General features: G+C 32.0%; 4 protein-coding genes across 14 annotated transcripts; 1 reads left to right on the plus strand and 3 right to left on the minus strand.

Annotated features, from left to right (window-relative positions):
* The first annotated feature begins 4,575 nt into the window (after positions 1-4,575).
* On the plus strand, positions 4,576-20,199 carry LOC127725830 (uncharacterized). The gene is made up of 3 exons (XM_052233141.1): positions 4,576-4,692; positions 11,700-11,776; positions 15,136-20,199. Exons 2-3 carry the CDS (start codon positions 11,773-11,775, stop codon positions 17,424-17,426), a joined length of 2,295 nt encoding a protein of 764 aa, XP_052089101.1. The 5' UTR covers positions 4,576-4,692; positions 11,700-11,772; the 3' UTR covers positions 17,427-20,199.
* A 1,076-nt stretch (positions 20,200-21,275) lies between these two features.
* Positions 21,276-110,326, minus strand: LOC127725826 (anoctamin-4-like). 11 transcript variants are annotated; one of them, XM_052233131.1, is made up of 29 exons: positions 109,913-110,326; positions 98,316-98,363; positions 89,905-90,000; positions 86,592-86,653; positions 85,129-85,167; positions 78,272-78,337; positions 68,939-69,103; positions 67,841-67,939; positions 61,485-61,627; positions 52,685-52,800; positions 50,059-50,114; positions 45,574-45,630; positions 44,819-44,883; positions 42,070-42,204; positions 40,461-40,627; positions 39,967-40,049; positions 39,302-39,364; positions 38,772-38,846; positions 38,136-38,300; positions 36,945-36,981; positions 36,291-36,402; positions 35,317-35,374; positions 34,278-34,375; positions 33,746-33,885; positions 32,729-32,881; positions 31,656-31,708; positions 30,208-30,392; positions 25,224-25,326; positions 21,276-24,728 (listed from the first exon to the last, which is right to left on the minus strand). In XM_052233131.1, the coding sequence occupies exons 1-29, from the start codon at positions 109,965-109,967 to the stop codon at positions 24,531-24,533; spliced, it is 2,892 nt and encodes a 963-aa protein (XP_052089091.1). In that variant the 5' UTR covers positions 109,968-110,326; the 3' UTR covers positions 21,276-24,530. The 11 variants fall into 11 exon arrangements, with proteins under 11 accessions (XP_052089091.1, XP_052089090.1, XP_052089093.1 ...); XM_052233130.1 differs by lacking the exon at positions 78,272-78,337 and adding an exon at positions 80,369-80,443; XM_052233133.1 differs by lacking the exon at positions 85,129-85,167 and having other exon boundaries at positions 109,913-110,325.
* On the minus strand, positions 27,012-30,147 carry LOC127725831 (zinc finger protein 862-like). The gene has a single exon (XM_052233142.1). The coding sequence runs from the start codon at positions 29,159-29,161 to the stop codon at positions 27,185-27,187; it is 1,977 nt and encodes a 658-aa protein (XP_052089102.1). The 5' UTR covers positions 29,162-30,147; the 3' UTR covers positions 27,012-27,184.
* A 28,916-nt stretch (positions 110,327-139,242) lies between the features above and the next one.
* LOC127726016 (medium-chain acyl-CoA ligase ACSF2, mitochondrial-like) lies at positions 139,243-140,937 on the minus strand. The gene is made up of 2 exons (XM_052233313.1): positions 140,638-140,937; positions 139,243-140,022 (listed from the first exon to the last, which is right to left on the minus strand). Exons 1-2 carry the CDS (start codon positions 140,935-140,937, stop codon positions 139,243-139,245), a joined length of 1,080 nt encoding a protein of 359 aa, XP_052089273.1.
* Between the last annotated feature and the right edge of the window lie 3,242 nt (positions 140,938-144,179).

The following is a 144,179-nucleotide window of genomic DNA, read 5'->3' on the forward strand; positions in this document are numbered from 1 at the left end:
TGTAAAAAATGTTATTTTCATTTCGTTGTATTAACGCAGAAAACATGTCAATCGTGAGTTTAGACACCGACCCACCGTATCGGTAAACCAATTCGTGATTTTTACCGTAAATTATGTATTGTCGGTTTCAGTCGTTCTTCCTTATAACTCTGTCGGAGCAGTTTTTTTGTGTAAAAAGGCACACCCCCTATTAATGAAGTTCGCATAGATGGAGCATGCACGTGCATAACGTTTTAATTGGTTTATTAGTATGTAGAGCAGAGGATATGTTAAAGGGGTTCATGCGATGCCCATCAGTTTTTGTTTGTTACCTTGATTTGTTTTCTTAATAACTCTATAAAAAAATGTCGGCTTCCCTTAGATGCAGAAAGGTAGATTGAGAATTTTAAGCTGGTCGTCATCCAACAAAAACTATTGATACAAATATTTGCATTGTAAAGCTCAAAAGACGATATCAAATAATGAGATTAAGAAACTAAATGTATTTGCCCTTTCAACAGACTAAAAAATTAATTGGTTAAAATTCCATTCTGCAAACCAAATGACAGAATAAGATAATTCAATTGGCCAACAAGACAAGTCGTTAAGCATGGATACCCCCATATCTTAAAGATATACACATGCAGTACTTTGAATTAGCGAAACTGCGTAGGAAAGCAACCGTTAAATTTTGAAAAAAAAATGACAATCGTAAGTGTTATATAGAACCATTTTAAATTAAAGTTCAAAAGAAAACAATGTAAAGATTAACAAAAACAGCAACAACATAAATCATGAAACAGTTACATCTTATATCATTCTAATCATGTCAATATCAAAGAACTGGTCAACGGACGATTGTTACCCTTTATTGCGTTTACCTGACCTACACAGATCACTTGTAACTACAAACAGTCCTAACGACAGCAGTAGTATCTTCTTGTATAAAGCAAGAATAAACATAAGAAATAAATGATCAGTTGGCGTTATACATGTATATGTAGAATATATAATTATTCAGAATATGTATAAGAGAGGTTAACAGCCTGTCGTTGACATTATATACATAAATCAGAAGATGTGATGTGATTGCCTATGGGAAAGCTACCTTCATGTTTAACTTTGAAACAAATTCTTACATTTTCAAAGAGTATGTCAGATGATAAATACTAGAGTCTACATTTCAAAAAATGCACTATATCAATTATATTGCTAATCACAAGAAATGATCACCTTAAACGAATTTGCGAGTTAAGTAATGAAACAAATTCATTTTACACACCGTTTAAAACTCACGTGTAAAGGACAGGACTTACATTGCAGTTCTTTGTTTTAGAGATACGACTAGGCCTGCAGGATGCAGTAAATGCCCACACCTCAAATGAAATTCAAGACAACCCCTAGTAACGGATTGAGCTGAATATATTTTCATTTCATTTCCATTGAAGAACACATATGCAGGAAAATATCGACATAGAGTAACTCAGGCAAAAAAATCCAACGAATACTGTTATAAATTACCCACAATCTCAAAGCAAAATGCAGAAACACTACTTATATTTATCATGAAAACTAGGAGGCACATCAAGATATAAGTTGCATCAACCGGAAAGACATACTGTGTGAATAGGAAAAATAAATCGGATGGACTGCATAGCAATGTGAATGAATAGACTGGCGGAAAGAGTGTTACTTTTTTAAGTAAAAAGTAACAAGTTTTAACAGTAGCAAATTTTACAGCATTGGTTTTCTTTTACAATTTGTTTAGTACAGAATATTTAAAGGATAGGATTATTAACAAGATTCATTTACAGAACAAGAACGCGCGTCTGGCGTACAAAATGTTAATCCTAGTATTTATGATGAGTTATTTTATCTTTAATCATTTTGAACAGATCACACATGTTAGTATTCTTCCGTCTATGAAGGGTGGACAAGGCATTGCTTCATTACATTTGGAATGCACAGGATTTAGATTTGTTTTTTCCGACCAGCTCGTAGCTTTCTTTAGTAGCTCGGGAACTTCATCAATGCAGACATATTCGGATCCCGATTTGAATGTAGGATTTCCACCAAAAAGATACCCATTGTATTCTCTTTTCCAGTCACCTATACATTTTTTTCGTCCCGAAATCATGATAACGGACGTTTTAACTCTAGCCCTACATACTGTACATGGGATACCATATATCGTTTATTTTGAATGATCAAGAGCGGTATTAGGAATATTCATGCGATGTATACTGTATATGGTTCCACCAAGCCAGGGATGATTATCAACTTTCTTGTTGTTAATGCCATACTGGGGCTCTGTTGGTACACATAACATGTTCACTTAGGAGCCAATGTCAGTATGAGACGAACTACCAACAAAACCTATATAGAAATAATATATGTATGTAAAAAATATTTACACTAGAACCCTCTTAGGCAGTACTTCCCATTGGTTATTGCCTGTCACAATTATTTTGAAACTGTTTTACATTTGTAACGTTTTAAATTTGTAAAAAATGGAACTTTTATAGCTTACTTAACGGTATGGATTTTTTGTAAATAACTGGTATTGTGGAAAGATGCGTTTTTGGCAATCATTCATATAATATCAACTTATTTCTACATTGAGAAAAAAGTCATCACACATGTCTTCTTCTGCCACACAATGATTAGAGCACTCAGGAAACTATAAAACTGATATATATATATATAGATATAAGAGGATGTGGTATAAGTGTCAATGAGACAACTCTCCATCCAAGTCACAATTTGTAAAACTAAACCATTATAGGTCAAAGTACGGTCTTCAACCGTATAGATATATATATATATGTGTGTGTGTGTGTGTGTGTGAAGTTGCATCAGTCTATATGATACATTCGATATATGACCATTAAATGATATGTTTCCAAATCCCTCAAAAGATATAAAGAATGAACATGCGTAGACTTCAATCTACCAGTATTCACGTGAAGCCAGCGTGGGAGAGACTATTCATAAACTGCGTTGACATTGAACGCCTTCGTGTAAAATGTAAAACCGTTCAGTCTATCTTCTTCATAATTCTGTTGGAGGAGTAGTATGATTTATTTCTGTTGAAAATTCTTTTGGAAGTATTGAATACACGATGTACTTTCGATAATCATCTTGTCTCCGTTTACAGCTTTCTTTCTCTTTTCACTTCAGTACCACTCACATATAGCTACATTTCTATTTGATAAGTTAGTCTTTCGATAAATCTTGATGTTAACTAATTTGTTGTAGTCGTACCATTCTCCTTTTAATAATAAACAACGTACAAGCCAAGTTAATTCAACTTGTCCAACTAAACGTGCTCTAAATAAATCCAGAGTACGAGTTATCTGTTTTACTAAGTATGTCTTGATATCAGAGATGCTCAAATATTCTTCATTGCATTGCTTTATAACACAGATTATAGATAACATAAAATGGTCAAAACCTTTTATCAAATCTATCACAGATACATGATTTTCTTGTGGAAGTTTATATAGGAAATATCCCTCAGACTTTTATTGTTTTGATTTAAAAAGTAAAATAACAAAAATACCGAACTCCAAGGAAATTCAAAACGGAAAGTCCGTTATCAAATGGCAAAATCAAAAACGCATACACATCAAAAGAATGGCAAACAACTGTCTTGTTCCTGACTTGGTTCAGGCCTCATGTAGAAAATCGTGGATTAAACCTGGTGTAAAATCTAGCTTAACCTCTCACTTGAATAGATTTATCAATAATGATTATAGTTTTTGTTATATAATCACTGCTTCTCGTAATCCCTTTCTTCATTCACTTTTTTAATTGACAGCAATCGGCAAATATTTATTTGGATTGCTGTAGGACTGTTAGTACCCGAGGTTATCAACAGTTTAGTAGCCAATACTTCGGTAATGGCATGAAAATACGGATAGAATGTTACAAAAATTCCTCTTACAAAAATTGGAAGTTATGTAAGCGAAGGACTATATCTCCCTCATGCAAAGCTGCGATTCCTTGCACGACTTTGACTATACTTTTATATATCTCTTCAATTTTTTAATTAGGGTTTGATTGTCAAATATTGTGGTCTTGAACATCACTGAAGTGACGTTTGTGTCGAAATAAGTATCTGGCGCGGAACTATTGGTACCTTTAACGTTATTGAAACAAGGCTAAAATGTTTCATTTAACTAGTCCCTTTAAAAATCTGAATAAATAAAACGACGCATTGAGCAAGACAGCGTCTTTTTCACGACTTCTTCTGTTTATTACATTGCTATGTGTATAGAAAAAAGTAAAATAACAAAAATAGCGAACTCCGAGGAAAATTCTAAACGAAAGTCCCCAAGCAAATGGCAAAATCTAAAGCTCAAACACATCAAACGAATGGATGACAACTGTCATATTCCTGACTTGGTACAATGATATAATTTTCAATGGATAATGATTCAAGACCATAAATGTTAATGCATGCATTCAACTAATAGACTATTTATAGATGAAATTCGTCTGCTCAGATAGATTGTGAATTGATTGAACTATCATTGAAGCATGTCGATTTGTTGTTATTTTCCATTTGAATATCATGTCAGGTAATGTGTGCAAAAAATTGCAGTAATATTTATATTAAGAAGGATTTCGTAAGCACGAAGAGAGAATTTAGCTGATCTTAATGTACTACTAGGCAGAAGTGTCATCGCCGGAGTGTCATCGCCGGAAAAAGTAAGAATTGGAAACATTTAATATTTTAAATTGAAAATACAATCAATACTTTCTTTTACACAGAAGTGTTATCAATAATCACTAGTAAAAGCCAGTTTGGACATGTCCTGATATTCAGTGATTTTTCCGTATGGACATGTCGTGATATTCAGTGATTTTTCCCGTAAAGTTTGCATTTGTACCATGTGTACGTATATCCTTTTTCATTAACATATACGCGAATCTTCCCTTTTTAAACCCCAATGTCAGCCCTTTTCTTTTGTTATACCATGCACAGCGTCATTTTTACGGAGATGTTGTTTACCATGCCCGGAAATTTAGAAACGATCCTGGTAAACCTTTTAAATAAACTTATCATAAAGGTTACCAATTCAACACTGTAATTGGATCTTTGAATATTGTTTATTGATATTAATGTTGAGTTTGTTATCAGTAAATTATAAGCAAACTAAATATTATTGTTATATACATATGCTATTCATGGCTCTGCAATCTGTCGATACCTGTATCTTGGCAGTGCACAAGGTCATGTTTTTCTCTGATTGTTTATGACGTCTTTACACTAAATTCGTTGGATGTTGGATGTGTACTGATTGATAATTTAGTCTTAGATGCATGATTTGTTTTATTAGTTGTTATTGGCTTTGAACTAGCAGATCTGTACCTAGTGTCTTTTTGTCGTTGGGATGTACAAGTACCCGGCCACGTCCACTCTGTATTTTTGTTAGATGTATTTCTTTTTGTATCCATCTGATGAGTAAAGCCTTTTATAATTGATTTTTATAGTTTGTTCTTATGTTGTACTGGTACACCAGTGTCCCAGGTTAGGGGAGGGTTGGGCGGCCGATAACATGTTTAACCCCGCCCCATTCTAAATGTGCCTGTCCCAAGTCAGTAGTCTTTAATTTAGTGGTTGTTTTTTGTTTCTGTATTTCATATAGATTATTCGTTTATTGTTTTGTGTAGTTTGTTCTTGTGTTGTGCTGTTGACCACTGTATAAGGTTAGAGTGAGGGTTGGGCGCCAGCCAAACATGTTTAACCTCGCCACCTTCTGTATGTGCCTGTTCCAAGTCAGGAGCCTTTAATTTGGATGTCGTTTGCTGTTGTGTTACATATTTGTTTTTCGTTCATTATTTTGTACATAAATTAGACCGTTAGTTTTCTCGTCGGAATTGTTTTACATTTGCCATTTCGGGGCTTTTTATAGCTGACTATGCGGTATGGGCTTTGCTTATTGTTAAAGGCCGTACGGTGACCTATGGTTGTTAATTTGTGTGTCATTTGGTCTCTTGTAAAGAGTTGTCTCGTTGGCAATCATACCACATATTTTGTTTTATATATAACTACAGATATTCAGGTCAAAGGGTGATTTTCTACATAAGAAAATGCCTGTACCAAGTCAGGAATATGACAGTTGTTGTCCATTCGTTTGATGTGTTTTTGCTTTTGATTTTGCCATTTAAATAGGGACTTTCCGTTTTGGATTTTCCTCGGAGTTCAGTATTTTTGTAATTTAACTTTTTTTTGAAGAACAAGTTCACAAAGTGTAATAAATGAATTTATGAAAACTTTATTACATGTTTCATATGCTAAGAAAGTAATTATTTGAAAAAAAAATCAATATTCAATATAAGTAAAAGTAACTAGTCCCCTTTAAAAATCTGAATAGATAAAACGATGCATCGAACAAGACAGTGTCTTCTTCGTGACTTTTTCTTTTTATGACATTGCTTTGTGTATAGAAAAAAGTATAATAACAAAAATACCGAACTTTGAGGAAAATTCGAAACGAAAGTCCCTAATCAAATTCCAAATCAACAGCTCAAACACATCAAACGAATGGATAACAATTGTCATATTCCTGACTTGGTACAGGCATTTTTTATGTAGAAAATGGCGGATTAACCCTGGTCTTATAGCTAGCTAAACCTCACTCTTGTATTACATTCGCATAAAATTCCATTATATTGACAACGATGTGTTCACAAAACAAACAGACATAATAGGTAAAAATGTCAAAAATAGGGGTACATTAGTCAACATTGTGTTATAATCTTAATCACTTCATATGATGTACAAATATGTCAACAAAGAAAAACAAAAAGGCATATAGACAAAGCCCATTAGCAAAAACGAAAGACCGACCTAGTTTTTCGTATATTAATCAATATGTTACTTAGTTGATAGTGAAAAAACTCGCCTGGTACTGCTCATGAATATAGATAGTTGTTATATCTTTCAGTCATAAGCAAATTTAACCACCATATACAATCAGATTGTCTCTCAATATAATGTTTTAAAGATGGTAGACGAATTTTGCTTTTTGTTTTATTTTAGACTTGGCGACTCTGAGTGTTGATTCATTCAAAATTTCAAATTCAATATTCTATTTTAAAAATCATAAAAAGTATCAACAATGCCCAGTTAGCTTCAAACTATTAAAGTATATTTTTTGGAGGAGATCGTTTGTAAAATTAAAAGAGTGTACATAGATTTATTTCGTCTTCAAGCCATTGTTCCACTACTAAACTGTCTATTCAACTTACTAGTACACTTGGTACAATCAAAAACCTGTTAATAAATTGTTCAGATAAGGCCTTTGAAAATAGTAGAGTTAATTACTTTTGGAGTGTCAAAAATTCGTTCGAAGTACTTCATAAATTGCATGCTTATACTGGTGATTTCGAATCTGTTCAAAGTTTTGATTTTTTTAAACTATATACCACTTTGTCTCATAATCGTATAAAGAAAAAAATCACACACCTAATTGAACGGGCATTTAAAACGTCCGAATGCGAATATATACGTTCAAACTCTTTTCAACATAAAAATGGTATCATACGCTATAAATTTATTACTTTGGGATACCCTAAGGCATATTTTGTTAATAGCGAACAAAAGGGTAAACATGCTACACAGAGGAACAAATGATCAGTATGCTGGAGTTTCTTATCGACAACATTTTTGTTGACTTTGGTGGTAGACTTTTACAACAAATTGTTGGCATTCCTATGGGAACGAACTGTGCGCCTCTCCTTGCCGACCTCTTCTTATTTTCATATGGATCGGAGTTCCTTCAGACACTTGTCAAAAACAAGAAGATCAAAAAAGCCAGATTATTTAATTTCACTTTCAGATATATTGATGATGTTCTTTCCATTAACGATCCGAACTTTTCTGATTAGGTTCCATTAATATATCCCCCAGAACTAAAAATTAAAAAACAACAGACACGGCTTCCTCCCAGCTTCATTTTTAGACTTATCCCTGGAATTTGACATACACAGTCATCTCAGTACCAGAATCTATGACAAACGAGACGATTTTAATTTTAAAATTATATCAATTTTCCCCACCTTAGTAGCAATATACCAACTTCACCTGATTATGGGATATACGTTTCCCAACTTATTCGGTATGCAAGAGCTTGCAGCTCCTACTCAGACTTTGTAAAACGTCATCAGTGTCTGAGCAGAAAGTTGATGAACCAGGGGTATGTCAAAGAACGTCTCGTGCTTTTTTTAAAAAGTTCATCGGAAGGTACCAAGACCTTGTTGATAAATATTCCGTATCCACTTCACAAATAATACATGATGGTCTTGAAGTATAGATTCTGCGTACTGACTCTGTTTATCATCTTATTATTAATATTACTTTTACTGTTTGGTCTGATTTTGGTGATATACATTTGACGTGGCTCTGTACTTATGCATCCCGTCAATGTGTTGTTTGTATTATTTTTCATTTTTACTCGTGTGCTTTGTCCGTCTGACCTTTTATGTTTCTTTGATACATATGACGTGTCTCTGTACTTTAAACATCCCGCCATTGTGTTATTGCTCTATTATAATTTTTGTATACTTTGAACGACAAAATTATTTTATATCTCTACCTGTGTGACGTTTACATTCTGACGTCAAACACGCGATTCTATGTCAGAGTTAATGTTAGAATTACGATTCGGTCCCAGAGCTAGAAATCCCTCGATCCTTTATGGGTTGATTTGGCATACATGAATAAAATACCAAAAAAAGTAAGCAATGAACGAGGTTGTTAAATGTAAAATATGCTTTTTTGTAATTCTTTGTTAAATATTTGTTCGTTTTTGTTGTGATTAAGATTGTGACACGGTGTTGTCTGCGGTACTCTTACTTTACATTTTTACCTATTATGTCTGTTTGTTTTATTCACGCATCGTTGTCAATATAATGGAATTTGATGCGACTGTCATACAAGTGAGAGGTTTAGCGCTATAAAAGCAGGTTCAATCCACCATTTTCTACATAAGAAAATGCCTGTACCAAGTCAGGAGTATGACAGTTGTTGTCCATTCGTTTGATGTGTTTGTGCTTTTGATTTTGCCATTTGATTAGGGACTTTCCGTTTTGGATTTTCCTCGGAGTTCAGTATTTTTGTGATTTAGCTTTTTAGGTCATTTTCAAGTAACAACAAACAAAAGAACTATGTCAGTTGGACTGCTTTAATACAATAAATAACACTGCCCTTGAATTTTTACTAGATAAAATTTTTGTTCGCTATAGAGATTCCATATATCGTCAAGTTATCGGAATTTCAATGGGGACTAACTGTGCACCACTTATTGCTAAGTTGTTTCTGTATTGTTATGAGTTACAATTTATGATTTAAATCAGCAAAGACCCATCGAATAAACATCTGATACATAAACTAAATAACACTTTAAGATATTTGGATGATATACCGTATTGGCTTTCAATAATGACGACTTTAGTATATACACTAAAGAGATTTATCCTGCTGAACTGACTTCAAAATTAAATTAATACTAACAATGAACACTGCCCTTTCATTGATCTTGATATCTATATCTTAACCGGGAAGCTTAATACCAAAATTTATGATAAAAGAGATGATTTTTCATTTCCTATTGTAATTATCTATTTTTAAATGGTGACGTTCCCTTGTCACCATCTTATTATGTTTATATAACTCCACTTGTTCGATTCGCTCGTGTTGTATGTAACAACGTGTTTGATTTTAACGAAAGAAATCTCTGTATTACTAAAAATTTATTACATGCACCCGGGTTTTCGATATCACAAACTAGTCAAAACATTTACTAAATTGTATCATCGGTACAAGGACATCATTCTTAAATGTAGTTCAACATGCAGACATCTTATACGTTCAGGTATTTCACATCCAATCTTTTATGGTAACATTCTATACAAAACACTAAAAATGAACAGCATTCACCTCAAAAGCTAACCAAACCTTTAAATAAAGGCAACAGTAGTATACCGCTGTTCGAAATTCATAAATCGGTTTGAGAAAAAACAAATCCGGGTTACAAACTAAAACTGACGACACAACAGAAACACAACATTATAATGTAACACACACAGAAACGAACTATAATATAACAGTGGCCATTTTCCTGACTTGGTACAGGACATTTTAAGAAAAAAATGGTGGGTTGAACCTGGTTTTGTGGCTATCCAAACCTCCCGCTTTTATGGCAATGTTAAATATAACATTAAAATGACAACATTACATGACAGGACTACAATACAAATAAATGGGAGAACATATAGGACAGAGAAACATACGAAAAATAGCTAACAAAAGGTACCAGGTTTAAAATTTAAGACGCGCGTTTCGTCCACACAAGACTAACCAGTGACGCTCAGATAAAAAAAAAGTTCGATACCAAAACAAGTACAAAGTTGAAGAGCATTGAGGACCAAAAGTTCCAAAAAATTGTGCCAAATACGGCTAAGGTTATATGTCTGGGATAAGAAAATCCTTAGTATTTAGAATAATTCATACTTTTGCAAACAGTAAATTTATACAAATGACTATATAATGGATAAACATGATAACACCGAAGTGGTGACTAACTACAGAATAAAATCGGATACATAAAACAATATAAACATAAGAATTCACAGCCGAGTTAGCCAAAGAGATCAACGCAAAAAAAGGGGTACGTCACATTTGAATTTCTGAAATTTCCCCAAAATAGGATAGAATTAGGATAGAATTCAAGATTTGGTTTAAAATACTCATATAACATTTATTAATAACAATGAAAATTACAATACTAATTAATATAAAATGTGGTAGTAAACAGACTTATTCAAATTGTGACCTGGATGGAGAGTTGACTCATTGGCACTCATACCACATCTTCTTATATCTAATTTTTCAGAAGGATATAGTTACGATACTGTTGTCAGGTCATTAGAGATGGCATATTTTGGTATTAATATTGATTTTTCATAGGGTCTTTGCATCGAAAATAACCACATTTATTCTAAAAGCAGTTGTTGGCATGATACGGGTTATGTTCTTCTCATATATTTTACGATGGTACGATACTAAACCCATAATGGGAGGGACTGTGCTTGATTTTCATATGATGAAGACACAATCTTTCAATCAGTTTAATTGGGGTCTGGAGATGGCATGTCAATAACTGCTAGTAGTCCTTTGTTGATTTATGTATGATTTTCATTTTGCTTAGTTTCTTTTGTTACCTTTTCTGACATCGGACTCGGACTTCTTTTAAGATGAGTTTTACTGTGCGTATTTCTGTGTGTTTGTTTATTCTACATTGACTAGAGGTATAGGGGGAAGGTTGAGATCTCACAAAACATGTTTAACCCCGCTGCATTATTGCGCCTATCCTAAGTCAGGAGCCTCTAGCCTTTGTTAATCTTGTATGTTTTTTTTAATATTTTAGTTCATTTATATGTTTTGGAGTTTAGTGTGGCGTCCATTTTCAATGAAATAGTACACAATTTTGTTTAGGGGCTAGCTGAAGCCACCTCTGGGTGCGGGATTTTCTCGCCATGTCGAAGACCTATTGGTGACCTTCTGTTGTTTTCTGCTTTGGTCGGGTTATTGTCTCTTTGACACATCCCCCATTTTCATTCTCAATTTCATTTATAGTTATGTAATTGACAATAGCAATCAATGAAAAGCAAAATCTAAAATATTAATTCGTTGTTTTATGTCTTTACAGTCATATTTACAAGAGATATTTTTCTTTTGATAAAGACCAGAGACAGTCACAGCAAAAGGACACAATAATATTCATGGGTAAGTATAGAAGAAGAAACAAATGAATTATAAACCTAAAAATTATGGATTATTAGTATATATTGTTAATAGAAATTTTTAAATAACTTGGTTATTGTGACTTTTTCATAATAGATCTATCGTTTTGTTCGACATGTTAAGTTATAGAGGTCTCTCATCTTCGTATCTTACGTTGGTGTTATTTAACTAGGAAAGTCAGCTTCAGAGTTTTCTCTGGTGAATTTACGAAACGTTACGTGTCTGTTTGGTTCAGATTTACTGCAGGAGCTCTAAATCATCGATCCGAGCGTCAGTGATGAGTCGTTTTGAGACGAAACGCGCGTCTGTCGTACATATTTTTAGTCTTGATCTATGATAAGTTTACTTTCATGAAAAACAACCTCAATTCAATAAAGAAAAACACATTTCATTGAACTAGTTGTCTCTGTGTTGTCATGAATTATTATTGATATTGTCATAATTATAAATTAACTGTTAACAAAACTTTGAATTTTCGATGTATCAAGGATTTTCTTCCCAAGGAATAGATTATCTTTTTTTCATGTATTTTGCAAATCCTTTCGAAAATTTGGATCCTTAATGATCTAATCTTTCGTACTTTATTTGGACTTTTTTTTTTATTTTTCTGAATCGAGCGTCACGGGTGAGAATTTTTTAAGACGAAACGCGCGTCTGGCGTACAAAATGTTAAGCCTGCTATTTATGGTGAGTTTACCTATTTATTTATATTTCTACTGTGTGCATATTAATTTTAATAAAAATTGAAAATATTTTTTTTTTAAATATGATTTAGAAATATAAAGTAATGTGAATACCTTATATTTAGAAAATTGAGATTACTTTATATACTTATAGCTATTTCGCTGTATTCGGATAGTAAGAATACTGAAAACGAATTACTTTACTTTCTTATTTATTTTTATTCTTATGTATGCAGGTTTAAATTGTCAAGGATGATATATACATATAATGGAAAAACTAATTTTGATAACTAGAATATATAGTATTATTAGATTGAACTTATACTTATCATTAGAAATAATGAACAGGACAAGTTTTTAATGAGTTGCGAAAGGCGAGGATATTCAAACAAATAAGTCGAAAATAGACTAACAAGGCCATGATAATAAACGAATAACGACTAAAAGCGAAACAACAGTCCACAAAAAAACAACATAGAAAACTAAAGACTGAACAACACGAACAAAACCAAAAACAGGGGATATCTCAGGTGCTCCTGATGCGTAAGCAGATCCTGCTCTACATGTGAAACCTGCCGTGTTGCTCCTCTTAAATATATTGGTAAAGTGATTAGGCAACACGCAATAGCGGATTGGTAATTGATTCTTATCTAACCATAAGACATCACCAAATTCATAAACAATCCGTCAAATACATTTTCTTATTTTGAAACTTAACAGAATATGACATTTTGAAATTGAAGCATTTTTTTCATGACAAAGGATAGACAATATAAAAATAAGGACATGTGGTATGATTGCCAGTGTAAGCAATTATAGGCAACCGTACAGCCTTGAACAATGAGAAATCCCAATATCATATAGTCGCTAAAAAAGACACCGACATGAAACAATTCAGTTGAAAAAACAAACGGCCTAATTTACAACAAATCAATTTACGAAAAACAAATATGACAGACTTAAACCAACGACAACCACAGAACTACAGGCTCCTCATAAACACACAGAAAGAAGCGGTGTTAAACTGGTTTGCTGAGAACAAAAGAACAACAAACCCCTTTTAAACAATACGGGCAAAAATCAAGTGCTTCGGAATGGTTAGCAGATCCTGCTGCACATAAGGCACCCGTCGTGTTGTTAATTTACGTACAAACCCGGTGATAAGTCTAATTCGGTAGGTCACATTCGATGAAAAGTGGACGGAATTATTGTTACAACCATAGGAACATATCCGTCGTCATCAGTGAAACAGATATTGCATATATTACAAACTTAATCCCAATGTTATATACTAATTTTAGAAATTTACCTGTGACGTCACTTTTTGTGGCGTTGATACATTCGTGTGGTTTACATGTCGTAATATACTATGATATTATTTATTTATGTATTTCTCTGTCCTGAGTGTTCTTGCGTTTATTTTTACTGTATTCCTGTCACGTAATGATATCATTTTAGCAGTATTTTTAACATTGCCGTATAAGTGGGAGGTTTTGCTAGCCATAAAACTAGGTTCAACCCACCATGTTTTTCTTAAAATGTCCTGTACCAAGTCAGGAATATGGCTGTTGTTATCAAATAGTCTTTTTATGACTATTAAAAAGCGGTATACTACTGTTGCCTTAGTGTATAATGGTTAAACAACAATGTGATTGCGTCCGTAAACTTTTCGAAGTGATGACTTCCACTTCACCACTTGGTTTAAAACCCTACTTGGGAATCATGATAGAAAATGCACGCTCTGAAATACCGTATAATCTGGCAGATATATTCTCCTTATGCTGATGCTGCTGTAATGTATAGACATAGAAGGTTCAAATAAGGCAGCTGAATTCATTTCTTTAGTTGCTATATCTGTTCTCAACTGACCATCGTTTTCAATTTCTAGATGTAAGTCAAATTATCAAATGAAAGTAAGTTCAATCTACGCACTTACTCGTCAAATCTACTAAGATTTGTTTTTCTATGATGTGCAGTACATATCCTTACACTGAGTTAAATCCTCTTGCTGCCGGTAGTTTTTTAAAAATTGCATTTCGTGTTCCAGATAATACGATAGCTCGACGTCTGTGACGTCAAAAGCCAAACAATGACGTCATCCGATAGATGACGTCACGCCCTAATGACCGTTACATTTGGGACCCATTGTAGAAAAATATCACTCTATTTAATCTTCGGTCCTTAATTTGAAAGAGATACAGCAATGATTAGAAGCTTGCATAAAATAACCCGTGGACAAATGTGTCACTCCGGCACTTATACATCATTGACTTACACATTTTGGCTTTGAGCGCTCCTGATGAAGGTAAACCTAGAAAAGCGCTTCAGACGCATGAAATTTATAAACTCTTATTTTTATAATTTATCAATAACAAGATTAAAGAAAGATGAATGAGAAATATCATTCAACTGAAATCTAGCCACGACAGGATCCGGAACACAATTCAAATCTGGAATTAATGATTTAATATAAATACATTAATGTAGAAATGCATGTTTGGTGAACAAAATAGTACCGATTAATATTTCTACCAATACCAGTGTACCAATAGTAATTGTTATACAACTTCAAGAGTTCTGTTCAAATTAAATACTGTTCTGTTAATTTTAGGGTCGTTTGTGGTTCTCATATACAATTGTATTTCTTCTTCTTTGTAGAGTATTCTGTTGATGATTCTGTTAAAACAAAATCTCTTCTGCTGAAAAGTATCTTAGATGCTGCTGGATTTTCACCAACCGAAATAAAGTTTAATAAGAATCGCCATGATTTTCATGATTTTGTAAGCAAGCAACTATGTGATGTTGAAGATACCATATATGTGGGCAGTAAGGCAGAAGGTATAGCTGGTGGGTTTTATCACTCAGGGGAGCAAAGTGATTTAGATGTAATATTACCATTTTTTCCAGAACTAAAAGTATATGACAATGATTTCTTGGAAAATTTATCTAAAGAATTAAAAGAGCATGCCATTTGTTCTGCATTACATGACAGGGAATTTCCAGGTTATATGCATATTATGTTGCTTCCAGGTGTCAATCTGTATATTGATAACGAAGAAATTGAATTAAAAACATTTTTTCTGCCAAATGAATGTGCGTATAAAGTTGTCCGACAACACCTTGCAGAAGATCTTAATATTACAAGAGACATTACCAATAAGTTTGAACCAAATGGACCTGCTTTAACAGAAATATGCTGGGACAATGTTCTCTCCTCCCAAACACTCGTCAGCGATAATGTGACCTGTCTTAGGTATGATTACTGGCCATCTTGTGCAAACGCTTGGATTAATCGTTCTAAAGACACTGATTGGCCTCCAAAACAAATTATAGAACAGGTCAAAGCTGAAAAATGCTTGTTAGCCCCAGTTGGTCATTTTGATAGCAGTAACAAGACCATTCAGTGGCGTTTATCTATGAGAGGTGAGAACGTTTTGTTTGAAGATCTTAACAATGTCCAAATATACTGTTACATAATGTTAAAAATAGTAATGAAGGATCACATAAGGCCATTGTATCAAAGTGATAATCAAAAGGACATTTTGTCTTCCTATTGCTTGAAAAATTTAATATTTTGGTGTGCTGAAAAAGAAAACTTAAATTGGAGTCCTTCAAACTTGATTGGTTGCTTGCAGAGTTGTATACAGAAACTTATCAAATTTCTAAGGGAACGATATATGCCACATTACATTATCGAAGAAAGAAATTTGTTTAATTCAAAATTAACGCCTATTCTTTCTACATCTTTACAAGTTGAACTACATAATTTTAAAAACAATATCATGAATATTTTGTATCTGAAAAGCTTTGAAACATTGCAAGGATGTTCAAGGAACTTTTGTCCAGAATTGTTGGAGAAAGTTACAGAAAAATCAATAATACTTCAATGTTGGTATGACAAAATCAGCAGATTATATTTTGATTTTACAGCGTATCAGTACTTTTGGTTAAAATATGACCGGTATCCATCACTTGAAAGCATACAAAAATACAAAGATGTCTTGAATAAGATAGAAAAGTACAAACGAAAAACCGTATTTAAGAGTGAATATACAGTTATAGTCAGTAGTATCATTGGTTTGTTATCCTATTCTTTGTATAGGCAAATCCCGCTACAAAAATATATTTTAGATGAAGCGATCAAATACCTCGATCTCACGAGAACGTCTCCAAGGTCATGTATACTTTTGCGCTTAGCCTCATTTTTCTTTATGGAACGTAAGTTTGAAAGTGCTATTGAAGTATGCTCAGATATACCGAGACAGATAATTGATGTAACTCCACCAAAACGTTTATGGGACAAAGTATATAAAAGTTACAACCATTTGCTAATGTTGTTACTATCTATGAAAACTGAGCCTTTAAGGAAACTAAAAGAAGCGATTTTAGACGCGTGCTATTCCATAGATATACAGAACGGATTACCATTGGAGTACTACTATATTTTAAGTGAATTTAAGAACGGCATGTTTATTAAACCCCATTTTAGGGTTACATATATGACGGCGGAAATGTGGGCTGTTCCAGATGTTCTAAAATATGAACTTTTATCAGTTCCTGAAAAATTGAAGACATTTTATGATGACAAATGTCCATATCCTAACTACGATGATGTTCCAGCAATACGCATACATCCTCTTCTAAATTGTTACCTATTACAGTATCTCTGTTACGAGGCAATAGGAAGAAGAAAATTATGCCATGAAGTTCTGACAAAACTCAATTATTTGACGGCAAAGGAAGCAACTGTTGACGAAAACAGTGTTTTGTTTTACAACGTTGTGGCTTACTGCAACAAAAAATCAGGTTACTATAGAAAAGCAACGAAATACATACTGCGTTCACTGAAAACAAAACCATCACGTCGCAATGCTGCATTTGGATATTTAAAATCTATGATAAATCAATCATTGACCTTGGTTAGGGAATGGAACAGTAGTCCTAACTGATACATTTAAGCATCAGACTTACATGGTATCGCATATATGAAAGTTGTGTTGTCCAATCGAACGCACTGTGTGCGCATGACTTAGAAATACTGAAAGACACACTTTTATTCCTTGACTTATTTTCTCCTCCTGTTCTAATCTACGGAAAATGGCATGATTTCTCTGTTCACAACAAAACAACATAAAGCATAACACTTTGAACGTGGGTTTACTACTGAAACGTTAGTTTAACAAAAACATACATACTTCACCGTAAACGAACTAAGTTATGAACCCTGTCAGTGCAGATCGTTTGTCATGACTTAATATTTTGCTGCTTTATGCACTTTATGATTATAACACACTGTTGACTGCTGTACTCCAATTTTTGACATTTTTACTTATTATGTCTCTTTTTCTCACACATTGTTGTTAATGTAATGGAACTTTATGCGACTGTCATACAAGTGACAGGTTTAGCTAGCTATAAAGCCACGTTTAATCCACGATTTTCGACATAAGGAAATGCCTGTACCAAATCAGAAATATGATTGTTGTTTTGCATTCGTTTGATGAGTTTGAGTTTTTGATTTTGCCATTTGTTAAGGGACTTTCCGTTTTAAATTTTTGAGGAGTTCGGTATTTTTGTTATTTCAATTTAAAAAAAAAATTTTATATATAAAATTGAGTACCTGTGTGATGACACGGGACGTTTGCGCTGTTTTATAGAACATTTGCACTTTTTTAAGTTGACATTTTCGCTTCATCTACAGAACATTTGCGCTTAATCAACATAACATTTTCGTATTGGGCTTGATGATTTCCCTCCTCATTTACCCACCCTGGAAGAAATTTATATAACCACTTTCTTACTTCACAATGTACAATTTGTATTCCTCAGAGAATCTTTTTGACTGAATATTTCGCCTCTATGCTTGTTTTAATGAAAATGACAACAACAAATACAGATAAATTCCTAATAACAATCATGATTCTATCTTTAAAGTCAACAAGAACTGTAAACGGTATAATAAACACGTTATGCATTTCGTGTGTTTGAAGCTCTTTACTGGATTTACTTTCATCAGGAATGATCAAACAAATACATTTGAAAGCCAGGGATTTACAAATATGTAGACACGTTAGAAGGAACACAGAAGTAATGAAGTTTCCGTTTTTGAATCGATGAATGGTACCCATACAAGTTGGTTTAATCTGCATATTAATTGTTACAACTCATTAAATTTGTTTAGGTTAAAGCTACAAGTGGATTTTAATCTGCGTAATTATTACAACTCATTAAATGTGTATAGGTTAAAGCGCAGATGTTCTGTCAATTCAATACAGGTACGTCAAAATTTAAAGCTCAAATGTCCATAGGATTTGAAGTGCAAATGTCCATTCGTGTTACAGGTAAACATGCGCAAACATCCTGTGCCCGTGATCGTTGTCAATTAGACAACTTTTGAATAAGGCCACGTGACAAATAAGTGAACATTTATACATCTATGTGTTTCTACGTTCTGAACAAACAAATATTCATATTATCAGAAGTCCATAACTAGTAATGGACTCTTGATACTATATATTAGAAAGATGATAAAGGTCCAAGGCAAATCACATGTAAAACATGATCATCACCCCAATAAAGAAAGGGATAGTGACATGAATTTAAAAAATTCATGACAGAAAATGCTACTTTTGTTAAGAAACATCAAAAGAAGAATTGCATTTTTTATCAGACAGTCATGCTCATGTTAATTGTAAACAAACCATTAATCAATGATCTTACAATACATATACTAATTTTCGTTTGTTTCTGCAGTTAATAAATGTTTATTATTAATGACTAATGAGGATATTTATGTTATAAAACTTAAATTAAATATGATATCAGAACTAGCGGAAAATAGTGATTCATTACAAAATTAAATGAAATACAAAATCTGATTTTAGGAATGATGAAGGCGTCTCTCTTTGATGTGTTTCCTTCGTTTTTTGTTTGTTACACGGATTTATTTTTCGCTTAATTGATTTATGACTTTTAAGTTGTTTATTATATTATGAATAATTATATTTTAATTAATAAACTAATCTTCCCTTCAAAATTCACATTGACATGCAAATAAAATTTTCTATACCAATCAATCTACAGAATAATTTCATTAATTTTATATTTGTGAAGAAAATATTTTTGAGAGAAATATGTAGCAGACTATTTAAAGAGAAAATCTAGGTATGAAAAAATAAAAAGAATAATTTCACAATGCAATATCAAAAGATCTTTCTAAGAAAAATTGCTAAGTATTTTTGACAATGAACTTACAAACTGTCTATACTTCCAGTTTACAACAATTTTGATAAGACCAGCTGTAATCTTACTATGTTGTATATTATGCACAATGGTAGTTCTACCTTGTTTAACTTTGCACAATGTATTTCAACTGTTTGCCTCTTGTTTTAATAAATTGTTTTGTAAATAAAATCTAAAATCGACAAATTATTCAACTTGTATCATTCATATCATGTCAATATCAAATAACTGATAAATGAATGATTGGTACCCTCCATCGTGCTTACTTGACCAACACAGATTGTTTCAGTTATCCTACATTTAACCTCGGTAAATTACAGTTTCAGATTATCTTATCCGACACAAAGGTTGAGATTCCAAAGGGTATTTAGCTACTCTTTGGTAACCATGTTGGTCACCTTACAAAAGCATAAAAAAGATAAGCATGCGTTTTTCATTCTATGCTGGAAATGGTCAATTATACAACAGCATCGAAAGTTGCAATAAGAATACCAAGTGAGAAAAATAATTTGGACATTTGTAGATATAGTATCACTATTAAATGCAAAAACTTATCATCAAAGTTACCAGGATTATAATTTTGTACGTCAGACGCACGTTTCGACTACTAAAGACTCATCAGTGATGCTCGAATCAAAAAAAGTAAATAAGCACGAAGTTGAAGAGCATTGAGGACCCAAATTTCTTAAAGGTTTTGCGATGTACAGCAAAGGGATGTTTAAGTACCCGTCCAGGTCAACTCTGTGTTTTGTTAGATGTATTTCTATTTGTATCCATCTGATGAGTTAAGCCTTTTTCAACTGATTTTGATAGTTTGCTCTTATGTTGTACTGTTATAACACTGTTCCAGGTTAGGGGAGGGTTGAGCGCTCACAAACATGTTTAACCCCGCCACATTCTTTATGTGCCTGTCAGGAGCCTGTATTTCAGTGGTTTTCATTGTTTCATGTCTGTCATATTTGTTTTTCGTAAATTGTTTTGTTATATATCAGGCCTAGTTTTCTCAATTGAATTGTTAAATATTTTCCATGGCGGGGCCTTTTATAGTCGACTACATTTTTTGTTTAGGGGCCAGCTGAAGCACATAATAAACTACGCTGGTCATTACCCCTTTGTGGTATAAAACAATATTCGTGGATTTTATGTGAAAGAAGAAAACGAGACACCCAATTTCAACTCTATTCATTTAGTAATATAGATATCTGAAACAAGTCTCTGGTGGGATAAACTTAAGCTGTCAACTTTAAACAAATATTAAAGCAGAAATCCAATTAAGAGCATATTTCACTTAATAAGTTATATATGGAATTGTGAAAAATATTTAACAGCACCACCAATAAATTCCTGGCTGCCACGAGAAAAAAAAATGAGATGTACAAAGAAAGGCAACAACAAACAACACATTGTTCTGATAGCCTGATTTGGTACAGTGACTAAACATTAAGGGGGAAAGAGATAAAACACTAATTTTAGAGTGTTACTATTTGGCAGATTAAAAAGTTACATAAATGTAGAATAAAATGATGGTTGAAAAGAAAGGAAACGGAAATAATATCTTTCAGAAAAATATTTTATTTGATTAAATAAATAACAAAATAGCACATTATATATATCAAGGTCACTTTGATCATTTATGGCCCAATAAATGAAAGATAATCTTTAACTGATTTAAACTGGCAGAATTATTTTTAAGAACTAAAACCTTGATAAAGCATATGTAATTCTAAATTGATGTTTTGTAAGTTCTACCCAAACTATATCTGCAAGTGTTAAGTCTGTTAAAAAATACTTTCTGTTTGATCATACTGTGGTTCTGATATTTTAAACATGAAAGGGGAAAATATAACAGATAATACATAGAACATAAAGTATGAAAATTGTAATAAATAATCAACAACCAAAAACAAGTGCGAAGAAACACATAATTGCACATAACTACTTCATAAAAAAAATAATGTCCAATTTATTTTGTTCAACTGAAAGTCTAATGCTTCTCAGTACTTAAAAAACATAATCAAATGTTAGGATTACAACATAGTGTATCAATGCCATCCAATCTATCTGCACAAATAGTTTTGTTAATTCATTCCAAACAATGCCAAACCTTTTTCTTCTTGCTGAGAGTACAAACATTTGTAGCTGCACCATGAAAAGAATGGTTCAAAAAATAATTTTGTCAGATCACAAGGTTTTATGAATGTGAAGGCATAGAATAAATATTTAGACTAAATCTACTTCAATTATGTCTCTACAAATATACTGTATAAATTATTCCAAAACTAGCTGTGTTAGTATGACACCAATGCCTCCATTAATGACAAGTACAAAATCAGATAACAGAGCTTTCATTGAACAGCTAATGTATAAAAAGAAAACATCTTTTATCCAATGGTGTCCTCTTTTCCCTGAGAAATACCGAGGATCTACCATTGGGCATAGGATTCTGGATACTTATTCCTGACCAAATTTTGTGAAAATATTCAAACACTTGTATAATAAAGTAGATATAATTTGTACAGTACATAATATACGTGTGCAACCAATTAATCCCAAAGTGTACCTAATAAATATGTGTACAAATATCTATACTAAGTTATATTCCACTTTATAGTTTACTAATGAAAATTTAAAAAAAATGGTGTGTATGTGTGTAAGACTATATCCCATATTGTGTAAATAAACAGGTGAAGGTCACAGCATGGCATAAAGTTCATTAAAAGAAAATAACTTCACATCAAACAAAAGCTGAACTTTGAAGATTCCATAAACAGGTGCAGAAGGACCTTTTTCGGGACTTCGGAATAAGGGCTGTAATTTTTGCGGGAATTAGGAATTGACCATTATCTGGACTAGGGAAATAATGATTAATTTTTGGGGATCTGGGAAAGAATGGTTTATTTCTTTGGGAATTCAGGATGACACCCCCTCCTACCGCCCCTCCATAAGGCAATTTGATGATCATAAGGCCATTATTATTAATTCTACAAAATGTTTTATAAATTTATCATCTTCTTACTTTATATAAAATAAGATATTTTGATAATATATTTAAACACTGTACCAGACTGGTATAAGAAAAGTCAATGAATTCAAAAAAATCCGGTTAAAATGAATCTTGTTGAAAACAGAACTTTAGCTGTACTGAAATATAAAAAATTTCAACAAAAATAAATAAACACTGCACATGTTTAACATTACACAATTACATCATACAAGACATATATTTGTAATGAGAAATGTATTTTACACACATGGTTACATTAAATAGATAGACTAGAACACGACAGTATGTACATTAAGATATAGCAAACAACCTTATATATAAACAAACATTATGCACCATCATAGTAAACTATGATATTTTTTCCAAAGCACTATAACATCTTTAAGATGAAAAATATTCTTCTCAATAATATTTAGTTTTTTATTCTGTCATACTACCACTGTATTTTAATATTATCAAACAGGTAAAAAAAAAAATTTTAAAGTATTTTTTCATCTATGTTATAATGTTTAACCAATTCAAATTTTGAAAATTACCTATTTTACTAAGTGGAGAAAGAAAAAATACCCAAAACATTCACATCTGACAAGAATGGACAATCACATCATTCAATAAAAAGTTCTACTATACAGGTATATACATCTAACTACTGAACATCTTATAAACTCACATTTACATTTAAAAAAATTGATAGCAAAACATGTCATTTCAAAGGAACTAGTGTCAAATGGTTTATTTTACAAATTTTAATTTCGTGATTTCTAATGCCAAAGCTGGTGGCAATTTTTGATTTCACGAAAATATCTTTTATTATATCATGATATTTATGAACAATAAATCCTTTGCAAAATTTCCCTGCTTTTCCAGTATAATACAATAAATAAATGACGATGGAAGCAGTAAGAGATATTGAGCTTTATAGAAAAAGATGGCACAAAATGTTAAATGATTATATGAAGAAACAAATTACTGTGTTTATCATTTATATACTTGCCCTGTAAATGTTAAATTTATATTTTTCTATATAAATTATCTTCTTAATAACTAGATGAGGTAAATATTAAATTTATGTTTCGCCTCCTGGATTTTTTCACATAAAATAATTAAGTTGGAGATATTTGATGGCAAAACTGAAAAACACATGGTTCATCATTGAGAAGATATTTTTTCTCTAAAAAAAAAAAAGAAAACTATCAGCACCATGTTCTCACGCTGATTGACTGTTATTTCATAATGTCATAAAAGTATCAATATTTTTTTTTTCCTTGTACAATATATAAAATATAAAAGAATATGTATGTATTTACAAATATAGCTAAATTTACTTAATTCAAAGCAAAGTGGAACTATGTTATGACCCTGTTTACTTGTTTTCATAGTATTTCTGTGATCATTATAAGAAATCATTATTTAACTTAAGTATCAAGCATGTTTTTAACTACTATAATACAATTCTTTCTATGAAAAATTTGTTACATAATTTCCTGACAAATCAATTTTTTACGCAAGGGTTGTATATACTCTATAGCAGCTTATCAATGTGAAATACTATATCAAATATTTTAAGATTTAAAGGCAATTGCAAAATACAGTATGCTCTCAATTTGGCAGGAAACTTATTTTATAATATTACCCATGGAAAATTATGCATTAATAGATTGTTAAAAAATCTATTTTGGTTAGTTTCAATTATTTTAGGAAGATACTATATAACAAAGATCTCAAATGAATATAAAATCCCAATGGTTTTCCTATGGCAAAGAAATACTATATAATAAAGACAACTGATGTAAATTCACAAAATTCATCAGAAAATAGTTCTGTCTGTTACATTTGCACCATTCTCAGACCCTCCTCCACCTCGCATTGGGCTCAACTTGATTGACTCTGCCCGATACAGAGCTTCTTTGGACAGGAAGTTCTCTCTCAACATCTGCATTTTAACCTTATATGGTATATCTGGCACAAGGTACATCACAAGCCATGTTAAAAACACCACCAAATTCTGAAGAAAAAAATAATAATATCCTCATCATAAATTTCCATCACAAAAACTTTTGTAAGACAACATTTGTAAACCTACTCAATATGTGCTTTGAAAAATTTGACAATCTAATTATAACTGCTCCACCCTCTTTTAAGGACATCACTCTTGCCCTATCCTATTGATTGATAAAATACCCATGTGTTCTCATTCTGATATGCTGAAAAATGAATTTGCAATTTAAGTATTATTTTGGCACTGTAGGGGATTAAATGTTGACAGTTAAATAAAAAAAACTGAGTCTGAGTTATCAAGATAGCACAATCATCCAGGATATTGACTTGTATCCCTTTTATTTCTACTCTACATTCAAACTTCACAAAGTTGTTAACCTACCTCAAACACCACACTAAAAGTCAGTCTATCTGCTAAAACTTCCCTAAGTTGTTAACCTACCTTAAACACCACAATAAAAGTCAGTCTAGCTGCTAAAACTTCCATAAATTGTTAACCTACCTCAAACACCACAATAAAAGCCAGTCTAGCTGCTAAAACTTCCCAATAGGCCATGGTAAACTGGTATTCGCCTGGTCCAGCAGGTTCATAAAATCCACGGAACCTAAAAATAGAAATATAAAAATAGAAAGACCCATGATGATGTTTGATTGATATGATTTATTGGTAGCAATGAATCTTAATGTGTAATCCTAAAAAACACATGCAATCATTGAAAGCTGAATCATCTATACAGCAAACAACAAAGCATATCATATTCAAATTATTTGATTATGTTCAAAGAAACATAGTTCTGTAAAATTTTAAATAAATTAACATTCACTCCTGATTGGTAAGTAAATCATACATGGAGGATTGATTGTTGGTGTTTAATGCCACTGTCAACACTATTGATTATATAATGGCGGTCAGTTTTCATTGGTGGAGGATGTGAGAGTGCCTGGAGAGAACCCACAGCCTTCAGCAGAAAAATGACAATCCTAGTCATTTCAGATTGGAGTCAAATGCACCTGCCAAGTGCTGGCTTTGATCTCACGACCTCAATGTTAACAGGCTAGTGATACAGTAGTAGATCTACTTAGACCACTTGGCCACAGAGGCCCCCATATATGGAAGAATGAAAGAATCTCCAATTTGTAAAACTTTTTAATAAAGAAATACTATTTGCTCCTAAGTGCCATGTTTTTTTCCAGAAAAGTAGCAAATAACAAGTTTAAAAGTCTGGTTTGAAAGGGCTGGGGATCCCAACCTTAGACCCTCTATACTTAAGGCAAGAGTGAAACCTTGAGACCAACAAATTAGGGAGTTAACATTTGAATTTTATGGGGGGGGGGGGGATGAAATTTGAAAAAAAGGCAGGACAGGAGTTCTGAGTAAAAAAAAGGCAGGATGAGCAACTTGGCAAAAAAAAGGGCAGGATGACAATTTATGTAAAAAAAAATCAGGATAAACTAATTAAAAAAAAGGCAGGACCGAAAATAGAGTGAAAAATAAAAAGGTAGGACAGAGATTACAACTAAAAAAAAAATGCAGGACAAAATTTTTCATCCTAGCCCCCCCCCCCCCCCCCCCCATAAAAATCAAATGGTAGCTCCCTTAGTATGACTTATTTGATCAGTTTACAGATGACATAACACTATACCTGCATTGTGTCACATTTCCTACAGATGACATAACACCAGGGCTTCCAAAATTTCCTGACGTCAGCCGGACATTTTTCAAAGAAATATTTTTGACGGTCAATGATCAGCTGGATACTTAAATGTAACTGAGAGGATGCATAAATTGATATATGTGTCTAAATAATTAGTAGTGTTATATGCAATAAAATTATTTATAACTGTTTTGTTTTCTTCATTCTAAAAATAAATAAAATATTATCCTCGGTATTGTGTCATTTTTCTGTGTATCGTAATACAGTAACCATCATTGCATCAATCAGCTTCAGTACCTGACTGTTCTCATGTTTTTGTTTCTGTTTATATAATCTATCTTCTCTCTGTGAGTACTTAACACTTTGTAAATTAAGGCCATCTTATTTGAAACTGTTGATGTTGGCTTTAATTGCAGTACAACTTGATCATCAATACACGTGATACTTTTCTTTTTGTGTATTGATTACCTGACCACGTGACTTTTACAACTGATGCGGTATTTATAGATAACATTGAGGAGGCCCAATGAAGGATATTGTTTTAAACCGTGTAAAATCTACTGAACAGTGATAACATTTTTCTTTGTACAATTTCCCAACCTGATTTAGAAAATAAGGAATAAATAAAAACATACTCAGTTGATAAATAATTTAATGAATAACAACATGATATTTTATGTAAGCATATAACAACAATAAAATATCAGAAGAGCACAATGTTGACAAACACACGCAATAAATATTACAATGAGCACATTGAAAAGAAGCACAGATCACAGCACAAGATTAGAAGTTCATTTAGTCTAATTTAAGATTTTACATTCATGAGCTTGCTAAATGCATTGTTCTGATAAACATGGCGGTTACGAACGGATTGCCATTTGCGGATAGCAGGAACAGGGTCAAAGTCTTTAACATCTACACCTACTAAGCTTATCCTCATAAGTTGATCTAAAGCGTCAATACCTAGACTACACCTTAGCTTTGTCTTGATAATGTTCTGCCTTGAAAAACCCCTTTCACATTCAACACTAGAAACCGGCAAAACACGTGAAATTTCCATTAGCGAAATTGTATTTGGGAACTGGTCTTTTCTTGAAATAATTGCAGTCAACAGATCGGCAAACGAAAGTCCCTTGTAGTTGTTGAAGATCAAATACTTAAGTATGCCCCATTCTATTTGTAGTTCTTCTTGGTTGACTATACTATAATGGTCTCCGAGACACTCTAACTGTTGTTCACCGTAGCGAGGAAGGTCGTCAACACTACTTGGAAAGTTCGACGGTTCAAATACAGAGAATGCTTCGAAAATTTTGTTGTCTGGAAATCGGTCACGAATGTTATCATGTATCAATTGGGCACATTGCACGGCTCTTGTCTTGAGATGAATGTCACGGTTGTTACGTTTAAAGGTGATAGTGTTGAAGCTGTCAGATTGGTCTGTTGATTTTAGAAATTCGGCACATAATGGTCCAAATGAAGGAATCTCGGTTAAGTACTCGGCCTCTATTGCCATAAGAAAAGAGTCAACTAATTGTTTCACTGTGGCATAAGACAAGTCACGTTTTTGAAGTGATTTGCTGAGCTGATTAATTTTACCAAACAGGTCGGATAAAAAGTAGAGCATGAAAAAGAACTTGTATGTTGTCATACTGTTGTGAAGAGAATTAGCCACGATGTCGGTGTCACTCTGGTCGCCTAACATGTTTACAATGGAGACAACAGAACGGCGGAGATTGTCTAAAGCGTTTCCCATAGAAAGCCAGCGGACTTTATGAATATCAAGCGGATTTAACAACGGATCATCTATTATAAGTTGCCATGATCGTAGTTCGGCAAGGTTTGTGGGTGAACGTTTGTAATACGAATATACAGTGCTAACAATGCTTTCTAAAAATTTAATGTCCGGAATTTCTTTTGCCGTGTCGACACAGGCTAATGCTAGGCGGTGAGCTACGCAATGAACCTCTACTAAGTGTGGAGAAGTGTCTTTTAAAAGCTGAGATACACCTCCATGCTTTCCTATCATAACCGACGCACCGTCAGACCCCATGCCGAATATTTTAGACAAGTCTACACCAAATGACTTTAAATAGGCAATTATATGTGCAGTAATTGACACGGCGGTACCAGAAGACAAGTTCAAAAGTTTTGTAAAACTAATTTTCAGTTCACCAGCTTTGAGGTATGATAAGTACAAAATTAAATGTTTTTGCGTAGCCAGATCAGTTGACTCGTCGATCATAATTCCCACGGCGGGACTTAACTTTACGTCGGACATCACCTCTTTCTCTATAACATCGGAAATTGTCTGAATAAATTCGGAGCAGGCATTGTTCTCTTGATATAATTTAGAAGTGATCACGGCACCATTTAACTTAGTTAAATCATTTATTGACTGAAATTTGTCCATTGGTAAGTTTTCTTTAGCAATAAAGTAAGCATTACGGAACAAGGTGCACATTGCGTTGTCAGTCTTTTCATGAACTTTCTCAAATACTGATACAATTGGATTACTTTTGGAAGCTGTCTCTAATTTAAGAGCTTGAACGTGGTCATTGCTATTAGCATGCTCTACAACGGCTGACTTTCGAAAATTTGTCGAACCAGGCTTTACAAAGTTATTTTTAAGTTTATGTTTTTGACAAATGTCACAAAACATGGCATTTAGCATACTGTCAAATCTTAACCATAAAAACAGTTGTAACCATTTATGAATAAAGCTTCTAGCATTTTTAGCAGATTTCGAGTTTTGATCGGAATCGTCACGTTTACGTTTGCCCATGATGGCAGATTTGTAAAGTTCAATTTGAGACAAAGTCTTTATAACAGTCGGAGATTGTCATGATTGGATATTATTCTTTATGATTTTAATTATAAAAACAGTTTTTAATATGAAAACAAGAATAGAGAACGCCCCCCTTATTTATTGGACAACTCAGCTTGGTATACCCAAGCGAAGCTATTCTCGGTGTTTTTCCTATATATTTTAGTAAATTTTCCCCTTGAGAGTACCCCAGTATTTAACACGATGTACAGTGTTAAATAAAATAATATATATCATACTTATTCATTTATAAATATCCTTATTTGAAGAATAACTTTTAAATATCAGGATACTGTTTTAAACTGGATGCTCATTTAAAATAATATCTATAAATCGTAATTAAATAGGATGTTGTTCCATACACGCTTACATGTTTGACCTCGTTTACCTGATTACCTTTATGTACATTGTTATGCATCATTAATTCTATTGATAAAGACAAGCTAAGGACACCTCATCAAAGGTAACAAACCTGTAATCAGTGAATGATTTATGGCTTCAATATAACTTATTGAAGGGATAATTGTTTGACAGCTTGGTGTTATTTAAATAAAAGAAAACGTGTTTTTTCTACTTTTTATTGATGTACACAAGCTAAAGACCAAGCCGTACATTTATGTACCCAGAGGATTAGACTAACTGAGACACTTCAAAGTATCTGAAATATGCTGCTTCTGTTTTATTAAACCCAATTATGACCGAAATATCTTTGTGAAATAGATTGCCACAATTATAAACTAAAATGCCCAAACGGACATGCCCAAAGCCCCAAACGGACATTTTTATCGATCGATAGTTGGTAAAAATTGAAATGACCGTTTCATGAAAATGCCTTGAATAACAAAATGTGGCACACCAATTCTATTTGACCGTTTGAGGCTGAGAGCAGCCGGTCATTTTATGAATGTTTCGGTCAAGTCCGGAATATATGACCGTTTTGGAAGCCCTGCATAACACTATACCTGCATTGTGTCACATTTCCTACAGATGACATAACACTATACCTGCATTGTGTCACATTTCCTAACTCTGGAGGAATTTCACTTGGTATACTCTTTTTCTGGAAATCAGCAACATTGAAGATAGACAAAGAATAGTTCATATATCCCTCTAATGATTCGTTTTCACTGTGTGCATAACGGTAGACCATCTTTGGAATAAATTCTGCAGTGAAGGCTATGATGGCTGCCTGTAAAATTTCAAATCATTCTCTGTATTGTTTAATTTTTTTGTTGAAAGTTACTTACTGTAAGTGTGCAAGAACTAAACAGCCATTAAATCATGTTCATGAATTGTTATCACAAGGAAAAGAAAACAACAATTTCCTTCATTAATGATGTTAAGACAATTTAAACCTATCAAATGCAGTATCTTTAATTTTACACCATAGATGAAAGTAAAGTTAACATAATCTGATACTTAAAGTAAATCACTACAAAAATGGAGGTGTGAGTTCTTATTTTTCAAACATTCAGATGTAAAAATGAGGACCAGAATGTCTTCTGTTTGTATTTGAAATCATATGTCTTTCAATCAAAGGGGCCTCGGTAGTTACTACTGTAATCACTAGCCAGTCAACACTAAGGTTGTGAGTTCAAACCCTGCTCATGCAGGTGCACTCGACTCCAATCTTAATTGACTTGGATTGTCAGTTATCCTATCGAAGGTCGGTGGTTTTCTCCAGGCACTCCGGCTTCCTCCACCATTAAAAACTGGCCGCCACGAAATAGCCCAAAAGCGGTGCTTAAAAGTGGCGTTAAAACACAAAAAATCAAAATCAAAATCTTTCAATCAACTCCTTTATCATTAAACAAGAAATTGTAACAATATCAAAGACATTTATTATCAGAAAAGTTATAAATCTTATCCAAGACTCGTATATATAAACAATCTAAAAAGGCAAATTTCTTTTACTCTTTTTTAATTCTATGCATCCAATATTTTATAATTATTTGGTTTCAAACCAACACTTTCACATTAGTAATATATGTTATAAAAAAAAGTTCAAGATAAGATAAACCATATCTATATGTATATGCATGTGATTTGTGAACATATCACTTGAGTAAAATATAAGATGATGATGGCTGGCTGCTTATTGTCCAGCTGCAAATTAAATCCATATTCAGGACGAGAACATGTTAATGTAATAAGAATTTTAACCCAGCTGTATACTAGACTGACATGCTGAGCCTGATATTTAACTTGCTAGTTCACAAGGTAAAACTCAGCAGGAAGACATGTCACTAAACAAGGACACATTATTCTGACTCTGAGCCAACCAGTCTTTGCTCTATCTCCTTAATGCTGCGTGCTTAGCAGAGAAGCAGCAAATACCAATTTAAAGTCTTGGGTTTGACCCAGCCAAGTTCAATCCTGGGATCACCCCCACTTGAGGCAAATATGCTACAATGAGGTGGTTGAGTACTATTTAAAATGATTGACTACTTACATTTGTTATTACTGCAACAGCTGAAATACCTCTCAAGATACCAAACCAAATACCTAAAGGTGAAAAAGTTTTAATTACATTTCTATTACAGATATGGATACATGTATAATATAAAAATTCAATAAAGGAATATCACAGAGATGTGGTATAATTGCCAATGCAACAACTATCCACCATACAACACAGGAATAAAACACTTCAGGTTACTGTACAGTCTTAAATGATGAGCAAAACCCATACTGTAAGGTATAAAGTTATGAAAGGCCTCTGAATATCAAATATTAACATCATGAAATATCCTTTCAATTACATCTTTACTACAGGTATGAATCTGTTTTTTTCTAAATCTTGAATTTCCATTAGCAGATTTACATGGAACAGCTGGTAAAATAGGGGCTACAAATAACAGCCAGCTCAATTGGTTGATTGGTGACTTTTTTTAAAAAACTATATCCTCACAAAATAACTGAAAGACATTAAATTGCTAAATCAATAAATTTCTAATTTAGCAGTGTTATCTTATTCAAACCAAGGCTGTGAATTTACTGATAACATCTGAATTTAATGTTAATATATATATATATATATATACACCAACATGAATGCCTCATAGTTATACTATTTTATCAAATTTAATTTTCAGCAGTTTGTTGTTTTAAAATTAGCAATCCATATTCCCAGCGGAGACATTATTTTCCACTTACGTTACCTAGTTAAACTGTATGTACCTGGTAAATGTGTTAAAACTTTTTTGGCAACAATTGACTTGTCTGTAGTAAAAATTATTCAGACATTTTGAATATTCACTATAACATATTATATATACTGAAAACACATCTGTGCATATTATAAGCTAATATGACCTAACATTGCTTCAGTTGATTATGGGGATGAATTAGACCTCAATATGATGTTTGGAATCTTAAACTCTGACAGAATTTTGACAAGATGATGAACAGCATTAAAACCAATATTCCTCTGCAATTTTTATATTTTCAAGTATAATATAGGTTAGATATTTCATCTCATTTTCTCTCATTCTACAAGAAGAAGTTTCATCACGTCACACTCACCAATATCCTGAGCTTTAGCTGCCATTGGTCTCTTCCATTGAGTAACAAACTTGTAGGCATCCAACCTTATTTCTATTATATTATTAAGTAAGGCAAATAATGGTGCTAATGGGAAAGCTGCTACAAATATGGTGACAAATCCATACTGGATCACTGGAAATAGATAAATGTACTTGTCATAATGAAAGTAATGGAACTTAATAGTTACATTCTCAAAAGGAAAATGCAGATTTGAGAGACAAATTCAATTTAGTAGTGTCATGCAATTTTCAAGAGCTTAAGAATTATTGATGTGAGAATTTATGTACTCTTGAGTTTAGAATATTTTCTTTATCCCTTTTGAAAAAAATGTTGCTACAGAAATAGAAATACTTGGTATATACATTATATTCAGCTATAGGAATTTTACTGAAAAGAGAAAAAGTGTCATTCAATATCTGGTAAAGGCAACTCAGTGAATAAATAAAATAACACAATAATGTTTTCTCTTTCTATACTTTGCACAAAAAAATTATGTCAAATTGTGACACAGAATTTTTTTTATGACATTTAATGATCAGTTCTTGACCTTATTTTATTGTTAGTATATTTGAATCAACTTATCACTTTTCTTTTTTTGGGAAATGCATTCCATACATTTTGAATTTTATAACAATTTGATACTTTAATTTGAAAATCACACACAGTATAGAAAGTATGAATATACCAAGGAGAGAATTTGTAAATTTATTCACTACAATGTTTCAACTTCTTTATTCTTGAGCGCAATAGTTCTTTAAAATAAGAAGTCTACCATCGATAATAAAGTTAAAAAAAAATCATGATGCAAAAAATTTGGTAGACTTCCCTTTTTACCTGATTAAAAATTTTAATACATTTCGAACTTGCAACTGTTTAAGAAATTTTTTGAACAAAAACCTGTAGGAAATACAAATTGTACAATAAAACAGTTCTGCGACCGTATGATATTTTTAGACCAAAATATCATTTGTCAATAAAAAACTTTGAGGTAATTACCCATTTCCAAATATTCATCAAATAATCCCATCTTTGGTTGATCAGCTAAATTATAATCCTGCTCCCATCTTGAATAAACAATGTCTTCTTTTTTCTCCTCATTCTTAGCTTTCCTTGATTTAAACCATACCATTATTTTTCTGAAATAATACAAGGACTCCTGATAAATCTGGTTAAAAAATTGTTAAAGACCTTTCAAGAGAAGTTTTATTATTTCTAAAGAGATTTTTATAACAACCAAATCTTACAAGTGAAATATATTGTTAAATGAGTTTATAACAATAATTTTACTGCATATCACAATCAAATGTATAGCACATTAATTTTATTCTATTGTCTACCTTTTTTTCCCCATAGTTATAACAACAATTGCAGAGATCAAATCTTTTTCCCCAAAAACATCTGTTTGAGAATTTCGGGCAAAAATAATAGGAATTTCAAGCTATCTTCACATCAAATATAATGTAAACAAAATTTCTTATGACTTTTTCTGACTGAATTATCCATGAAAATTAAATAAAAACATACTTACGGTAAAAGAATTTCTTTGAAATTATTGAGAGCTTGCTTGCCCACCATAATAATACCAAGCTGTATACAGACTTCTATCAGACACCCAGCAGGATCACACTACCAAAATATTATTAACAATAAACAACTGCACAATGTATACAACCCTTTTTTTTCTTTTAAAGTACTCTGAAAGACTTAAGCTAAAATCTTTTTATACTACACCCTTGTTTTCAAGCACAACATTTCTTAATTTTGTTAGAAACAGTATAACAACAAAATTTTGTAAAAAAATAGAAAACACAAGTGCATATGTAGGCTAAAATTGACCTTTTATTCAAAGTTTACAAGAAACTGACCTAAGCCTGAATACAAAACACTGATCCTTAAACAGAGAGTTCAAGGGTATATTCCACCTGTTTGAGGAACATGTACACCTTACAAAGATGCTATCCAGTACTAAATATTATAAGTGAGTAACTGACCCAAGCGCAAAAGATTAGCATTTATCAGATTATTGGAAGGGCTTATTTTCTCTTCGAAGAATAAGAATTGTGACAATTCAACAGGCAATTAAGGAAATAGCTGACGAACAGCAGGCTCCAGCCCTTTTGTTTCTGAGTAAGCCTTTCCTTATGGCATCTTGTATAGATATTGTTCTCCTTTTCCGATTACATATGCATCCAATTCAGTTGTAAGCGCCAACGAAAGTGATGTTCAATTAAATCTTGTCAGACAGACAATTACAGCTTACAGCCTTTCTTTAGCAGATCAAATATAATTTACCTATTACTCACATAATTGAAAAACTGACTGAAGCATGAATATTCAGAAACGATAATTTATTAACTGTGAAGAGGGTCAAGGCCAGGTGACTTCTATTAAGTTGACATGTATACCTTACAAACAAATCATAGAACAAACATATTTGATAAAATTACTCATAGTAAATGAGAAACTCAACTGTGTACAATAACTAAACATTAATAAGTGTACTATGAAAAAGGTTAAGGTCAGGTGACATCTGTCAGATAGACATTTACTTAATATTTTATACCTACCTCCTCTTGTCTTTTGTCCAGTAAACTGTAGTTATAATCTCCAGGTCGTCCTACAAACCTGCAGAAATAAGGACAAGATTGCATAGAATTTGAGAAATCAGATCATTAACCATTAGGAAGGCAAGTAAAATATACTGTTTCTTCCTAAAATATACTGCCATAAGTTGACATTGGTATCTAATGAAAGAAATAGAACACCAAAAACGAATGAAGGTTGAAATGTAATGAGTAGAAAACACTTAAATATTTACAGAAAAAAGACAACAAAGATGTTATAGCCTTGTATCTTTGATCACTTCTTTTATAATTACAAAGACTTCATAACAAAGGTAAACTGTCACATGTGGAGCAGGATTTGCTAACCCTTCCTGAGCACCTGGGATCACACCTGGTTTTTGGTGGGGTTCATGTTGTTCAGTGTTTGGTTTTCTATGCTGTGTTTTCTATACTGTTGTTTGTCTTTTGATCATTTTTTGCCATGACATTGTCAGTTTGTTTTCTACTAATGAGTTTGAATATCCCTTTATTATCTTTTGCCTCTCTTTTGTTCAATTTTTTACCAAAGGAGCAATGCTACTAAAAGAAAAGAGAAAAATATTTTAACCTCATTTACCAATGATATTAACATAAAATCCAAGATATCAAACAAAATATTTCATATCACTTACTTCCCTTTGAAGAAGGCAATACAAACAACTGTTGAGTAGTAATTGACCAAAGATATTAACAGATAATCTAAGATATTGAGTATAATATTCCATAGTACTTACTTCCCTTTAAAGAATGCAATATAAACAACTGTTGAGTAGTAATTAACCAATGATATTAACAGATAATCTATGATATCGAGTATAATATTCCATAGTACTTACTTCCCTTTAAAGAAGGCAATGTAAACAACAGTTGAGAAGTAATTAACCAACGATATTAACAGAAAATCTAAGATATTGAGTAGAATATTCCATAGTACTTACTTCCCTTTGAAGAAGGCAATATAAACAACTGTTGAGTAGTAATTAACAAACTGGAAGAGAAACATTTTAAATGTAAAGGCATCTTCCCATTCTGTCTGTGTCCTATGTTGTTCTGAAAATAAAACATTATCAATGAAGAAATATATTAATAAGACAGCATCATAACCAGGCAATTTCAATAAAAATACATCTGTAGAATAGTTATATTCTTTATAAAGTTAATGAATGTGCTAAATTCAGCATTCTTAAAAGTAATGAGTAACTGCAACAGAAAATGTAGAAACTCAAATATAACTATTTTTTCAACATTGGTTAGATATAGATTCTACCACTGATTCGAATGTTTAAAAACATTCCTTCACTAGAGATGGTTTAAATATCTAAAATCTAACTGTTGAGAGTTGAGAAATATTGTATTGCATGAGATTTCGTGTTGGAATCTGTTTCTCTAATGATTTTATGACAATATTAAGACATTTTCAATGATTGACATGAATATGTGCTCTATGTGACGTCATCAGGAATGGTCACCTACTTTCGTGATGCCACAATTTTAGTTTAAAAAGTAAAAAGTATTCTCCATTTTAAGGCTCCTCAGATATTTTTGTTCTACACATTTTATAGTTTATGTGTTTGTAATTAAAATTTACTTACCTAAATCAGTAAGGAATAAAGCTATTCTTCCATATACCTAGAAATAAATAAAATTGTTAATAACCTCAGAACCGATAAGTAAAATTCTATTCTCAGTTGTCAATGGCCCTTAAATATTATCGTAGGTCATGCTAAATAATATCCACCTCTACAAGAAAATTTACATTCCATTTTACATCATTATGTACCAGGAATCAAAACATTATTATCAAATGCTTATACATTAAACACTGTTTTAATTGACTGCTGTACCCCTATTTTTGACATTTTCACCTATTGTGTCTGTTTGTTTTGTTCACGCATCGTTGTCAATATAATGGAATTTGATGGGACTGTCATACAAGTGAGAGGTTTAGCTAGCTATAAAACAAGGTTCAATCCACCATTTTCTACATAAGAAAATGCCTGTACCAAGTCAGGAATATGACAGATGTTATCCATTCGTTTGATGCGTTTGAGACATTTTCATTGGTTGCTATTTTCATGATTTCAATGCATAAACTTGATACACACACGAGTTAAAAACCTCTAATCAACAATTAGTGTGCCCTTCACATGAAGTTTAAGATTTGTTCTTACAGTTTTGGCAAGGTATACATTCTCCTATTTTATGTGATTACTAAATACACAAAAATAACAGCAGCAACAAGGGTTGTTCTGGCTCCCAAAAAGTTTGAGCCAGAAAAATCGCCAGCTTCTATACTTTGTCGCCAGTTTAGGGCCAGCTAGAGTCTTTATTTCCTCTACCCAAATTGAAGCCAAGTCGAGTTTAAATTTCTTTACACATCATTTAACTTTAAGTGATGAATAGCTATGTGATGTATTGCCGTCTTATTTTTTACTTTCAAAAACAATGATCGATTTTGTTACCTTTCGTCAAACAATGAAAATTTCGACATGGGAAAATGCTGGTGTCAAATATTGCCAGCAGCCACATTTTGTCACCAGATGAAATTAAAAATCGTAATTTGCGACATTGGCAAAGCCCAGCACAGTCCCTGTGCAGGAAAATTTCCACCTATACATTACTTTGAAATTGCATCAATGGATGGGTATCTAGAACTACTTTTCCAAAGGAAAATGAATAAGAAATTTTAAAATTGCTGCTATAAAGAATGATTAATCTACATTGTGTGTATGTGTATATACATTTTCTATTTAACATCATGAGGTATTTATTTTAATACTTACAAAATTAAGAATTAAGATGATGACAAAATTAATACATGCTGCTGTTACTGATGCTATAATTGTTGCCCTTGATTTGATAACGCCATCTGTGCTTGCATAAAGAACTCCTGAGATCACTACACGATAGAGAATTACACCAAATACTGCTGCCAATACAACACATAACTGCAATCAAATAAATATATGTTATAAAATTGTGCCATGCCAAATGACAACGAATATTGGACATAACTCTTAACAGATAATAGTAACATAATCCAATCAGATGCAAAAACAACACATAACTGCACTTAATATTTTTTCTTTCACCAACATCATTACCAGCATCAGTTGTATTTCAAACAAACATATGTTGCATAAAATGTGGAAATTTTAAAGAAATGATAAAATTAGAAACAAACCTATTTGAAATACATTTTCCTTCAAGCTCTCTTGAATTTTTAAGAATACCCATGATATATGATAATTCATATCCATGGAAATATTTTGAATACTTGATGAACTGATAATTCATAATATAAGTGACTTTTAACTTATTTTTATTAACAAGTGGCAGTCTCATAATTTTTCATGGACATGGCTTATTCAATACTAAAAAAAAAACATATGTATAGTCATTTTGTTAAATTTACTTACAAAGAACACTATAATACCAAGAGTGGTCCCATATCTGATACATTTACTGTAGGAAGGAACAAAAGGCTCTTCTCTCTGCAAAACACATCATGATATATCTAAATGACTTTTTCCAAACAGCTTTTGTACTTCATCTCACAGTTATAAAAATATGGATCATTGTATTTGTTTTTAAAATTGTGTTATTGTAAATGAATCACTGTAGTAAACAATAACAAGGAGTTGCACCCATTGTGGTACTCAGCATACTCCCACTGGTTTTCAAAGTATCCACAAACAGGCAGTAAGTGTCCAACAGATCCATAAGCGCTCACATGTAACAACTCATTTGTTTCGTTTTCTTTTTTTTTTTAAGTTAATCAGAAAACATGTGTTTTGTGCAAACAAATTATATCTGTTTTTCCTGATTCATGTTTTGCTTTAGTAACAGATTGTTGTAGAATTTATGGATGATAAGGTAAAACAAACAAAATTGGTTCATTAGACTAAATACACACATAACACATCAGAACACGGACAGATTTTTATACCTTTGTGACAGGATGGGTTCTTCTGTTGCTTATAGCAGCTTCAAACTCTGGTCGCAGTGTTTCCTGTAAATAGAATTACAAAGATGAAAAAAAGCACTTGAAAATATTTGCACAAATTTTGACAGAATCTTAATATGCATTAAGTAGGGTTATGCATCCTTATTGTCAAAGAAACTACTTCCAATGTCTTATCTAATGTTTTATAAACATACTCTATATATCTAGTCTTCTAAAATCAGAAGATGTTAACTATTATATAATAGGATATTCCTACAGAATGAGCTACCAAAACTTGCTAAAGGAAGGAAATTAGAACAGCAATGTTTTTCCTTGTGACAGTAAATTTTGCATATTCAATGCAAGAACTCTGAAGATTAGAACAAGTGAACAAGTTCAACCATTTTTTCAACACCTGTTTGTAAAGTCATTTTGACCTGTACTGCAGGTTCTACTATAAGTGACCATCACATAATTCTACTGTTCTCCATAAATCTATTCTTTTATCATATATGTGCATGCAATCCTTTTGGATAGGCAAACAGAAATGTCCATGGAATCACTTTATAATAGTTATTCCTCCAACAACTCTTATGAAAATGATACCTCATATATCACTTCAAATATGATTTTACTGTAAGAATATGCCATTGAATTTGATGACTAACCTCTTCTGACTCAAAGTCTGCACAATCCCAATCATACTCTAACTCATGTTGCTTTCTCTTCCAGAACTCTTGGAAGAATGATGCTGTAATGATATACAATGATAATATCATACACACAATCTGTACATGAAAAATTATAAACAACAAAGATTTAACTATAGTATTCTACTAAATGGTGACTATATTATGTGAATAGTTAGAGGGACAGATAATAATATTCTTCACCTTACAGTAGGTATTTGATTTTTAAAATAAAAAAATCCACCATGGACTGAAAAAATAAATAGTTTGGTTACATTTGAAATATTGCAGCAATAAGTCTTATATTCTTTCGTTAAATATGCAAGATACGTACAAATTTAGTTTATGGTGCAGTGAAAACTTAGCCTGAAACATGTTATCAAACAACAATTGTTTTCTATAGAAAGTTATGAAAACCTATAAGAATGCCAATAACCCTTTTTATAAAAACTAGTATTCAGCTAAAAACTTACCCCATAAAGCCATAACTACAGCAAATATCATAGTGCCATAGTTATCAAATAGGTAAGTAGCTCTGGAGTATCTACAACTGCTCTCAAGCTTCCAGTACGTACACCGAGCATCACACAGAGGACACATGGTAAAATTTCCTGCACCGTTTGGATCACAGATGTCGTTACTAAATAGAAGAAGCAGCATTTTTATTTTCATTAATTTGCATTTAAGATGTTTAAATACAATGAACTGGAACAATTGCAAAAATATAGATCGCAGCATGTACATCCAGAGTTACATTCACAGGATCAGAGGTTATATATTGCTGAAATATATTTGGTAGCTTTTCAGAAAGTGGATTGTAAATTATATTACATATGGACAGATATGCTTGATTATATATACCTTATGCTATCGCTGCCAAAAATATTGCCAAAATAGCATTAATAAAAAAACTTGCATCTTATTGTAAGGAGTGGAAGGACCTTTTTTTGGGACGTTGAGAGTAGGACTTTATTTTCCCCGGAATTCATGATTTGGCCTTTTATTTTCGCAGGAATTTAGGATTCACACCTATCAGTGTTTTTTTTTATTAATTTGTTTGATTTTTCGGGATATGGGAAAGAATAATAATTTTTTTTCGGGAATTCAGGATGACACCCCCTCCTACCACCCCTCTATTGTCTATAGTATATATTGACACACTATGAATTGAAATCACATGAAGTAATATAATTTTAACTAATAGGTAACTAATTCACTGCAACCAATTCCTCCATAAAAGAATAAATAATAGAATTTTTAAAAAAGATGAAGAATAGCAATAATTTAGTTCTCTAATGGTCATATTGTTTCCTAAGCATTCATACATCCCTGGCTATCAAATTTTGGGTTTTGAGCGTTCCAGATGAAGGTAAATTCAGAAAACTACTTCATAAGCACAAAATATATAAAGCATTAGTTTTATTTTCTTGCACTTGGTGGATACCACTGCTGGTGAAGTGTTAGTCCCTGGAGGGTTTCCTCAGCCTAGTCGGTAGTCAGTTCTTTGCATATGTCAGGATTTATAACATACATTTCTAAAATTTCCATTGATAAATTAATAAATTATATAAAAAGTAATTTTCCGACCCCCCTCAGACAAAGTTGACCATCAATGGCTGAGGCTATTCTGTTTATGTCCCTTTTGGTCTATTGACCATCAATGGCTGAGGCTATTCTGTTTATGTCCCCTTTGGTCATATTGCTTTTTTAATATCTATAAATCCAAAAACTTTCAAGATTTTGTTTTCAGCATTCCAGATGGAGGTGAATCAAGAAATGTGCCTTGTAACCACAAATTCTTAAAATATTATTTACATTTTCTCCCATTGGTTAAAGCTTTTAAAAGATATTGAGGCAGGTGCTTTAAAACAATCTAAACCCCTTGTGTTTTTAATTTTCATAAGTAATAAACAGATAATTTTTGGTGTTGTGATTAGTAGGTAATTCTTTATCTCATCACTTTATTTTTAGCTTTTCTAATACAGATATGCATACATCTATCTCACATTGTTTTGTGTGATTTTTTTTTGGTTGTTGCTTTAAATGGATAATATAATTTGATATTTTTTGGTTCATTTATACCTTGGTTTATCATCCATAAATGTAGCAAGGCCAAAAATAAACACTGCTAATCCCAAAGCTGCTGCAGGAAACAATGCTGATGTGTAATATCCCAACCAGGCAAAATATATAGCTATCTTCTCTCCAAAATAGGTCCTGAAATACATGTACAGATATATATTACAATAAAATGCTTCGCTGGGGCGCAGCTTGATACGACCGCAGAGGTCGAACCCTGAACAGTTGGGGCAAGTATGGACACAACATTCAAGCTTGATACAGCTCTGAATTTGGATTGTTATTAAATATTTGACACAGCATAGGTTTCTGACACAGAAAGAATGTGGTCTAAGAACTTGATTTTTTTTAATTTACCTATTATGGTCCAATGTCCAAAATCAAAATACATGGTTAGATTCAGCATATCAAAGAACCCCATATATTCAATTTTTGTTAAAATCAAACAAAGTTTAATTTTGGACCCCAACTTGGACAAACTTGAAAACTGGGCCCATAATCAAAAATCTAAACATATGTTTAGATTCAGCATATCAAAGAACCCCAAGAAATCAATTTTTGCTAAAATCAACCTAAGTTTAATTTTGGACCCTTTGGACCTTAATGTAGACCAATTTAAAAAACGGGACTTAAAATTAAAAATCTAAATACACGGTTAGATTTGGAATATCAAAGATCCCCAATAATTCAATTTTTGATGAAATCAAACAAAGTTTAATTTTGGACCCTTTTGACCTCAATATGAACCAATTTGATAGTGGGGCCCACAAATAAAAAATCTAAATTCATGGTTAGATTCAGCATATCAAAGAACCCCATATATTCAATTTTTGTTGAAATCAAAAAAAGTTTAATTTTGGACCCCAACTTGGACCAACTTGAAAACTGGGCCCATAATCAAAAATCTAAACACATGTTTAGATTCAGCATATCAAAGAACCCCAAGAATTCAATTTTTGTTAAAATCAAAATAAGTTTAATTTTGGACCCTTTGGACCTTAATGTAGACCAATTTAAAAAACAGGACCCAAAATTAAAAATTTAAATACACAGTTAGATTTGGAATATCAAAGAGCCCCAATAATTCAATTTTAGATGAAATCAAACAAAGTTTAATTTTGGACCCTTTTGACCTCAATATGAACCAATTTGATAACGGGGTCCACAAATAAAAAATCTAAATACATGGTTAGATTCAGCATATCAAAGAACCCCATATATTCAATTTTTGTTGAAATCAAACAAAATTTAATTTGGACCCCAATTTGGACCAACTTGAAAACTGGTCCAAAAATCAAAAATCTAAATACATGTTTAGATTCAGCATATCAAAGAACCTCATATATTCAATTTTTGCTAAAATCAAACAAAGTTTAATTTTAGACCCTTTGGACCTTAATGTAGACCAATTTGAAAACTGGACCCAAAATTAAAAATCTAAATACACTGTTAGATTCAGCATAACAAATAAATAAATGTGATCAAAGATTTTACAAATCTAATGCGCCATACTGTGCAATTAAAGATTACTTCTTGAAATTTTTCAATATTTGAAATTTGAAAAAAAAATAATATTTGAAGAATAATTCTTTTTAATTTCTGAAATCTGAAATGAGAAAAAATTGACCCCCCACAATTTCTTTTTATCCCCCTCCCCCCCCCCTTTTTTCCCCCAAAAAATTCTTTCCCTCAAGATATGGTCATAATCTCAATTCAAATTTCCAATGGAGTTGGCAACCATAATTACCCATTTAATTTTACCATAGTGCTAACTTAATCTATTTTATAATAGAATTAAAAATATAGTGTCAAATCTTTCATATGGATTTTTTTGTAAAATAAAATGATGCAACATTTGCAGATATTTTTACTGGTCTTCCTTTATAAATATGCATTTCTTTAAACATAATTTAAAAGCAGTGTAAGGGAAGTAACCAAAATGTTGTATTTGGATTACCTCCCTTACACTGTTTTAAATTATCTTTAATGTTCATTAACCATTACTTTATACATAATTTAAAAGCAGTGTAAGGGAGATAATTTCAATGATGTATTTGATTTATCTCCCTTACACTGCTTTAAATTATGTTTTGTACTGAAGTATTTGTCCATTAACCAGGACAACCTTGTTTTTCCCCCTTTTTTGCCCCTAATTCCTAAACGGTTTGAGCCATAACCCCCCAAAGCAAATCCTAACCATCCCTTTGTGGTATGGAAACTTGTAGTATAATTTCAGAGAGATCCATACACTGTTCCACAGTTATTGTCTGGAAACTAGAAAATGCTTATTTTTGGCCCCTTTTTGGCCCCTAATTCCTTAACTGTTGGTACCATAACCCCCAAAATCAATCCCAACCTTCCTTTTGTGGTATTTAACCTTATGGTAAAATTTCAAAAAGATCCATTCACTTAAACTAAAGTTAGAGTGCGAAAACCAATGTGTATTCGGACGACGACGCCGGACGACGACGACGACGACGACGCCAACGTCATACCAATATACGACCACAAAAATTTTTTGCGGTCGTATAAAAAATGTGTTGAGATAGGAAATCTGTGTTTAGTATGTGACTACTGCTGTCAGTATAGAGGTGAAATGTTGATTGCCAATAAACTAAGTCAACTTACAGAATACTAGTAGGTGCTGTTTACAAATTCATGGCTCTAATTATATTCGTTTTAGTATCTTATCCCTAAGTATCAAACTATGAAACATCATCCTTTTTCTTTTATGCTGTAAAAATATATATACCTGACATGATCGAGAGGTTGATATTTGTACCATACTCCTGGCTTAGCCCATGTTTCATACAGCAGCTGAAATGTTAATTCATTTTGTACACATATGACCATAGAATTAAAAGCCAAACCTTACAAGACACATGTGTATTCCATAAATAGAACAATAATGTAAACAGAACTTATTTCAACATATTTTATATTGTAAAACTACATAACACAAATATTTAAGTGAACTTCTTACAATTCAAATAATAATTGGACTTTTAGTTTTTATAAAATTGTTTAATTTATAATCATGTGACATAAATATTGCAATACATGTACATGTCATGGCTTCCATAGCAGTCATATTTTCTGGTTATGACTTGTGGAATCTATTTTTGACCAGCTGGTGTAAGCCTAAAGCGGACAGTACAATTTAGAAAAATAGATAAAGAGTTAGGCTTAAATTCCCTGATGTTCCACACTTGAAACGTCGTACTTTCAGTTAACAGAACTATCAATGTACGAACTAATATGTTCACGGAATCCAAATCAAAAGTATGAAGTAATTGTTTTCATGTCAGTCATTGTTAGAATGTCCTCAATTCCCAAGTAATTACCTTGATTGGCATTAGTTACAAAGTATTAAGAAATAAAAAACGGGATTGAAAAGATGTCTGATTAGCTCAAATTTTTTTTGGAAGCCCTGGTTCATGTATAAAATATAAAAAATAATTTCTTGGTCTAGAGAAGTGGTGACTAAGGGACTACCAATATACTTACATGTCTATCATTATCTTTACCGCTGGCCAGGATAGAATGTTCACTGATGTATCTACCCTGAAGAAAAAATACATCAGTTAGTTTGTGCAGTAATCTTTTTTTCACAACACAAGTGCATTCTCTGCAAAGTATAATTCTGCACCATGATAGAGGTGGCCTTTGATACAGGTCTTGAAGTAACAATTTAATTCATTTTACCCAACTAACTGTAACATGCATATTCAGTAAAGCTGATTTTGTATCTTAACTGAGACCTTTTTTTTTCTTATTTGTTTTAAGTATAAGTTGAAGTTGAAGAGGTATTGACAGAACCATTTCTGGTAGAAAAATATATCTGTCTTGAGGTCTGATCATCTTAACACTACACTATAGATAAAAACATGTACTGCATCATTCTCTCATGATGATAACATATTATGAACACAAAGACTGTTAATAGATATAAGAAGATGTGGTATGAGTGCCAATGAGACAACTCTCCATCCAAGTCAAAATTTATAAAAGTAAACCATTATAGGTCAAAGTACAGTCTTCAACACTGAGCCTTGGCTCACACCGAACAGCAATCTATAAAGGGCCCCAAAAATTACTAGTGTAAAACCATTCAAACGGGAAAACCAACAGTTTAATCTATATAAAAAACGAGAAACGAGAAACACTTATGAACCACTTCAACAAACGACAACTACTGAACATCAGATTCCTGGCTTAGGACAGGTGCAAACAATTGCAGCAGGTTTAAACGTTTTAATGGTACCAAACCTTCATCCTTATCTGAAACAATAGTGTAACATCACAACATAGAAAGACACACTATAAAATATCAATTGAAATGGCTTAACTCAATCAAAAGACATATTAACACCGGTGAACATACACTGAACAAATAAATTTGATCTATGATACAATGTAAATACAAAATAAATAAATTAAAGTAACGTGTTATACCGCTGTGAAATGTTAAACAATTTAAGAAAAACAATATGCTTGAACAAAAATATCAGCCATTTGCAATTACTTTAAACACAGGTAAATAATTTTGTTGTTAGGTATACGTGTACAGTTCAAATGAAGAAAGGAAATATTTTTACAAAATAAATAATTTTGATGTTCATAGTACGAAGAAGTGAAAATTTATAGTAATACCAAACACTTATCAAAGCTGGTATATAGACAAGATATAACCCTGAATAACATTAAATAACAAAAAAGCATTACAATTAGTATCAACAGGTCAAATAAACAAGAAAGTACGATTTGAGAGTACTAACAGTTACTGACAGCTAGTTAAAAGCCAAAAACAATTATGTGGATAGTGTCCACATGTGGACACAGATGATGCCCCCGCTTGCATATCATATAGTTATAAAGGGACATAACTGAAGAACGATAAAAGTGACACTACCCAAATTTGAACTTGATCCGAGTTTTGTGGTAATAAGCATTGTGTGTAAGTCTCATAACATTTGGTAGGGGCTAACTTAAGTAGAGAACAGAAACTAAAAATTCATCAGTTTTTCTATTTGTAAACATGTATAACTCTAGAACGGTTGTGTATAAGTATTATAACATTTGGTTGAGGCAAACTAAAGTTAGAGAACGGAAACGAAAAATTCAGCAATTTTTATGTTTATAAAGGGACATAACTCAAGAATGGTAAAAGTGTTGCCACCAGATTTCGTACTTAATCTGTATTATGTAGTAATAAGCATTGTGTATAAGTTTCATAACATTTGGTTGAGGCAAGTTAAAGTTAGAAAACGGAAACAAAAAATTTGTATTTGATCTTGTGGTTATGAATATTGTGTATAGGTTTCATAACATTTGGTTGGGGCAAACTTAAGTTACAGAATGGAAACTAAATATTTTGCAATTTTTCGATTTTTAAAGGGGCATAACTCTGGAACAGTTAAAGTGACGCCACCAAAATTCAAACTTGATCTCTGTTTTGTGGTAATAAGCATTGTGTATAAGTTTCATAACATTTGGTTGAGGCAAATTTAAGTAAGAGAACGGAAACTAAAAATTTTGCAATTTTTCCATTTATAAAGGGGCATAACTCTAGAACGGTTAAAGTGACGCCACCAAAATTTAAACTTGATCTGTGTTTTGTGATAATAAGCATTGTGTATAAGTTTCATAACATTTGGTTAAGGCAAACTTAAGTTAGAGGACGGAAACTAAAAATTTTGCAATTTTTCCATTTATAAAGGGGCATAACTCTAGAACGATTAAAGTGACGCCACCAAAATTCAAACTTGATCTGTGTTTTGTGGTAATAAGCATTGTGTATAAGTTTCATAACATTTGGTTGAGGCAAACTCAAGTTAGAGAACGGAAACCAATTTTGGGACGTTCGTACGTACGTACGTACAGATGGACAAGTGTAAAACTTAATGCCCCCACCGCTACGGCGAGGGCATAATAAAAAATCATGCATCAGAGACTAAAATCAACTAAAACACATCCCAGGGATTTAGTATTTTAACTTCATAGACAGTCAAAGAAGACATGACTTGTGCAATGCCAAAAATAAATGTATCAACAGGCAGTAGGATAGTTAGGAGTTAACCTCTTTATAGATCAAAATGAACGTCGGTGCGTCTTTATACATTCCGTTTGAAAAGAATACAAATTTAGTTATGTTTTAATTTGCTGATGACAAAATCTATATTAGTGCCAATGTAAACTATATTCAAAGATCTTATTACAACATTGGTAAGATAACCTTTACTACTAAGTTTGTTTAAAGGTTTGATGAGTTTACACGGATCACATAGTGATTTCCGCGCTTTAAGTACAATATTACTGTAAAATTTAGGATGTGAAATACAGTTTTTAATCAGTTTTCTACAGGTACAGCCAAATTTACTAATCAAATCTTTGTATCTATGAAAGAATTTTAAACATTTTGTCAAATTGTATAAACTTGTGCGTTATAATGGACACTAATCAATTAAAGTTATAATAACCATGAAAAAAAAATATATTTACTTATTGAAAGTTGTGGTTTTAAGTATTGTCAAAGTCCATTCACCTGGTCAAAACAATATTGATGGATGGAGAGGTAAGTAGTCTGTCAGATATAATTATTGTAATCAGGTGTATTGAAGGAAAAGGGATGTTTAACACATGACACTATTTTCACACCCATTTCCTTCTGTAAACTTTAATCAAATAATTAACTCTTACAGTCCTTTAACTAAAACTTATCTTCCCATTTGATATCAGTACAAGACGGATAATTTTATAATGAATTGAACAGGTTCATAAGACATAAGACATACAATTACACAAATTTCTTTCCATAATGAATTTCTAGATTAACAAACTTCTTAAAGGAGAAATATTAACACTGAAAGACAAAGTCTCCATTCTTCTTAAGTTTGTATGTATGAAATCAGGAGACTGATCACTTGTCATAGACTCAACAGTACAAATGTATACAATTTTAAAACAATTTGTTTTTTTAATAAACTGTTAACACAGAGATCTATATGTCTCGCCTATTTGTTATTTTGATAATGCAAATGTTGAAATTAAAATAGCAATACTTTAACATGTAAGTTATGCAAATATTCAAAGTCAATGAACCATGACTGAAGGTATAGGGCTAAAAAAATCTCCATGGAAATGAGATGTGCCAATGCTAATATAACTGCAAACCAAATACCATGGACTTTTCATAAGTTGTTCCCTACAAACCTAAACACAAACATTAACTTGTAAACTATGTAAAAGTTTTAAAGTCAATGAACCATAATTAGGAGGTGGGATTATATAATCTCCATGGCAATGAGATATGTCAATGCCTATACAACTGCATACCAAATATCAATGATCGACCACTAGTGGTTCCCCATAAACTGACCTAATCACAAACTAATACATTTAAACTAAGCAAAGTTTCAAAGTCAATAGACCTTGACTGAGGGGGCGGGCCAAATAATCTCCATGGTAATGAGATGTACCAATGCTAATACAACTGCATACCAAATATCATTGACCTACCACTAGTGGTTCACCATGAACTAGACCTAATCATCAACTAATACATTGTTGATGCCGCCGACACAGCCAATGCGGGACACAGCATACCTATGTCTCACTTTTTGGCACTGTCAAGGCGAGACAATAATTAGTGTCCCCTTCCCTATTTTCACTTATTTGTACAGCACACTGTAACTTATAAGTTAAACAATAATATAACCAGACATGATTTGGGCTAGAAATTAAATTATCAGAAATAGATCTGAACAAGAAGATATCTTTGTATCTTTAACAAATGTCAGAGGAATCATTTTCTATTAGTTCTAAATTATATGAGTTCAGTAATTTTGACAAAATGAAAAATCATTAAAAAACTGTAATAAGTTAATAATAACTGACAACAGTCTTTGCATATAGCAGCTTGTTTCATCGAGTTTTTGTGAAAAATTAATGCCTAAACCTTTGACGATGATGTATCAACTGAGATTGACTTACATCATGGAGAGGAAAGGCAGCTGTGTAAGATCCATTATTCACCATATTTGACACTCCTGAAAATATAATAATAAATGTTACGTATTATTATAACAATAGCATCTTTTTTAGATCCTACTAAATAGGTATGATAATGAATGATGCTTTCATTTTCAGAAAAAAAGTTCTTCGCTGCCGAATACAATTTTCCATTTTTCCCCCATTGTATTAGAACCTGCTAAGGTGAATAAATCATATTCTCTTATGGTTGTGACCTGTTATCTATTTCTTGTATGAAGAGATATTTCTCATATCACACTGCAGGGAGTGTGATATGAAAACTGAGTTAATTTGAGTGACTTATCCAGCATTATGAGACGTAATTTTCATTGGCTATTTGTTAGGTCATCGGCTTGTTATTTAAGTTAAATAGAAATTATCTCACTGAAGTCTCGTTCATCATTATGTTGAAATCAAGTAACTCAAGTTGATATCAAACGATATCCAATTTTCACTCATTATGAAACCTATAATTATACTTTCCCTTTATTGTCATCTTTTCAAATATACAATATGCCTTCAATACCAGGCACAATATAAGCTATTAAACATGGATGGTGACTTAAAATCCAAATTTGAGTCATATATACACTAATGATTAGCAATCGTCAATTTTCTGTCAAAGAACTCTGTGGATCCTCTGACAAAATGTAATTTGTTTCTCAGAATTGATTCAGAAATAAATACAAGGAGTGTTAAAAGGCAATTTTATTGATGCCAAAAAATGATTATTTTTTTTCTAATCTATTACTTTAAAACAACTATTAACCTATTAAAACTATATATAACCATTATTATTTACTTAAAGTGTCTTCTGAGCTACTTTTTTTAACACAAAAAATAAATTTCTTCTTAGTGTTCTTGGGTATCAGAAAGCAAACAAGACAAAAAGTTTGAATGTATGCAATATGAACAGATTAGAAATGCACAATGCATCTAAATAAACAAAGGGGAAAACAGTGAAAATGTCTTCTATATTAAGACATAAAAGAGAAGGAGAAATATTTGAAGTAATAACACAATATACAAGATCATCACTATATGGTACATATTTGTTTTCTCCTTATAACAGTATTATTATATAAAATGCAAGTACTCTGAGTGATGTATATTCAGGATCATCAATACATATTAATTATAATGGCATCATCCCCTTATTTCCATCATTTATAATGGGAAAAGAGGCATCATACATATTTTCTATGCCATCAAAAAAGACATATAGGCCAAATAAAACTGAAGACACATCAGTCCATTCTTTCAAATATATTTTTTTTCCTTTCAAGACATATAAACTATGCAAAACATCCAAAGTCAATGAACCATGACTTAAGGTGCAGGACCAAATAATCTCCATGGAAATGAGAAATGCCAATGCTTATAAAACTGCATACTGAATACCATTGACTTATCATAAGGGGTTCCCTTAACACTAACCTAAACACAATAACTTGTAAATAATGTAAAAAGTTTCAAAGTCAATGAACCTTGATAGGAGGTGGGACCAAATAATCTCCATGGAAAAGAAGACTTGCGAATGCTAATAATATCATTGACTTAACATTAGGGGTTGTCTTAAACTGATCTAATCACAAACTTTAACAAGTAAAGTATGCAAAACATTCAAGGTCAATAGACCATGACTCATGGGCTGAAGCCAAATGATCTCCATTGAAATGAGATGTTCCAATGCTTATGCATCTGCATATGTCGGAAAGAGCATAATTAAGTCTTGATTTTTGACTCCGTTAAGGCAGATAAAAAATTGGCATCATTTAAACAATACAATATAACAAGAAAAACAATTTTTCCCAAATAAACCACACCCATCCATTCTCCCTAGTTCGCCTTAGTGTGATAGAGAACCCACTCTTTAATTTATTTGGCCTAATCATATTTCCTCATAACAACATGCAGAGAATGTAGTAACAATAGAAAATTCACATTTTAGTTGTAATTACCTAGACCTTCAATACCTAAATAATTTACACAATAAAGTTACAATTGTCCATAAACAAGTATAAAATCAAAGTTATCTAAATTTAGCACTTTATAATATACAACATGCCTCTCAAAACTCTCTTCAAAACCACTTTATTTTAGTAATATATCATTAACAGGCTATTATTTGAACTTGGAATTATTTTTAATTATGGAATTTGCATAATTTCATGTGTTTGAAATTTTTGATAAATTCCATGTCTATGAAGTATTATTATGTTTTGAGCGGTGCATAACACTTTCTATACAATGTATTTTGTATAGATAGTGTTGTGCGCGGCACAGTACATTCTATTGAAAATGTGCTATCTTCTTTGTAATAGAAAGTGTTGTACGCAGCAAGGAACATTATAATACAGAATAAACATGGAATTCATTAAAAATTTCAAGCACAAGAAATAATGTAAATTCCATAATTAAACAAATACTTTAAAATACATGTAACAAAAATTTAAAAAATATTAAAATACACACAAGATCATAAAGATGAACCTTGTTTTAACTGAACATAATCCTTTATATCCTTAATATATAAATTTGGGATATAATTTTCATAAAGTTTTGTCAGAACTATGAGAAAACCTACCAATCCTCTTCTTGCCTTTCTTGTCATGTTCAAACCATGTTCTGGCTAAAATCTCATATACAATTTTACTTCTCTGAGCATTGGTGAAGAATGTGTCCTTATCCTTTATTATAAATCTGTAAAATTTAATAAATCTTATATTATAATTCTGAGCTTTAAGCAAAGAAGTTAGATCAAAAATTTAAATTTTCTACTGCCGTTGTGAAATATAATGTATCTTGGAATAAAATTTTATCAATCTACTTTATGACTTAGCATTAGAAATACAATCATGTTTTTATACTCTCTTACAAAGTGTAAAAAATTAATCATAAAAAAATTTGAAGCTACAAATATATACATTTTTATGAATTTGATGAATGATTGAAAGACCATCAAAATTTAACCATTTCATGCACATTGACATTCTATAGGTTAAGTACTGTGGATTCATTTATTTTTATACTCTGTACCATAATTATGTATAACTGACAAATTAAACTTTCATGAATACCTGTTTTCATTGTTTTAACTCAAGCTATATATTCAGATCAGTGAAAGTTTTGTATCTTGTTGATTATGACAATTTCTTTACCAACTTTTCCCATGAATTAAACAAAAATTGGAATCACAAAGATTAATAAAATGAACCCACAATAGTATGTAACACAAATATATACCCAAACAACAAGAAATTATTGAATAATGGCAATTTTGTTTTTGATGCTGACTTTCATCAGCAAGAATATCTTGCAAACCTGTTAAGCTGGACTGATATCAGACCTGATGAAGTCAATATAAAAATGCCATTATCTTTTTATCAGCAATTTGTCTTAACAGTATATTTCTTGTGTGCCTCTTGTGGCCAAACATGTTCTGATGCATGAATGATGTTGCATGCATTTCATTGATATATTGAAGCAGATACTCATGAAAAACATGATGTTGCTGCATTGCTACATGACGACATTGCCAAATATTTTTTTAGTTTCAAGTCCTGTCCCTGATCTAAATAAATATAAGGCAGTAGTACCAAAGAGAAAATGAACAAATTGCAGATAACCTGCAATACCAGCTCTAGCAAAATTATTGTAAGCCAACAAATGTTTTCCATTCAATCAAAACATCAGCACTAAAATCAAGTTTTCAAACATTCTGATAGCCAACAATTCAATCTACTTATTCACAGCACAAATACATGTGGAATTTAGCTAACATAAAGAAGTGTGCATTTTTCTAAAAACTGAACATTCAAATTACATAACATTCATGCAGTTAGAACATAATTTCTGTTGACAACTAAGATACTGCCTGTATAGATCTTTTATAACAGGTTTTTACTTGACTCTTGAGTTCCATTTTGAACCAAATTTAATACTCTCGTTTCAGTTTTGCAACTCCTTTCACAAAAAAATCGCAGTTACTGTGGATTCATTTATTTTCGTGGGTATCAATTTTCGTGGATCAAGGAAAACTTACATGTTCGTGGATATTTGATTTCGTGGTTAATGTACCGGTAAGTGTCGAACTTGTCTAGGTCATCCTTTTTTTCTATTTTGTGTAACTCTATCTTCTATAGTTTTTGCTCCTAACATAAAAAAAATGGTAAAAATCATCATGTATGATGAAAGAAATTGACTGACAGGTTCTGAAATGTTGATCTATGTTTAGATCTTGTCTTGTTGTGTCACTTTAGCTGTTATAATTTTTTCTTAATCTCATTTAGTTTTCAACAAAAATGCAAAATGGGATAATATCATCAATAAAGGGCAATAATTCGTAAAAGAAGTCAACTGACAATTTCTGCCATTTGAATTATTTGTAGATCTTGTTCTGCTTATCATTTTTGATATTCAAAGTTTCCATCTATCTATTATAGTTTTCAAGATAACAGGCGAATGAAAAATATTGGTAAGAAATCGCCATTGAAGAGAAATAACTCCTTCTACAGTTAACATTTCGAATGTTTCTGCTTTTGTCAGAATTTTGTCTCTCTCTAAAGGTTTTCAAAACAATCTACAAAACATGCATTCTACCAAAATCATTTAATTTTCCTAGTGGTTGCAGAGGAGATGATTTTTGTAAAATATGGACAACGACGTCGGATACCAAGTGATGGCAAAAGCTCACACTGGCCACTGAGCCAGGTTAGACCAATTTAAGTCACTTACTGAAGCATGCTGTTATTGATAGATTTGATTAGATTCTGCTTGTAGTTCAAATACATGGGTGTAAATGCAACAGTTTACAAAATAAGGTCTTTCATCAGCATTAATACTAATAATTACCGGTAATCAGGAATAAACAATTGTTTTTTTCTAGGTATATATATCACATTCATATTGATAGGGGTTTGAGGGATCCATTCTTATGAAGTTGACTATACAGATACAACGGTTTTAATCAAACAATACCATCTGTTAGAATATTTTTACTGTAACAGTTCTTAGTAACCATCTGAATAAGTCTAAAAATGCATAACATACACTTCCTCATTCCATAAAATATTCTACTGAATGCATAGCATGCTAATTTTACATAGAAAAAGCAAAAAGCTTACAGCCCTCTGTCCAATCAGGATGAACAATACAGTAAATAATAGGAAAGATAAAAATGGAAAAGTGTTAGATGATTGTATGAAAACATCATTACTAAAACAAATGCTTATAAACATGTACTTAGTGGTGTTCAAGTGTGAGCAAAGAGCATAGATAAATCAATATGTGTAAAGGAATTTAAGTGTGCCTACAATAACAAAAATCATAAACTCCAAGAAAGAAGCCTGTATCACTTATCTGGAATCTAAAGTTTCATTTCTCCAAGCATCCATAGCTAAAGTCTAACATACATTTTTGACAAAAAATAGACCTATAGCCGTATTCATGAAAATCTTTAAAGGGAAAGTCCGCGATTTTTTACTTATCATCTAAATATGTTCATCTTAACATAAAAAACTCATTCACAAAGTTTTAAATTTATATTCTTTCTAATAACGGAGAAAATCAAGTATTTGTAACTTTTTTGGTTGACCTACGTCACTGGGTTGTGACGTTTTAACCCGATTTGTTGAATCATGGGAAAAAATAAAATCTGTTAAAGTCTTAATTGCTTTATCAGAATTTTACGTAATTAAAAGCGCATAGATGACGGTTGGTCGTAGTTAATAACCACAATACAAGAATGAAAGAAAATGAATATGTGTGTACTGTTTTGTATTGATTGAATAAAACTTCCTATATGAAGTTATCTAAATATAAATATTTTCGAATTAATTTCATAAATTATTGAGATTTTTTCATAAAATATCTATAGAACATTTTTACTGATATTGAACTGAAAATATTTTAAGTTTTATTTACCGTTATAACTTTGATAACCATTTCAATGCAAAATATTTGTGAACAGAGTGTGTCTATTATTTTGTAAAGTCATTGTTTATTTCTCGATTTGAGGAGAATTCGTTTGAACTTTACCTTGCAGCAATTTAGCCTCAGGCGTACACAGGTGTGAATTCAAGCGTACACAGGAGTGTATATTGTCATTTTGAATGGATTAACAGAAAGAGTATAGCGTGTTTAATATGCCCAGATGAAATACCCGATGACAATAGAGAAACAATAATTAAATTGTATAAATTAATTGAAAATTAACATTCAACTTTTTAATTCCGGAATTGTTACAATATTAAAATGGAACAATTTTCGGTTACGTTCTATGCAATTAGCATAAAGTTAAGATATGAAGTTAAAAGAATAGTACTTTTAATCTTAAAAATTAAATGTTATATTTCCCAATTAATAATCATGACACATCTGTTTAATTTACTTTACCGGAATTCTTTAACTTGTATTTAAATCTGGCGATGTTTAAATGCTAACAAACGTAAAACTATCGCAATTTTAAAGTTTCAAGTTAATTGAAAAAATACAACAGCACAACATGCATGATTTTTTTAATTTTCTTATTAACATTTCATTCTTACATAATTAAATTCATTTGACAATCACTTGCACAAATTATTTGTGAAAAGAATACCAATTATCGTTTATTTCATTAAGCAATATACATACATTATAAATCTAAGCTAATACATTAATTTGTTTGAGGATTATTTTTAGGATAGCCGTCATTAATCCAAATTAGTAATACAGTTGTTGTAATTAAAGACATATCTTAGTAATGTATTACTGATATTGACGATTTTAGGACAGTTCGTCCTAACCTCGTTGTTCTTGAAACAATCTTTACTAGTATACTTGTAAGTTTCCTGACGTATAAGCGCTATTAAGGATGAGCTCCAGAGATAGCAGACTAGTAGCGTTTTTGTTTGTTGGGGAAGGAGAGGCCATGCAACCACTTGTACAGATAAACAAGCTTATGTTGTCAACACTATCAGAAAGAGTTCCCATCGTCGGATGGGGTATATGAAGGTTCCAAGAATGAACTATTGACATGTCTGACTCTGAACAGTTAGTAAACGGATTTAACAATGATCTATAGACATCGACGCTTGTTCTTGATATTTGAAACTGCATGCATATATACCTTTATGAGAGTGATTATTTATCTTATGCCTGACGAAAACTGAATGCCTGCATGGTTATATCTTGCCATACGTTTGTATTGGTTTGGTGGGTGTTCACTCAAAATCGTAATTCAAAAATTGTGTTTGTGAGATGTAGATTTACTTCAATACCGAATTTCGTCTATATATTTCACAAGTGTATACCACGGAGAAGATCTGAAGGTATATTACTCCCATTTTGTTTGGGTGTGAACCATCGATGTTTACCGCAATATTTAATGAATAAGATGATGATGGTAGATAGAACTATGAGCGTCATGTGGCAAATATTACATGCATGTCGGACCATGAGTTGTCAATCTGTATGAAAAGATTTCCAATACAACCATATTGAGTAGGAATTTTTACATGCTTTACTCTCGTACTAGTATTACAGGGTTCTTGTGTCGTTTAACTCAGACACACATCTTTTACTTTAAGATGTATGAACGGTTCTAAATATATATATATATATATATCTTAAATATAACAATAATCAAATGCCTATAGGCAATCACTAAAATGGTATGAAGTTTTTATACAGATTTATTCTTATTTACACAATCATTAACAAACTAAATAAATTTAACAAAATAACACCGTGACACTACGATATAACAAATGGGATACTAATTATTTTTAACCATGCTATGCAGAAACCTAACAATCAAGCAGGAACATATATATTAATATACTGTTCCCAGCATCAAGTTAGTGCACGTGAATAGCAATTAGGAACACGATGTGTGATTTTGTATAACTAAAAATATCAAAGCGAGCAATAACTTAATTTGTCAAGCAAACATTTTTTTTCACTATGCCTCTCTTTATCTCCGCTCCTTTACAATAACTATTTCGCTTTTTGTCGATCATTCTCTATATTGTTCTCTATTCGGTAATTTTTTTTCACTATGCCACTCTATCTCCGCTCCTTTTTCCCCTGTCGTTCTTATCCTTATAAAGATAGGGACATTAGACATAGAAGGGGCTCTCTTATCTTCAATGAATTAATATTGATAGTGACTATAAGTGCTGCATTACTATAAATATCTGCATGTTTGCCAATCAACAAAAGCTTGTATTTGCGTGAAGAATTTTTTTCTTTCAAAAATATGGTCCAGAATCATGACAAAACAATATTCATTTCACAAAAATGTTCAAAGGTCATGTTTATAATTTTTTTAAAACTTATTATCAGCAAAAATAGTGGATAATATTATTATCAGAACATCATTCATTAAAAGGTGGAATTATAATTTCAAACACACACAAGCTAAACAACGTTAGACACAAATATATGGTTCAATAAATGTTACCTGTGCACAGCGGGTACCTCAATAAAGAGGCCATGCATGAACCTGTATTATATAATTGTGTAATACGAATTTTTAGTTGACAGGATGTCACTGGAATACCCAGGGACGTGTATCTAATATACGTCCCTGGAATACCTACCTGAATGTGTCGCTCTGACACGACATCTATCAATAATTCTGACATACCTATTATCAATTCGGGAGGAAGCCAAAATATATATATAATAAGATAACGTAAATAAAATTTAAAAAGTAAAAAAACCTATAAAATTTTCACCGAACATTCCAGATAGAGTCACACATTTAACTGTAAAGCTAAGTGTCTTTATAAGTGACCGTTCCGAATTGATCCCGTATCAATTTGATATAATTTAAAGATTAGTTAAAAAAAAACACTTTTAATAAAAAAAATTGAGATGTCCGATATTTCGATATTTACATATCTATAACCTGGGAACATTATACTATATCAACATATTATGTCCCAGCTTAAACCCCTTCCTAACATTGCTCCTTGTCAATAGCCGTTAAATATCATAATTAAAAAAATGTTTTTCTATATCGTATAACTTTATTAATTGAAAAATTATCTCGTCTTAATACGGAACTATTCTTTATACAAATCAATGCACTTTATATAAAAGAGGCATACTAATGAATCTTCTGTAAATCAGTGATTGTTACAAGAACACTGCATTTGTCTTTCTTATAATTAAAACTGTTATTCCTCATCAAATCTATATTTTTTTTTATTCAACGAAATCTTATCATATAAGGATTTGATAACTATAGCTATCAGAACTGCTAGGTTAATTTGTTATTAAAAAAGGATAATTACCATCGAATCTCCCTCGAAACAATATTCTTCAAAATGGTCTTCACACACCAACTTGTGCTTGCTATAGATGCAACTATTTGCTGTTAGTTTAAGGTTGTACAACCATGTCTGATACAATTCTTTCTTTTTTGTGGGATTGGGAAAACTATGTAGACTTTTGTCATAAATTTGTCTGACAGAACAACCTTACTCTTGACAAGACATTTTGACACTGAATAACCGTCTACGGTAATCCCCAATTGATGATGGGAGTTTTTAACGCACGGTCGGTAAATCCCCGATTCTTTTTGTTCTTTGTGGTTTATAGATATCACGTGACTTTTTAGATCGAACATGCCGACAAGATGGCGATATGTCGAGAACTGATAGTGAATTTCAAAAATCGATTTTGATCTCTTTACATAGAGAATAAAAGTTTTTTATTTATGAACATGTTGTTTTTTATGCTTAAAGAACAAAATATCAATTTTTCATTTTTTTGCGGAGTTTCCCTTTAAATGGAGTTGCCAAATATCTGAAGCAGTTTTCACCGTGTTTTTAATTACACCTTTAGAAATACTAACATCTGATCAATTAATTTCAGATACTTATCATATAAACAGTAACCTATTACTTAGTATAGAGTAAGTATGTGGCTGAAATCCATAGTGTAGCCTTTAAAAAAACATGAGACTGACGCCAAGTTATGTCTTTTGGATCAGAGGAGTTACAGAAATTTACTTGTGCATGAATTCTAACTTATAACCAAGCTAATTGATTGCATACAGGTAACATTTTTACAATACCTAAATTTGACTGCAGGTCCCATTTAGCAATTTGAAAAAATAAACTGTTAACACAGAGATATGTCTCGCCTATTTGTTATTTTGATAATGCAAATGTTGAAATTAAAATAGCAATACTTTAACAAGTAAGTTATGCAAATATTCAAAGTCAATGAACCATGACTGAAGGTACAGGGCTAAACAATCTCCATAGAAATGAGATGTGCCAATGCTAATACAACTGCATACCAAATAAAATTGACTTTTCATAAGTCGTTCCCTTTAAACAAACCTAAACACAAACATTTTAGCATAGTACTTGTAAACTATGTACAGGTTTCAAAGTCAATGAACCATGATGAGGGAGCGGGGCTATAGAATCTCCATGGAAATGAAACTTGCAAACCAAATATCATTGACTTAACATTAGTGGTTCATCTTAAACTGACCTAATCACAAACTAATACATGTAAACTAAGCAAAAGTTTCAAAGTCAATAGACCATGACTGAGGGGTAAGGACCAAATATTCTCCATGTAAATGAGATGTGCTAATGTTTATACAATGTGCTAATGTTTATACAATTGCATACCAATTATCCTAATCACAAACTAATACATATAAACTAAGCAAAAGTTTCAAAATCAATAGACCATGACTGAGGGGGGCATGGCCAAATAATCTCCATGGAAATGAGATATGCCAATGCTTATACAACTGCATACCAAATATCATTGACCTACCACTAGTGGTTCCCCTGAAACTAACCTAATCACAAACTAATACATGTAAACTAAGCAAAGTTTCAAAGTCAATAGACCATGACTGAGAGGGTTAGGGCCAAATAATCTTCATGTTAATGAGATGTTCCAATGCTAATACAACTGCATACCGAATATCATTGACCTACCACTAGTGGTTCACCATAAACTACACCTAATCACAAACTAATACATTGTTGACACCGCCGCCGATGGGGGAAAAAGCATTCCTATGTCTCGCTTTTTGACTCCATCAAGGCGAGACAAAAACTGCTATTCAACAGTATTAATTATATAATGCATTTGTACTTATTTAAAGTCTGAATCTTTCGAAATTTCTATTTTTAGTTTATGAACTTTATATACTATTGACCTATTTTAATAAACAATATCAATGCTGCAGTAGTTAAATCTATTAGCTATTTATTTTCATTTCTAGTATGATATGTGTTTAAAGATTAGTTTGAAAAATCAAATATGAAATATAAACAAAGTGCAAAGAACAAATGTATGACAAAGTTGTGAAAAAGAAAATGTATATATTGAAATAACAAAATCAGTTGTGAGTACAAACTTACTGATCAACTCGTTCTCTGTTGAAAGGAGCTGTGAAGTAGTTAGGTTCATCCTGTATAATATCTTTACTCAGTTCAAATGGAGATGGTAAATATGAGAAGCAATGCTCCAAAAACCCTGTCAATTCCTCGTCCATATCATTTTCCTGTAATGAGGAAAGTTATTCAAGTCAATCAAATGATATGTAAATTCATTTCTTTAATGAGTTGTAAAGTAGAGGAGAAAAATATAAAGCGTTTTCTTATATGCATAACCTTTAGTTATTCCTCTCTGTTATGCCATTGCTGTGGTTTGGTATTTTACAGTTTGTTGACTCAACTAAAGCAACATTAGAAAAATGTGAAAAAATGCATTATATGATGTGAAAATGAAGATTTCACTGTTACTTTAAATACAATTCAATTAGGACTGACGCATCATATAGCTTCAGTTTTCACTATTTTAAGAATTTAATGTAATATAGTCATGCTATTTGATTTTTTTAAAATTTCTTTTATATTACAATTTTATCAAAGATGGTGTCTGTGATATGGGATAGCATTTTTTTCATTTCATATTAGGTATATGCTGAATAATTGTGGGTCAGGTTTTCACACAAATGAATCTCTACAATCTCCACTTTCAATGTTAAAACCCTACTGTACCACTTAGCTACAGCACAAATCATATGTAAAACCCTACGGTACCACAAAGCTACAGCACAAATCATTTGTTAAACCCTACGATACCACTAAGCTACAGCACAAATCATATGTAAAACCCTACGGTACCACAAAGCTACAGCACAAATCATTTGTAAAACCCTACGATACCACAAAGCTACAGCACAAATCATATGTAAAACCCTACGATACCACAAAGCTACAGCACAAATCATATGTAAAACCCTACGGTACCACAAAGCTACAGCACAAATCATTTGTAAAACCCTACGATACCACAAGGCTACAGCACAAATCATATGTTAAACCCTACGGTACCACAAAGCTACAGCACAAATCATATGTAAAACCCTACGGTACCACAAAGCTACAGCACAAATCATTTGTAAAACCCTACGATACCACAAAGCTACAGCACAAATCATATGTAAAACCCTACGATACCACAAAGCTACAGCACAAATCATATGTAAAACCCTACGGTACCACAAAGCTACAGCACAAATCATTTGTAAAACCCTACGATACCACAAGGCTACAGCACAAATCATATGTTAAACCCTACGGTACCACAAAGCTACAGCACAAATCATATGTAAAACCCTACGGTACCACAAAGCTACAGCACAAATCATTTGTAAAACCCTACGATACCGCAAAGCTACAGCACAAATCATATGTTAAACCCTACGATACCACAAAGCTACAGCACAAATCATATGTAAAACCCAACGATACCACAAAGCTACAGCACAAATCATATGTAAAACCCTACGGTACCACAAAGCTACAGCACAAATCATTTGTAAAACCCTACGATACCACAAAGCTACAGCACAAATCATATGTAAAACCCTACGGTACCACAAAGCTACAGCACAAATCATATGTTAAACCCTACAGTACCACAAAGCTACAGCACAAATCATATGTAAAACCCTACGATACCACAAAGCTACAGCACAAATCATATGTTAAACCCTACGGTACCACAAAGCTACAGCACAAATCATATGTAAAACCCAACGATACCACAAAGCTACAGCACAAATCATATGTAAAACCCTACGGTACCACAAAGCTACAGCACAAATCATTTGTAAAACCCTACGATACCACTAAGCTACATCACAAATCATATGTAAAACCCTACGGTACCACAAAGCTACAGCACAAATCATATGTAAAACCCTACGGTACCACAAAGCTACAGCACAAATCATTTGTAAAACCCTACGATACCACAAAGCTACAGCTCAAATCATATGTAAAACCCTACGATACCACAAAGCTACAGCACAAATCATATGTAAAACCCTACGGTACCACAAAGCTACAGCACAAATCATATGTAAAACCCTACGATACCACAAAGCTACAGCACAAATCATATGTTAAACCCTACGGTACCACAAAGCTACAGCACAAATCATATGTAAAACCCTACGGTACCACAAAGCTACAGCACAAATCATATGTAAAACCCTACGGTACCACAAAGCTACAGCACAAATCATATGTTAAACCCTACGGTACCACAAAGCTACAGCACAAATCATTTGTAAAACCCTACGATACCACAAAGCTACAGCTCAAATCATATGTAAAACCCTACGATACCACAAAGCTACAGCACAAATCATATGTAAAACCCTACGGTACCACAAAGCTACAGCACAAATCATATGTAAAACCCTACGATACCACAAAGCTACAGCACAAATCATATGTTAAACCCTACGGTACCACAAAGCTACAGCACAAATCATATGTAAAACCCTACGGTACCACAAAGCTACAGCACAAATCATATGTAAAACCCTACGGTACCACAAAGCTACAGCACAAATCATATGTTAAACCCTACGATACCACTAAGCTACAGCACAAATCATATGTAAAACCCTACGATACCACAAAGCTACAGCACAAATCATATGTAAAACCCTACGGTACCACAAAGCTACAGCACAAATCTTTTCTTTTTGTTGTAGATAAGATTCTTTGATAAAATTGTAATAAGATGTATATAACCTCATTTAAATTAGAATGAAGCATTCTTAACATCATTGTATGTTTGTTTGTTGGTGTTCAACATCATTGTATGTTTGTTTGTTGGTGTTCAACATCATTGTATGTTTGTTTGTTGGAGTTCAACATCATTGTATGTTTGTTTGTTGGTGTTCAACATCATTGTATGTTTGTTTGTTGGTGTTCAACATCATTGTATGTTTGTTTGTTGGTGTTCAACATCATTGTATGTTTGTTTGTTGGTGTTCAACATCATTGTATGTTTGTTTGTTGGAGTTCAACATCATTGTATGTTTGTTTGTTGGTGTTCAACATCATTGTATGTTTGTTTGTTGGTGTTCAACATCATTGTATGTTTGTTTGTTGGAGTTCAACATCATTGTATGTTTGTTTGTTGGTGTTTAACATCATTTCTATGTTTGTTTGTTGGAGTTCAACATCATTGTATGATTGTTTGTTGGTGTTCAACATCATTGTATGTTTGTTTGTTGGTGTTCAACATCATTGTATGTTTGTTTGTTGGAGTTCAACATCATTGTATGTTTGTTTGTTGGTGTTTAACATCATTTCTATGTTTGTTTGTTGGAGTTCAACATCATTGTATGTTTGTTTGGTGGTGTTCAACATCATTTCTATATTTGTTTGTTGGTGTTTAACTTTCAGTGACTTTGGCTATATCATAGAGGCCAATTTTTTTATTCGTTGATATAGCATGAAAGAAGGGTGTTCACGAAGGGCTAGAATTGGCCCTAAGATTTTGATGTTTTTTTAATGACACCAAAATACTACACATTTCACATAGAAATACTTGTGACAATACTATTAAGACAAAAATACATTTTTTTTGGCACCTTCCTTTAAAATTTATGAAGCTATGACCCCTTAAATAAACATTATTTGTATTTCAACGTCAATTTTGGTAAATTTTTCCATAATTTTAATTGTTTTTGGCATAATTAACCTTGGCCTCCATCCACGATCCAAAAAGTTTTTATATTGATGAATTCTATATAAAAGTTGGAATCTTTTGGTTACAAAACATTTTGGATCGTAGGTGGCGGCCAAGGATTTCCTAAAGCTTTTTAACAGTCTTCACGTTTAACCACAAGTCCTACGGCATTGGCTTGTAAATTTGCTTTCGGGCTTGTTAAGTTCTTCTCTACAAGCCAACAGAATCCAACTAAAATTTTCAAAAAATTGAGCTTCTGGCTTGTGGACTCAAAAGTTAAGCGTGAAGGCTGCTTTTAGGTCTGAAAATTGCACAAAATCATCATATTTTGACAAAATTTCCAATATGGGCTTACTTTGGAGAATATAATGTACTTTTATGAAAAGAACTGATTTATTTAGCATTAAGGCTTTTCAAATAGACCCATTTACGAACCAAATTGTGACCTTTTTGGCGTTTTATGATAAAGTTGATATTTTAGGCCATATTGTGCCATAAGTGAACCTTGTCCTTTCCCTGTGAGAACAACTGACTTGCAATCCTTTGTTTGTATTAACGCTTGCTCAAGCATTGTAATAAAGATTGACATTTGCAAACAATATAAAATAGCCAGAGTTAAACCTGTATACATTATACTTAAATTTGATTGGATATTATCCTGGAGCTTAGGAACACCCAATTGTACATGTAAACATTACAAGGCAATGTTTGTAAGGTTTAACTCCACCCAATCTATATTGTTTGCAGATGTCAATCTTAATTGCAATGCTTGAGCAAGTTTATACAAACAAAGCAAGCAAGTCAACCAAAGTCTTAATCTACAAGCATTAGGAAATTAGCTCTAAATCTGAGTCAAACACACACTTGCCACATGCTGGGTTTGAACTCATAACCACATAGCCCTAATATCTATGTAAATGGTGCATACCTAACAAAAGTATGAAATGGAGATTGTGATGTGACTCAGAATGAGTTCTGAGCTGTGGAACCAGAACTCCAATGGTCCTTAGGATATTTTCTGACAGGACCAATGAGCTACAGTTACATAGCTAGATGAGTGCCATGCAAGATGAAAACATTACAAGAAAGGTACCAGACATGGATGTGCATATATGTGTTATGAAATAGAACAGGAAAGAGCCTGGTATAAGTCATGATGTATTTCTGACTGTGTAATTGTGTATGTGTTTTTTTAGACTACTGGATACCATATATTGGTTAGTCTGACTACCAAAGCTCTTACAATTTCTGGTAACTGTAAAATATTGAGAATTTAAAGAATATGACCATTGGTACAGAGCTGATAAATCTATCAACCCATACTGTGCTTTATGGAAACACCAATAGCGGGAATGTTCTGGATGACATGTAATATTAAAATGCAATGTATCTATTTTATCAACTGAACATATAATTGTTAGGGTGTCAGCCTATTACTATATTATGCAATAATTTTAATCATTTAAAAACATAATTTTTTATTAGAATCATAATACTGTAAACTACTTATTTTTGCAAGCGATTTATTTTTCACTACTTTAACTAGTAGAAAAATAACATGAATATAAATAGTTTAGAAAATATGATCTTCTTTTTATATGAACACCCAATTTAAGACATAATTACAAAAGTAAATTGCTGTGACACCTTCTGAAAAAGTCTTGACAGGATTAAAGGTATCCACAAAATAAGATGATCTACAGAATGTAGAATAGTGATTTACTGTAGACTTGGTACTATTTATGCTTGTACACCTTAATTATACTGATGAAAAAGACCTACAATTCTGTCTAAAGTCTAATATTTCATAAGGAAAAACAAATTTCAATGTTTCTGATTATTGGAACTACACTCTTATAACACATCAGAGTCAAATTGTTTTATTAGCTTTGGTTTATTAAAATAAACGAAGAATGTGTCTGAGGACACTAATGCTCCCACTCAAGTTTTTTAATTTTCCAAGTTTAAAAGGGGCATAACTCTAGAACGGTAAATGACTAACAACCCAAATTCGAACTCTGTCTGCTAGTTTTAGTTCTTCGCATTAAGTACGAGTTTCATAAAATTTGGATGAGTAAAACTTAAGTTACAGTGTGGTAACAAAAATATGTTCAATTTTACAAGTAATAAAGGGGCATAACTCTAGAACCTTAAATGACTCACTGCCCAAATTTGAACTCTTGTCTGTAAGTTTTGGTTCTTAGCATTCATTAAGAGTTTCAAAATTTTTTTAATTCTGAGTGCAGAAACTAAAAAATTTGCAATTTTCCATGTTATAAAGGGGGAAAACTCTAGAACAGTAAGTGACTCACTGCCAAAATTCGAACTCTGTGAGTTTTGGTTCTTAGCATTCGTATGAGTTTCATAAAATTTGCATGAGGCAAACTTAATTTAGTGTACATAAACGAAAATTGGACTGAAGGACAGAAAGACGGATGAAAGGACAGATGGACGGACAAGAGTAACACTTTCAAAATGAGCCTACGACAGGGTCATGAAAATGTCCAACCTGTCAAAATCTAAATTTTTGTTACTGTTATAACTTTAGGCATGAAATATTCAAATTTCCAACAAGAATTTGATGATAAAACAGTGTTTGTCTTTTTATGTCTTTTTTCGTTTTGCTGAATGAAAATATTTAGAAGGACAGTTATCAACTAAGGAAATATATTTGGAAAGATATATAATACATATAAGATCATATAAGATATATTACCATCAAAGGCATCTTCATGTTGGTTATTTCAGCATACTTAGCCAGAATCTCCCATGGACAATGGACCTTTATAAAACTTGTCTTCTTGTTTATGGAATTCTGTACATAAAATATAACTATTACATTTTGTACTGATAAAACATACTAAGAAGTTGCACACACTAGTTATATAAAAATAAGGACGTGGTATACTTGCCAACAGGACAACTATCCACCGTATATTTATTTAAGGATTCGAATAGAAGGCCCGAGAACACAGTTATTTCGTAGTGCATTTCTTTTAGACAATAAATTCAAATTAAAAAAATCGCACCTGCTCTATCTCAAAAAGATTTTTACAGTGTAGTGTACTACTATTGATACAAATAATATCAAAATTCTAGAAACTTCTACCAGCTCTAACTCAAAATATTGACAATTCTGTGTTAAGGGGGGCTAAAATTCAGTTTGACAGCTTCCGACATTCTAATTTTTGACCTTTTTTAACTGGACCAAATCACTACTTGACATAAAGATTCAGCACCCAAATTTTTTTAACATGTAATTTCATCCCCTAACTTAATATTTCATGCATAAAATATCAAGAAATAAATTGGGAAAGTGTATCAAAAAAAAATGCAAGTTATACACTGTTCACACTAGGGACTATATTCGTAGACAACGAAAACCAAAGGACGATAACTGTGTCCTTGGACCAGAATACTTTGATCATCCAAGACCATTAAAATCTTTACTTCATTACTAATGAGTAAAAACATCTACATAAATTTTCAAATGAATCTTTTTCTTAAAATAGAATAAAAATCTAGACAAAATTTAATGAATTAAACAGAAATAATTGAAAATATGACATCAACACTGCACCCCTAAATTGACAAAGAAATAACCACAAGGTAAAAAATAAACAAATTGTTAATCTGTTTACATGCATTCACTTTAATTCTTTTAAGTTGTCACAAAGTTTAATAAAATATTATGTTTTCTTCACTCAATTAAATGAGGTTACCTCAGGCATATTTAACTAATATCTTTATTTCATCTCAAGTTAAGAAGTTTATATCATGTGTGTGTGTGAATGTGTACATGTGAAAAGGTCACCTCTTTTTCTTCAAATTCAAGAATAAGTCCTTCCTCCTGGAGGTTGTCTTGGAACTGTTGCCGCCTTTCCTTCTTTTTTTCATCTTGTTCATCTTCATAAGCAAGGATATAATCTATTTTACTCTTCTTGTCCCGAAAGTATAGTGTGGCTATCTCATTTATAACCTGCAAAATAAATGTCTTGTGAGTATATAGTGATTCTAATACTATTAACTAATATTTCAATTTTTATGCTGTTTCAAAGGAAAAAGTTTCTTAATTTCAGTAAAAACTATTTGATGCTTTATCCTTATGAAATTTAATAAAATATGTCTTAAAACCAAAGAAAAGAGAAATTTCTACAGTGATCAGAACATTATACCAGATGTCATTCCATAGAAGATTTATTGTTTCTCTGTTCTTCCGACACAGTTGTAATTGTATTACATTGTTTAAGGTAATCACATTGACATAGTTATATATTACATTATTTTATAAGAATATCACACCGGGTTTCTTAAGGCTGACAGAAACAAATACATGACTATAGATGCAAATGCAAACTTGAATATTCATACAACATTTACACAGCAACAACATGAAGACAATTACTTAGGGATGTATATACATTGGGGGCAGGGAGTGAAGTCAAAGCAAAGAAAGGAGCATGTGCATCAATTGCCTGTAAAAGTTTGAAATGAAATATGTAAATCAACATCTTTTGGCAAGTTTTATCATAAAGTGGGATAAAACAACCCTCATAGGTCTTCAACCAGGCTAAATTTAGTACCCCAGACACAAGAGTTATTACCATCATAACTGAAGAAAACTATTAGTTTAGAAAAAAATTAATATAGTGCATGCCCTAAAAGGCTTTAAGCAAGGATAGACATGGCAAGACCCTCATGCATAGTCAAAGTCGTTAAACACACCCTAGTAGAAGTTGGAACATATTTTTGCATAGAAAATATCCAATGCAAGGTTGAATATTGAAATGATAGCTGCTATGATAACAGTGATTTTATATTTTTTTTAAATATTTATTTGGGTAAAACTGCCTTTTATCCTTCTAAGTTTAAATTTCAGACAAAAAGTTGCTACTCTTTAAATAATTTTTGTTATACAAAGCATATGTAATAAATACAACCAGCAGCAACCCATCTTTTTGATTTAACTTTGATATATATATATATCTTAATTTCAAATCTTTGTACTTGTCTCTGAAAAAATTTACATGTGTAATATTAAGATATACATGTATATCCCATCTTTTATGGTAATATTCTTTACAAAAGCACAAAAATGTCGTCTGCATTCACCTCAAAAGGTACATGTAACCAAACCTTTAAACAGACTAATTCAGAAGGGATATAGTTATGATACTGTTGTCAGGTCATTATCCCATTACTATAAAAGCATGCAAAGCAAACCTTTGATCAACTTGCTTGCTATGTTTGTTTGGATGTTTGAAAACAACAGGTAGGTAGCCTATTTCAGTCTGTTTACTATATACTGGAATTTGATTGGACAAGAAACATTAACTTCATTTAAATGTTAAGTTTCACACGGTATGTCAGTTTTTATTGTCCAATCAATATGATACCAGTATATATGAAACAGACTGAAACTCCGCCTACCCTTTTGTTTACAAACATCCAAGCAAACATAGCAAGCAAGTCATCAAAGGTTTGCTTTGCATGCTTTTATAGAAAAGCTGTAAAGATGGCATTTTTTGGAATTAATATTGATTAACTCATAGGGTCTTTGCATAGGAAATAAACACATTTATTCTAAAACCAGTTGTTGGCTTGATATGGGTTTTGTTCCTTCTCGTATATTTTATGAAGGTATGACACTAAACCCCTAACGAATGGGATTGTGCTTGATTTTCAAATGATGAAGACATAATCTTTCAATCAGTTTAATTAAGGTCTAGAGCTGGCTAGTAGTCCTTTGTTAAATTATGTTGATCATTGTCATTTTGCTTAGTTTCTTCTGTTACCTATTCTAACATCGGACTCAAGACTTCTTTTTAACTGAGTTTTACTGTGCGTATTGCTGTGTGTTTGTTTATTCTACATTGGCTAGAGGTATAGGGGAAGGGTTGAGATCTCACAAAACATGTTTAACCCCACCAAATTTTAGTGCCTGTCCCAAGTCAGTAGTCTTGTATGTTTTTTTAATTTTGGTTCATTTATATGTTTCGGAGTTTAGTGTGACGTCCATTTTCTCTGAACCAGTATACATTTTTGTTTAGGGGCCAGCTGAAACCTGCCTCCGGGTGTGGGATTTTCTCGCTGTGTTGAAGACCCATTGGTGGCTTTGAGCTATTTTCTGCACTTTGGTTGAGTTGTTGTCTCTTAGACACATTCCCTGTTTCCATTCTCAATTTTATAAGTAACATTTATTTTTCATAGACTAGTGCCAGTGATTTTAGGCAGTAAAACATATTCCTCAAAGAGCCTGTGAAAACAGCATAGAAAAGAAATAAAATTTTGTCCTATTAAAACAGATGCCCTTTCTACATAGATTCTAGTGAGAAATGTCTATCTTGACTTAAACAAAAGATAGTATTATTTCATTAATATATCATGCTCTCATTTAGATATTACAGAACTCATTCATTTACATATTAACATAAGCCATAAAAAGAATGGATACCCCAAAACAAACACATAGGTCACTCCAGAAATATTTGAAAAATGTGACAATGAAAGAGTACAAGATGACATTTACTTTGTATGAACTCTATAGATCAGTAAGGTGTGGGGGATAAAGCAAACTTGTATCATTTCAAAATTACCTTGTAATACAATGTTATGTATAATGCATGTAAGTGCAGAAATGTGTAAAAAGAATAGCCTCATGCAATGTAACTTAAATGGAACATAGTAAATATATGTTACGTCTAAATGCATACTTGGGAACCTGCAGTATTAGAAGCAAATGTGAAGTAATTTATAAACTCTTTTTCTTCTTCTTATTATTCATTTTCCATCAAATGCAAAAAAAAGGTCTGCTTTACAACAATAGAATTCATTCAAAAGAATTATTTTTGATAATCCAAAGAATGATGATATTGGTCTGAGTAGAATATCAACCATAACACATCTATATTTAGCTACCAAGCTTTTCATAAGGATGTATAAAACTTGATAGTAGTAGTAATACTTCCTGAAAAAAATCCTTCAGAAAAACTATTTCCTGTCATCTGTTTCTTTATCATCACTAAAACTGTGTTTATTATTGAATCTTAAAGATTGTTTTAATAATCAAACTTTTAAAAAAATTAAAATTTTCAAATGAGTGCATTTCAAAAGTCTTAAACCTACCTTTTGTTCTAATTTTTCTAGATGATAAGAATCATTTTGAGTTTTCATCCTCTTCTATCAGAAGCAGGTTTTTTAATTCAAACTCAAAAGCACACGCACATGCATCAGATAATTATTCCAAAATAACAGAAATGGTCCATCCTTATTTGGAAATCATTTTTGTATGTTGTATTCCATAAAATAAATAAATATCATTTTTCAATTTTCTCTAAACTTCATTAAATGTTCATCACAGTCAACACAATCCATATATATTTAATGAAACTTCAAATACCTTGTCCTTCAGTGACATTTACAAATGAAATTAGAAATGAAAACTAAATGATATTTGCGGACTAGTTACAGAAGTTAAGTAGATTACAAGGGTGTATTCCATGTTAGGACATAATTACTTCATAAAGATAAGAGTATAACTTACAAGTTCAAATTTACTTTGGTTTATTTCCTGTTGTCAGAATAATGAGAACTGGACAATACAATTGCAAAGTCTTAAAAGAGCTCCATTTCTTGAAAATTTGTCTACCATTTGAAGTATTGTTTTAAAGTAGGTTTTTGTTTACAATTTTATATATTCTGTTGTTGGGGCCACTTTATATATATCCAGATGTTGGCACCTTTCTATGTATTCAATATTTTGAATTTTTTGGAGCATTTTATGTATCGTTTTATTGGCACCATTTTTTATATCCTGTTGCTGCTATAATTTATATGTACATGCACTATCTTGGGACATTTCAAGAATTCTGATATAGTTGAACCATTTGAAGTTTTTTTCTTTTTTTAATAGATTCTGTTAAAGGGATTTTTATAAAATCTAATGTTAGGATTTATTCATTCTTTTCCTAGACCATTTTATGCATTCTAATGTAAATGCCAAATCACATTCTCAACAATTGTTTTCTAAGTTGCTTTATTTTTAGACTGATGAAGTAAATCTACACAACCAACTAAGAAATTTTGTTCATTTAAAAATGTTCTTATTTTAAAGAACAGTTGATTGAATAGTCATTGCTGTTTGCTCAATGTCTGGCAGCAAATTTATCATGCAGATTCAGCACAAGTAAATTCATTTGGTGATTTTGTAACACAGCTATTGATATTTACATTATAATGCTTCAGTAACTACCATGAAAAATTTGCTCCTCTTCATCAATTAATGTCTAATTTAGACAAATTAAAATATTCCATATAAAAATAAGAAAATGTGGTATGATTGCCAATAAGACAACTCTCCACAAGAGACCAAATGACACAGAAATTAACAACTATAGGTCACCGTATGGCCTTCAACAATGAATAAAACCCATACAACATAGTCAGCTATAAAAGGCCCTGAAATGACAAATGTAAAACAATTCAAACGAGAAAACTAACAGCCTAATTTATGTACAAAATAATGAACGAAAAACAAATATGATACACATCAACAAACAACAACCACTGAATTACAGGCTACTGACTTGGGACAGGCACATACAGAATGTGGCGGAGGTTAAACATGTTAGCGGGCACCCAACCCTCCCCCTAACATAGGACAGTGGTGTAACAGTACAACATATGAACAAACTATAAAAATCAGTTGAAAGGGCTTAACTCATCAGATCGATACAAAGCACAATAAAATGCTCCGCTGGGCGCTTTATACGACCGCAGAGGTCGAACCCTGAACAGTTGGGGCAAGTATGGACACAACATTCAAACTTGATACAGCACTGAATTTGGATTGTGATTAAATATTTGACACAGCATAGGTTTCTGACACAGAATGAATGTGGTCTAAGAACTTGAAATTTTTTAATTTACCTATTCAAACCATATCATTATTATTTGCTTTTATATATAAATCAGAAATAACCAATTTAAAATTTAAAATCCCCCCCCCCCCCAAATTTTATAAACCCCTTTATGATTCATTACCCCCAAACCTAATCCCAGCCTTCCCTTTGTGGTATGGTACCTTGCAGTACAATTTCAGAGAGATCCATACACTTGAACACAAGTTTACTTGTTTTTTTGCCCCTTTTTTGCCCCAAATTCCAAAACGTTTAGGACAATTACCCCCAAACTCAATTCCAGCTTTCCCTTTGTGATATGGAACCTTGTAGTACAATTTCATAAAGATCCATACACTTACACACAAGTTATTGTCTTGAAACTAGAAAAATGCTTGTTTTTTGTCCCTTTTTGGCCCCTAATTCCTAAAATTTTGAGGCAATTACCCCCAAAATCAATCCCAGCCTTTCCTTTGTGGTATTGTACCTTGCAGTACAGTTTCAGAGAGATCCATACACTTGAACACAAGTTATTGTCTGGAAACTAGAAAAATGCTTATTTTTGGCCCCTTATTCCTAAACTTTTTGGGCAATTACCCCCAAACTCAATTCCAGCTTTCCCTATGTGATATGGAACCTTGTAGTACAATTTCAGAAAGATCCATACACTAACACACAAGTTATTGTCATGAAACTAGAAAAATGCTTGTTTTTTGCCCCTTTTTTGGCCCCTAATTCCTAAAATTTTGAGGCAATTACCCCCAATATCAATCCCAGCATTCCCTTTTTGATAGGGAACCTTGTGGTATAATGTCAGAGAGATCCATACACTAACACACAAGTTATGTCTGGAAGTTACAAAAATGCTTATATTTGGCCCCTTTTTCCTTAACTGATGGTACCATAACCCCCAAAATCAATCCCAACCTTCCTTTTGTGATATTGAACCTTATGGTAAAATTTCATAGAGATCCATTCACTTAAACTAAAGTTAGAGTGCGAAAACCATTGTGTCTTCGGACGACGCCAACGATGCCAACGTCATTCCAATATGACCTTAAAATTTTTTTGCGGTCGTATAAAAACAAGTAACAAAAACACAGAGTGGACGTGACAGGGTACTTACTACATCCCCACAACAGTCTTGTTAAGAAGGCAATAATAATATGTGATTATCAAATATGACCACCTGTGTAGGCTTTTTTGAGACTTCAATGCTGTTCCAACATGAACTGTGAACATATAAATCTTACTTAGAATTATTTGCCAATTTCAAGAAAAACTGATAAACACATATAAGGTTTTGGTTATAAAATCCTTCTAGCTATGGTCCAGTTGAGAAAAATACTGAAATTGGTTCTACTGATATACTGTAGGTTACCTCGATCCCAGTTTTCATGGGATCTTTCCATCTTTTCTTACATTAATTTCATCAGATTTGATCAATTACATAATTAAAGTACATAGGAAACTTAATAACCATATTACCATATACTTAAAGAATCATAAAGCTTTAAACAAATTTTTTTTTTTAACACAATTAATTCTTTCCATTGAAAATCACAAACCTTCTCATTGTGACAATCATTTTTTTCGTAAAATTGTAAAAATTCCTCCATTTTTTGTAAAGGATGTTGATCCAATGATACATAACCGAGGATATGATTTAAGGGTTATTTATATACATGTTAAATCATAGTTATACATGTACTGTGTTAAAAACTACTAGTTACGTATCAACTAAAGATAAAAAAAAAATTAAAATTCATTTTGTAATTATAAGTGAAACCTTTTCCCATTTTCTCTCTCTGTTTTTTAGATCAGCATTTATTACAAAGTTCTGATGGGTTACTAGCTTGAATGATTTTTGGTCTTTTTTATGCATTTAATCAAAGAAAGCCCTCTGATGGTTTTTTCTCAGTTTCTTATATCTTGGTTTGTATATTCAAAATTGATTTTGCAAGATTTGAACATCATTAAACTGCTATTGCAAATTAAGCCATCTGTATCAGAGCTTAAAAATAATTGCTGTTTTAAGTACAGAGGTTCAGGAAATAGGAATGAACAAAAATATGGAACTGGATTTCAAATTGTGTGGGTAAGGTTCCTTTGAGAGACCTGAGAAGCTGATGTGAAAAGACTCTTCAGGATACCGAATTTATGAAAAATTTATAGTAATCTGATATGGTAACCTGAAAACTAAAGCACTTAAGTGAAAATGTTGGCCTAAATTGGGCTGCTTTCTGCATTTTGGTCGGGTTGTTGTCTCTTTGACACAAAGTAAGCCTCCACTTCCTGCCAACACTAATACCATCTTTTTCACAAACCAAAATGTTTTACTAGTACAAATGTAATAAAATTACAAAAGAAGGTAACAGATGCCATCTTTAAACCCTGAATCAAAAGAGTAACGGATGTCATCTTTAAACCCTGAATCAAAAGAGGCACCAAACAAATTATGTTATCCCTTATTCCTGATTTAGTCAAAGTAACCTTCTTTAATTCTGACTCTTTTAATTCTTCATTTTCAAATACATAGAATAAAGAGACCTAATAAAACATTAAATTTGGAGAGTTTTCATTCTCTTGGAAAGAGTACAAACAGTCCTACCTTGGTAAATGGTATATATGTGCTCATTATTAAACTGTGTATATAAGTACAGTTGTTTGTATGTACACAGGAAATTACTGTTTCCTTACACATTTCATTTAAGTAAATAATCACTATTTAGACATATTAAGTAACAAACATCCATTAGAAATATCTGCTTTTTAGCATGTTTTGTTTGATTTATATCACATGTGGACAGGTATTTGGTGAAATGTCAATGAGACAGCTTACCAACAACACACATAACTGTAACCTCTAGATGTTTATTTTATTCCTGTGTTGCTCTTTTGGTGTCTTTTTGGCAATAAATATTACCTTAACCAAATGTCCCTGAACAAATGTATAAATTTACTTCAGACTGTTACTTAATTACTTTTAAAGAGCGGGTAAAAGCTAAAATACTCTTCACAACAAGATGGCCCATAGCAAAAGGGAAAATTACAATCTTGAACAATGTACCATTCTCTGAAAAGTTCTCTAAATTTCTTCAAAATCACTGAAAATGGGTTTTTTTTCCAAATAAAAAATGGTTTATCTATCAAACAGAAATGTATTGAATAATGAACTAAATGTCATGGAAATAGATAAATAGCATTTTAATGTGTGTTAGATTGATGTAGATTACAAAAGGTATAATGGCATATACAGCAACCCTTAGGCAAAGCAAAAGGCAACTTTCACAACAACCCTTCAGTAAAGCAAAGGCAAATTTCATGACAAAATTTAAGCTAGATGCATACCATTTATATACTCCCCTCAACAAAATGCATTCAATATAATAACATGTGTCATTTCATTTACAATAACAGTAACTTCAAAATGGTACCGTCATATATATATATATGAACATATAAAATAAGATACCTAAATCTTTATACGATTGAATACTAGATACTATTTCTGCTTACATATACTTATTAAGAAAAGATGAGGGTTTGAAAGAATGTGACAAATGAAGGTGATGATGCTCTTTACCATAAAGCATAAAGGGCTATTTTTATTGACAAATTTGTCATATGGATATCAAAAACATACATGTGGTCTTGATTCTTCTTCCTATTTCTTTTTTCATAATTATGAACAAATAATTTATTTTTGACTCCATCATTATACCATCATAAATGTAAACCTCAGGTGACAACTATACTTGTGTATGTAGCAGGAATATGAAAAATATGTTGTTTACAGGAAAACACGAATTAAGGTACGGGAAAAGACAATCTTTAAAAGATTCAAGGAAAGGAACCAATTTTTTTCTAAATACATGTAGTATACTATCTATAAGCAGGAAAATATAAATGGTTTGGCAACAAAGGTTTTACTGTAAATGAAACAAAACTGTTAAATCTATTGAAAGGTTCTTCTGTCTTTTTTACAAAAACTGTTTTGAAAAAAATACTTGTTATATTTGTTAAAATAGAATAGATTAAAAGAAAAAAAAAGAAAATAAGAGAAATATCAAAAGCATGATCTATTGAAACAGGTGGCCAAGGTGGTTTTTTTTTTTTTTTTTTTCAGAATTTTTGACACAATTTTGAGTAAATATGTTAGTATGATTATATATACGACCAACCAAAACATACAACATTTAAAGGCAAGCTTTCTACTTTCACTTTGTGCATGCTACTTTCAATTTCACCTTCTTTGGACTTTTTGATTGTAATAGTGATGAATCTTCATTATCATCTTCAGTTACATTCAATTTCTGTCAACATAGTAAAGAAGAAATTTTAATAACATGAAACAATATTAACCAATTCAACTGAAAAGTAAAATAGCCCCTATATAGACATGCTTATAAGCATTCAAACCTGGAAAAAAATCAAATTCAAATCATTAAAGATCTTTTTTTCTAATGGAGTCCTCCCTTTATTAGGTGACAGAAATCAATGCTTTCCTATCAAACAATGATAGTGAATGATGGATCAAAAAATGAATTGTGTATTAAAAATGACTGTATGTTGCTAAAAGTCATCTAATCAATTTGTTTCCACTGAAAACCTTTATCAGTATATCACCACTGAAATATTTTGCCTTAACACTGATTCACCACTTGAATGATTCCATTCTGAACAATGAATCAACACTCAAAGGTTTCCACTCAGAACAATGAATCAACAATCAAATTATTCCACTTAAAACTATAAATCAACACTCAAATGATTCCACTCAAAAAAATGTTTCCTCTCAGAACAATGAATCAACACTCAAATGTTTCCTCTTAGAACAATGAGTCAACACTCAAGAGAAACCTTCAAGTGGTGATTAATGGTTTTGAGTGGAAACAATGTCACTCAGAACAATAAATATAGAATAACCATACATTGTCTCAAAATATAAATTTTATTTGTACAAGGCTTAGAAACAGGTAGAAAGCGAGGATTTCCTGAGCATTTCTATCCTGTTTTGAGCAGAGTACAAATAAAATTTATATTACTAGACAATGTATGGTTATTCTTTATATACTGCAACTCCTATAATTGTTCCAAATGAAAAATTTAGGGCAAAAACAATACTTTTTTAAATGTGGAGCGGACAACATTAAATTTCCGCGAACCTGTATTGTTTATTGACATCATAAATAAAACTCTACGGAAAGGCATTGTCAACGTCAATGACTCATAAACAAGGCAATATACGGTCAGTGACTGTATATCACAAATGAATATACGGTCAATGCAATTTGACTGCGCAAATAGCACAGCTGCAGTATATATAGATATTCAAAATTCAAATATTAAAATTTCCATTCTAAACACTTAAAAGCAACTTTTTGAAAGTTGCCAATGAGAGCACTTCTGGAGGGCATTTTTGTGGTAATAAATAAAGGGGATAAAGGGGACACATCAGTTGAGAAACGGATATAGATTCACTACAGGAGAACTTCTTAATTTTATTCTAATCTAATTCCATGCAGGTTTCTTTCAATATGTGCAGTGCTGGCTGCTGCTGTTTGTTGCATGGCCAAGCTTAACCTGAATAGCATGAAAAACCATTGAGTACAGATGCAAGCAATGCATATATAATGAATAGAAGCCTTTATAATATAATTTCTGCTTTAAAATGAACATCTTCTCATGGACGCAGCTTGTCATTTCATATAATAGAAGTATTTTAAAATAAAATGCTAAATTAATATAGAACTATATAAGATTCGGATGTTTTAACTTTCATACAAGATTATATTATATATCATACAATACCTATACCTATAATATACAATCAAATGGCTTATCTATTTTTTCTCAATATTTGTGCACAAACCATATAAGATAAGATAAGATAAGCGATTCCCCATGCAATATACATGTACATTACAAACCCTGAATTTTAACAAGTACTTTGTAGCATACTTGTATATAACATCCATTACTCGAGTTAATTTTATGTCATAGGAAAGATTCCGATATGGATAATGTTGTAGCTGTAAATTTTTTGGTATACTATAGAATTACTACATTTGTACCAATATTTAGAGTGTGAGTAAAACAGACAAAAAGTGTTTTCTGATGCAGACCCATGAAACAAGTACGGGAAAACCTTTTGTGTGACTGAAAAAAAAGTTTAGTGGTATCTTAAATAATCTATTAGGTGTATCTAAAGAAAAAATTTGATAAAAAATAAACTATTCCCAAATAAAATATAAAATGATATTTGTAGAGATGAAACAGATAAGTGATATTAGTCTAAATGATATTGTAGAAAAGCTGGGTTGAGTTTTACATGCAAATTATACCGTTTTGTCTTCTGTTAACAGTTCAACTTTGTCATCAACTGCTCCATAATGAGTTGTTTCGTTTGTTGCCAAACTCTGTTTACAGTAAAGCAAAGCAAAATTAGTGTGGACACAAAGAAATGTTTAGCCTATTACAGCATTCTATAACAAATTTGTTGTTCTACTATTTTTATTGAAAGGTAAATTGTAGGCTCAATTTAATTATTTATAATGTTTTTGACTGTCCCAATTTCCTATTTCCAGAATTCCTGTTGAAGGAGGTACAAAAATGTGAATTGAATGCAACAAAAACTATATTTAACTTGATTACTATTATCATTTTTGTATTTGATATTATAAATTTTAATAATATCTCTTTTTATTATAAGGTAAAAGAAAAAATACTGTTGTTTAGAACACAAATTACCTATATTGAAGCTTTTATTTGTATTTTTGGTAGTGAATTGTGACAAAATTGCCTCATACATTCAAGATAAAACAATTGAACAAAATAAAAACAATTCCTACCATACCTACCCTATTTTCTTCAGGTTTAAACAACAAACACACATACTTTATTGTTTAGCCTAATTGGGAAGACATTTTCAACACTTGACACTTTATGATAACTATGGTACACTCACATCAGACCTATATCACAATAACTTACTATCTACTTTAGAAAAAATGTCTTATGTATATATTCCAAATGATTTGCAGTGCTTCTTATACATGAAATTTGATTTTTTATAATACTTTGATTTGTTTTAAATATCTTTTTTTAACATTTTATACAGGAATTTTCCCATTTATTTGTTTCAAAACATTATTAATACAATAGAAATCTAAATAAAAAAACAGTCATTATAAAAGGTGAACAATGAAAATTCACAAGAATATTTTAGAAATTCAGTTATTCTGTCAGGATAAATCTTTTCTGCTGATATTTACAAATGAAATCTGATGGATTTCTAACTGATGCCTATATTTCTTAAGATTGGAATTTTTATCGATAAAAGTTCATTCCAGTGCTCTTATTTTATGATTGAAGGCATATAACTTTATCTTTATATAAACAGTGACATCCTTGTTGCTTATGTCCTTGACTTTTTCTAGTTGTCAATTTAATCACATACCCTTATTTTATCTTTAATGATTGATGCATGCATTTTGCAGTTAGATTCTATTGCTTGTTCATAATTAAATAATATATTAAATAGAATATTTGCAGAGACAAGAGGGAAGATTCCTCTTTTAAAAATCTGGTACAATTGAACCCTCATGGGGTAAACATTTATGACAATAATCAAGTTTTTCTTTTAAACTAAAATACGAAGAAAAAGATTTTTAATATAGTGACTGGTCCATCAAATACAGATTGAAAGAGGTTAAAACAAAGCAATCAAATGTCTTGAATACATTAAAATATAAAGCTGCTGGCCTACCTTTGGTTTAAAATATTTCACAGCAGACATTTTTTTATTGGAGATGTTCATATAAAAAATGTATTGTTTATTGAAATTTGAAGGCTATTATGGAAACATAATTAGCATTTTTAAGGTCAATATTTTATGCAATCAAAATAACCATGGGGTTAAATGAGATCAAAAGTCTAAATCTGCAAAGTAAACATGAAATAAATATATGTCATTTAAACCTACAACCTACACCTACATATATGTACATGATTCAACTCAAATCAGAAAAGGGTGTATATCTTAATATCTGTAGTTTTGCATACTTTTATCTTGTCTGTCTGGGATAATCTAAATTACAAAGAAAAAATTATAGTCACAAGATTTAACTTCAATAAAAATGATTAAAAAATATACAATTTACCTGCATCATTCAGGTAAAATTCTTGTTCATCAAAAAATGTATCATTAAGGTCAGTTTTTCAGTTCATTTCATATGTCGAGGCTGTGGGAGTTTATGTCACACACAAGTTGTGAAAAATCAAAATTGATTTCCCTTTCATCAAAACAGATTATCTCTAACATACATGTAAATTTAAATCTTTTCCTGAGTATAGGATATATTTAATTTGTAAATCTTTAAAAATCTTTAAATAAATGAATAAAGCTGAAGAATTTTAGATGCCATGTACATCAGGTAATAATGTTAGCAAAAGTTTGTGATATTTTACAAGTAACAGTGAGATGATTTGACAGTAAATGTGTATTATTCATAGTAAATAAACAATCAATGTTGACAGGTATACAGTAATGTATGGTAAGTAATAAAACTCACTGTCAATTACTACATGCTTTTTTTCTCTCTCTATATGCTACAGCAATTTTGGAGAAAAGTCTATCACAGTATTTGTCAAGAATCTTATACTTGAATCAATGAAGGAATGAAAATCAAATCTCAGAAAAATATTTGTCAAAGAATTTTTTACTGAATCAATTAAGTTAACTTAAAGGAATGGAAATCAAATCTCAGAAAAATTGATCACAATTGACATGAAATTGTTATTAACCAGTATGGAATGAATGAATATTCTAACAAGGAAATGATCCATGACTATATACATAATGTACAGTTTTATTTATTAAAAAAAATTATGGGCACGTAAATTGCTCTTTTTTCAAACCTTATTTCCTTTCAAACAAAATTAAATACATAATACAAAATGGCACAAACAACTGGCCTAAACATCCATTATCACTACAAATTTAACATTTTGTATTCAGTTATACAAGTAGATAAGAGTAAACACATGACCCTCAAGATTTTGAGGATTTTTATTCCATTGATTTTACTAATGATAAAATTTAAATGAGAGGTATGAAATTAAAAAGAGAGGTATGAATAACATTTTAAGCAGCAGTATATATTCCTCAAAATCTAATTCTTGTGTTCTCATTTTTCCATTCCAAGATTTTTACAGTTCTTACATTTCTTATAATTCTTAAAACATTTCCTCTTCTAGCAATTACTACATTTGTAATCTATTTTAATTCCTGTATCTTTAACTAGTTCTATCAGTTCCTAAATTTTTCCTCTATTTTTTTCTAGTAATTGTGTTTTTAAGCAATTTTACCCATTTTTAACTCTGATTATATATATTATTTCTCTCTCTTTCCTTCTTACTTTTCTGTTCAGGTGTGACCTACGCCTCCCATCCAAGTTTAAAAGCACTATTTTGTTGTTTCAATAACAATCGGGGATCTTTTTTGGCTATAAAATGCCAACAAAACTGATGAAGTTTATCAGTAATACATCAAGACTTCAAGAACAATTGCTCTGACATGCAAAAGTAATAATGAGTGCTTGAAAAAGAAATGACAATATAAAAGTTGTAATAAAATGACATTATGCAAGTCAATCAAATGACCTTGAAAAACAAAGAAGATGTCCCGATTTTATACCATAACAAATGCACAAAAGAAGGATATTTATCTCTTACTAACATCACTTTATTTGATGGTGAATGAACCAAAAATACTGAATTAAAATTAATGTAATATATTTGAGTATAAATTTAAATGTGTGAGAAATCAAGCAATTCCAAATCGGCACATTTAACCAACTCTGTGCTTTATTCTGGATACAGTAGATAAAGCATTAACATACATATTACCCATCCATTACAATAAAAATCCCAATATACACAAATTAATAAAGCCTTATTATAATATGGATATTCGAAGCCAATAATTTCTACCATTTAAAGCATTTAAGTGTAACTGATATTAGGCTATTGATTTTTTCTGAGTATCCAGGAAAATTTCCATAAGGATAAACATATTGTAACAGAAGTTCTGTATTTCTATACAAGCCAATAAGACAAGAAAGAAATATCAGAATTTTCTTTTGAAATTCTTTCATTCATTCACTGAAAAACAGGAGAGAGAATTTCCATCCAAAGAGGAACAAAGTATCAATTTTATCGAATAATACCTCCTGTTTTTTTTCTGTCACTTAAAATTCTTGTCACATGTTATCTATGAAGGGAAAATAAAATTCAAGTCTACTTTGCCAATATTACAAAAGTGTGATCTTCTAGGAGTGGAGCAGTTACTGTATTTTCAAGATTAAGATTATTTTCCATAAACAACACTGGTACCAAAGAAGATATAAGGTTTAAGCCTTGAAGGTCACTCTTGTTTCTTCAAGTAACCAGAGAACCACTAAGTAATATACAAATTCTTATTGTTCTGCAGACTTATACTGATGATGTTATGAACAACAGACTATCTATAATAAATGTTACAAATCATTTGGCTTCACAGTTAAAATTGATGATAAGCATTTAGTTCCATTGACCCATTAGATAATTATTTCACAAAAGTTTTATTCCTTCAAAACTGGAGATCTAAATATCTTCATTCCACTGAACACAGAAAACGATCGAGTTTTCGCAATATTCAGAGAAATAATTTGATATTGATTTGTAGAACATATCAATATCTTTTTTCATTAGAACAGTCTCGTTTTGAAATCAGTAAATTTATACACCAAGATTTAAATACACTTTTGCAGAAGTGAAATTTACAACATTTAACAATAATAATTTTATCAATGGTCAGGCATGAATACACAAATTTAAGCATAGATATCTGGAATCACAATCATGCAATTGCATTAATGCAAAGCATATAAGTCAATATAAATACAGAAAGCACTTGGATGTATTTTATACAATTATGATATCAACTCATTTCACCATCTTTAATATTTTATTACATTTTGTGATCAACATATTCAACTGAAGTGATATTATTTGATAAAGCTATATGCAGTATAACAATATTTAATGCAGCGGGCCTACTAACCTCTTCCTCATTTCCTGTTCCTAGTTCTAGTGGTGTTTTCTGTATTGCATGTTTTAAAATAAATGTCATAAGATGTTTCCCTTTTATACATACTTTGATATATAGTGGTTGATATAATTTTTATTGTGTAATTTTTTTCATACATGTTTTAAAAAAAAAGCAAAGAAAAGTGCAATCAAGATGTTATAAGATGGGAGGGGGGAATGGGGGGGGTCTGAACTTCATTGAATGGCATCTCATTAAAATGAATAACTTTCACTTTCATGTTGAAGCCAAATATTCCCTCCAAAGACAGATGAAGGACATTATAGGTAAAAGATTAAAACTGCTTTTGGACCTTTAGTTCCAACATATTATAGCTCATTATTTTAGCACCTAATGAATCCCTTCACCTGTATTTTCCATTTGTTCAACTAACAAGTTGAACAATACTTATATTATTTGGTCAAACATTAATTAATGTCACTAAAACAAATAAAATAAAGAAAGGTGTAATATGTCACATAAAGTGGCGTAATATGACATTTTAATATTGTGCTGTTTTGATATAAATTTTTTATCATTTTACTATGGTATATTGTAAATGATTAAAAAATGGATTCACTTTCTGTGGCATATAAATCATGTAAATGGGAACTGATAATTTTAGTTTTCACTACAATGGGTAAAAAATCTTTTTTAATTCAATAATGTCTTAATGTTTGACAAGATGTTGATAAGTTTGACCCAAACCTATCAAGTCTTCTTTCAATTGTAGCAAGTAAAAGAATGTCATTCAGATATATGTCTCATTGCCAATCATAACCATATCTCGATATTTGATTTAAAAAAAATGAAAATTAGTGTTTTAATTAAAAAAAAATACCAATACAAATGCAATCTGATCAAATGATTATCAGAGTTTCCATATAAATTTATAAATATTGCAGAAAATATTATAAATCCATATATGCTTATAGAAGCAGAAAAAATTCATGTTCAAATTAATTGAAGTGATATTAACATGATAGCTACATGTATATACTACAAGCATGTATGTCTTCTAAGAAATATAAGAAGCCAAAAAATCTTATCACAAGTACTGTTAATCAGAAATTTGTGCATGCTTTAATTTTGAGATTGTTGAACAATTGACCAAAAAAAAACAATAATAATAAAGACAACAACACCCATCAATTACCGCATGGTAAGAGTTTATTCTGGTCGACATGTTTCGCCATCAAGCGTGGCGTCTTCAGGACAATATTACATATGAAATCAAACAGTGAAGTACAAAATTGACAAAAAAGTGAGACTAATTATTGCTATATCAGGAAAAGCTGAAACAAATAATTCTATCAAATTAATTGGGAGTTTTTATTTTTACACTACTATCTAGTCGCAATTTTCGCAATAATATAAACATCACAAAATTTCTGAATTAACAGTACTTCTAGCTTGCTTAATATATAATTATGGTTTACCTGTTGGTTAGCTTTATATTCATCAGCCTCTGCAGTACCATTCGGTCCATTGGAATCTGTCACTGGAAAAGAAACAAAATGTCCATAACATCATTCAACTGCCATAAAAACTTTTAATAGAAACAAAACAAGTTCATGTCTTTAGGACAGTTAAACTTCTACACTTTGACTTTTTTTTTAGTTTTTCAAGGGCATATGCAAATTAAATGATGAAAGATTTAACATATACAAGTTAAAGTGACTGAAAAGGGATCATTAAAAAATTCCTCAGCTTCAATATTTCAGTATTTGTCCTATTTAGAATAGAAATGATTCAATGTGTCATGCTCTATGCTCATCTTAATGTTGGTATGCAGTATTATATCTTTAAATAACTTCACATCGAGTGTTTATTTTAACAATTAAGTATATCAACTATAATGTACAGAATATAGCTGAATACTGGGTTTTGAACATTTATATTATATGCTATAAGTTTTGTAGATGAGAAATAAACCAGCAGTTTTGAGTTTTTTTAAATTGTAATTAAAAACCATTAGAATTTGGGCTTAAATGAAAAAAGCCAGACACTATACCGGTAATTAGAAAAAAAACATGTAATACTGACCTCAACATTTTTTTTCCTCTAGTTGCCATTTTCAAACTTGATAATAAATAAAACTTTCAAAAGCTGCTCAATAATGGGATATATATGAATATGAAATCTAGGTACTCACCAAGCATATAACCTCCTGACATTGTTATTATATCTATTTAACTACAGATCAACATACACATATAATAATAATATTTCAAATCAATCATTTTTTTTATGTTTGTTATTAATTTCAAACATTTTGAGATAAAGAAATGAACACTGGAATGTTGTCAAATAGTTTATTTTAGCGTGGGCATTATTTATAAACTTTTATCTACCTGCCCCTCTTTACATATTAACAATATTTACAAATGTAGCTGTAAGCATTTTTTATGTTTTGTTTATTTCAATTAAATCTGTTCAAGTATGGTTAATGTTTAAAAAAAATTCCCTCTACAGAACCAAAATATAAAAGCATATCAATAATATTTAGGGATATCAAAGCTCCTTAGTTAGACCCAAATATTTAAATAGAACATTTACAGTACATTTAAACTGATTGAAGGGAAAAAATGCCTTAGGAATATTGAACTTATTCACTTTGACAATGAATAAGATTGTTACTTATCACTAGTCAGTGGCAAATCTAGTGACAAAATATTACCTCCCCTGTAAACACTAAAATCTAGATCTTTTCAATGTTTGTCCCATTTTAGCAAGGACACTATCAATTATAAATTCACAGGAAAACGTTCTGGTAAATAGTAAAAATAGAAATAAGTTGAAACAAGAATGTGTCCATACCCCATTCGAACTATCATTTCCTTTGTTCAGTGGATCGTGAAATTGGGGTAAAAACTCTAATTTGGCATTAAAATAAGAAAGATCATATCATAGAGAACATGCTTATTATCCGCATATATATGCAGCTAGATCAGAGAAAGTCTGGGGAAAAAATTCCAAAGGAATCGATTGATATGCAGCAAAGATTGGCACTTTTGATATTAAGTTACTAAGCAAATTCAAATGGACCATATCCCGATGTAAACATTGAATGTGAATAGTTTTTGTACAAAATCGAGACAACCTTTTCTTAAAATTGTATAAAAAAAGTAAAAAGAAGCCTACTTTATAAGAATATTTATCTTTAATTTTTTAACCTGCACAGACAGACTTTTATATTGTTATATTCATGAAAAGACAAAATTTCTATATTGAATTTTCATGTAACAAGAGCAGACCTGTGTCCTCGAAAACTTAGAATGTGAACCACTCCAAAAATTGGTGACCAGAAGATGTTTAGATTTTGTATGGTTTCTAATGCCATTATCTCGATAAATACTGAACATAAAACATCGTGTATTTGCATGTATATTTCTAATAACACAGTTTAACTAATAATTTCTTTAAACAATTGTTATTAAGAAATAACTTTTGATCAGTGTCGTCAACGGCATTGTTTTATTATTGATTTTCTCAACTCTATCATAAGAAGAGGTAATTTTCTTTTGTTCTTTTTCTCTAGATTTCCCACTGTTCATTAAGGTGTTAAACTATAGATTGTCATTTTGCTTAATGTCCAGTGGCAAATATTTCATGGCAGGACAGGACAAGCTGTTTGACTCCAATGTACAGCTGCTGAGATAACAGTGTATACTGTATAGGACAGCATGGTATTGGTCTGTCGGTAATCAGTAATATTATAATATTTTTTAAATTGTGTGGGCTTTAAATTTCTTACATTTTGTGCAAAACTGAAAAATCTGCCTTATTTTGAGTTCTTGTGAAGTTTTTATAAATATTTAGGTATGGACCAAGGCTTTACCCAAATATTTATGTTGCTAAAAGAAAAATGTCTTATACAGAGATGCTAATGTGGGTAAAATATATTTTTGGGAAAGGCCTAGGTTCATATATACTAATTTTACTAAAAACAGTATGTAAAATAGCCTTTTTAATCAAATACGAGTTTATGACATCATAGTGAATTGAATTTTCCAGAATATATCACCATATTCAATTACCAGTAGAATTAATTTTTGTTTAAAAGGAAGGAATAATTTTACAATTTTTGCAATTTCAGGGCGAAAAAAAAGGGCTCATACCTTACCTCCTCTTGTTATATAATGAGACTGCATATTTATTCTATAATTCTAATAAGAAGTGGTATAATTGCCAATGAGAAAACTATCCACCAGAGACCAAATGTGTAGATGTAAGCAAATATAGGTCACTGTACAATCTTCAACAATGAGAAAAACACATACCTTATAGTAAGCTATAAAAGGCCACCCCTAGGCAGACATGACAAAATGTTAAACAGTTCATACAAGAAAACCAAAGGCCTCATTTATGTACAAATCAAAAACACGAAAAACAAAAATGATAGACAGCAACCAACAACAGCCACTGAATTACAGGCTCCTGACATTGGAGAAGCACATACAGAATGTGGCAGGGTTAAAAATGTTTATGAGCTCTCAACCCTCCCCTTACTTGGGACAGTGGTGTAGCAGCACAACATAAGAACCAAATGTTAAAATCAGTTGAAAAAGGCAATAGTTAGTAATGTGATATATTCATGTGCAATACACAAAAGGTTAAATTCAAAGACAAAAAAAACAAATGATTGGGTTGAGAGCCCTATGATGTATCTGACAATTAAGTGGGTGATGGTGATGACAAAAGGAGATGTCTGTCTATCCTCAAAATCAGAGCAGAGTACAATATACTTACTTTGACCTTCAAATCCAATGGGTGCTGGTGGTGGCATGGGCACTTCTGTCTGGTCATGAGGATTTGGATAAAGTGGTTGAGTGGATGGAGTCACCTCTAAAATAAAATGTAGATGTTGTAACTAAATGAATTTCATTCTCAATTTCTCACAATTGAAGTTTTTTTTTAGCTTCTCGATATCACTTTTAAAGTAAACTTGGCATGTAGGCATCTATACACAAGAATGCCACCTATAAAAAAGTAAAATTACAAAAATACCGAACTCCGAGGAAAATTCTAAACAGAAAGTCCCTAAGTAAATGGCAAAATCAAAAGCTCAAATACATCAAACGAATGGAATACAACTGTCATATTCCTGACTTGGTACAGGCATTTTCTATCTAGAAAATGGTGGATTAAACCTGGTTTTATAGCTAGCTAAACCTCTCACTTGTATGACAGTGGCACAAAATTCCACTAAAATGATACCTAGGACAACCATTTTGGTAACAGCAATGTAGACAAGTATGATTAAAATTATTATAAAATGCCAAATCTACAAAATACAAACTCTAGCACAGAAATAACATTCATATTCAACTTTTGAATGAAGTCTACTCTCAATTCAATGATGAGGCCTTTGTACAAACTGACATATTGCATTGATCATAAAGAGAAAGGTGAGTTTCTGAAACAATGTTTATCAAGGCAATAGAATATTAATTCTATTACTTAATTTTTCACAAAAGAGTCCTAAAATTAATACATATATACAATGAATACATGAATGAAATGGGTGGTGATAGATGTACAGGCAGGAATACCTGTATGCTTGTACTTAGACATTCTAATCATTTATACTGTTACAAACACTATACCATATTGTACTTATATATGACATTTAAAAAAAAAACCTTCCATCTGTTCTGATTATCAAATCAGTAATAATCTATTTGCCAATACTGTAATGAATTAATTTGGTCATAGTTGTCTCATTGGCAATCATACCACATCTCCTTATTTTTATATTATGTATAATTGATTCTAGATCTGTAATTAGAGATCCATTTTTTTTAGCTGTTTCCCTTTAATAGGAGGGACATAAGATCTTTTTGACAATGAAGAGCTAGCAGCAATAAAATTTATCTGTGGGTAATGTGTGTTATTCTGAAATTTCTCAATCATTTTATCACTTGATAAGCTATAAACTTTTGATGTCAATTGTTGTTTTTCATCATAAAATTGATTATCATGCCTATATACCACTTTCAACTTTACATGCTTTGCATGGATAGCAGTCCATAATGTCCATTGTTGAATATATTTGTGTATTGATAATTGACAAATATCAGAAACCAACTTTTCAGCCAACCTTGCAGTGATTTATTGCCACCCTTTTCTAACTTTATTGATGTATTTATATAGGGGAAAGTGTTCATATTAGCAATGATTTATATTCAATAATTTTCTACTTGCGAAAATAAATCCCTTGCAAAAATTAGTTGATTTAAAGCAGCTTTCTTATTAGTACCCTTATGAGATTTTAATCCATTATATTTATTTTAGGAAAAGTTGTGTTAACTCCTCCCATTCTTTTCATTATCTAGTTCTTTCAACTTTGCATGGAATACAATCAATTGATAAATAACACAGATTTTAGACCTAAAATCCAGACTGATAACCAAACTTATGCAGTTGTAGACCATGAATACATTACATGTATATTTCACAGTGCAGCCATATCTGATTAACACTAGTATATACTATTTAATTTATTCGTTACAAAAGCAAATAAAATGTAAATCTGTGTTAGCAGGTGCTTTCATGTATATTGATATGTGTGATTTTTTTATCAAATTTCCATGTTATCACTTGATGTATCTATATATATATCATGTATGTATCTAGATTAAGTTGTGTTAAGAGAGATAAAAAATAATCTATAGTACAGTGTATGTTTTGGCAACCAATAAACTGTTTATACTGGAATCTCAGGAAGTATTATTCTAAATATAGTTCTATATTAATCCAGGTTTCATGATATGGTCCTTTTTCAGTATTATTGCAATATTGGGTATATATGATAAATCTCCCTTTCATATTTTTTAAACAAAGAATTTATTTGTTTTGTATAGCGACAGGACACAAAACTGTCACCTACATTATAAAAGATACATCAGTTTTTAAATTATTTACAGTGTTAAAGCAGAAGCAATACATTACTAAGGAATGAACAGTAAGGTGTTTATTAGAACCAAGTGTTTGACAATAAATTATAATAAAATCATATTAAAAAAAGATGTAAACAAAACCCAATGATAACCAAACCCACTCATAAATCTAGAATTGATAGAGCACAGTTTTGAAACTGGTGGTCTGACATTACATATAATAACAATGACTTTTTACATTAATGCATGCACATCTGGTGGACAGTTTTCTCATTGGCAATCAAACCACATCTCCTTATTTTTATATACATGGTACAGACTCATGTTATATTCCTCTAAAATTCATGCAAAATACATGAATTAGCAATAATGGCAATACATTTTTTTTCTAATGTAACACAAAATTTCTTCTACAGGTATTGAATCTGTATTTCAATTCACATTTCAATTAAAGTAAACTGGACATATAACTTGAAAGGCTTATATTATCAATAAGAAATGTGTGTCCATCCTTGAGTTATGGTTATAATCATAAAATCAATAAGAACTATCATGCTTAGATAAGAATGAACATGATGAACAGAATCACTTGAAAAAAAACAAATCTTAAAATAAAGCAACAACCTAGACAAATACAATTGATTACTGGTAGTAAAATATGAAACTTACTTGACATTCTCACATCTTATTCCCACTTACATTGACTACAACCTTTATTTATCATGAGGTTGAAAATGTCATGAAATGTTTGAAGCTTGTCCACATCTTTACACAGCACCTACTTAGCACATTTAGCACAAGTATATATACACAGACAAGTTTACTTTGTTTATAAATTTACAAACCCACTTTCAATTTGACATTCCAACTGATATGGGCACAGTTTGACTGTGTTATCTCTATATATTGGTAACCAGGTATTCAATCATTTCTTTATAAACTTGGATATATTTCACAATAAAAATTGGTTGACTGCATTAAAAGTATTTTACACATGATAATCTTCATTCAACACTTGGATTCTGTTCTCACCTGTGAAATTCTTCAGATGCAACTTTAACTTTCAGCTTTCATCAATGGGAATCAATGAGAGGGAGGTTTTAATTTGATTAATCATTTTACAATATTGAAAACATAAGGAGATCTTTGTATGGTATAGGAAACACTGTCATATAGAAATCTCACTACATTTACAATTTGGACCTGATATTCATCCTCTCATTTTAAGCTTTTCTTTCTGTAACACTTTGATATTATAATAATCTGAATTTTTGAAGAATTACTTCCCCTAAAAACAAATATTTTTGAATCTTTACTTTTAATTGATTAATATTTACAGAAGGAAGAGTTCTTCCTAGAATAATTTAGAGAGATTTATTCTCAACTACACTTGCTAAAAAATAAATTTATGAAGGCTAAAGGTATGATAAGGCAATATTTTTTGGCTCCTTGAATTTGAAAATCAAAAAGTAATATAAATCGACCAAATAATATCCTTCAGATGCTTATAAGACATTAGTCTATCAGACATCAGTATAAATATTTTTTTGTTTTGTCTTGCATATTTGAATTAGGGCTTCAAACTTCTTACATTTAGTGCAAAACAGAAAATTGTGCCAAAATAGCCTCATTTTAAGATCTTGTCATTAATATTTGGATATGAGCAAGAGCTTTACCCTAAAAGATATTTTGCTACAGAATGTATTTTATAAAGATGTTTATGTGGGTAAAACATCTTTTTTGATTAAAGCTCTGGCTCATTTATATTTTAACCAAATCAAGTGTGAAATGGCCATTTTAAATCAAATACATAAAGTTGGACATGTTGATGTCATAGCAAAATCAAAAGTGATCTTTCTACACTATAAAGTATAATAAAAAAAATACCAAACTCCAAGGAAAATTCAAAATGGAAAGTCCCTTCTCAAATGGCAAATCAAACACATCAAACGAATGGAAAACAAATGTCATATTCCTGACTTTGTACAGGCATTTCCTCATGAAGAAAATGGTGGATTGAACCTGGTTTTATAGCTAGCGTAACCTCTTATTTGTATGACAGTCACATAGAGTTTCAAGATTAAAGCAACTGGGTTATTTATCAATAGAATTACCACAACTTTGAATGGCTTGAAAATGTTTACTATTTTTTTTTCATCTTTTAGGGGCCAAACAGCGGCTCTCCTCATATATACCTACTCCATTTTTGCAACTTGCAAGATAAAAAATAACAAAACATTTTTTTAATATAATTATGTAACTTAAAATTACTTAGTCATCCCACTAATACATCTATACCAAAACTTTTCCAAAAAAGATTTATACAAGAAATACAAGATTTGATTTGGACAATCAAATTTTGTTATGTTTTGCTAAAATTGCCACAACTGACCATAACCTCTATTATTTAATAATCTAGAATTTTGTCCTGTAGCTGCCTAATTTGCTCTTCAGAAACAAAACTTATCTGAATTAAATTCCTTCAAAATGAACATTGAATGAATGTACATGTATAAACAAGTAAAACAAATACTAACCTCTTACCTCTATCCGATAGATTCCTAAATAATGATTATGAACATGTACAAGTCAGTAAATTAAAGTGAATTATTGAGATTAACTTTTTTTATTTACTTCAGTGTTATTTTCCCTCTAATTCTTAAGTGTACAAAGATAAATAGGGAATGTGTCCATGGGACACAGATGATGCCCCCGCTTGCATATCATATAAAGTTATAAAGGGACATAACTGAAGAATGGTAAAATTGATGCTACCCAAATTTGTACTTGATCAGAGTTTTGCGGTAATAATTATTGTGTATAAGTCTCATAACATTTGATTGAGGCTAACTTTAGAAAAAGAACAGAAATGAAAAATTCAACAATTTTTCCATTTGTAAACAAGCAGAACTCTAGAAGGGTAAGTAAACAGGCATAACTCTAGAAAGGTAAAAGTGACACCAACAAAATTCAAACTTGATCTGTATTTTGTGGTAATAAGCATAGTGTATAAGTTTCATAATATTTATTTGAGGCAAACTTAAGAGAACTGAAACCAAAAATTCAGCAATTTTTATGTTTAAAAAGGGGCATAACTTAAGAACGGTAAAAGTGACGCCATCCAATTTCAAACTTGATCTGCATTATGTGGTAATAAGCATTGTGTATAAGTTTCATACTATTTGGTTGAGGCAAACTAAAGTTAGAGAACGGAAACCAAAAATTCAGAATTTTTTATGTTTATAAAGGGGCATAACTCAAGAACGGCAAAAGTGACTTCACCCAATTTCGAACTTGATCTGTATTATGTGGTAATAAGCATTGTGTATAAGTTTAGTAACATTTGGTTGAGGCAAACTAAAGTTAGAGAACGGAAACCAACTTTGGGACGTACGTACGTACAGACGGACAAGGGTAAAACTTTATGCCCCCGCCACTACGGCAGGGGCATAAAAAATCATCATAAGTGGATTGCATTTAGATTAAACCCCTACATTCTATTTTCTTCTTTAAGTACAAAAAAAACTAAACCTTTTCAAAGGCAGCATACAGGTAGGTACAGAGACAACCAAGAAAAGACATTTAGAGAAATTCCTTTCAAATAGAATCAGGGTGAAACAAGAATGTGTCCATAGAACTGGATGCCCCACTGACACTATCATTTTCTATGTTCAGTGGACCGTGAAATTGGGGTCAAAACTCTAATTTGGCATTAAAATTAGAAATATCATATCAAAGGGAACATGTGTATTAAGTTTCATGTTGATAAGACTTCAACTTCATCAAAAACTACCTTGACCAAAAACAAAAACTTGAAGCGGGACAGACGGACGGACTGAGGAAAGAACAGATGCACAGACCGAAAAACATAATGCCCCTCTACTATCATAGGTGGGGCATAAAAATGTAACTTCAGGTTATCTTGCATTGGTATTTAAATGCTGTATTTAGATCACTGCTTACACCATTTTTGCATTGTGGTCAAAACTAGTAATTAGTAAAATTGGGTATGAGTTAAAATCAGTCAAATCACTAAAACATGAAGCACTTAAAAGAATTTAAGGTAAACAAGTCTACAGTGATATCTGACACAGTCACCTAATAACATCATGACTGTGATGGTGGACGTACATGTAATTAAAACTTTTGTATTGATGTTTAGCCTGAAGTAATAATCTCAACAAGCAGTTAAACCATTGTGACACTGATTAGATTGAGCTTTCTATAGGAAGTTAATTCAGTGGACAACGCTATTGTGAAGCATGAACAATCATCGTGAATGAATATACCAAATGCATAAACTAATGGTATGTTGCTACTCTCTACAAGAAAATTCATTTGGAAACTTGTCATCATGTTTGTCATAAAAACTTCCACTTGTCAACATTCTTTGATTTAAAGACAATATTTCAGACTTGGTTTGTCAAAGAGTCAAAAATAAAAACCTCAAAAGTCTGACTTTTTTCAAAAATTTCTTTGCTTATATACCAGTAGATGAAACTTAAAATTGTAAAAATTGTTGTTAATCTTAATCTAAGCGGGATTTTGAGATCAGCTTTTAAAATGTATTTCAAACAAACAAATATTAGCCAATTCAGTCACCTTGAGTATCTCTCTAGATATTGAATTATAAGCATCAAACATTATTGTCTTCCAAACCTTATCAAATCATAAAAACTCAAACTGTTCCGGTGGTATTAATTTCAATGAAAATAAATGGGGAATGTGTCCATGGGACACAGATGATGCCTCTGCTTGCATATATTGTTATAAAGGGATATAACTCAAGAACTGTAAAAGTGACACTACCCAAATTTGTACTTGATCTGAGTTTTATGGTAATAAGCATTGTGCATAAGTTTCATTACATTTGATTGAGGCAAACTAAAGTTAGAGAACAGAAACAAATATTTCAGGATTTTTTTCATTTGTAAAGGGGCATAACTCTAGATCTAGAACTGTAAAAGTGACGCCACCAATATTCAAACTTGATCTGTTTTTTGAGGTAATAACCATTGTGTATAAGTTTCATAACATTTGGTTAAGAAAACGAAAGTAAAAGAAAGTAAACCAATTTTTGGACATACGTAGGTACGTAAGTAAGTACGTACAGACAGACAAGGGTAAAACTTAATGCCCCCTCCGCTATGGCAGGGGCATAAAAAGTTCATTAACCTGATTTCTAGTATAAAACCTGCTAATGCATGTGTTTAAATGATCAGAAGGAATATTCTCTTAACTATCCTACTGTCAAGATTGTCTTAAGGCATATATGTATAAACATATTTTTAGGATTTTGTTGTTTCTACATCCAGTGGCCAATATTACAAGAATGTGAATGGTCCTAAATCTAAAGTCAATTTTAAGTAATACAACTTACTGTATGTATGTGAGCTTTTCAAATTCATCTTTAAGGGTGTGTCACAATCAATGAATGCTCAACATCATAAAGAAAGATTGTCAGCTGATTATCTTGATTAAATGGAAACATCTGATACAGAAATATTTTATATCAGGTAAAAAGCAATACAATTCTCTTTTTTTAATCCAAGTGAAAAATTCAGATCAATACAAAGGTAACACTTCTGAATATTCTTATACAAGATCTGGGCTGTCGGCAGACACTGAATGTTTTTTTTTCTGACAAAAGTGGCCAAAAAATAGGCTCAATAATATATATTATTAATCCAGAATGATATTGAAGCCATTTGAAGGTATTTCTTTAAATGTGCCTAAATTTTATGTTAAATGGAGATTGAAAAATAATTTCTCTCTAAAATTTATGACAAAATGCATACAAAATACTTTAAAATGACAGACCTACTTTGTTTAAAAGAAAAATTATAGATTATTCTTTCAACCAAAAAAGTTGGGGTCTATTGCAACAGGGTTATGATTAACAACAAATAATGTAAATCTTTACATAAACAATGATAAATACAAGATGTTTATTGGGTAGGAAAAGAAAACCCCTGTTCAAATTTTGGACCAGGATTATATTCCTTTATGCAAATCCTCGGGTACAAATGTACGTGTAGTGTTGTATACTACAACTATGAAAAGTTTTATCAACATCTGTCTAGCCATTTAGGAGAAGTTGTGCTAACAACAATGTACAAGGCACATGGATGGATAGATTGACTGTGGCTGGAACAACTTAGGCCGGAATAGACTTGGGACCAGAATGACATGAAACCGACCTCAAGTAAAAAATGTATGTGTCCAGAGCTAGAGTATGACAGTATATTCCTATTTGCTTACCTTGAGGTGGAGGACCATTAAACCCTACATCAATCTGTGTAACATTGGCTGAAAATACAGAAATATAATTTTGATATTAATATACATATAATAATAATAAATACTTTATTTGAAATGATTTTCAGCATATTAAAACAATTTTACAATATAAAATATGTAAGGAGTTCCGCGGAACCCTGTGTCTTGCCTGCGATTGCTGCTGTCAGTGTTAAAGTGTAATGTTGACTTAAAAAGTGAGTCCATTTATCAGTAAAATACAGAATTTAAAAAAAATTCAAACTTTTTTTGAGATGCTATTTTTTGGTCTTAAAGATTAGCTTATGTCCTAGTTTCATAACAATCCATGAAGGTTTGCAAATTTATCATGTCAAATAAATTTAATCCCAGACTGTCTGTAAATGTAAATGGTCCATCTATCAGAAAAATACTACCGGGTAAAAATGAAAAAAATATATCTTCAAAGGTTTGCTTCAGACATTATCTCTTATAATCATTAAAAAGCTTCTGCAAAAGTTTCATAAAACTCTATGAAGGTCGACAAAGTACTTGAAGTGTAACAAACTTTAACCCCAGACTGTATCTACATGTACTTGTTAACTATAAAAAAACTAAAGTTCATTTATCAGTAAAAATACAGAATACTGGATACTGTATTCTGGTCATAAACAATGCAAGCTTCTGTCCAAATTTCATGAATTTCCATAAAGGTTTGACAAAGTTATTGATGACTGAAAAACTTTAACCTCAGACTGAGCCTGAGTGTTAACCATGTTAACTGTAAAAAAAACTAAGTCCATTTATCAGTTAAATACAGAAAATGAAAATAAATATTTTCAAAATTTTGCTCTGGATACTGTCTTTTGCACATAAACAAGCTTCTGTCCAAATTTCATAAAAATCCATGAAGGTTTGACAAAGTTATTGATGACTGAAAAACTTTTAACCTCAGACTAAATGAGTGTTAACTGTCAAAAAAAACTAAGTCCATTTATTAGTAAAATACGGAAAACTGAAAATAAATATTTTCAAAATTTTGCTCTGGATGCAGTATTTTGGTCATAAACAAGCTTCTGTCCAAATTGCATAAAATTCCTTGTAGGTTTGACAAAGTTATTGATGACTAAAAAAACTTTAACCATACATTTGTAGACTGAACCTAAATGTTGACGCGTCTGACCCCAACACCTACGTCAGAATCTAGGATCACTTTGTCTCCCTTTTGCCAAATAAATTTTGCAGGCTCAACAATACTAGAGGCTCTCAAGAGCCTGTGTTGCTCACTTGACTCTACTTTGGTTTTAGAAATCATGAAAAGATAGATAAAAATCATAACAGATACCCAAATAATGATTGAGGCCAAATTTGGATTAATATTGGTCCCGTTATTTAATAAAATATCCTGGTGGCCATCTTGAACAGTAAATCGGCAACAAAGTAGCAACACTTGGTCAGCACCTCATAAGGAACATTCATGCCATGTTTGGTTTCATTCCATTCAGTGGTACTCTAAAAGAAGACATTTGTATGTATTTCCCATAGGGTCCTATGTTAAACTAAGCCCCCCCCCCCCCTAAGCAGCCATCTTGGATGATGGATCGACTGCAAAGTAACAACACTTAGTCAGCACTTCATAAGGAACATTCATGCCATGTTTGGTTTCATTCCATTCAGTGGTTCTCTAAAAGAAGACATTTGTATGTATTTCCCATAGGGTCCTATGTTAAACTAAGTCCCCCGCTGTCGGCCATCTTGGATAATGGACCGACTGCAAAGTAACAACACTTGGTCAGCACCTCATTAGGAACATTCATGCCATGTTTGGTTTCATTCCATTCAGTGGTTCTCTAAAAGAAGACATTTGTATGTATTTCCCATAGGGTCCTATGTTAAACTAAGTCCCCCGCTGGCGGCCATCTTGGATGATGGATCGGCTACAAAGTAACAACACTTGGTCAGCACCTCATAAGGAACATTCATGCCATGTTTGGTTTCATTCCATTCAGTGGTTCTCTAAAAGAAGACATTTGTATGTATTTCCCATAGGGTCCTATGTTAAACTTAGTCCCCCTCTGGTGGCCATCTTGGATGATGGATCGGCTACAAAGTAACAACACTTGGTCAGCACCTCATAGGGAACATTCATGCTATGTTTGGTTTCATTCCATTCAGTGGTTCTCTAAAAGAAGACATTTGTATGTATTTCCCATAGGGTCCTATGTTAAACTAAGTCCCCCGCTGGCGGCCATCTTGGATGATGGATCGGCTGCAAAGAAACAACACTTGGTCAACACCTCATAGGAACATTCATGCCATGTTTGGTTCCATTCCATTCAGTGGTTCTCTAAAAGAAGACATTTTGTATGTATTTCCAATAGGGTCCTATGTTAAACTAAGTCCCCCGCTGGTGGCCATCTTGGATGATGGATCAACTGCAAAGTAACAACACTTGGTCAGCATCTCATAAGGAACATTCATGCCATGTTTGGTTCCATCTCTAAAAAGAAGACATTTTTATGTATTTCCCATAGGGTCCTATGTTAAACTAAGTCCCCCGCTGGGGGCCATCTTGGATGATGGATCGGCTACAAAGTAACAACACTTGGTCAGCACCTCATAAGGAACATTCATGCCATGTTTGGTTTCAGTCCATTCAGTGGTTCTCTAAAAGAAGACATTTGTATGTATTTCCCATATGGTCCTATGTTAAACTAAGTTCCCCGCTGGCGGCCATCTTGGATGATGGATCGGCTACAAAGTAACAACACATGGTCAGCACCTCATAAGGAACATTCATGCTATGTTTGGTTTCATTCCATTCAATGGTTTTCTAAAAGAAGTCATTTGTATGCATTTCCCAAAGGGTCCTATGTTAAACTAAGTCCCCCGCTGGCGGCCATCTTGGATGATGGATCGGCTACAAAGTAACAACACTTGGTCAGCACCTCATAAGGAACATTCATGCCATGTTTGGTTTCATTCCATTCAGTGGTTCTCTAGAAGAAGTTCAAAATGTAAAAAGTTAACGACGACGACGGATGCGAAGTGATGAGAAAAGCTCACTTGGCCCTTCGGGCCAGGTGAGCTAAAAAAGGGATAGAGGATGTTTGGTACATGCATATGGGCCAATATTATACCCTCTTGAAATACCAGGAAAAATATGTGACAGCAGCAGACACAACTTTATAGAAATCTTCATTCAATACATGTAGCTATCAATATACAGCTGCGCCATGAGGGCATGATACGCCCGTCGTCTTGTGTGTGAATTTTTATGCAATAATTATAAGCATAAATAGTTTCTGACATACGGCGTGACATGCAAAAAACTCAATATCTCTAAAATAAAATTTTGAATCAAAATGAAAAAGTATACAGATCTTTAGATTAACATAACTAAGAAGTGTGTAAAATTTTAAGCAATAATCATAAATCGTTTTTGAGATACGGCGCGACATGTGAAAAACCCCTCCCCCTTTTTTTACAAAATACTCAATAACTCAAAAATAAAATTTTGAATCATCACCAAAAAGTATACAGATCTTAAGGTTAATATAACTAAGAAGTGTGTAAAGTTTTAAGCAATAATCATAAACTGTTTTTGAGATACGGCACGACATGAGAAAAACCCCTCCCCCTTTTTTTAACAAAATACTCAATATATCTAAAATAAAATTTTGAATCATCACCAAAAAGTATACAGATCTTAAGATTAATATAACTAAGAAGTGTGTAAAGTTTTAAGCAATAATCATAAATTGTTTTTGAGATACGGCGCGACATGTGAAAAAAAACACACACCTGTTTTAGTTACTAAGTCCCGTAACTCAAAAAGTTTTAATCTTATTTTCACCAAAAAGTATACAGATCATTTGACCATCATAAGAAACAACTATGTTAAGTTTCATGAAATTTGGATAAGTCATTCTCAAGTTACGGTGCGACATGTTTACGCCGGACAGACAGACGGACGGACACCGCACATTTGTATACCATAATCAAAAAATTGACGGGCGTATAAAAACTAGAGTGGACAGACAGAAGTTTCTGATCACAATGATCATATGATGAATTACTTATACCAGCAAAGGTAGCTTCACTGAAAATTAGACGTATGTGTAACATGGCTATTGAATGTTTTAAAATTTTATATAAATTGTCACCACCTTGTTTACACAATTTAGTTGTATTGAAAGATTGTAAATATAATTTTAGATATTCTAATATTGTAGATATACCTAGGGTTAGAACATCAACCTAAGGTAAGAACTCTTTTAAATATACAGCTGCTGTTTTATGGAATGATCTACCTGATGATTTTAGAAAAATTGCTAATTTTAGTCAGTTTAAAAATATTTTAAAGTCATGGAATGGAAATGACTGTAAGTGCACAGTTTGTGCAGATTATTAATTAATATATTATATTAAATTTTACCATCTAGCATGTCTAGATCATATCCTTTTTGTTTTAAAATTTTATGCTATGCATTTTACCAGCTTTCTAATCGTGCTTAGTTTACATTTTATATACTTTTAGCTTTAATACCTAGTATGCTTTTAGCTTTAATACCTAGCTTAACATGCTTATATTCTGCTTATTACCACCATGCTTTTAGTGCTTCATTTTGTGCTGTGTAATTTATTGTGTGTGTATTGTGTGTTGAATTGTTATGTCTTGTATGTCTTGTATGTCGGTTAAAAGCTCATTAGAGCTTATGTTATGTCCTTGTTTGTATACTATGCCGACTCTAAATCATGTAAATAAAGCTTACATGTATTTATTATTTATTTATTAATTTATCTGCATATTTGATTTTATGCAGAGGCTGAGGTGGAGCCGAGGGGGTAATTTTTCAGCTCCTTAAGCTCGGTAATGTTTTTACTTTTTTCAACATATGTTTGTACCACCCCTTTCCTGGAACTATCCCTGGACTGATATACTAGACCCTACATACATTTTGTACATTATTTAAGGTTCATCAAAGGGAATTGAAAAATATGGCTGTGTTTACACCACAAAATCTACTATGAGTACAGACAAACTGATGCATCTAGGAAAGTTTTATGGCATGGCAGGACCTAGATACATGTATATAAAGGTTATACAAATGTATGTAGTCTATGTTTCAGAAAATTAAAAACTTAACTGAATTTTGATGTGCATTTTTTCCAGTCTGCAGAAGATAGCAAAATAAACAGTCAGGGGACTTATTGAAAGAAGTGATTTTTTAATCAATTATTTAAGTAGCAAATTTTAAGTTTTGTTACAAATTTGGATTTTGTAGTTTTACCAAAATTTTAAACACATAGGTTTAGATAATATCTTTTCATTAGTAAAATAGAAAAAAAAATGAACTTTTTGCTTCTTTTGAGTAGCAAGGTTTATGCCTTTGATGCAATCATTTAGCTACAAATTCTATTTTACTTGAAAAAACGCTATAATAAAGGCTTTATATAATGAACTGATACTTTCTTAAGGGCAAAGTCAAAATAAATGGTCCAAATTTTTTTTTTTTTACCAAATTTCAACATTGTTTTAGTGCATTTTCTTTTGTTGTATCTTGATACATATTCATTTAAGTTAATAAATCCAAAAGGATATAAAAAAGTATATAGAAATAAAAAAGTTCTGAAACTTAAATGACATAAACCAATAAAACAAATTTAAATCAAGTATACATTTTTGGAATATTATTTCAGACAAACACTATCAAATATTTATATTTTTTTCACCCCTATTGATTGCAGAGATCCAAACATTACTTTTGATGCAAAGATTATTAATCTCCACATTGATTATAATTTTTTTTTTATGTTTTTGGCTATTTTTTGGATCAATTCATTTAAAGTTGATTGAAAAAGTTTTGATTAAAAATTATTCATCAATTAGTTGATGAAAAAACTTCTCCATATTAAAACTAACCCTTTTTCAAATTCACTGAGGAAAAAAAATTGACAGATAAATCTTTTAATAAAGAAGATATATCAAAAAGAAAATACATCCAATTTCCCCTGTTTTTGTTGCACTCCTGACATATTATACACCAAACAAAAAATGCAGAAACTAGAACAAAATACTCATGATTTTTTAAAATTTGTTCTCATTGCTGGTTTATAAAGACCTAAAGCTGTCATTTAAATGTTATTTCTATTTTAACTTATGCATCTTATGCACTTCAGATCATTTTTAAATTGATTTTTCTGACACATTATTATAAAAATGAAGTTAAGTTACCAAACTATGAACTAAATTCTATTAAATATTCAGTAGAATTGTTGCTTGACAACCTAAAAAGAGATCTGCATTCTTCAAAGTTTTTCTGAACTATTACTATTTTTTTAAATTATTACCTATATAAGGAACTTTATTTCTCCTATTTTGATGCACTCCTGACATTCAATATATATCATATCAAAACAGTTATACATCATCAAAAAAGCCCATGATTTCTAGATTAAGTGTATATACCTTTCAGGTTTAACATTTTAATTTCATTTAAACAATATTTTTGAACTATATCATACATATCACTTATTGTATACATAAGTTCATGTCTCATCACATTTCGCTACTTTTTTTTTTAAACGGCAGTCTTTGCAATGTTAAAATGGGCCGAATTTTGTGGCTTGATGTGTAGAATAATCCTGCAAAATATCTTTGGAAAATCTCAAGTATTAAAAAACTGACGATAAAAAAAGAAGCAAAAATTGTCAGGAGTGCAACACTTTTTTGTGACATTTTGAAAAAATACTTTTTTTATAAAGACACAGCAACTTGTAATATGATGATATGTCCCATAGGTTCTTATTTATATTACAACTATTATGTCTTAGTGATGGATTTAGTTACAAATGAAGTTTGTCCATTAAACCGTTTTGATACAGATATGTTTTGAAAAAAAAGTATTGCCCTGTCAGGAGTGCAACACAATACTTAGTACAGCTGTGGAATAGAATGATGTTTGAATATATGAATCACACCTAAACATAAACAAAAGTCAACCCTGTAAAACAAATATGTCCTTTCCAGAATAAATACTTTATTAACCTGATTATTGATATAAATGTGTGATGGTCAAGTAAATAAGGCCTCCCTATAAGTGTCAGGAGTGCAACTTTGAAGTTAAACAACTCACACTTAATAAATACAAAAGCCAATATATTGTTCTCTTTTATTTTTCAAAAGATACTATACTAGATACAAGATTGCACCCAAAGAGTAGCCTGATAGACAAGGATTTTTTTTTAGAACCATATATTTGATGTCAGGAGTACAACAGTTTTAAAAAGTTATTTTCTTGGACTTACATTTTAAGATAATCTCAGCTCCTTATGACTTATTTGCCTTCAAATATGTGTTCTTACTATTTAGGCTACATGTATGATATATTCTTAAAAGTGAATTTCAAAGCAGGACTTCGATCCAAAAAATATTGTTTGTCACAAGCAATTATATCTGAATGATGATTTTTTATATAATTTTAGAATTTAGGAAGCTAATTGTCATAAACTGTGTCGTTTGATTAGGAAATAACCATATTTCAATTTAAAAGTTTTATAATGGGTTCATGTAATACTAATTAAATTATTATAACTGTAATAACAAAACAATTAATTTTGTTGAACTCCTGACATGAATTTACCATAACAAGCAGTTTTGCACAGATTCAATATTTTTATTTTATTAAAGTCTCACACATTTGGAGTTCATCTTGCAGATCCAACCTTTGAATGAATGAAAGATGGGAAAGATATTTGATCATACTGAAATAACTTGAGAAGAAAATCAGACAGACTAAGGGATCAAAACACACCATCAAATGTCAACATCGACTATAACTTTGATGAGCAGAAAATTGAGAAAAATCTGAAAGAAGATCCACCTAAAGGACACACTAGACAAATATAAGCAAAGAAAGAACAAAGAAAACAAAACAATGTAAAACTTAATTACAAAGACTTAACCTGATTACAAAAACACAGATGGAGAAAATGAAAAAAACAAAACAAAGAAATTTGCAACAGAAAAGAAGAAGAAAATTGACACAAGCCAAAAAAGTTGCAAACCCACAGAAAAATGTACAGTCGAGAAGCAAAAGTACAGGTGCAGATACAATATCTAGAGAAATCAGAAAGAGAAGACAAAGTATAGGGAACATTCTCCCTGACCAACCCAAACCTTGCCCTAAAACAATTGAATACATCATATCCACAGCTACACCAAGGCAGTTGTAAGAACTAATCAGTACTGATGGAAGTGTGCTAGAAATTGATGGGTGCCGAAGTGGAAACAAAATTGAGAGACCCTTAATAGATCTGGAAACTGTTGAAAAGAAACTGCCATTTTTGAAAAGAATAGAGGCTACCTGAAAAAGTTAGAACTAAGGGACTCTTTGAAAATGCCATTTTCTTTTCAACAGTTTTCAGATCTTTTGGGGGTTCCTCAACTTTGGTTATACTTCAACATGTTCAAGACTCATCAATTTCTTGCACACAGCTGATATCAGTTCTCATTTACTCTGACAACCACCTTGGTGTAGCTGTGGATATGATGTGCCCAATTGTTTAAGCCCAAGATTTGGGATGGTCAGGAAGATAATGTCTTATTCTTTGACTTCTCTTTCTGATTCTCTAGGTATTGTATATGCATCTGTACTTTTGCTACTCTACTTGACTGGACAATTTTCTGCTGGTTTGCAACTTTTTTTAGCTTGTGTAAATTTTCTTCTTCTCTTCTGTTGTCACTGTCTCTGTTTTGTTTTCATTTTCTCATATGTGTTTTAATTCTGGTCTAAGTCTTTTTAATTTTTCTTTTACATTGTTTTGTTTTCTTTGTTCTTTCTTTGTTTATATTTGTCTAGTTTGTCCTTCAGATTTGGATCTTATTTCAGTGTTTTTCTCAATTTTCTACTCCTCAAAGTTGAAGTTGTTGTTGACTATGATGGTGTGTCTGTATGCACTTAGCCTGTCTGATTTTATTCTAAAGTTTAGTTTCACAACCATCTTTCCCATCTTTCATTCATTCAAAGGTTGGGTCTTAAAGTTGAACTCAAAATGTGCAAAACGGCTTGTTATGGATAATTCATGTCAGGAGTGCAACAAAATTAATTGTTTGTTATAACAATTATAATAGTTTAATTAGTATTACGTGAAACCATTATCAAACTTTTAAATTGAAATATGGTTATTTCCTAATCAAAAGACAAAGTTTAAGACAATTAGCTTCCATAATTTGAAAATAATATGAAAATTTAACATTCAAATATTTTTGCTTGTGACAAACAATAATTCTTGGATCAAAGTCTTGCTTTGAAATTTACCTTTAAGAATTTATTTTAACGCATACATGTAACCTAAATAGTTAGAAAACATGTTTAGATGCAAATAAGTCACTAGGAGCTGAGATTATCTTAAAATGTAAGTCCAAGAAAATGTCATTTTAAAACTGTTGCACTCCTGACATCAAATAAATGGTTCTAAAAGAATAATTCCTCGTCTATCAGGCTACTCTTTGGGTGCAATCTTGTATGTAGTATAGTATCTTTTGAAAAATAAAACAGAACCATATAATGGCTTTTGTATTTTTTCAGTGTGAGTCTTTAAACTTCAAAGTTGCACTCCTGACACTTACAGGGAGGCTTATATACTTGACTCTCACACATTATTTATATCAATAATCAGGTAAATGAACTATTTATTCTGGAAAGGACATATTTGTTTTACAGGATTGACTTTTGTTTATGTTTAGGTGTGAGCCATTTAAGCAAAAATCATTCTATTCCTCAGTAATACTAATTTTTGTGTTGCACTCCTGACATGGCACAACTTTTTTTCAAAACACTTCTGTATCAAAACGGTTCAATGGAAAAGCTTCATTCTGAGCTGAAATCATCACTAAGATATAATAGTTGTAATATAAATAAGAATTTAAGGCACATTCCTCCATACAACAATTTGCTGTGTCTTAATAAAAAAGTATTTTTTCAAAATGTCACAAAAAAGTGTTGCACTCCTGACAATTTTGGCATCTTTTTTTAACGTCATTTTTTCAATACTTCAGATTTTCCAAAGATATTTTGCAGGATTATTCTACACATCAAGCCACATCATTTGAAATTAATTTATTCAATCAAATGATCAGCATGATTTATAAATATTGCTTTATATGCAAGGAACCATTTATTTTGACTTTGCCCTTAACAGATTTTTCCCAGCAGTGGGAGTATTTTTCCTGTAAAATTTAAGGTTTCATCTTACAAATTATGTAATAAAATTCTGCTGCTCGTGATCAAAATTTCACTGTTCGGGGGGGGGGGGGGGGGGGGGGGGGGTGTTGAAATTAGTGGGGGTTATTATAATAATGATACTTAAGGAAGTGATTTTTTGGAAGGAAATTGAGGTATGATACTTAAACAAGTGATTTTTATGTCATTATCCTAGATTCAGTACAAGGTCATCACCTGACATGACCTGGTCATCCTATCAACACAGATGTTGGTTCTGATAATTTTAGCAACATAATTAGTCCCTGGATCATTAGTATTCTATATTTAAAGCTACAATCAAATTAAATCACTTAGTCTAGTGATTAGTTTGTACTACTTAAATAGGTGATTAGTTAAAGAAAGACAACTCTTACTTCCAACCTTTATGGACATAATGTTACTTGAATCAGTGATTTAGAAAATCACTCATTTAAGTAAGTCCCCTGACTGATAAACTAACACATGAGTTTCATTTGATAGGGTCCACTCAGTTACACAGTTTAAATCACCTATTGTTTGCAGATGTCTATTGTCCATCTATTGTCCATTTAAATCAATACTACTCACAATATGTATTATATGAGGGGAGTTTCTCAAACCTCTTTCCCAACTAAGTTTATTTTGGCACCTTCTGCAGGAATGATAAAAAAATTGAATAGCAAAATCCAGAAAAGTTTATAATTTTCTGAAACATAAAATGTAATTAAAATTTAATTCCCTAGTTCCTGCCATGCCTTAAAACTTTTCCAGGTGTACAGGTTTGTCTGTAATTGGAGTAAAATTTGTAATGTAAATACGGCCATATTAGCCAAAAGGTTATGATGAACCTTAAATCATATTGTAACAGACCTGAGACTTGTTATAGTAGTCTCAGAACAGACCGAAATTATCCCTTGAATGTAATTAAGAAGTGACTTAGCTAGGGAGCTACCATTTGATTTTTATGAGGGGGCTAGGATGAAATTTGAAAAAATAGGCAGGACAGTTTTGAGTAAAAAAAAGGCAGAATGAGATTGTTTGCCCAAAAAAAAGGCAGGATGACAATTTATGTAAAAAAAGTCAGGATAAACTAAAAAAAAAAAGGCAGGACCGAATAGAGTGAAAAATAAAAGGGCAGGACCGAATAGAGGGAAAAATAAAAAGGCAGGACAAAATTTTTCATCCTAGCCCCCCCATAAAAATCAAATTGTAGCTCCCTTAATGAACCATAAAAACTGTATTCTCTTTTATTGTCTTTGGGATAACTATAATATTATAATTAGATTAAATGGTACATGGAAATCTTTGCAAGATATCTTTCTAACAAGTAACTGTTTAAAATAAATAAAAACATACCTGAATCTGAACCCTGAAGCTCAAACCCAATCGGCGGGGGTCTGGACTGGTCCATAATAATTTATATTTTATATGTATAGTCCGTTTGTCAATTATTTGTTTTCAGTAGCGTTTACATGTGGACAACACCCAAGTTATTGACACTGACTAACACAAATGTAAACAATGTAAACATTACAAATCATGCATAACAATGCCACAGTTCCAAACAAAACGGAATAGCCAAACGTTTCTGCTTTGAAGATTCAGTTATACTAGAAATTTTAATTTGTTCCGTCACTGACAATAAAGTTGCCACACAAATGTTGCCAACTTTAAAGCGGTAAAAGCAAACGCATAAACCAGTTTCTCATCTATTCCAAAAAAAATCTCGAAATGGGTCGTCTGCAGGTGGCGTTATTTTCTTGAGATTTAACTTAAGACCAACGTCACAAAACACATGCGGTCACTTTATTATACTCAGTCAGCAGTAATATTATCTTTTCACCGCTGTACCATGCGAAATTAGTTCGATGTTATACAATCTCAATGTGTTCGAATTTTTCAGTAAAAACAGACAAATTACAGAACTGAAAGAAACTTCACTTTTAGGTTTTTAGTCTTTTATCCAATGTGTATGTATGTTCTGTTTCTTCCTCCTTCCTTATGAGCACCACCATAACATGAAGAAAATTTTATGAGATATATTATAAATTATATGAGATATCTTATAAACTATATGAGATATCTTATAAACTATATAAGATATCTTATAAACTATATAAGATATCTTATTAACTGTATGAGATATCTTATAAAGTTTATTAGATATCTTGAAGTTAGAACAAATAGTAAAACGGCTTGCCATACTTCTAGGCCGGCGTGAAATCAGGGGTTCTCAATTTTTTTACATTTGCACCTTTTGTAGTCTTAATTCGTTGTTCAGTGGTTGATGTTTTTAAAAGGATGTTGTTATCTTGTGTCTTTCTTCGCATATATTTGCAGCATTGAAAGAAGCATTTTCTTTTAAAGTTTTATAATATTTTCCTTAGGCCCTATACTTCAAGTTGTAGATAGCACGCTTTTTTCGAATTAACGTATTTAATGCACAGCAAGCGTATCTTTGAGTACATTAAATATGTTAATGAGTAAGGAGTGGCTATAAAAGATTTGTAGTATTAATAGGGATGACACATGTCAAAAGTTAAATGATGACCAATGAAACTTAACTGTGCTTTTCATCAGAGACATATAATGTCTCTGTTTTCATCAATGAGATATGTCAATCAACTTGCGACAGTTACTATGCTATGCATTATTTGCACAGAACGATTCTATTTCAGAAAATGAGAACACCGGGAGAAAAAGTTTTTTGAGAGATTTGTATTTCTGATACGTGAACATGTGAATGAATTGCCGTTGCCCTGAGATTTTCATTGGGGTTTACAGATCCGAAAGAGATTAATGTGTTATTGAATAATAACACAGTCGCCTGAAGATTTCATAATTACAGCGAAAAAATGGTGGAAATAAAATATTTTTAGTAGTATTATATAGAATAATTTTGGCGCAAAAAACGCATTTCACAACTTCTCTATTATTCTATATATAGTACTACTAAAAATATTTTATCTCCACCATTTTTTCGCTATAATTATGAAATCTTCAGGCGGCTGTGATAATAACGATTCAGTAATCCCTCCCCGTAAATATAAAATTCAGTGAGGGAAATAGAAAAAGAAATGGGACGTGCAGTTTCAAAGGATTTTAACTTTGCGGTAAGAAGGAAACATTTTTTAAAACCATTTGTGAAGTTATTCTTCCTTACCAAGCAACATGAAAAAGATCCATTGATTGATTGGCTCAAGTGTTGATTGTGCCGGTGAGGTCCGTGGACAAATATGTTTTGCTCATGGAGAAGGACCTTTTTGAGGTGGAGGAAATGATTGAACATCCAGTGACATCTATATATTTTGGAATATTTATTCTGACACGATGGAAACAGATATCCAACAAAAAAGACAAGACGGAAACCAGTTTATTCTTTAGATACACTGGGCGATTCGCCAGGAAAGGGAGAAAAAACAAAGACATTGGCTCCTTTACTTAACAATATTTTTAGGTACGTTTGACTTGCAAACCTGTATTATGGTTGTAGTATTTCTAGAAATTTGACAGTTTTTGATTAAATAAATTTTTATTGATATTGCCTCTTCGTTTACAGACCCCGTTAATTGTTTCTCTTTGTAGCCCCCTCGGGATCCATTTACTTTCGGTTTATGGAACCATGCTTTAATTTAGGATAATATAAAGGAGATTGACTAGTATTACGACAAGTAATAGCTTTTCTAAAAAGCTTGCCGTATTTTAGCTGCTTATATTGAGATCGGTGGTTTGTGGGTATAGGTTTTTTTATTGGAATCTTGCACTCCAAGCACTATAAATATGTAGTGTCTTTTTTCTCCTGGTTTTTGATTTTAGTAGTAGTTTTGGTGGATCAGGGTTATCATGGAAGGAGGCTTTATAGTCACATATATATATATAAGATAAGATATTTTATTTTTATATATATAATGACTGAATAATAGCTAACGATAAATCTTACGGGGCGATGGATCATATAAATATGATACAGTACACTACAAAATATAATATATAACCAGTCTAAAAGGGTACAACATCACCAAAAAATGACAATAAACGAACAAATGTAACTATAAATATTTCGGATAACAGATATCCTTCATCAATATGAGCACGATGTAAAATGAATCAGATAAATCTATTCTGATTATTAAACTATAGCAATCTTGAATTCTATACAATAAAAAAAAGTGAAACAGTTTCACCCGAACATCATATGTAGAGACGCTAATTAAAAAAATTTATTAGCGTCTCTACATATGATGTTCGGGTGAAACTGTTTCACTTTTTTTATTGTATAGAATTCAAGATTGCTATAGTTTAATAATCAGAATAGATTTATCTGATTCATTTTACATCGTGCTCATATTGATGAAGGATATCTGTTATCCGAAATATTTATAGTTACATTTGTTCGTTTATTGTCATTTTTTGGTGATGTTGTACCCTTTTAGACTGGTTATAAATATATATATATATATATATGGTTTGTAATAGCTAGAGTAACGATACAAACACTTTTTTCTTTGTTTTGTGGAATATGATTGTTTACTCTTTATGACAATGCAAGTAGTTTTAACATGCATACTGTGTCTTGACAGTTATGTAATAGTTCGCAAGGGTCTAATCAAGTTGATAAGAAAATAGTATTATTTACTTTTGCGGATTATGTATATGATCAACCAAAGTTTTCTCACAAAATGGGGGGGGGGGGGGGGGGTCCCCTGAAAAACTCTCTAAATCCGGCTCTGACTACTATAACTGGCTGTTCAGATATTTTTGCCGGTCGACTGATATGTATATTGAGACCTGTAAGAAGATGTTTTGTGGTAATGGATTTGGAATGAAATATTAATTGCAAATAATTTTCTAGAACATGTACATGTTGTCAGATGGCTTCTTATATTTTAAATATTTTGTTGTGGTTTGTAATCTTGACATTTTTTTTGTAAGTTCTATAGATGAGAGCTTCATATTGGTATTAGCATTTAGTGCTTTATATTTGGTTGCATGTGTAAGCATATGCTTTTGTTATTTGGAATATTTATATTTTCATTTCTGATGGCAACCAGTTCATGTAATACATATAGTCAGGATTTTTAGTAAGCGATAGTTGTTAGTTTATTTGTTTATGTTTATTGTCATGATTGATAAGGACTATATAGCTTCCTGTTTGGTGTGAACCAAGGCTTCATGTTGAAGACCGTACTTCAACCTATAATGGTTTACTTTTACAAATTGTGACTTGGATGGAGAGTTGTCTTTGGTACTGATATGACATTCTGATATATCTATCGACAAGATTGAGAACACATTTTTTTGTAATAAAACATATTTAATTCTATAATATCATATATGACAATTTATCGGTAATGTGTGCATTTTTCCTTTGATGTGTACTCTCTGATAATGTCAGTATCAGTTGACTGGTCGTGATATATAAATTATTGGGTCAGTTCGGAATTGACATGCACAGGTGCGTTGTGTCAGGATCTTTTTTCCCCTTTCATTCACAAAATCATGCATGATTTTTTTTGCAGAATTGCAAGAGTGTTTTGGTGAATGAAACACTTCTCATATTGTTTGAAAGTTTCAGTAAAGTTAGTTTTGCCTTTTCGACAGATTGTGTGAAACTTCGAACAGAATATGAATGAAAAACCCAATAAACTTTTAAAAAATGCACTATTATTAATAGCTTTACTCAGTTGCTTATTCACAAGGATGTATAAATATATCATCCATGCTATTCCGATCTAAGTTTTTATTCATACATAGTCTGGTGCTGTTCCAAGTAGTCTTCTTTTTCTGTTTCTTGAGAAGTATTTGTTTTACCTGTTCAGTCACTATAAAGTGTTACAATTAATATTTAGACGCAACACAGAATAGTGACCAAAAAGGTACTTCTATCATATGAGAGGAGCTAGAAAAAAAAATTAAATGTACACATTATCAACATTTTTGTGGGACCATGAACATGTGGTTTCGTTGTCAATATATAAAAAGATATGCATAGACCAAAGAACAAATAAGCAACACATTCAAAAGTAGATGTAGGATGAATTATGGAAAGAAGGGGTTCCCAAACTTGACAAGGTTTGGTGTGGAACAAGTAAAATGTCTGCATTAACATTGAATGTAGGTTTTGAAAGGGGGACCCAGGTCGCCTTTCCCTAAATCTGTTTCTGAAATTAAAGGTAACCGCATATTTCTGGGCGTGGTTGAAAAATAAATGAACATGACTTTGAAAAAGCAAGAATATTAAGCTAATAGAAATAGACCAAATTTGGGTGACATCTATTAAAATGTTTGAAATAATTATGAAGTTGACAAGAAATGAACTTGTTCAGATAATAAACAGTCAGCCTACAGACAATGACAGACTTGTTGCCTCCTGTAATGTCTGCTTACAGTGCTTTCCTAAAATAATGTATAATGTGATCGTTTTCATGATGAATGCTGAGCAAACATAGATTACGATGTTGGTTTTCTCGTTTGAATTGTTTTATATTGTTTATTCTGGGCCTATTATAGCTGACTATGCAGTATGGGCTTTGCTCATTGTTGAAGGCCACAAGGTGACCTATAGTTGTTTATTTCTGTGTCATTTTGGTCTTTTTTGGAGAATTGGTCTCATTGGCAATCATACCACTGTCAAGTATTTTGCCGCTATTCTTTCACGGACTGTAACTAACGTTACCTTTGTAACGTCAACACGTTTATTACGTTATTGTAGTCATACAAGCAAGTAGAGTCATTAAAAGCAATTAGAACTGTTCACACGTATTCTATTTACACAAGCGAAGTACTAACCAACTAAACCCAAACATTGGTGCCGTGACTCATGGAGAAGCTGAAAGCAATTCGTGGTGGACACAGAAGCGCCGTCACAAGACTAATCAATAGAACTAACCAGAAAATTTCAGAAAATGAAATCGAGAATCAAGAACTTTCGGCAGCCACAGACACTCTGATGAAGAAGAGGAACTTACTTGAAACTTTGGACACACAGATTTTAGATGGAACAGAAGTCGGAGATATGGAACAGGAAATTTTGGATAGTGATGAATTCAATTTACATTTGGAAGTGTCAATTCACAAATTCAAGGACATTACACCAAACTCAGGAGCTAGCGTTCTAAAACCTACGGTGAGTGATTTTTTAAATCAAGGTCCAGCAGCACATATTTCAACACTTCCAACAACAAGCAATATTAATCACAACACAAATCAGACACAGGATGCTATTCAAAGCACTTTTGTTAATCACGGAGCAAACGCAACTTATAACCCTTCTCCGAATTTCTATCATAGACTACCAAAGTTAGACTTGCCTTCATTTTCGGGAGATATTTTACACTGGCAGACATTTTGGGATTCGTTTGAATCAACCGTACACCAGAACCCTGCTCTTACAAACATACAAAAGTTTAGTTATTTAAATTCACAACTCCATTACGAAGCAGCACAGTGTATTACAGGGTTAGCCCTAACCAACGCAAACTATGATCAAGCAATTAATTTACTGAAGGAGCGTTACGGTCAACAACAGAAAATTATCAACGCACACATGCAAAATCTTCTTGATTTACCAAGTCCTTCATTTACCCTCAGTAGTATTAAGTCATTTTATGACAGATTGGAAGCGAATATCAGGGGACTTGAATCCCTAGGTCAGACGCAAGATACATATGGATCCCTTCTTGTACCCATAATTTTCGGGAAACTACCCGCAGAAATGAGGAAAAACTTAACACGGGAACACGGAAAAAATAGCTGGAATATAATATCGCTGCGTGAAGCTTTAGCAAAGGAGATGTATGTACAAGAGGCTGGTAATGTTAATACATGTATGTCCGATAATATGACATCAACTGCGTCTTTTCACACGGGAGCCGTTCCTAAGACAAGCACAAATAAACAACAATTTAGGGGAAATCAGATCAAGACCATGAATACACGCTTGACAACTAAACCATGTGTATATTGCAAACAGTCGCATTCGTCAGTAGATTGTACAAACATTGTAGACCACGAAAAACGCTTTACCATAGTTAAACTGAAAAACCTTTGTTTCAATTGTCTCGGAAATCATAAAGTTTCAGAATGCCGTTCTAAATTTAAATGCCGTAAATGTAGTAACAAACATCACACAAGCCTTTGTAATAAAGACAAGACAAAATTACACGATGAGCAGACAACCGCATCTGTTAATACAGTTGATATTGAAGAGGGAAATAGTAACACATCTATATTTTACACTTCGTCAACATTGCCCATGCAATCTAGAACTGATGTACTCCTGAAAACAGCAATTTCACCAGTTTGGACAGGAAACCAGACCGTATCCGCAAATATACTGCTAGACGAAGGCTCACAGAAATCTTTCATTTCAGAAAATTTAGCTACAAAATTACAAATTACAACAAAGGGAACCACCACAGTCAGTCTAGCTGCATTTGGAGACGCAAACAGGAACGTACGTAACCTTGATAAAGCGGTTATTGAGTTGGAAACCCAACAAGGAGAAAGAATACCAATGGAAGTGCTTATTGTACCCACAATAGCTGCCCCTCTACAGAACCGAATGAATTACGAAGCATCTAAACTTCCGTATTTAAAAGGTTTAAGATTAGCACACCCCGTATGTGAAGACGATAAATTTGAGATTTCTTTGTTAATAGGCGCAGACTATTATTGGGACATTGTTGAAAACAATATAATCCGCGGAAATGGTCCAACAGCTGTGAAATCAAAAATTGGGTATTTATTATCGGGACCGATGATCAACACAACAGGTAATACAGTTGAAGCTTCAATGATGAATATTTTGGTACAACATAAGAAGGAGGAGATTGATTTAGAGCGTTTTTGGAAACTGGAATCCATGGGAGTTACAGCAGACGATGAGTCAACACAGACAGACATAGATTTTTATGAAACATATCAGAAATCTAGTATTATGTACAAAGATAATCGATATATTGCCAAATTACCGTGGAAAGACGATTTTCAGGACTTACCAACTAACTACAATATAACAAAACGTCGTACTGAAAATTTAATAAACAAGCTCAGTAAGGACCAAGACACGCTAAAAATATACGGAAGTATAATTAAAGATCAAGAAAAGCGTGGATTTGTTGAGAAGGTTAATGAGGAAACCGACAGAAGTACAAGAATTCATTACATTCCACATCATGCTGTTAAAAAAGACTCAACAACAACACCAATACGCATAGTTTACGATTGTAGCTGTAGAGAATCACCAGACAAAGCCAGCTTGAATGATTGTCTCATGTAAGTTCCACCACTTATAAATGATTTTTATTTTCTACATACATTGACTTTAAGTTAAACTGTGAATATTTGCGATATCTATGTATTTATTAAGAATTTTTATCATTTTCACTTCTCGGCGCCCCCAGTGTCAAGTATTTTGCCGCTATTCTTTCACGGACTGTAACTAACGTTACCTTTGTAACGTCAACACGTTTATTACGTTATTGTAGTCATACAAGCAAGTAGAGTCATTAAAAGCAATTAGAACTGTTCACACGTATTCTATTTACACAAGCGAAGTACTAACCAACTAAACCCAAACAACCACATCTTCTTTTTTATATGTATAATGACAAGATACATTTGTAAATGTTATGTTATCCACCCAACTAAGTAAAATATATAACTGCTCGTTGAATTTCTAAAACAACGATAAATCTGCTGATTCATGTCTTATCATTCAATGCTGTCAGATGCTATGTGAAAAATAAAGAAATTTAACTTAATGTATGCTTCCATTATATTCGGCATTGTTATTCAGTTATGTCCAAAACAGAACTTGCAATAATTTATTTTCAATAGATGCATTTGAAAAATTTATTTTCGGCACTAGTTAAGGGACGTCTATGTTCATGATGTCATGTGATCATCTATATATATAAGAATATTTCATTAGAGTTGATTTATTAAAGATTGCTTTGAATCCTACAATGTTGACGTCATAATACAAAATATCTGACGCCACAATGGACAAGTGATTGTTGTATGATGTCAATGGTTGAAGCGAGAGATTCTCAGGTCAGCTTGGACAGAATTCCATAAAGCGATTAGGTGTATGGTAATTATATATGGGTATTATGTTCAGGAGGATGATTTCTAATATATATACGTAAAATACCTGTTCGGTTTTGGATTAACATCGATAACCTGGATCTGGATTTCCTTATCAACCACCATCATTGTTAACACACCCAAGTCATAAACTAGAGCCTTTACATAGTCAGTTCCATCTGCCAATATCACATATTACAAATACTTATACAAATACAGCCGATAGATTAAACTCAGCACCATTATATATTGATGATTATACTTATAGTATCAGCTCATTCAGATTTGAAAATGTTAGCAAAATACAAGCACCATCTGAAAATGGGAAACCTTGATTATCTCGAGCATGTGAATCAAACAAATAGTAATGATCATCACGACGAAACATACTTATTGCAAGACCTGATAAATTGTAATGTGAACAAATTAGAATTGGATTTATATATATCAAATGCAGTTCTCAGTGCTGATGATATATCAATTAACAATGACTGCTGAGCGCCACTGTGTACAGTGGCGGATCCAGAACTTTTCATAAGGGGGGGGGGGGGGCTATATAATCAACCAAGGGGAGGGGCGGCCCCCAGTCCCCTTAGGATCCGCCCTTGGTGTACAACGACTCCAAAGAATAAATCATCATGTACGAGTACATTAAACTGTCTACCCCACATGCGAACATCATTTGGGACCTCGCTGTGTTGCAAGTATCTTGGGTTTTCAGGAAATAAGATGCGATCATATTAATTCAAATTGTGTTAACTTATAGTAGTCTCAGATAATTTCATCTATAGTCGTAGAATGTTGGACAGAAAGTCACAGGACAAAAAGTCACAGACAAAAAGTCACGGACAAAAAGTCACAGGACAAAAAGTCACAATTCAGTTTTGAGATTATTTGTCTTTGAACAAGAAAACCTAATTTTAAAATTTTTTTTGTTGTTTATTTCTTGAACTATTATATTTGAAGCAACTTTGTGATTAAAATGTATTCAATAAATATCAATGATGATCAAATAATTGTTATGAAAACAAAATGTCAAAGTGGCTTGGTACTTAAATGGCTTCATTATGCCATGAAATATATCCTTTGCATGATTAAAATTTAATAAGTTTTCATTGTCAAGGCTTATGAACAATTTCCTAAACTTAAAAATGAATATATGTAATAAAAATTAAATTTTTCAAGATCTTTCTCTTATATATTCAAATAATTGTCAACAAATTATTTGTGACTTTATGTCCTGTGACTTTTTGTCCTATCAAATTTGTGACTTTATGTCCTGTGACTTTTTGTCCTGTGACTTTCTGTCCGTTTACCTAGTCGTAGACGTCCAGCTAGAGGGGTCATTAAATAAACTATAGTGGATGGAGGGACTTCCGGCATGTGTGATGGCTGACAGCGGCTTTTTTAGCTGAAGAAGTTTTAGAAGTTTTTAGACTACAGATACCATAGTTTTAATACTGGATCAATTCTGTGTGCTCATAATCACATTTTAACTTCGATTTTAACTTTTAGTGCTCCTTGGTAGATTTTAATTATCCCATTGACACTTTTAGCTGTTTTGTACTTGCCGCTCTTTTAGGAAAAGGCTTTCATGTCGATCCGGCCCCACGTCGATCCGGCCCAAGTCGATCCGTCCCACGTCGATCCGGCCCAACGTCGATCCGGCCCATATTTAAAGTCGATCCGGCCCAATAAAAAAATATATTTATAAGGAATAAAAATAAAGATATATATTAATTGTAATTCATAAATGTTTATGAATTTTATTATAATGTAAAAGGTGTACGGTAAAAAAAAAAGGCCTTTGACAAATATTTTCTTTAGATGAGTTTTAAAACAACTATGTTGATTATGTTTTCATTACAAGTTTTCAAGATTATTGGGTATAATTATAATAAAAACGTATATAACAGAATTTAGTACCAGACATCAACTCTAATCAGCAGTAATTAGCATTTTCTTTCAATTGACTGTGATCTTAACAAGTCTTTCATCCTGTGTAATAACAAATAGTTACATACACAACGGTACAAGCCGACCCCTTAGCTGATACATGCAAAAATGTCGAATTTTTAAATTGCAAAATTGATTTAAAGTGAATTATTCAAACAACCCTCGTCATAAGCAAATCAAAACAAACAGTACTTATAGAACAACATATAAAAAGATGCAATCTTGATAATGTCATACAAGAATATATTGAAACATTTTTTTATAGGTGGTGCAATATTTTGTCTCTCCTGTTACCATGTTCAAAAGAAATTTCTGGTTATTTAAAAAAGGTTTCGATAGAATTTTAAGCTTGTATTTCGTAGCCAATAAGATGGTTTTCAAGAGTAAAAACTTCTATATATATTCATTCTGAAAAAATACAATTAACTATTATAACACATAACACCAAACAAAAGATCAAACTATAAAGACCTTGTTGATTACGTAACTTTAATCAATCAGGATTTGATTGAATTAAGTAATTACGAGTGGCATTACCTTAGTTCACAATCATTAGACAATTGTTGAATAAACAAACCAATAATAGACTAATGATTTGATTAAACAAGTCATTATGATGAGTTAAATTTTATAGGTTCCATTGGACTGTAAATATTTATTTAGCTATTCTGTGTGTGAATTAAATAAAATAAAATCGCCATGACATTCAAAGTTATCATGGAAAATAACTTCATATTAATATGTTGAAGCTGCTATACAAACAGACACAATCACACTCATTTTCGTATCGATGAAAAATAATTCTTTGACTGGTACTCCAATACTTCACTTACCTGTTGTCATCCATCAACGATACTTTTTACAAATTCCATTTATACTGTTAAAATTTGTCACAAAATCCTCCAAAGTCAATATAGTTTATTCATATTTTATTATGGGGCTGGATCGACGTAGGGACGGATCGACGTGGGGCCGGATCGACTTGGGGCCGGATCGGTTTGGGGACGGAACGACCGGATACCTAGGAAAAGTACCGCCATCTTGAAAAATTTTGTTATTTTCCTGCCATCCGGAGCTATTGTCCCTTTTGTACGTATATTTTAGCTGTAAATATCACATCATTAGTCCCGTTTATCTTTTGTACATTATTCCATTTATTTTTAGCCTTTTTAGTAACTTTTTAACTTTTAAAGTACAGTGTTTACATCTGATTATTTTTTTTTATCTTGAGTCAGTCCCGAGTGTACATGACCCCCCCTCGACTAGGCTCTACAACGATAAAAACAATACATAATGGATGTGGTGCGTAGAAGTACTCGTGTCCAGGCTAAGCATTTGCCTTATACACCTGGCAAGGGAGTTGTTAAATCAAGAAAACATAAAATCACTAAGGCTACTATTAGAGATCAAACTGTTCAGTATACTCTTGACCGACAAAAGGCTGTTAAGAAAAAACTTGATGCTGCTAACCGTTTTTTCTCCGTCACGCCAGAAATAAGTCCTGGTAATCTTGTCTTGGTATTCTCAGCTGCTGCATACGAAACATTTAAGAATGTCACCTTTAATATATTAAACAACTTAAAATACACATTAGACATCACGAGCACGAAAGATCAATCTGGTGCTGTAATATATGACTCTGTGGCAGTAAAAGTGAAATCTGTTAAGCGATATGTGCTGAACTTTTACCACTCAAGCTCAAAGGTCCTGCTTAATGGCAAACAAAATCACATGATTGACTTTATACAAACAACACTACAAGATATCATTGGTGTGTTAGAACAGAATGATGACTTTACTAGTATAAACAATACAATCAAGCACTACTGTAAACATTATCTAGAAACACTTGATAGTTCAAATGTCCATGCAAGTAATAAATGCTCCAATTCTAGGGACTCTAAAAATGTACTACATATAGACAATAATGATACCTTGTCAGTGACACCTGCCAATATCTGCCCTGTCTGCAATGATCCATGTGAACTTTCTTCAAAAGCAATAGGGTGTGATACGTGTGATAAATGGCTTCATTACTCCTGCGAGCATCTTTCACCTAAAGACATAAGATATTATGAATCCGACCACTCAGCGCAATATGTTTGTCGTAGCTGCATGAGCTTACAAGCCTCCGAGGGCTCTAATGTTCTTAACCATCTTTGTACTAATTTGGGAACTCCTAGACCTAACAACTCTGGTAAACTTAGTGCATGTAAAAATTTGGATAGCTCAAAGCTTGATGTTATGGAACAAACTTTACCTAAAATGCTTATATCTAATACTGTTGATGTAAATCAAACACTTGTAAATGTAGTAAAACAAAGGGCAGAAATCCAACAAAAAAAACCTGGCGTCTCTAAACAAAAGCCAATTGTATCAACTAATTTGAGTGATATTCATGACATAAGAATAGACCCAAATGAACTGAATATTCCGGTTGCACATTCTGAAATTGGAACAAGCACGGTCTCAAACAACCCTGGCGACATGGGTAATAGATATCTTTACGAACAAGAAATTGCACATCTTAAAGATTGCTTGTGTAAGAAAGAAAAACTATTAAGAGCTAAAGACTCTACAATTTATAAACTACAAACTGATATTTCTAGCCTACAAAAAGAATTGACTACTAGTAGATCATATATTATAACTCTGGAAAGTGACAAATTAGACTTGGAGCATTCTCTCCGTATACATAAACAGAAACTTGCCAATGAATTATCTGAAAATGATAATTATCCATCGGTTAAAAATTTTCAAAATCACAATGCAACATCTCATTGTCATCAAAATGCTGAGCAAGACTCCATAAAGGTTTGGGTTCTGGAACAAAGAATTAAAACTCTAGAATTTGATATAATCAAGCAAGATAATAAAATGTCAAACTTACACGACAAAGTTAATGACATGCATATTTATCATATGTACAACAAACATAATCATGAGAAACAAAGGGGTAGAAGAAAGCGCAAAGTTAACAACAATAATAACAACAATCGCTATCGAACACATAAACAATCTGGTACGGTACGCTTTCAGATATATCTGAAAATGTGAAAAACATTGTAATAATGAATGATCCTCTTGAAAATGAAATGGATAATTATTTAATGCAAACCCCTGAAAAGGCGAATTCAGGAAGTGATGAAAATTCTTTTTTAGACATGCGCAGTCGCCCCAGAGTGAGGAAGAAGTCTGTACAAAATATAACAATTTCTCCAAAAGTGTCGATCTGTGCAAAAACACAAGTGAACCAACCGAGAAATGAAAGACCAACAGGGAAAGGTGTGTCAATCTTATCCGAGCACCCCGTGCATGCACCCCACCGACTGGGAAGAGATGAGTCTAGGTCAGGCCAGGACTTGTTAGATAAAGTTAATCTTGTAGATAGTATACGTATTTTATCTTTTAAGATTGAAGGATTTTTTAGCAACATAATATATCTGCAAAAACTTAGTGAACATTTTGACATTATTATGCTTCAAGAGCATTGGCTGCATTCTAGAGATAAATATAGAATTCATGATGATTTTAACTTTTTCAATTTCTCTACTAAATGCTTTGATGATGATAAATTTGATAATCCGATTCAAAGAAGTCAGGGCCATGCTGGTGTTTCAATTATGTATAGAAAAACGTTACAACCAATTATTAAAGAAATTCCGGATGGTGGAAACAGAATTATTGGGGTTTTATTCAAACTAGCAAAACCAATACTTCTGTTAAGTGTATACCTTCCAACAAGGGGCAATGGTTATTCCAGAGATGACTACCAAGCAATATTAGATGAACTCTTCGAAATTATTCAAAAATATACTGACTCGCATTCAATTATTCTTGGAGGAGATATGAACGCTTCGTTTCATCGAAACAGTAGCAATACTAGAGATATTGACTTTAAACTATTTGCTGATGAACATAATCTCTCTTTACCTAAACTTTGTAAAAAACAAGATACATTTTTTTCATTTTAATGGGAGAGACTCTTCACAAATTGACTACTTTCTTCTTAATACTGATATTGTCACATCCTATAATGTACTGACAATGAGCTGAATAACACTTCTACACATGATCCAATTACTATAACTGTCCCAATGGAAAAGACTATCGTCAAGTCGACTGATTATATTAACAAGCGTGTGCGGAAAATTGACTGGAACAAAATTGACACCAAAGAATATGAAAGAAATTTGAGCCATAAACTAGACTCTAAACTCCAAAAATTAGATTTGGAATCATTTGAAAACTTTATAAGTAATCTGTGCGAAATAGTTACCGACACGGCAAGGGAGCTTGTCCCATCAAAATACAATCATGGAACACGTACTCGTAGGAAAGGCAGAGTTTGGCCTCAACCAATTGTTGATATCATTAGGAAGGAAAAACATTGTTTTTGGAAATGGAAACAAGCTGGACGACCCAAAAGCAAAGAAAACAAAAACTTTATTGAGAATGACAATTTTATCAACATAATGGAGCTTAGGGAAACCGATCAGAAACAATTTTATAAACTTATCAAACGTCAACGGGACCATAACTTTGTATCAACATCTATACTGAGATATAATGACAAGATTTTGAGTGACTCTGTAGCCATAGCTGAAACTTGGGCTGACTACTTTCAAGAACTGTCTACCCCTTTTGATAACGATTTTTTTTACAACAGTTATAAACAATTGGTCGAAGATGACGTACAAATACTGCAAGACCTTTTTAACACCAATAGAGAACCCCTTGAACTTCTCTCTGTGGATGATGTGGAAAAATGTATAAAGTCTTTTAAAAATGGAAAAGCAGCTGATGAACAAGGGATTAATATTGAACATCTAAAATATGGAGGTCAACCTATTGTTAAAATTATTGTTAAATTAGTAAACTTTATATTTCAACATATTAACCTTCCGTCTCATTTGAAAAGTGGTATATGTTACCCAGTATTCAAAAACCGGGGCAAACCAAGAGATGTGCCAAATTCGTATCGTAAAATAACAGTTACTAGCACTATTGGAAAAGTAGTTGAAAAACTTCATCTATCAAAAAATGTCAACATTATTAAAGATAAACAAAGTCGTCTGCAAAAAGGTTTCACAGAAGGGGAATGTCCTTCCGTAGCTGCATTAATCTTAACTGAACTCAAAGCTGAAGCTAAGAAGTTGAAAAAACAATTAATTATAACTTTGAGTGATGCAGAAAAAGCATTTGATATTGTGTGGCACTCTGGGCTTATGAGAGAGATGTACAAAGGAGGAATGACAGGTGATAATTGGTTGCTATTCAATGAATGGTATAAGAACTTAACGTCCTCTGTAATGTGGCAAAGTATCAAGTCAAAACCAGTTAACGAATTTCAGGGTGTTCGCCAGGGTGGAGTTTGGTCCCCGACTGCCTATAAGGTCTTCATAAATACACTACTGAAAATGTTCGAAATGAATGGTCTTGGTGCTCACTTAGGTTCTATTTACTGTGGCATACCTACTGTTGCTGACGATGTCACTCTGATTTCCAACAACCCGTATGAGATGCAAGCAATGTTAAATGTCTTGTCTGATTATGCAAATAAACATCGCTACATAATAAGCAGTCAGAAGTCATGTACTCTACAGTATGGAAGTAAAACTGAACATTTATTTACGTTGAATGGTCAACCTCTTCAAAATTCAATAAAAGCGACTCATCTTGGTATTGATCATGATGTCAGTTCTAAATATGGTGTGAAGGATTGTGTACCTAGTAGAATTCAGACAGCTAGAAAGACGGTGTATGCCCTCATGGGAGCTGGGCTTCATGGATTGAATGGACTTAACCCTAAAGTTTCGATGCACCTGGTGAAAATTTATGTGCTACCCAGACTTTTGTATGGCTTAGACTCAATAAGACTTTCCGTTTCTGATATGAAATTACTGTCCGTTTACTATACCAAACTTCTAAAGCAAATTCAGCATCTGCCAGAGCGCACTGCTACGTCTGCTGTTTACTAACTTCTCGGTCAAATTCCAGTTGAGGCTGAACTGCATAAGCGTATGCTGAATTTTTTCGGAAACATCATCAGAAACCATGGTTCTGTCGAGCGTGAAGTTGCTATCAGACAATTGGCTGTAATGCCGCGTGATTCAAATAGTTGGTTTGTGAAAATTGTTGATTTAACCGAACAGTATGGCTTACCATCACCACATGATCTTATTAATGTGCCACCTGGAAAAATTGAGTGGAAAAATATTGTAAGAAAAACTATCTCCTCATATTGGATGGATCTACTAAAAACAGAGGTAAAATCTTAGTCATCTCTTAAGTTTCTAAATGTCAATAATATAACTCAAGGAAAAATCCATAATGTCTGGGATAGCTGTGGAACAGAGCCTTTTACTTCAACTATGGCCTGTATAAAAGCAAAAATCATGTGTGGAACATACACCTTACAACATGACAGAGCTAAGTTCGACAGATCTGGTGGAACTAATTCAGCATGTAAATAATGTGGCAAAGGAAGCGAGGACATTAAACATTTCCTTTTATGTTGTGAAAAATTGAGAGACATACAGGAGCATTTCCTAAATATTATGCTAGTAAAGTTATATGACAGTGTTGATGTAGGAGTGTATAATGAAATATTATCATCTGATGATTTGCAACTCAAAATTATTATTGACTGTTCATCCTTGGAATTCCTAGATGAATCCACCATCTCTATAATTGAATGCATATCTAGAGGTTATTGCTATAGACTGCATCAGAGAAGAGCTTTGCTACTTCAAATAACCTAGAATTATACAAGTGACAATAATTTTGAAACCGCTATATTGTGAACAATTCCATCTGGAGAACTCTTATGAACTATACAAGCAGAAGTATGGATAGCTAGTAGAGGAGTCATGTACATTCACGTTTTAAAGTATATATTTAATTTCCCATTTTTGGTCATTAATTGTATATACCTGGTAATATAAAGTTAACGTTGAAATCCCAAAATAAAATATAAAGTTAACGTTGAAATCCCAAAATAAAATATAAAGTTAACATTGAAATCCCAAAATAAATCATGTAGTTAAGGTGTGATTGAGCCCCTGTATATAGCAAGTCCCAAGTTACACCGGTTGGTGGTGCGCCTGACAGAGGCGGAATTTACAGAATAGTTAACAGGTAACAGTGCACTGAAACCCTTGCCCATAACTAAACCGTGATGCTTGGTGTTTGCTTCCTTGCACACACGCAACCATATTACTCACCTTGTTTGTTTTATATTCTTCTAATCAGCTGTTTATCGGCAATTGTCTGTTTTGTTTACATAAGAAATCAATGAAGCGGTGAATGCGCGGGAAACGAAAGGACATCTTCGTATCAATACGGTAAATTCCGTGATTTGAATATTTTCTAATCAATATGTTCAAGCAATGAAAAATATGAGAATAATATTTTATTCATAGAGCACACGTTTTGTGTATTTACTATTTAAAATAATAGTTTATGAAGAAATATAGCAAAATATGTTTCAATACGCACTATAAAGTGAAGATTAGATGTATTATTGTTTTGTTTTTGAAAGAACGTTAATAATCAATAAATATACACCTGTGTACCCAAATTGCAACAAAATTTCAAGATAACATAAATTTCATCCTCACAGAATGATATTATTTGCTCAAATTGACAGGGCTTCGTGAACTAAATTTGCTTAAATTATGATAGCAATTGAACACTTCATTAAAGCTTCTACCGATGACCAACTATTATGATTTTTATCCGACCCCACTTACGGACGCGTTGACATATAATGCATACAACTCAATAATAGCCAATCAGACGTTAAAATATTCTTCACTTCCCCCAGAAGCAGCCCGGAAGCAGCTGAGATGCAGCCATTTAATGTTATTTATAACCAATGAGATACCGTTAACAGATTTACCACATTCCAGACGTCCAGCCTTTGACTAATCAGACCGTATCATCATGGATACGGTAATGAGGTAAGGTAATATGGCAAGCCGTTCTCGTCAAAACTATGTTTAAACCATTTTTCGAAAAATTTACACACTGAGAATTAAAAAAAACCACAATGAGATTAAAAAACCTAAAAATACACACTGAGAATTAAAATAACACACTGAGATTTCATAAAAACGCACTGAGATTACAAAAAATGAAAAACACACTCTGAGAATTGAAAATTACACATTGAGAATTGAAAGTTACACAATGAGATTTCAAAAAGACACACTGAGATGAAATAAACTGAAAAATACACACTGAGAATTTGAAACTACACACTGAGAATTTAAAATTACACACTGAGATTTGTGCGCACTTTTTATGCGCACATATCTAATTAGCATACTTAATCTGAATCTTTTACAAACTTAAAACAAATAGGGGACAGAACTCGGTAGTCCTTCAATTTGGCGCTAAATGTTTTATAAAAAAAACATTAAAAATACAACGTATAGAAAAACTACGTTATCAAAGACCAATTAGAACAAGAAAAATACCCACTTACTCTCATTACAAAATATAACCAAATGATGAAAAACTTTATTAAAATTATAAGAACACATTGGAACAATCTGCAAAAATACAAACAATACAGTGAATTTTTTCCCAAGTGTCTATTATAGCATATAGAATGCATTCTAAATGTAACAAAAATATAAAAGATCACCTTGCGAAATCAGGGTAACAGTTGAAAGACTTTAGAAAAGGGACCATGCTTAAACAGTTTATAGCAAAAAAATCCCGATATACTGTTAGTAATAATCTCAATTATAGGCAACAAACTTATGAGTATGAGTTAGCAAAAAAAGTTGTTAAGTCTTGAAATTTATTACGAATGTTAGTTGTAGGAACCGCATTTCATTATAATGACAAGAGTTTGGGAGACGAAGATATTAATCTGTTGAATTATTCATCTCATGAATAATCATTAGTAATTTGCATATTAATCTCAGTGTGTATTTTTGAAATCTTATTGTGTAATTAACCATTCTCAGTGTGTGTTTTTCAATTTATTTCCTCTCAGTGTGTCTTTTTAAAATCTCAGTGTGTAATTTTAAAATTCTCAGTGCGTGTTTTTCATTTTTTTAAATCTCAGTGTGTAATTTTAAAATCTCAGTGTGTAATTTCGATTTCTCAGTGTGTTATTTTAGGTTCTTAAATCTCAGAGTGATTTTTTTAATTCTCAGTGTGTAATTTTTTCGAAAAAATGGTTTAAACATAGTTTTAACGAGAACGGCTTGCAATAAGGGAAGGGTGAGTTTAAAGTCCTCGCCTCCAGAATTTATGTTTTGATAAGTTTGTTGTGCATGCGTTTTATTTAAATTTATTGGGAAAATTTATGGTAACGTTATTTACCAGTCCAAGGAGGCGGAACCAGACAGTGTAAAAACACTTCTGAGATGAAATTTAATGCGCTGGTCTAAACTTCTCCTATTCTTTGCTTTTCCTATGAAAAACGGTCAACGGCGGGATTTGAAAGTGCAATAACTAAAAACAAATTTGATCAGTTAATACGGTTTACCATAACATGGTTGCTTCCTTAACACTTTTTTTAGAAATGACTTCAACTTTACATAAATAACCCTTTGTTCGTATCATATGCGAATGCTGCTGGATTGTTAACGTTACTGTGTATAAAAAATGCAAAGTTCACATTGGGAAAACTCAAGCCCTTACATCTCTTTAAAAAGTAGACCTATCTCGATCTGTTTTTATCCTGTTTTTTGTTTTTTTCACTGCAATTGATGATGCGATTTAAAGAGTTACCAAATTTTTAAATAATCAGTAAAAGAACATTATCTATATAGAGGAATGAAAAAAAAATTAAGTATAGTGCCACGTGGATAGTGCAAGCTTCTTTCATTTTTCTCTCCCCCCCCCCCCCCCCCCCCCCCCCCCATTAAAAAAAAGAAAATCCTGTATGAAGTCTGCATTACACCCATTGAAACAGATCGAAATACGGCTTGTTTCCAGATATAAGTCGACTATTTAGTACACAACACGTCCTCCACAATGTAATAAAACTGAGAATGGAAATGGGGAATGTGTTAACAACCCGACCAAAAGAGCAGAAAACAGCCCAAGCCCACCAATGGGTCTTCAACACAGCGAGAAAATCCAGCACCCAGAGGCGGGCTTCAGCTGGCCCCTTGACAAAAATGTGTACTATTTCAGTGAAAATGGACGTCACACTAAACTCCGAAACATATAAATGAACTAAAATTAAAAAATCAGAGGCTCCTGACTTGGGACAGGCGCAAAAATGCGGCGGGGTTAAACATGTTTTGTGAGGTCTCAACCCTCCCTCTATACCTCTAGCAAATGTAGAATAAACAAACACACAGCAATACGCACAGTAAAACTCAGTTTAAAAGAAGTCTGAGTCCAATGTCAGAATAGGTAAAAGAAACTAAGCAAAATGACAATGAAACATAAATTAACAAAGGACTACTAGCAGTTACTTACATGCCAGCTCCATACCTTATTTTAAGTGATTAAAAGATTATGTCTTCATCATATGAAAATCAAGCACAATCCTTCCCGTAAGGGGTTTAGTATCATACCATCATAAAATATATGAGAAGAACATAACCCCAATCTAATTAAAATATAGAACTCTGATTTCGTTATACTAATATGGAGTATAACGAAATCAGAGTTCTATATTTTGATTAGATTGACATAACCCGTATCATGCCAACAACTGGTTTTAGAATAAATGTGTTTATTTCCGATGCAAAGACCCTATGAGTGAATCAATATTAATTCCAAAACATGCCATCTTTAATGACCTGACAACAGTATCGTAACTATATCCCTTCTGAATAAGTCTGTTTAAAGGTTTGGTTAGCTTTTGAGGTGAATGACGATATTTTTGTGCTTTGTAGAGAATATTACCATAAAAGATTGAATGTAAAATACATGAACGTATAAGATGTCTGCATGTTAATTTATATTTACGAAATGATGTCCTTGTACCGATGATAAAATTTAGTAAATGTTTTGACTAGTTTGTGATATCGAAAACCCTGGTGCAATAATTGTTCAGTAATACAGAGATTTCTTTCGTTAAAATCAAATACGTTGTTACATACACGAGCGAATCGAACAAGATGAGATATATAAACACCATAAGCTGGTGACAAGGGACCATCACCATCTAAAAATGGAAAGTTAACAATTGGAAATGAAAAATCATCTCTTTTATCGTAAATTTTGGTATTAACCTTCCCGTTAAAGATATAGATATCAAGATCCAGGAAAGGGCAGTGTTCATTGTTAGTATTAGCTTTATTTAAAGTAAGTTCAGCAGGATAAATCTCTTTAGTGTACATACTGAAGTCGTCATTATTGAGAGCCAATATATCATCCAAATATCTAAAAGTGTTATTAAATTTTGTTTCAGATGTTGTTTCGATGGGTCTTTGCTTATTTTAGTCATACATTGTAACTCATAACAATACAGAAACAGGTCCGCAATAAGTGGTGCACAGTTAGACCCCATTGGAATTCCGATATCTTGACAATATACAGAATCTCCATAGCGAACAAAAATGTTTTCTAGTAAAAATTCAAGTGCAGTTATCGTATCAAAGCAGGTCAAATTGACATAGTTCTTTTGTTTGTTGTTACTAAAAAATGACCTAAAAGAGTTTGAACATATTTATTCGCATTCTGACTTTTTAAATGCCCTTTTAATTAGATGTGTGATTTTTTTCTTAATGAGATTATGTGACAAAGTGGTATATAGGGTAGAAAAATCAAAACTTTGAACAGTATCGAAATCACCAATATAGAATGCAATTTATCAAGTACTTCCAACGAATTTTTGACACTCCAAAAGTAGTTAATTCCACTGTTTTCAAAAGCCTTATTTGAAAAATTTATTACCAGGTTTTTGATTGTACCAAGTGTACTAGTAAGTATAGAATAGACAGTTTAGTAATGGAACAATGGCTTGAAGACGATATAAATCTATATTTTCAAGGTGTTTCATGCAGCTTCTGAAGCCAGTACATAGTTGGAACTTTCATTGTATTTGGTTCTGCTTGTAAAGAGGTAGCTAAAAGTTTATGTTTGTTACAGATGTCATTTTCCGAAAATGGAGTCAGTTTGAATGTTGGTGAATTCTTGATTTCCTTTGCAGAACCTGAAAGAAAACTTTACGTCAAACAATAATGATATTATTGGCAGCCTTATCAGCCGGGGCAAAAACAAATTCCTTGGCGAGTTCTTTTAGCTTATTATTGATACGAGAAATAGAGCTATTATGGTTGCTGTTAGGAGTAAAATGTTCTTTAAAATGTTTAATACGAATATCAACAATGCCAGTTCATTACTGAATTAAAACACGAATCTTAAGGATTTTTTGTCAGCTTTTTCTCGTTTTATCCATTTCGTGCAGTAAGTACGGAGTGAGTCGTGGATAATGTTACGGCACTCATTCCAATTAATCATTGACGGGGACGATATTTAGGTCCTTTACTAAGGAAAGATTTCAACTCTCGGTCCTGGACGATGTTAAAGGGGCATTAGCTACGAGATATAAAAAAAAAAAAAAATATGATTTTTTTTGTTCAATCATTAATGAAAGTGAAATAGTGAAATAATAATTCGCTTTTAGCAGTCAGTTTAGTTCAATTTTGTCAAAATAAACTCAGAAACATCGCTGATGAATTATTCTCTTGCAAGTGAATAATTCGACCTCATTGAATCCGTATTCATGTGACCTTCAATTTAACTTTTAAGCTAGAGATTGATTACGCATGTATTAATCGTGTTCGGCAATTTAAAGGAAAAGAATGTCAACATTGAAAGTGAAACAAAGGCTGATTCGATCCACAAAAAATCATTCTTATACAAGTAAAAACGATGATTATCTTATTTTTCTAACCTATAACATGAAATCAAACAGACCTAGAAAAGTCAAATTGCACGAGGTCGCTATCTATTCATATTTATGTTTATGTTTATATCGGGTTATGTGACCGTCGGCAATCTTCAGAGGTCATCTCAATGGTTAATTAGATGTCGTCTAGACTAAACTACACACGAAATGTTGATATATATTATCGAGTCCATGCATTGTCAACTGTTTATTTCAGACTTATTGTAATTTGGATATACGTTTTAGTATTTTATAAATCAAATATATGAGAATTTGAGTCAAATCGGTGAACATGAATTTGACAGCTAATGCCCCCTTAAAGTCTCCTGTTATAACATGGGAACTGGGGCCATAAATGTAATTGGAATTACTGCAATTTCATGACATAGGTGTATTGTCACTGATATTAACATCTTTTAAAGATGTGTAATACACACCTCGCTATATTTCCGGGTAGATTTTTTATAAACATAACAAATTAGAGGGAGATCAGTATTATCAAAATAATCAGGAATTTGTTCTTTTACGGAATGATCTTTAAAAATACAGGCAATATTTACAAAATCAAAACCGTTATAGACATATTTGATTTTAATGAAATGTTGTTTTTTTTTGTGTGGTCTTCAGGGCGATCAATTTTGAGAAACAGTTTTGAATAACAATATGCAATTATAATTTGGACAATTTCACTGCAATATGGAATTGTGTTGCAATCCTCCAAAATTTGATGTAATTTATTAACAGGTAAAGAACAGAGTTTTAGTTAACAGATAATGTCGGCCGTTGTGTTTTGAAATAGCAATTAGGTCCGAAATATTTGTATTGTTAGTACGAAATATGTTTAAGTAAAACTAAAGAAATAAATCGTGTGTCTTAATACTCTAAGCTCTGTCACGCAGTTTCAGATAAATTTCTTGTTAGAATTATAATATTTTTTGTATTGTTTTTTTGTGTTTCTTTCAAAGCAAAGATTTGTCCAGTGGCCGTTTCTTTTTATGGAACAAAGCTTAAAAATATCTTTGTTGTCCTTAAATTCAGAAGACGAATAGTTGTATAGAGTGACACTCTATTCAACTGTCTAAGCATTATAGCAATAGAAAAGAGAATATGATTGTGTATGTGATGGAGTATATAGTTTCACAGCATTTTTCAATCTCGGTTTTAACTGCTGAAAGAATTGATTTTGAAAGAGTTCTCGCGGAGCAAATGTCAGATTAGAATTGTAACGGTTTTTTTTTTTGTAATAACACTAAGGTAATTTGTATACCAAGTACAGTGCAAGAAGTTCAGATACGTCTTTTGTTTAAATTTAAGGGAACATAAATGAGGCAAAGAGACAGTTATCTCAGAAAGAAATGAAAGACTTTTTTTTTAAAGATATACAGAGAAATGAAAAGTGCAAATTCGTTTATTAAAACATTTCTGCATATATTTGATCACTGTTTTTAACCCATTATTTTATATGGATGTGAAAACTGAGGTGTAATTTACATAACACGTAAAAGAAAGAAACTTTCTCTATTTGAGATATTTAAAGAATGGGAATTGAAAAACTTAACCTTAAGTTTGGTAAATATATTCTAGGAGTATCAAAGCTGTCTAAAACATTATAATATGGCTGTTCTTTCAGAACTTGGGAGATATCAACTATATATCATGATATATATCTATTAAAACAAATCCCGCCGCATTTTTGCGCCTGTCCCAAATCAGGAGCCTCTGGTCTTTTTTAGTCTTGTATGTTTTTTAAATTTTAGTTCATTTATATGTTTCGGAGTTTAGTGAAGCCCGCCTCCGGGTGCGGGATTTCCTCGCTGTGTTTAAGGCCCATTGGTGGCCTTGGGCTGTTTTCTGCTCTTTTGGTCTGGTGGTTGTCTCTTTGACACATTCCCCATTTCCATTCTCAATTTTATGTATTGTATAGACTTGAACATTCCCCATCAGACATGCTAAGTAGGGCTTATTATGAATATAAGCGAAAAAGAATAGTAAAACAAAATAGTGAAAAATTGAATATTGCTGCCTGTAAAGATCTAGGTCCATATAAATTAACGGTGTATTTGAAAAGATGTCTCCATAAAATTTTTTGGAAACACGGAAAATATCAGATATATACATATTCGGATGACAGCTGTAAACTTAACACATGCATACTTTAAACTTACATATTCTTTTAATTATGAATTTACTTATCTATGAAAAACCGCGAAAAAAACAGAATTCTTACAAAATTTCGAACAAGTAACCACAGTTTAAGAATCGAAGCTGGGAGACACTCGAAAGAGTCATAAATCTGGAAAGCAGGAGATACTCCCTAGATGTAAAAGACTGTCAACATTGCACCCTAAGCTAACTAAGTAGGGTATGTAGCTGTTGCTGTATCAAGAAAACTATTCTTGGATAATATTTTCCAAAGGTGTCCGAATTTGTTCAATCTTAACCTCCAATATTGTTCATTTACATTATCAATTTGGATGATGACTACTAAAGAAATAGATTTTTATATTTCCATTTGTGACTATTTATTAAAGATCTTTGAAAGGAGGAGAGAATTTCATTAGATATAGATATCACTGTCACTGTATATTTATGACGGGTTACTACATGCAGAGAAACAGTTTTTTTGTTCAGATGAACAAGTGTGGACACAGACTTGTGATGTCTGATGAGCGAATTTTTATAATAACTTGTGCAGGGGTTGATTCTGCAAAGTGCCCGCAGGCGTAGATGCATTATAAAATCTAAAATTCTATTGTGTTGTTTGGTATGCGAATATGGACACTGTTTTGCATAGAAATAGTTCAGTGTTTTATCTAGTCTCACTAGTTTTAATATATACCACCTTGTGTTTAGAATGACGATAAATTTTTCACTTTTGTTCTCGTACTAGGAACAGCAAAATTATTTATTTTTGTAAAAATTATTTCTGTACTCCATGTATACCTTACAACAAAATTATTTTATTTACCTGTGTACGTTATTTTATTTGGCGGCATTTTGTCCAAGGTTATGGTTCTCTTTCTGATATTGTTTTACATCTAACCCACTTGTTTTATTAGTTTTGTATTTACATTGTGTCATAGATCAAATTTATTCGTTCAGTGTATGTTCACTTGTTTTTGTTAATATGTCTTTTGATTGAGTTAAGCCATTTCAATTGATATTTTATAGTGTGTCTTTCTATGTTGTGATGTTACACTATTGTTTCAGGTAGGGTGAAGGTTGGCGCCCATTAAAACGTTTAAACCCGCTGCATTTGTTTGCAACTGTCCTAAGTCAGGAACCTGATGTTCAGTGATGTGGTTCATAAGTGTTTCTGGTTTCTCGTTTTTTATATAGATTAGACCGTTGGTTTTCCTGTTTGAATGGTTTTACACTAGTAATTTTTGGGGCCCTTTAAAGCTTGCTGTTCGGTGTGAGCCAAGGCTCCGTGTTGAAGGCCGTACTTTGATCTATAATGGTTTACTTTTACAAATTGTGACTTGGATGGAGAGTTGTCTCATTGGAACTCATACCACATCTTCTTACATCTATTAGATACATGATTTTTTGTTATTAGTTGTTATTGGCTTTGAACTAGCTTTCAGTAACTACGAGTACTCTGAGATCTGTACTCAGTGTCTTATCTGTTGTTAGGGATAAGGGATGGATATATACCCTGCCACGTCCTGTCTGTGTTTTTGTTTGATGTTTTTCTTTGTATCGAACTGATGAGTTAAGCCTTTTGCAACTGATTTTTATAGTTTGTTCTTATGTTGTACTGTTACACCACTGTCCCAGGTTAAGGAGAGGGTTGAGCGCTCACAAAGATGTTTAACCCCGACACATTCTTTATGTGCCTGTCCCAAGTCAGGAGCTTGTAGTTCAGTGGTTGTCGTTGGTTCATGTCTGTCATATTTGTTTTTCGTAAATTGTTTTGTTATATATAGTTTAGGCCGTTAGTTTTCTCGGTTGAATTGTTTCATATTTTTATAGCCGACTATACGGTATGGGTTTTTGTTGAAGGCCGTACGGTTGCCTATATTTGCTTGCATCAACTTCATTTGAACTTTTGTGGATAGTTGTCTCATTGGCAATCATACCACATCTCCTTATTTTTATATAGAGTTATTCCTCTTCATACAACTGACTCTCTCTATTAGTATGTTTTTGTCTTTGTTTTTTTTAAGTAGTTTAAAAATCATAACTAATCAATAAGAATAAAATAAGATCTTCAGGATTTCTTTTGTAAGTAAGTTGCATTTGGATATATGTTACATGTATGTTTTACGGTTTTAAGTCTATGTTAAATGAAATTACCCAATTTTTGAGATAACGTACGAGATTGACAAACACACCAAATCGGTATGAAATGGGAAATAAAGAAACGTAATTTTCTAGTAACAGATGTATTTACATTGACTTTCAATCAATACCTTTAAGTGTTTTTTTTTTCACGTTAAAAATTCTAGCAATTCAGAAAACATTAGTAATAATTACTTTCAAAATGATTGAAATCTTTGTTCTTTAAATGACAGCAATTGTTTTATCTCCCAAAACATAAGGTTTGACCGATGCTTCCCCCTAAACACTGTAACCAAAGGATGAGTAAAATCGCCTTCTAAATTATCAGGAAATTTCCATCTCACATTTTGATATGAAGAAAATGAGGGAGATATCTATCCTTTGAATAAAAGTTTAAAAATTCTTCTAAAAAGACTCTTTTCTCCTTACCTTAAAAAATTATGACACTTTTTCATCAATATGTGGAACCATGAATTAATATGTGGAAAGAGATGAAACTATTTGGAGAGACATTGTATCCAAGAATAGCTTCGGTGTCATTCGGGAATATTGGAAATCAGCTGATAAAAATCCCAAACTATTCAAGATCTTTGTCGAGCCCCGTATAATAGCGTTCATTTGGTAATTTGCTGGTACGGACTGAAGTGAACCAATTATTGCTTCCGAATCTGGAGAGTGCCATTCTTGTGGTGACATATACTGTAAATGCTACACATATATGAATCATTTTATCTTAAATTCACCAGTAAAGCCACCAACAACAAACAATTTACAGAATTACGAATATACAACTTGCAGTGAGGTGAGAGTTTTTTGCTCCGTGTTGAAGGTCTCACTGTGACTTTGAGATGAAAAACAGCAATAAAAGCGCTGTTCCTTTCTTTTTGTGTGTTTTTTTGCTGTGCATGTACTGATTTTGTGTCATGGATGGATACCCTATATCCTTTGTTTTTCTATTAAAAACAACCGATCTAAGTTACTGAAAGCTAGTTCAAAATAAAATACAACCAATAAATAAAATAACAAACAGACTGAGAATAGCACGACCTTGTTCTATGCCAAAATATGTCATATCGACAGGATGTTGTGCAATAAGTGTTTATAACTGTAAGTAATACATATATACAGCAATGTTGTAATTTGTAAATAACAAAATCAATTTGAATACCGATTAAGACAATATCTTAAGATCTTGAATGAATACAAACTATATAAACAACATCACCGTAAAAAATCATTGTGTCATTTCACACTTATACATACACAAATGTATATTGAACGCTAGATGGCTTTTGCATTTTTGTGTCGGTTGGCCGGTTGCTGTCTAATTAGCGTATACCCTATATTTACTTCTATTCTATTTCTAATAAATACTCGGATTTCTGTTGTATAATTGTACCTGTGTCTGGTTATATTATATCGAACTGTGTATAATATACACATATATATCTACATAATTTAGATAATAATATTCACCAAGTTATCATTGTCTTCCATTTATTCTTTGTTCTGCTTCTTCCTTCACACCTCTTCGGAAAATTTTCCCAACCGCAGTTTTAGGAAACCTTTCAAAGAAAAGATAGATTCTAGTATTTTCTTCGAATTTAAAATGACTTTTGGCACCAACTGATAGAAATGGTCTGAGTTCATCTTCTGAAAGTAGTGAACCTTTTCGCAAAACGATGCACGCGCAGACCTTTTGAAAGCAAACTGGATCACTGACAGGAACTACACAAATTTCTGCTACTGCTGGATGTATTTTAATCTCGTCTTCGATGTAAGATGGCGAGATTGATTCACCATGACATAAAATGATATCTGAACAACGTCCTGTGACTGTAAAATCTCCATATTCATTCATGAATGCTATGTCATCTGTTTTGTACCACCCATCAGTTCCCAGTACTTGATTTGTTTTATCTGGATTTTTATGGTAACCTCCAAAAGCAACTCGATGTCGAACAAATAGCTCCCCTGCTTCATTATGTGGCATTGTTTTTCCTTCGGTATCGACGACTTTCATTTCGACTCCCGGCAAAGGTTTACCGACATTATAGTCGGAAAAGTCGGACGCCGCTTGAGACCTTTTCACCGAAACACATCCCATTTCTGTTGATCCATAAAGACATATAAATTCTTTACAAAATCTTGGAACAACTTGAGCACATTCTTTTGGAACAGGAGCTCCACAGGTAGCTACAACTCTTGGACTTATTTCATTTTCGTCTCTTTTCAGAATTTCCATCGCAAAAGCTGGTAGGAACTGACACACCGTACAGTTGTCTTGTTTAATTATTTCAATCGCGAAGTTGCATATTTCACTGATGCTCTGTAAAGTAAACTGGTCAGATGAGGTCACGTGTGTAGCACCACAAACCAAAAATACGGTCGGGTACCCAGCTCCCCAGTTAAATAACCTGTCGTTGAAATATACATCGCAAGATTCCATGTTAAATGCAGCGACAAATCCTTGACCGACTTCAAGCATTTGTAAATGCGTCTTTGGCACGAGTTTCGAGATACCGGTACTGCCAGACGTCAATAAAAACGCTGCAATGTCATCTGGGTCGAGAAATGGTAAGTTTATATTCTGATACTTAGTTCCGATATTCGAGATATCCGAAATCGTGCAACAATCTTCAAAGCCTGTCATTGAATTCTCTAAAGCAACAAATTTCAGAGAAGGAAGTAGACGTTCTTTTTTAAGCTCCGTATTCTCAGTATCGGATTTGCTTCTCTTAAGAATATTATCCAGAAAATCACGAATGGAACTATCCTTCTCGTTAGCCATCAATATAGCTTTACAATTTCCTGGAACCTGTAGAACTGGTATAATATCTCGACCGTTATTGTAATTGAATGACATGTGTAATGGAACCGCTCCTGCCATTAATATTCCAAAGGTTGAAACAAGCCACTCCTTACTGTTTGGAAAAAACAGACCTATAGTGTCACTTTTCTGAATTCCAAGATGCACAAGACCCCTAGCAAATGTCTGACTTTGCTGGTATACATCTTCACATGTTATAACTTCACGACCTCCAGACGTAGAATGAATAATAAATGCGGCTTTGTCCGGACTGTTTGTAGCATAGTATTGTATTCTATCGGGAATGGTGCAATGCATGAAGGGCTCTGTCATAGGTAACTGGTCGTAGCTTACACTAAAATGGTCCATGTTGATTCTTCTATGATAGAAATACCTTTCCACTAATAATGTGCTGTTGTGCCTCATTTGCTAGTCCTATTTATATAGTAAAGACATGAAATAGGGAGTTTTTAATGTTAATTTTTATGTTAATTCAGCATGTATTAATTGTCCGACTTATTAGGTTACTTTATTTAATATAAGTAATGTTTATACAAACAATATTTCCATCCAACTTTGATAATTAATCTTTCCAGTAAACATGCTGACATCTTGGATATATTTAATTAACGTACACAGACCACTTGCTACATCTTGAGATTAATTTCTCTGGAATTTGACACTTTGAAGTTACACTGCAATCTCACCAGGGGACATACTAATCTATTCTTAATCTGATACATGTTAATGATAAAAGAGGAAACAAATTAAGAACCTACAAGGATTTGAAGATGAAATTTGATATGGAGAACTTTTTAAAATTAGATATAGACAGAGCTGATATTTCAAACTTTGTAAGAATAAGGATAAGTAATAGTATCCTTATGATTGAAAAAGGCAGACATAAAAAGATTGATTTAGAAAACAGATTATGCCCCCCTATGTAAATTTGAAGTTGAAGATGAATTACACTTTACCATAAAATGTACCAAACTCAATGATCTGAGGAATAAATTTTTTCAGAATATTTCTGATATTTTACCATCTTTCAATAATCTTTCAGACATTGAAAAATTCTATTTCATATTTCGAAGTAATGATTATGATGTCAGTAAATGTTGCATTAAAGGTATTAATGAGATGTACACGTTCAGAAGTTCACTAACTTAAGTTATTTTATGTTTATATTATATAAATTGTAATACTAGTATCTAAAACTGTACCTCCTCAGTCAAATAGATAGAAGGGGAAAATAAAAATACTCATTATATATTTATATATACACCTCTTTCTTCTTTTTTTTTTATATTATGTATTGTTATATAATTGATTGTAATGATTAATGATTGTTCTTTGTGTGTTGATGACAATCCATATTTTGGATTTTATATCAATAAAATCTTTGTTACAATTATTCACTGTGTGTGATGAAAGGCAGAATAATTTCAGTCTCATAAAAATAATTACACTTTAATAAGTATATATAAACTGTCAATCTCCTGCCACTAGATGATTAATGTACCCAAAATCTGTGTGTTAAGCCATATGCATGGTCTTTGTGCAATCAGTTGTCAAACTAAGTTCAACTTGACAGTTTTACAGTGCTAGAATTCAATTTACCACCCACCAACCCCAATAATGTTCATGAAATGAGGAACATCTCAGCTTTTAACAGTGATATTTTTTATTTGTTTTCCTTGATGGAATTTTATCACTGGTCATTTCTAAAATTTCATTCATCCCCAAGCATTTCGGGGAAAATTTTATCAAATTTATTCCAGCGCCAGATTGATAGACCCTGCTACTTACTACTTGTAATAGCACCACATGGGCTATCCCCCATGCAGACCTTGCACACCCCGGCTGCAGGTGAGACGCCTAGTCTCATCCCCTTCGTGGAGACGCCTCTTTTCACATTCCCGGCTGGCGTATTGTCGGGCAGGCAGGTTCTTCCTCACACTACAGGTTGCAATTTGACTTGCTCGGCAGGAACTCCTAAATTCTTAATTATGCTGAGTGTTTCTCAAGGGCCAAACTATTTTGTTATTGAATTTATTGTATTTATAAATATTATTCATTTGAAAGTTCTGTCTGCTTTGAGCTAGTATGATTTATTGGACTATGATTTGGTTTACACACAGATACCCCCTTTATCACTTATGCTAACATTTCATTATTAGGGAGTTGTTTTAGATCCATAGTGCTCAATTTCACTGATGGTGATAATTTTTACTTGTAACTATTTACTTTTGACTTAAAACTCACCATTGGGGACTTTGTGGATTGTGATATTATATTTGAGCTTGGCTATCAAGAGAGTTACATCAGAACTAAGAAAATATTAGATCTATAAGGATTTGTTTCATTACCATACAAACAGAAAATAATATGCATATTTACATACCAAGAGACAATTAGAGATAATAAAACACCACCAATAAAAACCTTCAAAAAGTATGTTTACATTATGGGACAACAATCAACTACAACAATACACAACTACAAAGAAAATATTGTTTGTATAAATTCACTTTTAAATTAATGAATCTAATACGTGACCAGTCATATTGCTGTGATCGTTACGTCAGATGTAATGATGGTATTCTTTCTATACTGATTTAAGAGTCTTTCCTTAAGCATGAAATAAAACATTCAAATATTTAGCTAAACATAAGAATTTATCATATACGGCAACATGAAATTGAGACATTCCGCATATTGTACTACTTGAAATCTCTGTCAATAGTAAAACAAGATAAAACCTGGTAAAAAATATACAATTTTGATATTCATTTTTTTCCCTTTATTGCAATCAGTTATGTTTGTTTATACGTAGATCTTATTTAGTGGCATTTTTTTTTTATATTTTTATGAACAATTTTACGATCTATTAAAGTTGTTGAGAAATAACAACGTCATTAAATGGCAATAAATCCTAGAAATATAGTGTTTGACCATGTTGACTTACTTGTAGATCTTATTTTGCTGTTTTTTTGACATTTTAAAGTTTCTTACTCCTATAATTTTTGACAAAAATGCAAAAATCAATTAAAAATCATCTTTCAGGAGAAATAACTTCTATAAGGAATCGGTTGACTGTTTCGGCTATGTTGACTGATTTATAAATTTTTGTGCTGAACATTTTTATCTATTATAATTTATAATTTGTGTAAAAACTGCAAAAAAAGGAAAAATGGAAATTATAATCCGCTGCATGTCCATAAAATCGTAAAATCGATCAGATAGAGGTCAACAATATGAGATCATAAGACCTTCTGCTGAAGCATTGACTATTTCCAGTTGTTGCGTAAAGGAGTGGGCTTTATCGCAGTAAAAAACAGTGGGGAATTCAACTACACTTCACTATCGACGCCCTGGGTTTCACTCCGTCTCGGAGATAATGTGGTTACACATTTTTGCAAACCTGTTTTTCTAAATATTTCATGATCATTATGTCTCATAGAAAAATGATAAAAAAAACCAACGTTTTACTGACATTACATATACAGTACGTTCCAAACTTAGAGCCACGCATCGAAACTCGAGCACCCATGCAAGCACTATCACATTTCTACTGTAAATAATTTTATTAGATAAGATGAACACACAAA

The sequence above is a fragment of the Mytilus californianus genome, unplaced genomic scaffold (genome assembly GCF_021869535.1).
Source record: "Mytilus californianus isolate M0D057914Y unplaced genomic scaffold, xbMytCali1.0.p SCAF_15, whole genome shotgun sequence".
Taxonomy (NCBI): Eukaryota; Metazoa; Mollusca; class Bivalvia; order Mytilida; family Mytilidae; genus Mytilus; species Mytilus californianus.

Bases quoted from the DNA above. Each gene is read 5' to 3' on its own strand.
- LOC127725831 (XM_052233142.1), bottom strand. From the start codon at position 29,161: ATGGGCAAACGTAAACGTGACGATTCCGATCAAAACTCGAAATCTGCT.
- LOC127725826 (XM_052233130.1), bottom strand. From the start codon at position 109,967: ATGGACCAGTCCAGACCCCCGCCGATTGGGTTTGAGCTTCAGGGTTCA. The intron at 98,364-109,912 runs GTATGTTTTTAT...CTGTATTTTCAG, and splicing joins GCTTCAGGGTTCAGATTCAG to CCAATGTTACACAGATTGAT. The intron at 38,847-39,301 runs GTATAAAAATCT...TGTGTTTTGCAG, and splicing joins GAACCCATCCTGTCACAAAG to AGAGAAGAGCCTTTTGTTCC.
- LOC127726016 (XM_052233313.1), bottom strand. From the start codon at position 140,937: ATGGACCATTTTAGTGTAAGCTACGACCAGTTACCTATGACAGAGCCC. The intron at 140,023-140,637 runs GTTCCATTACAC...ACGGTGTGTCAG, and splicing joins GAATATTAATGGCAGGAGCG to TTCCTACCAGCTTTTGCGAT.